General features: G+C 39.4%; 4 protein-coding genes across 4 annotated transcripts; 2 read left to right on the top strand and 2 right to left on the bottom strand.

Moving 5' to 3' along the window:
* Window positions 1-2,238: 2,238 nt before the first annotated feature.
* LOC118827178 (retinal dehydrogenase 1-like) lies at window positions 2,239-14,846 on the bottom strand. Its single transcript, XM_036598435.1, has 12 exons — window positions 14,772-14,846; window positions 13,216-13,356; window positions 12,675-12,804; window positions 11,854-11,915; window positions 10,774-10,902; window positions 7,652-7,765; window positions 7,251-7,353; window positions 6,500-6,684; window positions 4,364-4,528; window positions 3,884-4,041; window positions 2,581-2,655; window positions 2,239-2,311 (listed from the first exon to the last, which is right to left on the bottom strand). The coding sequence occupies exons 1-12, from the start codon at window positions 14,829-14,831 to the stop codon at window positions 2,239-2,241; spliced, it is 1,395 nt and encodes a 464-aa protein (XP_036454328.1). The 5' UTR covers window positions 14,832-14,846.
* Window positions 14,847-25,191: 10,345 nt separating this feature from the next.
* LOC118827424 (cytochrome P450 1A1) lies at window positions 25,192-39,320 on the top strand. The gene is made up of 7 exons (XM_036598780.1): window positions 25,192-25,349; window positions 26,095-26,937; window positions 29,891-30,014; window positions 34,307-34,396; window positions 36,750-36,873; window positions 37,101-37,187; window positions 37,800-39,320. Exons 2-7 carry the CDS (start codon window positions 26,095-26,097, stop codon window positions 38,080-38,082), a joined length of 1,551 nt encoding a protein of 516 aa, XP_036454673.1. The 5' UTR covers window positions 25,192-25,349; the 3' UTR covers window positions 38,083-39,320.
* A 13,131-nt stretch (window positions 39,321-52,451) lies between these two features.
* On the bottom strand, window positions 52,452-85,610 carry si:dkey-96l17.6 (kinesin-like protein KIN-14E). The gene is made up of 10 exons (XM_036598291.1): window positions 85,578-85,610; window positions 82,582-82,706; window positions 81,583-81,783; window positions 57,609-57,801; window positions 57,326-57,506; window positions 56,315-56,525; window positions 55,576-55,736; window positions 54,650-54,852; window positions 52,604-52,682; window positions 52,452-52,502 (listed from the first exon to the last, which is right to left on the bottom strand). Exons 2-10 carry the CDS (start codon window positions 82,676-82,678, stop codon window positions 52,452-52,454), a joined length of 1,377 nt encoding a protein of 458 aa, XP_036454184.1. The 5' UTR covers window positions 82,679-82,706; window positions 85,578-85,610.
* A 4,139-nt stretch (window positions 85,611-89,749) lies between these two features.
* Window positions 89,750-106,289, top strand: LOC118827126 (annexin A1-like). Its single transcript, XM_036598350.1, has 13 exons — window positions 89,750-89,802; window positions 91,398-91,468; window positions 93,728-93,812; window positions 94,362-94,456; window positions 96,743-96,856; window positions 97,690-97,780; window positions 98,555-98,634; window positions 100,238-100,294; window positions 100,483-100,576; window positions 102,907-103,002; window positions 104,696-104,754; window positions 105,747-105,869; window positions 106,090-106,289. The coding sequence occupies exons 2-13, from the start codon at window positions 91,409-91,411 to the stop codon at window positions 106,147-106,149; spliced, it is 1,014 nt and encodes a 337-aa protein (XP_036454243.1). The 5' UTR covers window positions 89,750-89,802; window positions 91,398-91,408; the 3' UTR covers window positions 106,150-106,289.
* Window positions 106,290-123,710: the final 17,421 nt, after the last annotated feature.

Raw genomic sequence — 123,710 nt, 5'->3', positions numbered from 1 at the left:
TAATTATATTAAAAAGAAGAGATGAAGACAATTTGTATTTACATTTGCTTTAGTTGAAAAAGCTTTATTAAATAAGCATGGATCATTTGACAGACATTACAAACACAGATAAGTATAAGTGGTTTAATTTTGCATAATATTTGAGATGCACAGCTTTTATAATTAATGCATCAGCCATGTGTAACTACTTCATGTTTTCTAGAAATCATTTTAGACAAGTGATTTATAATCTCAGAAGGAGATACAATACCCAAGAACTTCTACATTACAGGCTTGATACCACTAGAAAACATGCCTTGCAGAATTACAGCAAAAAAGAAGCAAAATTAAAAGTTTTTGAAATGATGACACAAAGTACAAAGTATAACCAAAAAATAATAGAATTCATTAGCATGGATGGCCAACCATTCTCTGTTGTGGAGGATGTTGTTTTTGTAGGCACATATTGTAGCCTACACAATTATTATATTTTTTATTATTTTATCTAACCTGGTTTTATTTATTGTCATTGTTTTATGCTTTTTGGTCCAATTTGTCCTGAATTTCAGTAAAGAATTTTGACCCCCAAAATAAAGCGCTGATATTCACTGGAAATGTGGAATGTGTGACCATGCCATAAAATAATATTAGCTAATATTGACAAAATATGTAGAACTATTAACTAACAAGTTGCAGCTGAAATAAAAAATGCAACCATTTTTTAAGAAATTAGTTCTGTTTACACTTATCGAGCACAGCTGAAGAAAAAATGCCACCAAAGAGAAAACAAGGCCCAATCCCATTTCACCCCTCGCCTCTACCACTTAGCCCTTACCCCTCCGTTTTGTGCATTCACGCCTAAGGGTAGGGTGTCTCGATTGTTGTTGAGAGGGGTAGGGTGAAGTGTTAGGGCTACATGATCCTCCAAATGGAGTTTTTTCAGAGACACACTTCAAATGGAGTGTTATCAGGAAAAACAGGAAAACCAACAAGATGGCTGCACAAGCGACCAAAGAATCCCACAAATGTGAGTATTTTCTCTGTTAAAAATGACAATAACCACTGTATTGTCTTAGTTTAATGTTGTTTCAATGTATTCTGGTCCTTTTCTTCATAACAAGCATAAAAAGTTGCTAGTAGTATGCTGATGTCTCAGTAGCTAGCTAGCTAAATTTCCAAAAACCATTTAAGGTGGAATAGGAAAATTCAAACAAGAAGCTGGTGAATAGAAAAGAATTAGGGTTGGGCGATAATAAATAATTGACCCCCCTCTTTGAAGGCATACGTTTCCCTAAATGTAACTAAAGATCAGCAGTGAGGTTGCTGAACTTTACCCTCCTCTGCTGTCACTGCAGACTGGCAGGGTCGCCTACAGAGCAGCGCTAGTAGCCTGTTAAGAAAGTAATGTTCTTTTTTATTTGAGGGTCTCATTTCATAGAGAAGATTTCAACCACTACCCTTTGTAACATGGTTCCAAGAGGCAAGGTGACACTCCAAAACAAGGGGTAGGGGTAAAAATAAGAAATGGCATTGGGCCCACGTTTCACTCTTCGTTTTCTATACATTATTTGTTTCTGAATTTAAGGGAGTTTGTACCCCTTTGCTGCAGTAACAGCCTCTACTCTTCTGGTAAGGCATTACGCTAGATGTTGGAACATTGCTGTGAGGATTTGATTGAAGCCATAATTATAAAGATCTGGTTCTGATGTTGGATGATTAGTTCAGGATCACTCCAGCTCATCGCAAAGGTACTGGCTGGAGCACCATCTCTCCAGAGAATGCAGTTCCACTGCCCCACAGCCCAATGCTGGCATGTTTTATACCACTCTAGCTGACACTTGGCATTGGGCACCATGAACTTAAGCCCATGTGCGGCTGCTCCACTGTGATATTTTAACATTTCCCCCTCAAAGTCTGAGTCTAAGCAGACTTTGAATGGATTTAAGTCAATGGAGGTGACAGAAGGCATTATGTAGTCAAAAGTATGTGGACAACCCTCCTAATTACTAGCTGGCACTGTCAAAGGATGCCACAAGTCAGTTTGTGAATGGCTGGCTTGCTAGATCTGCCCCGGTCAACTGTAAGTGCCTAGGAGCAACAACAGCTCAGCCACAGATACGTAGACCACATAAACTCACAGAAAAGGACCTGAAGTCCATGGAGTCATATAGGTGCGATGGTCAGATGTTGGCCATATAGTGTTACACTGTTTTTAAAAATGTGCTGAATTAGAGTGCGGAAAGTGGAACTGCTGATGTATTAGGAGTTTTTCTGTGGGATCTTTACTGTGACAGTCTTGACTTCAGTGTAGTCCTGCAGGCAGTACTCCCCCCTGCAAGACAACAGGTCTATTATATTTCTTACTATTGAACATTTGCTTAAATTCAACTAGCCAAATCAGGGCAGATTCATAATAACATGGTGGACCTATACTGGACATTACAGGAACTTTCTAAATTTGTAGCATATCTCATGACATTATAACTGTCAATCGATTCAGTTTTCTATCAACCCTAGTAAGGCGCTGCATGTTAAACAGGATGAACGCTAAACTGGTTAGGACTTTTAGAGTTGTGCAGAAACATCGCATTGTCTACTCACAGTTCTCTCCCATTGCCAGACATCTTAAACCCTCCAAATGGAGCCTGTACGCTCATTGCATTGTAACAGTTCACCCTAGAACACAGAGTTTTTTGGTTATTTTTATGTATGTTAATGAATATACAGTGGCTTCAGAAAGTACCCAGATAGCAAGTATATATTAGTCCACTGGCTTGATAAGGTTGGCACCCCAGTGATTGTTTGCCACTGCTGGTCCACTCTCAGACCACCCAGATTATTGTCCTACTTCCATCTCTAACTAGCTTTTAATCTCCTCAAACAGATCTTAAATGCACAGAGCAATTCTTCTCTAGGCTTCTCTACAATCAGTGCACCATCAGGCCTCACTTGCCTCAGTTAAGGTCAATGTACACAATTCCACAATAAGACAGAATAAGAAAGACATAGGGCAAAAATGGCATCCATAGGAGAGCTGCAAGGTGCAAACCACTGCCGACCAAAAAGAATGCAAAGGCTTGTCTCACATTTGTCAAAAAACACCTAAATGACCACCAAGATAATATACTGTGGACTGAAGAGTGAAAAGTGGAACTTTTTGGAAGACATGGGTCCCATTACACCTGGAGTAAAGTTAACGTCATTTTCCACCATGAGAACACCATACCAACCATCAAACATGGTGGTGGTAGTGCGATGGTCTGGGGCTGCTTTGTTTCTGCAGGACCTAGACAACTTGTTATAATTGATGAAACCATGAATTCTGCTCTCTATCAAAAAAGAAAAACCTGAATGAGACTGGCCAAGTTGACCCAAACCTCAAGTGCAAATGGGTTATGCAAGCGCAAATGGGTTATGCAAGCGCAAATGGGTTATGCAGCAGGACAATGATCCAAAACAACAACAACAAGAAACTCCACCTCTAAATGGCTCAAGAGAAACAAAATTAAGTTTTTGGAGTGGCCGAGTCAAAGTCCTGACACGAATCCCATTGAAATGCTGTGGCAAGACCTTACATGGGCAGTTCATTTTTGAAAACCTTCTGAGGTAGCCTGCAAAGAAGAGAGGGCCAAAAGTCCTCCACAGCAATGTAAAAGACTCAAGTTATCGCAAATGTTTGATTGCAGTTGTTACTGCCAAGGGTGGCACAACCAGTTATTAGGTTTAGGGGGCAATTATTTTTTCACACGGGTGATACAGATTTTGACAGACTTTTTCCTTAATTAATGGAATGATCATTTAAAAGCTGCATTTTGTGTTTACTCACATTGTCTTTATCTTATGTTAAAATTAGTTGGGTGAGCTGAAACATTTAAATGTGGCAAAAAAGATAGACAGAACTTACCACACAGTGCCTGTCTGCAGCGCAGAGGAGGCGGTCAGGGCTTTGTTGATGTCTGAGGTGAAAACGCCGGCCGCCAGGCCGTACTGACTGTGATTGGCTCTCTGGATGACCTCCTCCATACTCTTGAACTTCAGGATCAGTTGCACTGGTCCAAAGATCTAAAACCCATTACAAAAATGGGGCATTCTGAACTAAAATAATCTACAGGATTAGAAGATTTGGATTTTGCTAGCATACACATAACTAATTAAATAACTCATTAACCCCTTAAATGGCCAGGACTCACCGGCGGGTCCAAAAAGTTTGCTACAAACTTATATAACCTAAGAATAACTCAAGTGTGGACCCACATTCGAGCCTTGTAGTTTAGGATAGCAAAACAACAGTAATGATGATAGAACTCTATGGGTTAACCAGAATGTTATGATTCACTACACACCAAATATACATTGATTTATTAGGGTTTTATTATCTGTGTACCTCCTCTTTGGCAATCCTCATGTCATCTGTGACCTCAGAGAAGACAGTGGGCTGAATGTAGAGACCCTTCTGGCCCCAAGGACCCCCGCCGCACTCCAGTCGTGCCCCCTCACGTCGGCCACTCTCAATCAACTCCAGGATTCTATCGTACTGTTTCCTGTCAATCTGCACCACAATGAAGAGCTTTGTGAAATTGAAGATGGACTTAACCTTCAATGTCCCAGCTTACAGGGAGTGTTTCTACAAATTTGGCTAACATTATGCAAAGGTTCTCTAAATAATATGAGCATACGTTCTCATGGCCTTGACAGAAGTTCCCACAATGTTAATATAAAACATACTATGTGTGACACCATGCGAACATTCTTTTTGATGGGTTGATGGACAGCTAACAAATGTACATTATGAAATCATTCCTCTAGCATTCCATTTTGGTTGTGGGAACGCTGATTTAAAATATTCCTTGAGTATTCAAAATGTCCAGTTTTTTTAATGTTCCCAGAGCACTGGTCTTCATTTTTAAATATCTTCCTAGGTTTGTTCTTAAATTTGTTCTTGAGAAAGGTCCTATGAAAACGTCTACATCAGATTCATGACGTGTTCTTGAAGCGCAGAACTCTTTGCACCAGTGCTGCTGAGTGTGTGTAGATTCTGTTCTTACCGAGAACAAATCCCAAATAAGAAAACATTGGAAACAAGGATTTGCTGAAATACTGCAACGTACAAAGTACAGCACGATACAGGCTTCAAATATCAGATTTTAAACCAGTACTGCTATCAATGGTGTTTTACCCAATGATGGGAGGTCAATGTACACCACTGTTAGCTTGGCACTAACTTAACACTGCATATCCAACAGAATGCTAGCAGAAATTAGAAATTTAAACTATCATTCAAATGGGGTTGAGGAAATGAATTACGAATACAAATACTGGACATTTTAGGGCACTCTAGGAACATTCCAAATCAATGTTCCCACAACCAAAATAAAATGTTAGGGGAACACATTTGGGATGTGAATTCGTTAATTGGGACATAACTATCCACTCCTTAAACGGATATAAAACTGAGATGCTCAGGTGGGATGTATCTTAGAAGTCCGGCCTACGAGTGACCATACTGCAGAGAGTAAGAACATCAGGAAGTGTAATATCCTTAGTAATCAGTAACAGTCACTTCCAGCTGCCTTGAGGTCTGAAAAGATGTCTGAATATGTCATAGTGTTTACTTGTGCTAAGTGAACATGTAAAACGAAATATTTCACTGTCAAATGGTCAGGCAATTGACCTTTCCGTGCTCCCCACACAGGTGAATTCTTTTGTAGCTACTGTTGCAAGATTGAACAAACAGAAATTATATTTTTCATCATTATATCAGGATTTATGGATTTCCACTTCTATTTGTCTCTCTTCATTGCTGTTGGTAACTAACTTGACGTTAGTGATATAGCTTCCAGGCTTTTTATTTTTGTTGTCATGTTAGCATTGTACGATGGAAAAATACTGTCCTCAGAGTAACAACAGTTATTTGTGAAGGTTACAACATTAACCTGGGAACATAGCAGCTTTAAAACAGCTAAAACCAGAGAACTTTCTGTTTAGCCTATCAACTACATCGGAATCACTGGCTCCTATCTGGAGGGGATGGTCTTATAAGGTGAAACATACAGGATCCACATCTGTTTCCACTGGTGGTCCACAGGGCTCAGTGCTCTGGCCTCTTGTCTTTTCCCTCTATACATGCTTTCTTAGTGTTGTAATATCTTCTCATGGTTTCTCTTACCACAAGCTATGCTGATGATGCTCAACTTATCCTTTTCTTTCCTCCTTCTGACACCAAGTTTCTACTCACAGCCGGCATATCTAGCTATGAAAGCTACTCCATCATTTTCACTGCATTTTCAATTTCATTGAAGCTTCTGACATTCTACAGGTACTCTATGGTAGTTACGCTGAAATAATTTCAAAGGTGTTGCATCATTCAAATGTTATTCTAATATAGGACGGTAAAAATTATAGCATGAAAGATAAAATAACTGCTTTCTTACACCAAATATATATTAATACACTACAAACCTGCCTAGTATTTGCACAAACTGTGGATAAGATGGCTTTAAACTGGATGAAGTCTTTGTACCTGTGGTCCTTGGTCTACATTGGGCAGAAGAGGGTTTCCCAGGACCCTTTTGCGAGCTTTCTCCACACTGAGGCGTACAAACTCATCGTAGATGGGCTCTTCCACAAAGACCCTGGAGCCAGCCATACAGCACTGGCCTTGGTTAAAGAACAGTCCATGATGGGCCTGCTGCACAGCATGCTCCACTGAAACACCACATCATCGGGATCAATAGCAGATTCATTAGATGTTTTCACATTTTATTTGCATATTTGGGCTCCTAGGCTTGCTTGGCCCCCTGAAATTGCTAAAGGTTTGGGACTTTGTTTTAACTTATCCAGCAGGGTTTTGAATTGTGAGAATTCCAGTGAAATTGCATGAAATGTCTAGACTGTAATGCAACAGGTAAATCCAATCCAGTTTGATAAATTACAGATTATAACCTCCACCTTTAAAGCTCCAATCAAAAACCAAGGCCACCACATTGACAAGTCCATAGTTTACAGACCAAAAGAAAAAAAAATTAAGTATTTATTTATAGAGATTAGTCATGTAGGCTTGTCCATCTTAAATATGCCTGATTCAACTAATCTAACTATCAAGGCCTTCATGCTTTAAACAGATGTGTCAGTGCAGATAAAACACTAAAGTATGCTATGTTATGGTCATTCAAGATTAGTTGTTCTCAAGTTAGATGAGAGCAAACTTGTTGTACAAGGCTTTACTTCAGTAATGTAATCTCTTAAAAGCCTGTACCTTCATGGATACTCACAGTCAGCATCTGCAAAGACAATGTTAGGATTTTTTCCACCCAGCTCCAAAGTGACTCGTTTTAGATTACTTTCGCCAGCGGATTTCTGAATGAGCTTGCCAACCTGCCATTAGCACAAAGCACACCAATCCTGATCAGACTTCCTCAGGACCAGGATTGTACACAGGAAATGGCACAAGTCATTAAGGAGATCCCAGAAGAGAGTACAAATTGAGATTGTTCAGGGGTTTGTGTAGTGGTGCATGGCCAGCAACATGCCTGACCCAGCAAACACAAGACCTTAACAATAGACCAGTATTTAACATAAAATATTTTCATGGTCACTAGCACATTCTGGATATTATTTATGAATATAGCAGATATTATTGCTTAGTCAAAGCTTAGTCTTTGCTTGAACAGACCTCAGTGGATCCAGTGAAGGCCACTTTGTCAATGTCCATGTGGTGGGCGATGGCTTGTCCAGCTGTAGGCCCATATCCCGGCACCACGTTAACCACACCAGGAGGAAATCCTGACTGTTTTTAAAAGAGCAGACAAACAATGAGCCAAGACATGTTTGATTTCTGATGTGTGCTTCTTTAGTTAACACTAGGAGATGCTAGGCTGTTTCTAAGAAACACTGGACTGGTATACATATACATATACAACACCATCTCCAAAAAGGTTGGGACACTATGTAAAAAGCAAATAAAAATAGGATGCAATGATGTGCAAATCATGCAAAGGAAAATACTACTAAGACAACAAAGCAAATATTAAAACTGAAAAATGTGATTGTTTTTGAAAAATATATGCCCATTTTGAATTTGATGGCAACAACACATTCTAAGTTGGGATGGGTGCATGTTGTTTTTCATCACCTCTTCTTTTAACAACACTCTCTAAGCGTTTGGTAACTGAGGAGACAGACTGCTGTAGTTTTGAAAATTAAATGGTTTCTCGTTCTTGTTTGATATAGGATTTCAGCTGCTCAACAGTTCGGGGGCTCCACTGTCGTATTTTTCATTTCATAATGCGACAAATATTATCAGTGGGTGACAGGTCTGGACTGCAGGCAGGTCAGTTTGGAACCCATACTCTTTTACTACAGAACCATACTGTTGTAAGATAAGATAAGATAATCCTTTATTAGTCCCACAATGGGGAAATTCTCAGTAATATGTGCAGAATGTGGTTTGACACCGTCTTGCTGAAATAAGCAAGGCCTTCCCTGAAAAAGACGTCGTCTGCCAAAACATGTATATACCATTCAGCATTAATGGTGCCTTCACAGATGTTCTCGTCACCTAAGCCATGTGCACTGATGCACCGCTATACCATCATGAATACTGGCTTTTGAACTGTGCACTGATAACAAGCTGAGTGGTCTTTAGGATGGAGGACACAGCATCCATAATTTCCAAAAAGAATTTCAAATGCTGATTTTTCGGACCACAGGACACTTTTCCACTTCTCCTCAGGCCATTTTAAATGATCTCGGGCCCAGAGAAGGTGGCAGCATTTCTGGATCCTGTTTATATGTGGTTCTTCTTTGCATTTTAGAGTTTTAACTTGCATTTGTGGATGCAGCGATGAACTGTTTTCACAGACAGTGGTTTTCTGGTGTTTTTGAGCCCATGCAGTTTTCCACTAAATAATCTTGTCTGTTTTTAATGCAGTGCTGCCTGATGGCCCAAAGATCACGGCCAGCAAACACTGGTTTGGCCTTGTCCCTTGCATACAGAGATTTCTCCAGATTCTCAGAATCTTTTAATGATCTTATGTACCGTAGATGATGAAAAGCAAAAGTTCTTTGCTATTTTATGTTGAGAAACCTTATTCTTGAATTATTGCATCATGCAGTCTTTCACAGAATGTGGAACCCCTCCTCATCTTTACTTCTGAAAGACTCAGCCTCTCTGAGAGGCTTCTTTATACCCAATCATGTTACTGACCTGTTGCTAGTTAACCACCAGGTGTTTTTTAGCATTACACAACTTTACCAGCCTTTTGTCGTCCCTGTCTCAACTTTTTGGAATGTGTTGTTGGCATCAAATTCAAAATGGGCAAATATTTTTCAAAAAATAAAATTTCTCAGTTTCAACATTCGATATGTTGTCTTTGTGTTATTTACATTGACATATAGGGTTTAAATTATTTGCATTTTGTGTTTATTTACATTTGCACAGCGTCCCAACTTTTTTGGAAATGGGATCTATTTTAGATTAAATGTTTATATATATATATATATATATATATATATATATATATATATAATCTATATCTGCATAACGTCACGCTAATCTACTACTCTACTTTTAAACTGGACTGCAAGGGGCATGTCGTTTCTATGCAGGCATCCCATTGTGTTTGTTAGCATAGCTAAGGCTTCATAACTGTAAGACAGTTAGCTATAAGTTGCATCTCGAATAAAGATAAAGCTCCAAAAATAAGGTGTTGTCCACCTCAGTTGTCGTCACTTGGTACTTTCCACAAGTACACCCAATCCCAAAGTTAGAACAAGTTCTAAACCACATCAATTTATCAGTGCAATCCAGTTTTTGTTAGCAACATTAGCAACATCTCTCGTTGTAAACTAAGGAAGCAAACTTCAGATACCAAACATGTCTTGGGTGATCGACTGCATCTGGGGTAAGTGATAAATCATGTTAATTGGAATTTTTGCCAAACTTTTCCTTTAACTTGTGAGCAAGAGTGGACAAAATACAATACTTCTGTTCTTGAGTAAAACTAGTATAAAACTATATACTTTGAAACCTATCCCCCCCTGATATTTTTACTTCACTGAAAGTACAAAAGTATTAGAAGTAAGTACTCTTGTGCTTTGACTCAAGTAGAAAAATAGATTTACAAATACCCCTTGCACAATGCTTCACCATATTGTCCAATTTTTCAGCAGTAACCTGGGCATAGTTAGAGTTGCTGAGCTACAGGATGCAATTCACTACAGCGCCCCCCCTGAGGCAGACCAGTGCTGGAGGTCTAGTTATTTTAGAACACTGCTTAAAAGCTCACCTTTTCGTGGGTGAAGCAGGTCAACAATGACCTTCACCTAAATTTGTATTTGAGTATCTATTATCCACTAATGGATTTCAGACTTTCAAGGGATTAATTACAGAATCTCAACCCCCCCCAGGCCCCCATAAATTTCCCAGTTACTGGAAGAGGAATCATGCTACAATTGGTTAATATTGCTTATCCCTGCCCGCTGGTGCACAGTGATGCAATTAAGAACAAGAAGAAGTTTTACAGGAGGGGCAACAGTCATTCTATTTAGATGGAACATTACAGAAAAACAAGAAAGAAACAAGAAAATGATAAGATGGAGGTAAAAAGTTTAGGTTGCCTTAAAGAGGCAATAGTAACCATCCCGAGTCATTCAGTTAGTTGGTTATTTAAATAAAAGCATGTAAAGTCCATGTGAGCCTAATCAAACGAAACAGATCATTCAGTAGAGGTAAATGTCACTCTAGAACTGCTGGTTTAAAATGGAATAAGCATCCCTGGGCAGCTTTGCTGCTACCTCTAGAATGAGTTTGGCCATGTGCAGGGCGGTGAGAGGCGTCTGCTCAGCTGGTTTCAGCACCACTGTGTTGCCACAGCACAGTGCCGGAGCGATTTTCCACACCAGCATCATCAGAGGGAAGTTCCACTGGGACAGACACAATAAAAAACTGAGAACAAGCATACAGACAAGAAACATGATGAGGTTGAGTTAGCAGCTAGCTTGTTTATAAGACTGAACACTCCTCCTGAAACTTCGAAAGGTTCTCTAGGTTTATTTGGTTGAAGTGGGCTGTTTAAGTGGTCCTGCATAGCAACATCACTCCTCTGAAATACAAGTTCCACTATAATTGTAGTGATTGAAATGTAAACAGTCATTCAGAGTAGTTTTACATGAATGGTTCACTGTAGAGACTTTTCTACTGTGGTGGTGATAAGAACCAGGGGTCATGATGTCTACAATGCAGGTAGAGTATATTTTACTTACTACTCTCTAAAATGACCAGTGAACCTACACCTGTCTTCTGAGTGTTTTATAAGCAGAGCACCACCTAAAGTGCTACCTGACTTTAAATCACTCATTTAAAAAAAAAAATTTAATAAAATTTTCCACAAGGGGGCGATATTAGCACTCAGTGGTGCTTCATATCAATGACACTGTGTGTCCTTATTACATGTAATATTGATAAAGGTAAAATAGCGTTAAATCTGGAAAAATATCTCAAAACTATTGTAAAACAATGTTTCAGACACTAAGGCAATGTATTCATGAATATTTCATTTAATAATCTTCTGTGAATAGAGAAAAATTGTAACACATCCTCCAGAGAGAACACGCTTCACATTTTCATGCACAATTACTGTTTATTTGCTGAATTTATTTGACCTGTGCTAAACCACATTTTTATTTCATGTTTTATTTATTTTACAATATGTAAAACTGAAATAAATAGAACTTGCATAATAAAATGTGCTAAAATTGTATTTTTAGGAAAAAATGCTAACTTATTTTCACTTAGAAAATCAACAAATATGATATTCAGCATTTAAATTACATTACAAGTGTATATGTTAAGCAAAGCAACTGGTATCTACTTACAGGAATAATTTGACCGCACACTCCAACTGGCTCGTGCCGCGTGAATGTGAAATACTCCCCATCTACAGAGAAACGTGATTTACATATGATTTCATGTTGGGAAAATGCTTAAAATGAATTTATACAATTCATATAATTCTCCCCTTATCCCTTAGAACAGACTCTCATCAAGATTCAGGCTTTAAGAGGGCTCCTACTACTGTTTTTAGCTACATCAGATACTTTCGTCCATTTTTATAGATCAGTGGTTCCCAACCTTGGTCCTGGACGACCCCCTGCCCTGAACATTTTTCCTGCCAAACCACAAAACTTCAACTCAGGAAGGGATGGATAATTAGCAGATTAGTTGGATCAGGTGTGTTGGAAGCGGGCAGACACTAAAATGTGCAGGGCATGGTGTCCTTCAGGACCAAGGTTGGGAACCACTGTTATAGATACTGATATGTGACTGTGGTTGGTATAGTGTAGTGGGTTACACCTCTGTCTTCTACACTGTAGACTGGGGTTCAATCCACTGCCTGGGCAAGCACCATACACTATACCAATAAGAGTCCTTGGGCAAGACTCCTAAGACTACCTTTGCCTACCTTTGTAAAATGATAGTTGCAAGTCGCTCTGGATTGGTGTGTCTGCCAAAATGGCGTAAATGTAAATGGTATGCAAACTGGGCTTTTTGCATGGTGCTAAGTGGGTAGCTACATTTGCCTTGTAGTAAACTTCAGACATCAGACTTTCTTTCGGGGTTAAGGGAACTATTGGGTAAATGTGATTTGTTGATGACTGAACTATCACTTTAAAGTTGACAAACCCCACTGACTCACCTACAGGTATAGTTTTGCCCTGGATCTTGTCCGCCCAGCCTGCATAATACCTCAGCGTCTTTATGCTGGCCATGAGATCCACAAAGTAGGCCATCAAAAACAGCTTCCCAGAGTTTATAGATTCCATAGTCTAAAGAGAAAAAAAATGGGGGCGTTTTATCAGTCTTTGTTAGCCCCCTTTCATCCTGTTCTTCAATGGTCAGGACCACCACAGAGCAGGTACTATTTGGGTGGTGGATCATTCTCAGCACTGCAGTGACACTGACGTGGTGGTGGTGTGTTAGTGTGTGTTGTGCTGGTACAAGTGAAGACACAGTGCTGAGAATGATCCACCACCCAAATAATACCTGCTCTGTGGTGGTCCTGTGGTGGTCCTGACCACTGAAGAACAGGGTAACAAAGTATGCAGAGAAACAGATGGACTACAGTCAGTTATTGTAGAACTACAAAGGTAAGAGGAGCTGATAAAATTGACATTGAGGGTAGAAACAAAAAGGTGTACTTAATATAGTGGCCAGTTGGTGTACAGCTTTAGTCTTACAGCCAGTAGGAGCCGGTCTCTTTCCACCAGATCAGCCAGCCTGTTGAGGAGCAGCCCCCGGTCAGATGCGTCCATCCGTCTCCATAGCGATCCCAGCTGGAAGGCACGCTTGGCGCAGCTCACTGCCTTATCTACGTCCTCCTGTGGAGCAGAACGCTAGTGAACTGCAATACAATACTGCACATTCATCTGTAGCAACCGGTCAAATGACTGGACACACTGACGGCATATAGTCTTTTCTTTATGACCACTTGCCAACCTCTATTTATCCCTAAGCATTAAACAGGCTGTTATTGTTACTGTGCCTTCAAGACCAAAATATGTAAATGAGCTGTGTTCTGATTGGCTGCCATGTATTGGGTTATATTCAAAAGGCAGTCCATGCTGATATGCTGCTTATAACTTCAGCGTGAAAGGGCAGAGCTAAACTGTGGTAAGCCGATTAGGATTTATATACAGCTGCTGTCGGAAGAAAACCTCATATCTCCATTTTTGTCGTTTTTCAGTTTTTGACATAATTTGAAAAATGTCCATTGTCTTTTACATTGTGTGTACATTTCATGAAGAATGGACCAAAAGAAACAACCAAAATTGACTTGTAAAAAAGTCTGGTTCCATTGACTGGTTCCATTACATTAAAAGTAAAGTAGTTTTTTTCCTCTCCTGTAAAGTCATTTTGGAGATACAAGGTTTTCTTCTGACGACAGCGACCTGTAACTATATGCACCTTTTAAAAATATAACAATCTTTATTAAGAATTTGTTAAAGGATATAAGAAGGAATTTTAGTTTTTCTCCATATGAACATCTTAAAAGCTTAAATTTGTTTCTAATGTTAAAGCTCATATCAATATATGAAATTATTTCCAAAAAGTACCTTAGGAGGCTCTTTATGAAGCTGCTTGAGAGAAATCCAAGGGTGTGTAAAGCTGCATCACAGAAACGAGGGCTAATTTTACTAACAATAAACTTTTGATGTGTTTTACATTAATTTGATATACTTATTTCACTTATTTCAAATAATAAAAATAAAGAAGACAAAACATATAATTTATAAGAAATTAAACAGCCGCTTCAACAACTAAATGTAATATCCAATTTTTCACAATATTTAGTGTGTCAACACTTTACCTTTGTTACAGTTTCCATTCTTTTCAGGAGACTCGTTTTAAGTTTTCAAAGAAATTTGCAGGGATATTTTTTCCACACCTCCGAAGTTCAATCTTAGAAGATGGTTGCATTTTCTGCTTCTCACAATCCAAGTAATTCCAAACACAGTCAATGATGTTGAAGTCTGGACTGGCCAGTCCATTGTTCTCAATGATCTATGTCTATAATGTATACTAATATGACTTTAATTTATACTCTAATTGAAAATATTATGTTACATTGTGTATATTGTATATTATGTTTCCACCAATTTTTAGACACGGATTGTACATGATTTCTGCTTTGCCTGGAAATTAAATGAATGAAGGAGTGCTCTCAGACTTTCCTACAGCACTGTAGTTTGAGCCTGTGATCTCATTGAGGATGCATGTTGAAGCCCAGACTCACCGCGTCCCCCTCCTCCACCTCGCAGATACGTTCTCCTGTAGCCGGGTTCAGCACAGCCATCTTGCGGCCGCTGCTCGACTCGCACCACTCGTTATTGATGAACAGCTGCAACCAAACAGAGCGCTAGTATTAGCGCTGATCTAGGATCTGTTTTAATGATAATATATTAATAACAATGTTAATATATTAACAACAACAACATTTTATTTGTATGCCACCTTTCTAAGCGTGATCTAGCATTAATAGCCATTATCAGGTGGTGGAAATGGGCTAGAACGCACCAGAACCCCACTCCATGAATAAAAGCCAAGACCTTAAAACCCTTGGTGTCTATTTTTATAGGGAGCCCACATGTAGTTGAGCGCATGAAGTAAAGTGTCTGTTGAACTCGCCTCGAGTTCAACCTACAGTCCATTTAGCCAATGCAAAGTCATGGTGCTGCAGCATGGCTCTTCCACTCAGTCTCCATTTTAATGACCGTCAGCACAGTGTGTTTGAAAGGTGAAGGCAAGCAAGTAACTCCACACTTGTAAGAAAAGTGGTGTTTTATTTTCTAATGTTCTCAAACCTTGGCGGTATTCATTTGGTTCTGTAGTCTAATCAATTATTTGTGTTTATTGTTGAAAATTTTAGTCAGTGGGATAATTTTAAAACGTCCGCTAAAATTTAGCAAGTTAATGTTACCTGAGTATAAGGTAGTGTAATGACTGATACCCAGCTAGCTTGCCTGCTAATGCCTGCTAATGCCAACCATTCATTGCTAGATAGGTATTTAAATAAACTTATTTAATATAAAAGTAACTGGACGCTGAACATTTATGACAGTCTAGATCACTTAATGAAAGAGGTAGAGGCCCCTTACATGGCCACGGGCCTATATAACCTAAGAATAGCTCAGCCAGTTTGCACTGAAGTGCCTGTAGTTATTAAATAATAAGACTTGGTATGTAATAAGCCTGGGAATTTAAGGGGTTAAGTGCCATTAAGTTTTTAGTTTTAATTTTAGAAAATAGCTATAAATTTTAGCCAGTATGCAAAATACCCCTTGGTATTTGGGTGGTCCAATGTTGACTGGCTAATCCAGCATTGGCTGACTGCTAATTCACACGCCATAGTGGTGCTAATGCTAGCTTCAATAGCAACAAAATGTTTGTGTGACACGCGTCTGTCCCCTGGGCCCCGATGACGGCCATCAGGGTCAAATTTAAAGGCAAATTAAAGTGGTCTCGCGGCAGTACTGGAGGCGGTGCCCAGGAGGCGGACTCTGGCCTCACGTGCTGCCCCCACTCCCTTGCGGATTTCATCCTCTCCCCGCTGTCTTCACGGGGTTTCATCTGGGCTGAGAGTTTGGGCCCCGCCTTCCTGCCGGCTCTCGCGGCTGTCATCAGGGCCCAGGGAACGGGTGCATGCCACAGTTTGGTTCTATAATTCCTTTGGAAATGCTCTTTTCTAGTTTGTTAATGAGCTCTTCCACACATTATTTGAGATCTTCTTTTGTTTTTGGTTTGAGAAATACATGTTGGGTGAACTAATTTGCTACAGCGCCACCCTGAGGCAGACCATCGCTGCATCTATAATTAGCTAAGAATACCATAGACAGAAGCTCACTGATTGAGGGTGAAGCAACTAATGAGCTAATGAGCGTTACCTGAATTTGTATTTATGCATCTGTTTTTCCCGTAACAGACAGCATTACGACATAATAGGTTTATTTTCAGGGACCACCCCCCAAAATTTTGATTTTTCAGGAGGTTCAAAAGATTACTTTAAACACCCCCTGTATTTTGTGCCTTGATCTTAGCTTATGACCAAATTCTGTGATGTTTTTAAACATTCAAATGTGTTCCACGTCTCACACTATTCTTAATAAACATTCGTGCTTCCTGTAGAAATAGTGTCATCTATATTTAAGACAAATAGGTTTAAGGAGGTTTAAGTTGCAATTTTGTGTGGGGGATCATTAAAGTATTAAATAAGGTCAGTAACAAAAATGTCTAGTCTGGACAGAGACCTACATTTATTTGCAACACTCAGTTGAGCTTTCAGTTCTTCAAGTGTTCTAGTATTTAGCATGAAAATGCACTACATTTAAGCATTTATTGGTTGATTATAAAAGTCTATGAATAGAAAGGCTATTTCTAAGCTGCACTATTCTGCAGTTGCAACCATATAGTGTCAGGAAGATACACAGACAGACACTTACTTTAGTGTACTTGATGTCCAGTTCAGCGACAGGCTCTGGTGTCCCCTTGTTCACTGTTCGAGTTGTGATTGTGGTTAGTATGACCGTCGCCATTTTCTGAATTCAAGGCAGTGTTATTCATATCTATAAAGTGAATGAGACTGTGATTGACATATCAGCTGGAATGGTGCCAAATGGTGATAGCATTAAAACTTGAGAATTTGAGAATACCATGTTTACTACAACTTTTTAAAATAATTCTTATTAAAATAACCAAAACTATAATAATAAATAGCCTAAATAAGATTTTGCTATATGAATAAAATAAAAGGAAAATGACTACTCCTGCTATTTCTATTACTACTACTGCTAATAATAATAATAACAATTATTACTACAATAAAAATGATAATTGATCAAATCATTTCAATTAAATGTTTACATTTGAACACAATTAAGGAACGGAAATTTTACTACTGCTACTATCACCATGACAACTTCTACTACTATTACTACTACACACAGTATGTGAAAAGCAAATAAAACCTGTAGTTAAACAAATAAACAAACAAACTAAAACATATCAACTTTATTCATTTTTGTAAATATTTCTGAAACTGAGGCCTGCAACATGTTCCAAAAAAACTTGAGAGAGCAGCAATTTACATCTAGGAAAATTGGTCTCATTCACCAATATCTCCCAAAGTTTTTTATTAAATTTTTTTCTTGAGAAACGTCCTAAGAAAAAGTCTACGTCAGATTCATGATGTGTTCTTAAAGCGCAGAATTGTTCAAACCTTTGTGCTCTTGAGTGTGTATAGATTCTGTCCTTACCTAAAAATAAATCCCAAATAAAAAAAAAACATGTCAGAAGAAATGTCTTGGTGAATGAAGCCCAGTGTTCCTTAATGGGCCACCGCAAGGATTTTAGGTATTTCACGCACAGTGGAAGTCATCTGTCAACAATGTCCAGAAACACCTCCGACTTCTCTGGGCTCAAGCTCATCAATAATGGACTGATGCACAGTCAGAATGTGTGCTGTGACGAGTCAACCTTTTAGATTATTTATGGAAATAATGGACGTTCTTTGGGCCAAAGAGAAAAAGACTAATTTGCAAGTCCAAATTGTTACCAGTGTAAAGTTCAGAAGCTGGGGTCTGTCATGGTATGAGGGGGTATTAGTGAGTAACTTTCACATATGTGAAGGAACCATTAACGCTGAAAGATAAGTACACATATGTATGCTGTCAGAACAAAACTTTTAATTTAAAACAATGTAACTAGACTTTTTTCCAAGTAATGGGCCATTTTGTGGGCCATGTATTTTGAACCATTCAGCATGAAATTTGCAAGGGCAAATTACGCTAAAAACTGAAAAATACAAGGTTTTGTTCCGACAGCGGCAATATGCTCCCTTTTAGATGACATCTTTTACAGGGACGTCCATGCTGATTTGAACATGACAATCGTGTTCTGCACATGTTAATGAGAAAGTGGGTGCTAGACTCGCCTGCCTGTCTCCAGTTTGAAAATCTGTGGTGCATTATGAAGTCAATATACAACAACGAAGACACCGGTAGTTGCACAGCTGAAAACATGTATAATGGAAGAACTGCAAAAAAATCAGCTTTCAAAACTGAATTAATTGGTGTCTTCAGTCCCCAAATGATTATTAAGTGTTGTTAAAAGGAAAAGTGATGTATCACAGAGGTAAACATGCTCCCGTCCCACCTTTTTTTTTTAAGTTGCAGGTATCAAATTAGAATGAGGTTAAATTTACCAAAAAAAATCACGTTCGCAAGGTAAAACATAAAATATCATATTTTCCTACTGTTTTCAATTTAATATGTCAAAAAGTATTTACTAATAACTGCTTTCTGTTTTCTTAGCATTTCACACACCATGGTATCCTTTTTCAGAACTGAGGTTTGTACTAATAAGACTAGAAACAGTAACAGACATCCAATCTTGTTGAATGATTACCGATCGTTGCAAATTCAAGGGATATTAGTCCTAAAAATAAACAGAAATTGTTTGTTTCTTACCTTCATATGCAGCTGACATCATGAAATGTTGAGTTGCTGCGCTCAGCAACCACTGATGAAGCTCCTCGCTGTGGGTCCGTGCTCTCACCGCTGCACCAATCCGCCCTCTAATGGAACAAATGCAGTTGTTTTGTATCCAAATGAAGACATAATTTCCCCTATGAGCCACATCATGTCCCTCTTTCTTCTAGATCATCAAAGTCTCATTGTCAGATTTCTCTCTCTCCCTTTCTCAGGTTCTCTTACTCTCTTTTTAGCTCATTTCCATCAGATGACTTGACCCCACATCCACATCTTGTGCACCACTTTCAAGACAGTAAATGGGAAGATGCTCACCCTGATTAGAGCGCCCCCCCGCTGCTCAGCTGTCTCCCTCTAACGATGCCACCGCGTAGTTCCGTCTGCCACCTCCTGAATTTGGATTTAGCCTATACCACCTGTCTATGTAGGAATGACTCACAAGCTCGAACAACATAACCTTATAAATTAACCCTAATTAAAGTAATGATCCGCACTGCTGAGGCCGTCTTTGATTTTTGGCAGTGTTAGGAAGTGAAGGAGGCCTCCTGCCTTAAAGTATTTTTCACATCAGCATTTGATACATCTGAGAAATAAGAACCGTAACATGTATGGAAGAGCAAGCACAACGTTCTTCACCTATTGAGAGCAGTGAGAAGCAAACAAACAGCCAAAGTAAGCTACTTTGAGAACATTGTGTTTCATCTACAAACTAAAGCTGAGAGATTCGCGAATCAAGCACCTCCATTAGTGGAATGAATACAATTAGTCATTAACTTAATCAGCAATCAAATCACAACAGCATGCCACTGAACTGAAAACCTCTCATACAGTGGTCGCTAGTCCGCACAGCCTACATGCCTAATTAGATTTGGTCTGTGCGTGCATGAAAGTGTGACAAGGCGGATGAGAGTGACCTGGGCCCGGGGTAGCTGGTGCCATGGACGTCACCAAGCAGTCTGGCGGCCCCAGAGGTGTTGGTTTACTTTCCCACATGTATTCTTACAAACCCCACCTACTCTGCTGGGAATGCCTAGTAGTTTTCCCATGTCTCACACTGTGATTGGCTAGTAGTATCCTGTTTCCATCTGTTCGTGGTATATGCTACTCTTCACTAGGACTTCCTAGTAGTATCCTGCCTCCTGGGCCAGGATTAGCTAGTTGTTTCTGCTTCTTGCACAAGGATTAGCTAGTAGTATTGTACCTCCCAGGCCAGGATTGGCTAGTTGTTTCTGCTTCTTGCACAAGGATTGGCTAGTAGTATCCCATCCCTTTTGCTTTGATTACCTGTTTTTTCCCACCCTCTGCACTAGGATTTACTAGTAGCACTCTGCCACCTGTGCTAAGACTCGCTAATTGTTTCCTGCCTTGTGCACAAGGATTGGCTAATAGCATCCTACTCCCTGTGCTAGGACTGCCTATCTTTTCTTGCCTGTTGCACAAGAATTGCTTGTTCAAAGACTGACTATTTCTTGTGCTAAGACTGGATAGTAGTAGTCTACCTTCTGCACCAGGATCGGCTAGTAGTGTCCTGTATCTATCACCTAGATCTAGGGTCGGCAACATGATGCTCTTTTACTGCACTGTTGCAGCTCCACAGCAGAAAAAGATTTTTAGGCAAAAATAAAATAATCCTCCTTCACTGTGAAATAAAGCTCTGCTGATCGCTCTAACACAGTTATAACAATAAATGGTCTTAAACACTGGAGTTCATATAGCCTAAAACTGTTAATTTACCCACTTTTAACCCTAAAGATCAGCACAAAAACTGCTGGTTACATAGCAACGCAGACTACAATCTTGTCTAGCTCATCGCCAACGAAAGGGCAAAGAGAAAGACTTAAGACGAACATCAATAATATAGAGACAAATTGACTTATTTGCATTTATAATCACTCAGCTGGTTTCCTGATACGTTTAATCTTCAACGAGAAACTGTCAAACACTAAAAAAGTCACAAAGCTGAAGTCAGTTGCTCATTCGATTTTTCCCGTTCCACCTTAAATAGTGCAGCAGTTACATTCTGGCACCTCATGCACCATTTATGGTGGAACAAGAACATTCGAACAAGAAGCTGGCGAGTGAGAAGCTGACTTCAGCCTCATGGCAAGTCAAACGTTAAGAGTCATTTTACAAGAAACTATTCTACTTCTGTGGAAGAGTTTCCTGTCGGAGACGCGAGAAAAGCAGCTGAGCTACAGCTTAAATCAGAGCAAAGTCAGTCTGTTTTCATCTATATTATATTTTTTAGCCTACACTAGTACATTAGCACATACTAAGACATATTTACAGCCAAGATGGTGAAATGGACATAAAATGTTGTGGCTCCCAAGGTGGTTTGATTTTTGTTGAAAGGACAAAATGGCTCTTTGTAACATCTGGGTTGTTGATAGAACTGGCAAGCAGAACTAGTGTTCTTGCACTAAGACTGGCTAGTAGCATTCTGGTTCTTGCACTACAATTGGTCCATAGCATCCCACTTCCAGAGCTAAGAATGGTTAGTAGTTTCTCACCACCTGTGCAAGTATTGGCTAGTGATAGCCAAGCTCTGCTATGTATCAGGACTTGCTGGCAGCCCAGGCTCAGTATGATTGGCTAGTAGTTTTTCACCTCATGTAAAACGATAGGGTGGTGGTACTGTTTGCTCCCAGCCAATCCGAGACCTGTAGGTGGGACTGGGACAGAATACAGGTGGGAAAGAAAATAACTTGCCCCAGGGACTGGGAGTTAATGACCAGTGAGGACAGAGAAGCTGCTCCAGTCTTTCTGAATCCAACAGGTCAAAGGAGGCGTCATGTCCTGAAAGCGAGAGGTGAGTGGTGATTGAGTCTGAATGGACTGGACAGCGCAAACATTGTGTGTGTGTGTGTGTGTGTGTACACATTTTTTACTCCTCGCAGAGACTGTGAATGGGGAAAGGCCAGAACACTGACCTCTTTTCTCAAAACAGTTTTGGCTTACGTAGGTCCCTTCAAGGATATAAAAACACTATAGATGATTTGGCTTGCCTTACAAAAAAATGCTGCTTTTATTTGAAAAAAGCAAAAGTCAAAAGATTTCATTTTGTTTCCTGAGGTTAAGTTTAGCGTCAGGAATACAAAATGTGTGTTTTTGTATTCTACCTATTATTCTATCTACCCATTATGTTTTGAGTGACTTACGGAAAGAACTTCTGGCAAAGTGCAAAGAGACAATAGGTTAAGTACTTACAACATCCTAACATGATACAAATAGAAAATTTTTTATCACCTGGATGCTTGAATGCTTTTGAGATGATGTTTGTGATCAGTCTGTCAACAGAAACCTGAGCCTGTGTGAGAGAACAGCTTTGGTCAGAGGATTCCTAACGGAGTAGCTCAGTATGTTATTTGTATGTCAGGTCTAGTTCAAATACAGACATTTTAAGCTTGTAACAGGCATGCAAGTAACACTCTTTTCTTTGTTTTTCAGATCTGATGCAAGAGTGTAGCTTGATTTTCATCTCTCTCAAAGATTAAAGCTTAAAAGTACTATTTATCTGATGGGGACAGTTTTGGTGGTCTACCACAGGGGTGCCCAATCCTGGTCCTGGAGATCTACCACCTGGCAGAGTTTAGCTCCAACCCTAATCAATTCCAGGTAATGGAGGCTTTCAGAAGTATTTGGTCCCAATATTCAGATATGTTGGATCTGATCTCTCCAGGGTGGAAGACCTCCAGAATCAGGATTGGGCTCCCTGGTCTACCAGGTCTTGCATGGTTGTTGAAAGCTGTTTTTCCACACATTACATTTTGACTTGTAATGCCCTTTCCTAACTTCCTAGCCATTTTAGAAAATGGCTACATTTTAGAACTGTTTAGAAATGTATGATGCAGCTAAACTGGGTTTGAGTAGCTTCTTATGTGAATGTTAATGTCTCTTTGAAGGGGAACATAATGTCAGTGAAATCTTTGGGATAGCTTTCGTTGGGAGGCCGCACAGCTAGAACTGGTTGGGCTTAAGACTGGAAGGTATTAAGATCGGAGGCAGGAGGTGAACAAAAATAAAGGGTGGACAAATTAAATACTAAGAGATTTGATATTATACTTAAAGTTTGAGACTTTCGGTTAAATATGTTTTCTGCTTTTTGTTTTTCTAATGCTGAAGCATAAATAACTGTGGGGGCATTTGGTAAGTTTAAATGCACTTTTCATTTGAGAGCCAAACTAGGAGAGAGTGCACAGGTCAGAGACAGTAATGTCCATTTCTTTGAGAATAATAGCAACATTTTTCCTCTCTCACCCACTGATATTTTAAGCCCAGCAAAAAAAAAGCCAGAAAAATGACAAATCAGTATTTTCCCAACACTCGTGTTGAAACCAGCATGCGCATTGTGAACTGTTAAAAAACACAAAGTACAGCAAAACATCTGGCTCTAAAACAGTCCAAAATTCAGCTACTGTAAGGTGCAGCCATTGCTGACACAGGTGTTCAGATATGCATACACCTGTATAATCTGCATAGAAAAGCACTGACCAACAGAATAGGACACTGTGGGTCAGTTGCACAAGTCTGTTACCATACCTAATACCAAACGTCAACTAGAGGGTTGCTATGAGCTTCGGAGCAGTGGAACTGTGTTCTCTGGAGCTCAATCCGGTACCTTTGGGATACGTTAGAGTGATCCAGAACTGATCATCCAGCATTCCAATAAATGGTTAAGATGCCAACAAAGTCATTCAGCATGGTTTGATATGAAACGCTCCGTTCTAGAGAAATCGAGTCAGAATTCTTCACAGAGGTAGTGATTGGAACTAGATGTCGGAAGGGTTAATGCCTCTGAAAGCTAGAAACAGAAATATAAGACACTTTTAAAAATACTTTTGAGACAAAGTTTTGGCCTAGAATGTATTATTAAAAAACATGCATGTGGAGAGATACATGCAGGGCACTGTACATCAAAATATTCCACAAAGAAAACTTATTACTTATGATATAACACTATTTATATAACAGCATTAAGCTGTTTTTTTGCTGGTCTAGTGCTTGGTCTGATGCTGGTTTAGCTGGCCAGCATGGCTATACTAGTTGACCATCCAAAACACAACATACACTGGCTTTGCTGGTGATTAGCATATTGACTTCCATAGCTGCTGACTAGCATACCAACTGTGCTGGTTTTGCTAGTGACCAGCCATGCTGGTCTGTGCTGGTCTATCTGCGAAGAAATCTGTGTTGATAAAATCTCTACAATGAACCATTTCACATAAAAATAAACTGTGTTTACATGTAATCGATTTAATTGTGCAGAAATTTAGAAAAGGCGCCGGAATTCCCCTTTAAGTCCTGCAAGGCTAAGTTTAGTTTTTAGACAGACGGCGCCACCGTGTGGACTCTCCACTCTGAGCAGCAGAAGCCGTTTTTGGGTTCACTTAACGGTCAGAAAGACACTGTAGACACATTTCGTATGTTTTAGCTTTAAAACGTGAAGAAATGAAAGCACTGGTCATTTTTCTGAGAGAAATACAGGCCAGAGTTTCCCATTTTTGTCATCAAATGGGCGAAGAAACGTTGTGAGATTCTCGCCTCGTCAGATTTTAATGTAAATAATGAACGTAGTTGAGATTTCACTTCAAAAAACTGAGGTAAACAATATGTCTTACCGTTATTTGAACATGCTTTAATGCCGTGTTTTTGGTTTTAAGTGGATACGACAATGTATACGAGTGAAGATTGGTGCTTCAGACGAAGCAGAAAGGTTTTTTTTTCTTCAAATTGTCAGTTCCACCTTAAATACTGCGGCAGTTACATGCTGGAGCCTCTCTGTACAGAATAGAGCTGCTGCACCATTTAAGGTGGAACGGAGAATTCGACGACTCGGCAGGAGAATAGGAAGAGGGATTGGTCCTAGTCAGAGGTTAACGGTATTTTAAAGTAGTTACGTACAGTTTATTGGTTAAAATACTGAAGTAAATAATGTTTTATAGTGTGGATTTTGAATATCTGCTGTTTCCTAAGAAGGTGAAATTAGCTAAACATAGCTTTTGTGTGAAGTGAACCTATAATAACCTGTATATTTGAGCCTACTGTCGTCTTCAGCCACTGCAATGAGCTTTGGCGCCCCCTGTAGGCTCCTCTCATTTCGACATCATGTATTGGGAAGCTTCACACTCTGTCCTGCAGATATTGGCTCGATCTGTCCCTCCCCTCGCGCTGAGGCAGGAGGCTGCTGAAGCTGACCCTCAGGGGTCAGCCGTGGTGGTCATGGAGAGCCCCTCCTCGTTGGTGGTCGCTATTAGTGCTGGAGCTCCAGCAGTTCTGAGCGCTTCAGCAGCGGGAGGCTGACTGCAAGGGTTCAGTGGAGGACAGCTCAGGTACAGCATTCATCTCTTTCTTTTCTATTGTGGTGTTTTCTGTTCTAAACAACACACACACACCATTACATATGTTTCATGTACGTATGTGCATGTATTTCAATATACTGATATTTGTGTATATATATTAGCAATATATGTACATATATGACTATATATATGTACCTGTATTTTTTTTTATCATATTTTGTTTATTGATACTATTTATGTTTATTCTTTTTAATTTTTCCTTTTTTCTGTTCTATCTTACTGTGTTATATGCCAAAATGATTTGTTGTTTTAACTGTTAAAGGATAATGTAACCATCGCTAAATCTCTTGTAAAGATATCTACTCGCAAGATTTCCTGGTTTAAATACTGGGAAAACCACCTTCTGATGATGTATTTTAAAGGTGGATGTACAATTTAAAGGGCTTGGGGTGTTTTTTTTCACTACCTGGTTAATTTAATAAAAACTTTGGCCAACCATGTGAGATTAGTGCTAAATCCTTAATGCCAGCTAGCACCATTGGCCTTTAAATCAGTGGATAGCAGTCAATATTGGTTGACACTGCTGGGATTCCCAATGATTATGTGATGTATTTGCATAATGTGTGCTGGGTATAGTAATGAGAGAACACTGATGGATGGAAACACGAAAATTCAGTCATAGCATTCCTAATTCCTAATATGTCTCTCCAGCCTACATAAATAACATTTCCCAATTGTCAGTTTTAGAATCTCTGTTTCATTCTTTCTCCTACAGATGGTGCCTTCAAACCTGTTTCCAGAAATGGGCTTGGCGATGTCTGGTGTCACTGTTTTCCTCTGCTTCTTCACACTATTCCTGCTGGTTCTCCGAGTCCATAAGCAGAAAACCCTGCAACCGAATTTGCCTCCAGGTCCCAGGCCATGGCCAGTGGTGGGCAACCTCTTCCAGATGGGGGAGCAGCTGCACCTTTCCCTCACCAGCCTGAGGGCCCGCTATGGGGACGTTTTCCAGATGAAGATGGGCTCCCTGGCAGTTGTGGTGCTGAGTGGCCACTCCACCATCCGGCAGGCCCTGGTGCGGCAGGGTGAGGCCTTTGCAGGCCGGCCGGACCTCTTCACTTTTTCTGCGGTGGCCGATGGCACCAGTATGACCTTCAGCGAGAAGTACGGCGAAGCCTGGGTGCTTCACAAGAAAATCTGCAAGAATGCCCTGAGGACGTTCTCGCAAGCCAAGGCCCAGAACTCCGGCGCCTCCTGCCTGCTGGAGGAGCGCATCTCTGCTGAGGCACTGGAGATGGTGGAGGCCCTGCGGGAGCAGGGGGAGAAGGCGGGAGAGGCAGGACTAGACCCAGCCGCACTGCTGGTCACTTCTGTGGCTAATGTGGCCTGCGCGCTCTGCTTCGGAAAACGTTACGGCCATGATGACGAGAAGTTTCTCACCGTAGTGGACATTAATAAGGAGGTTCTGCGACTCTTTGCAGCAGGGAACCTGGCCGACTTCTTCCCCATCTTCCGCTACCTGCCCAGCCCGTCTCTGCGCAAGCTGGTGCGGTACATCCGCAGGATGAACGGCTTCATGGAGGACAACATCAAGGAGCACCTCCTCACTTTTGATAAGGTAGTGCTGCTTCCAAGCACGCTTACTAGTGAGTCACCTTCTTTAAACCAAGACGTCCAGGCAGCCTAAAACAAGGGTGAACAACAAAGGCACTGGTGACCATGTAGTTAATGTCCACCTATTTCAAAAGTACAATATTCTTCATCATTTTCCCTCAATCTAATGACTTTTCAGAGCATATTAAATAATAATATTTAAAACCAATAACAAATGATCAGTGTTACCTTAATTAATCTTTCTCATGTCGTTTGGCAGAAATGTAGAACTGTTGTTCTACATTTGTAGATATATGTAGATCATTTTGGCACTAAGAAATAATTCTACCATTTATCTACCATTTATATAGTGGAATGGAAAAGTGTAATAAGAAACTGACGAATACAAAGCTTCCGCCTTGAAGAGCAAGATAACATCCAACTGCACTGTAATGAAAACTTGATTTCTTTTCAACAATTAAAAAAGAACGTAAAAAGAATTATGACTACAGTAATGATTTTCTCAGTTTATCTCTCCGACTCGCCCCTAAGTAAAGTAAACTAGGCCAATGGTTAGATATGTTGAAGCATCAGTCAGCTGTAATCATTTGACAAGCAAATTATATCACTTGTTATACAACAGTTAGTTCCGGCCACGCAAGCTGATTGGTTGAGAAGCGCTCTAACCGTCCTGTAATTTCGCCATAACATCACTGGTTTTTCACAAACACCGTATCACTCCGCTAAGACGCCGTTGCTAAGCAACGAGTTTGACAGCTGTTGGAGCCATTTGAACGTTTTTATATCTTACTTTGCCACAAACAGAAAATGGATACTTTTAAGATCACATTTGACCGACAGCCAGTTTGGTCAGACTTTGAAGATGAGATTACACTGAATTCCCAAACTGTCATCACCACTGAGCAGCTTTTCAGTCGGCAGCTGTGACAGAAGAACAGCTGAACAACCTGGAATCAGCCAGAAATGAAGCGAAACCTGCAGTCTCGTCTTCAGAGTCTGATCAAATCGGACTGAGCCATAAAACTGCCGCAATAAAAAACAAAAAAGATGCTCAGTGGTGATGACAGTTTCGGAATTTAGTGTAAGGAGCTGGAGAACGAACTGCCGGCTGTGCAGCGAGTGAGCGGAGCTCGTTACTCTGACGTAGCAACAAGCTGCTTGTTAAGAAACTATAATTTGGCAGGAGGAACTGCTAACATTAAAATATATTAAACGCCGCGTTCACAGCCTAATTTATTAATTTCTTACTTTATTTATTTAACTGTTGTATAAAAGCAATAGAACACTCGAGGTCGTGTGTTATCGCTATAATATCACGGCTGTGACGATCTACGACCAAATCACAGCCGTGATGTTATTTCGCGATAACACACTCCCAAAATCATATCTTTGTCAAGAAGCTAAGACTGAGAGATGCAGTGCTACTGACACTAAACAGCAGGACAGATAACATATTGAATGCTACTTTTATGCTGTTTTATCTTCAAGGCCAGAAGGACCCTCTATTTCAACTTAAGCAAACTCAGATTAAAGAGAAGTTCCACTGATTTTTGAAAAACATCTGCATAATTCAGTGGTTGAGATGTAAACAAAGTTATTCAGAGTGCTTTGATGTGAAATGGGTGACTGTAGAGATTTCTTTACAGTGGTAGCGATAGGAACCAGAAGGCACGATGTCCATAAATCTTATTGACACTGGTAGACGTTCTCCAGACGCTAAACACATTTCTCACGCTACCTATGACACAGTTCAGCGTGTTCAGTTGGATCAGTGTGTCCACTGGGTTGAGGCCAGAGCAGTGTGTCCCTCTCCCAGCACTGATAAAGTGGCTCTTTGTTTCTGTGCAAAACGTTCACACGCATTCATTTAATATGCCGTAGTCAGTCTTGTGGAAGGCACACGCATAGTCTGAAAAGGATTTAAGGGTTTAAAGATCATAAACCACATTTCTAAGAAATCAAAACAGTTTGTTTTATTATCTTATTAAAATCAGCTGCATGAAAGGAACTGCTTTATTCGGTGCATCTAGAATGAACCGCCCTAACGATAATGATACACAATGTAGAGTACTGTGCAAAAGTCAAAGACCACCCTTTGTAAATTTGGTGGAAATGGTCATTAAGTACTTAAGTTATTCAGAAGCCTCAAGAACTCAATATAATATCAAATATTTCACTCTTCAGTTCATCCACCCTTTGTCTTCATTACAGCCTCCATACTTTTCAGAAGACTTGCTTTCAGTGCTTTCCACACCTCAAAGTTCAGTCTTAGAAGTTGGTTGCACTTTCTGCTTCCCACGATCCAAATAATCCCGAACACATTCAGCGATGTTGGGGTGGTCAGTACATTGTTCTGAGAACACCAGCAGCTTCTTTTCTTAGTAAGGGCTTCTTGACAGCTACACATCCTTTCAGACCCATAGGGTTGAATTGTTCTCACAGTGGAAGGATGGACAGAAACACCTGTGGATGTTTTCAGATCTGAAGCAGCTTGATTTTCTCCTCTCTCTCAAAGATAAAAGCTTTAAGTGCTGTTTATCTGATGTGGTCAGTTTTGATGTCTACCAGGTGATTGTTAGGAGTTCCATTTTCTCATTTTTTGGATCAACTTTATCGTTCCTTATGCAAGTGAATTATCATATGTGTAATCTTCTCAGAAATATCTCCTGAAATATGATGAACTTGCACTTAATTGCTGTATAGACTGAATATTAAATAAATGAAAAGTGGTCAGTACTGTACTTATGGAATGGAAATGTAACTGTAATTATTGTATTTAAATGTAAATGTAATTATTGTTAACTGTGTCTCTAATGGTGCAATTGTATAATTACACTAGATATTTATCTAATATAAATCAATAACTCATCCTCATTCATCCATTACTACAAGTCAGTTTATTGCTTTGGCTGATGACTTTCTAAAGAATGACCCTTTGCCCATTTATGTTTACCCAGAACTGTATCCGTGACATCACCGATGCCCTCATAGCGATGTGTGAGGATCGTCAGGAGGACGAAGAGAGAGCTGTTCTCACCGACTCACAGATCATTCACACCGTCATCGACATCTTTGGTGCAGGTGAGATGAAGATGTGGAAGATCGAGATTGAGCAGTGCTCTCATTTTTAGGCCAAGATGCAAATCTGAGTCCTAGAATAAGGGCTGTAAAAAGAACTCAAACTCAAAGTTAATTGAATTTTTTTATTTCTGGAGACCACCAGGTCACTATAGGACAGTCTAAAATCTGTAAAGGAAGAGTTCAAATTTAATCAGTTTTATTCAGTCAATGTTCCCCTTATTCCAAATGTAGTTGACATACTGTTGGAGGGCTGGAACGGGACTTATTTTCAGGCCACACACTCACACAGCACTGCCTTCATGCAGAACTTTTTTTTTTTTAAATCTGTGCATTATGTCTGCATTTTACTCTTATTTATTATTTATTTGCCACACTGAGAAAACCAAGATGGGTTGCTAGTGATTACAAACTGGTAAGGGCTTTTATCGTAAATGTGACATAATCATGACAGTCAATATGCTACTAACTAATGCTACTTAAGTAATCTTGAGTCAGCATTTCTCACTGCCTAAATGCTCAGCTATGTCCTCTTCCTCCTTAAGTATCTTGTTCATTTTCTTGGTGCTATGGTGGTTTTTAGTAGTTCTTGCCATTACTATCCATCTTCACATGACTCACATGAAAATTGCCTCATCAGCAATGAAAAAAAGGAAGGAACACTGTAGAGCACTGCGTGTCATGTCAGCCTACACTAACCTCTTGTTAGCGAATTCGAATTGCCATTTTACTTTAAATATTGAGCACTGTCATGCCAGCGCCCCTAAAGGTGTCTGAATGTAACTGCAAAATCATCTGCCATATTTAATTGATTAATTAGCCATCATGCACTGTAATCACCGGAATCATCCGAGTAAACGGGGTCTCCAAAGTGGAAGTTGAGCACTAGGGAAATGCTTTTGCCGTCTTATCTAGCGTCATTTCAAAATCGAAAAAAGTAGTTTGCTTTACATGCTCACCAAATATGTGAACAAAGCAAATTTTACGCCATCGTTCAATAAACGTCAAACAATCTATCGAACAGCTGGTAAATGTTTAACAGTGCAGCTAACAGGAGAGGGGAGCTGGTTAGCATTAGCTTCGTTAGCATGATCTGCTCTGCCCACGACAGAACATGTTCGATTTTGGCTCACCAAATCACTGACACAAGTTTAGATGATGAAAAATAATGATTGAAATTTGAGAGAGTGAAGCTGAGCAACTGCTGAAGGGACAGAAAGGTGAAATTAAACCTGTTATGTGTTGTTGGGATCTTTAGCCTGATATGCTACCTTAATGTTAGCTCAGCAAGCAAGCTACAGACCCAAACAGTGCCACCCATCACAGTACAGGATTGATTCTGAAAACTGATGCTTTGTTGACACAAATTTAGATGATAAAAATGTTCGAGAGAGCAAAAGTAGAGTGACAGTAAGCCGAGATCAAACTTTTGTGGTGAGTGCAGAGAATGTGTAGCCGTGGCTGAGCTGTTATCATGCTAAGTTTTTCTGGGATTTTTCCAGGTTCTAATTTCTCCCCTTTTTCTATCAGCGCTGCCTGTTGGTGAACTCCCACGCCACCAATCAGTGAGCCCTTTAAAATATAAATGGGTGGGTTATGTTTACTTTTCCGTTCAGACATGGAATAGAAATTTGACATAATTTTTAAATACCATAATAAATTTTAAACACCGTCATGATTTTCACATACCATGGTATACCATATTACCACCATGTTGTCCAGCACTGTCAGCAGGCAATCAGCGCAGGAAGCATGGACAAAGGTGCGACAAGGCCATAGCTACTGATAGATTAGCTGTCATTGGCAGGGCCGGACAGATGAGCCAGGCTGTATTTAGTCAATAATGTAAACACATGAACCAAATTGGAGCATATTTAGGAGAAGGAATTATTTCATGCATCTTATAGTTGGTGAAACATCAAATTAGCCTTTTAGCCCCAAATGCAGTTGACCAGCTAAAACATGTTTGCTTTTTGATTTTGCACTGCAGCTTTTGAGGCTAATGTAGCTAACAAGTAATGGAAGCTTATATTACACTAATTAGCACTTACAAAAATGACAAAAATACAGACAAAATTCAGGCGGCCTCTGCTGCTTTTAGCTATGCTCACATACCTTTGTCCGTTTTTACAGATAACAATGTGTCAGATGGTGTCAGAAACCAAGCAACTCAGTAAGATTACTGAACAACTTTGAGGCAGGTGTGCATGATGCTTACTGGCGGAGTATAAGCTTCCATTATTTCTTAGCTATATTAACCTCAAAGCTGTAAAACAAAGCAAACTTTAAACACCAAACATGTCTTGGCTGATCAGCTATGTTCACGTTAAATGGAAAATTGTGTAAATGTGATTTTTTGCCGTACTATTGCATTAAGTAAACAGTTGCCAAAACCCTGATGTATAACTGTGAGGGCAGTTGTTTTTATTATCACACATTTACAAGATGCCCAAGAGGCGTTCTTTATGGGGGCACGTCTCTGCTATTGCTTTTCCTGGAAGAAAAAAAGCATATTTGGGATGAGACCCAGATGCTTTATCTGGCTTTGCTCCACAGGCCAGGGCCTGCACTGCACTATTCTCTGAATCCTGTGTTTTGGATCCTTTGCTTGTTGGCTTGCGACATTCATTCCTGTGTTAGTTTATGTATCTGAGTAATGTGAGTTTGTTAAAGAGCGTTTAGCGTTTTCTCTGATGAGCCACAGGCCACTCTTTTCTGTACACTGGCTGGCTGAAGTGAGGTAGGAGGGGCTCCAGGCTTCAGTGCAGCATGATCCATCTTTGTCCTACTTGGCTGCATCTGCTGTTGCATCTCTCTGCCTGCTCCGTGCCCTCTGGTTAAATAGTGCTACAGACAAATACAATGAATTGTTGGATTGCTTGGAGTTATGCTTCTGTTTGTTTGTGTCTGCGCAGTAGGGATGCGCCGATATGGGAATTGGGAAAAGATAAGTATTTATTTGCACATACCGATACATAAACCTTTATAAAATGTAGAAATTGGGACTAGTGGACGACATGGCAAAAGCACACCATATATATAAACCACTATATAAACATAAACAAGACATTTTCTGATTCAGCAAAAATAAGGAGTTCCTGAAAATGTGCCCCATATTTTCAGTGTATTAGAGCATTCAACATTATAAAAGTACAATATTTGAAACAAATATAGTGTCCGAATCTAGCGTTTGAGTAACAAGCTAATCTTAGCCCTAAGCTAACACACTAACCATAAACCAATGTGCTAGTCACAAAGCATCAATATATACTGTAAGGGTCCAGCCTGTGCCGCTGGCCGCCAGCAGAGGGCGACGGCGGCAAGGCACCACAAGTTCAGGGGACTCCAATTCCCAGAAGGCCTCAGGCTGATTAGGCCCAACCTGGCAAGCCTGGGGGCTCCTCTACCTCAGGCCGTGGCAAACAGCAGCCCTTTGTCACACCTTTGTAGACCGGTACAGTACTAAACCCAGGTGGGTATTTAGACTAAAAGAAAAGGAAAGAAAAGAAAAGAAAAGAGGGCTGGTAAAAAAGAGAAATTGCCCCAAAACAACAGAAAGAAGAAAAAGTGGGCTAAAAAGGAATAAATTGCCCCAAAACTACTTAAAAGACAAAAAGAAGGCTTAAACAAGAAACGGCTACTAAATTGGGTAAAAAAAAAAAACACCAAAAAAAAGAAACAGCTCCAAGCCAAACGAAAAAGGTGAAACATAAAGCTGATCTTTGTCTCATAATTACAGAGGAAGTGTCTTTTGTTTTCTGATTATCTTTTATTTTACTTGTCTGTCTCAGCCTTTGTTTGAGCGCGCTGCTTTCAGCGTCCCCTTTGTTGGCCCTTTCCTGCCGTTTTTTCCATTCCCATTCATTGAGGTGTTTTTCCTGTGTTTTTCCCTGTGGCGCAGTGGTAACTCCTCGGACCTCTATTCAGTACATCGGCGGTTCGAGCCTGGCTCTCATTAATTCATTTAAGACCCTTTCTCATGGGTTTTCCTCTCCACACTTGGGTCTGCCTCCCTGCCGTTCCGTAACACATACAACACTGTAAAGTGCTGTACAATACTAATATGATACAGTACTATATATTGTGATACAATTCAATACAATTTGATAAAAAACAAACATGGTTTGGCTATAAATAAGAAACAATTCATATAAAATTACACCATGCTTTTGATTTGCTAGCAAGAACTGCCACTTTTAAGTGGTTTAAATGTGCATATGTGAGGGCAACTCTAAACAGCCTTTAAGCTGCATTAACTAAGAACAATGCCAGGCTGTGTTTTCTTTCACTTTTAGGGTTCGACACAATCATTGCCGGCCTGCAGTGGAGCCTGCTGTATCTCATCAAGTTCCCGCACATCCAGGCCAGAATCTACCAGGAGATCGGTAAAAAAAACACCACTCGTGCACCCCAGTGAGCGCTACATATTGTTCAGATGCTCCAGATGCATCTTGGAGGCATTAGCTCAACATAATCAGTGATGGTCACTGAAATTTCGGAAACTGTTCAGCCATCGCAAACTGCTGAAATTGTTAAAGGTGGCAGCTTAAATCATCGTTTACAGAATATAGGGCATGTGTTTTAGAGTGATTAACCTGATATTTAATAACTCGGATTTTTCCTGTATGTGGTCTAAATATTTGGTTGTTATTCAGGCTGATATGTAAGGAAGCCATGCTTTTCAGTTAGATGCCCATAGAGTAAGTAGGGGACCTTACTCTGTGTGTGTTTAACCCGTAATCACAAGCAATCTCACCTTGTACAATGAATACACGACTGTGCAAATCCCAATCATTAATTTAATTTCCAATCAAAACGGCCATCAAGTACAAGTTATTCATATTTCAGGACATATTTCTCAGGAGATTAGATACAAATAAGGAATAAGGAAGGAAGGAGAAAGCCAAAGGAAAATAAGTGAAAAGTTTCCGAAGGTAGAGTTCAAAAAATGATTAACAGCTACAGAAAAAATGAGACTCCTGACAAACAACCCTGCGAGACATGGAAGATGACCAAAGCTGTCCCCATCAGATAAACAGGATATAAAGCTGTCATCTTTGAAAAATATCAAGCTCAGTCTTGCTTCAGATCTGGAAAAAATCCACAGGTGTTTCTGTCCATCCTTCCACTGAGAGAATACAACTCAGCGCTATGGGTCTGACAGGATATGTAGCTGTCAAGAAGCCCTTACTGAGAAAAGGACATAGACTGGCAAATGAGACAAAGAAGCTGCTGGTGTTCTCAGAACAATTAACTGGATGTGTTTGGGATTACTTGAGAACATAAGAAGCCAAAAGGGCAACTGAACTTCAGAGGTGTGAAAAATATACACCAAATTCTTTTTAAGTATATTTACAACAGCATGTTCGGCAGTTGAAGCATACTGCCGGCTTAACTTTCTAACGTACTTAATGGGCGTTTTGATTGGAAAAATAGATATATGAAAGGTGGGCTCTGTATATACAGGATAGAGCAAAATACTTGTAGTGATGGCTGAACACTGAAAACACTGTCCTAAATGAGCTCAGTAATGTATTCTATTACAATACATAAAAAAGTAACGTGTACAGAATATATAAAATTCTATAATTATATAAATTTAGAATACATTTACAATGAACATTGAAAAGGCACCTTGGAAATCTTTGTTTTTTTAATTCACACTGTTCCCCACTGTTACTGGTTGTCAGCTGTCATGTAATTATTCTCTTTCCTTAAATATGGCTCATGAAAAAATCATTTAAATTAATTTCTGAACATTTTTTTCCTCTCTTAACACCTGCTTCTGTCCACTATTGCTCCCACAATCCCCGAGTGGGAAGCCAGTACAACAAAGGAGATTATTAATTTAGTCATCCCCCAAAAGAGCTCAGTAGTGCTCGATTTATAACTGATCGTCACATTGGTTTATCAGTCTACTCAGGCTTTAGTAGGAACTTCAGTTTGTAAAGAAGCTGTTAATTGAGTTCCGCTTTAGAGTTCGTCTAACAAACTGGTCTGCTACATGCCGTGCAATGATTCTGCTTAATAAACAAGTACTGATGGTGTTTCTTTTAAAGATTGTATATATTTATTTTTAAATTTAGTAGGTAAGTATTCTAAAAGTACAGGGTGTCCCAAAAAAATTGACATTGTTTCGTAGTCTAATAACATAACCAATTCTCCCTCAAATGATCTCAAATTTTAACAAAATGTGTAAAAACTAACCAAGTTTCATATTTAATGTTTTTTTTTCAGGTTGAAGAATGGCGTTCACTAGAAATGAAAAGGCATTTTGTGTGTTAGAATATGCTCAAACACAGTTAAACAAGAGTGTGCAGCATGCATTTTCGAGAAAGTAAAAATGCACCAACTGGAAAGCAAATTTGGACATGGCACAAAAAATTCAAAGAGGAAGGCTGTCTGTATTCTGAATACTGCCTTTACTAATTGTAACTTGGACTGAATTCAGATACTTAATTGTATTCTGAATATGTATCCCAAATTGTATTGTATTCCATTACATCCCAACCCTGTGTTTATACAATATACTGAAGCCGGATTTCTCACCTGTAAGTGCCATGCTGAGAGGGACCTGTTTGGATGTGAAGCTTTTAGAAGTTGCTCCAAAAAAAGATAAGTAGAGCAGTTTCAGAAAGCATCTGAAACGGTATATAGTTAGTATGTGTTATTACAAAGATGTGCAAGTATCTGTTATGGTCGCTTATTGCTTCAGTTTGTGTGTGTTTGTTTTCTCAGATGATCAGGTTGGGTTGAATAGCCTTCCACGATTCGAGGACAAGCCAAAAATGCCATACATAGAAGCCTTCTTATATGAAGTTTTTCGCCATGCATCCTATGTGCCTTTCACCATCCCTCATTGGTAAGGTCTTACGTTTTTGATTTATTGCTATTTTAATACAACATATCTGCATTGTTTAAAGGGGAATTTCACAGATTTTTCATTAAGATGTAAAGAGTCATTCAGAAGCATTCAGTGGTTTGGTGTGAAGGCGTTACAAATCCTTATGAAATTATTTTCATAGCTTTGAATGGGTAGAAAAATGCCTACAAGTCCTCATTTTCTGTCTCTTTCTTTTTGTCATGTAGCACAACTGAAAATATCACACTGAATGGATACTTCATCCCGAAAGATACGTGTGTGTTCATCAACCAGTATCAAGTGAATCATGACACGTATGTTACAGTGTGTTTTTAATGCATGTGTTTAGGCCTGTGTAAGGCACGCAAACCCAGCCACGCATTACAGTGATTTTACTCATGCCCAACAACAGTCCTTAACTGTGGTAACTTTTACTGTAATGGCATCAATTGGCTTTTTTAAATCTTTTTATGTTCTGTATCTCTAATTCTTTGTTATATATTGTGTCCTTTGAATACTAAATGTTAGGGCATATTATAGAAAATGTAAGGAAATAAGCCTGGATAAAGTTCTCCTGATCAACTGATGGGGCCAACACTTTTATTGAATGGCTATGGTCTAATTTGTTCTAAATTATGTATAAAATATATTACACATGACTATGGGGGTTTGTGGAAAGAGCTGTACATTTGGTTTTGAGAGCAAAACTTTTTTTTTTTTTGGAAGTTAAACTTCTAGGGTAAGAAGTCCCCTGGACAGGGGGCAAAAGGCCCTTTTAGCATACTGCTACAAATATAATTTTCACTTTGTATTTTGCCATATTTGATTAAAATGAGATGAATTCAATAAATATAAACTGATTTTTTATGCTTCATTCTGTATATTTTTACCAGTTATCTTCCAAATTCTCTTTCTGTATCCCAAAGGGAGATCTGGGGTGACCCGGAATCATTCCGTCCGGAGCGCTTTCTCAACCAGTTCACTTATCTTAATAAAGACCTGGCCGAAAAGGTGATGATCTTTGGGATGGGGAAGCGCCGTTGCCTTGGAGACAGCTTTGCTCGTCTGGAGATGTTTGTGTTCTTAACGACCATACTCCAGCGTCTGCGCATCGAAAACGTTCCAGGTCAGGAGCTCGACCTCAGCTCTTGTTTCGGTCTGACCATGAAGCCCAGACCTTACCAGATCAAGATTTCCTCTCGGATGTAGATCCTCAGCGTTTCTCCCTTATTATCTGGTTACAGCACTGACTCATACCAACACCACGTCCAACAACCAAACAACACCAGTTGACCAGACAGGCTCAACACACCTTTACCATAAAAAGCTAATGCTGTTTACAACTGGACTTTGTGTCAGGTTCATCATAACCAATCACACAGCTCAACACAGCTTTTAACGTCTTCTACCTCTGAGAAACAAGAATCAAGAGATTATTGGTTTTTATGACTTTAATACGTTCTTATAACCAACTAAGGCTTGCATGACTTTTTTGGAATAGATGTATTCATAATCCATGCTGAAACATATTCATGTATAAGCTTAAGTGATCGTAAGACTCTGTTAATATTCTTAATATTAAGAGATTTGTTTGAAAACAGAGCTTTCAGTGTGAATTATCTGTTGTGATGAGTTTGCGGTCTCTTCTGAAAATCTAAGAACACACACACACACACATTGTCTAAGCCACTTATCCTTAAGGGTTGCAGGGGAGAGCTGGAGCCTATCTCAGCGGTCAATGGGCAGAAGGCGAAAATCTAAGAACGGTGAACATTAAGTACAGGTTTGACCACTGCAAGTTTTCTTATGAATTAATTGCTATTAATTAAATTAACTCACCACTGCTAATTAGAACTATGGCAAGGGATGCTTGATGATGCTAAGATGTTAAGACAGTTGCTTAAGGAAATAATTATATATTTAGATTTGTGTGATTTGATGATGTACAGTGGATGCAAAAGTTAGTGACCACTCTTCATTTATGTGTTTAATTTCCAGCGTCCATTACGTACAAGTTTTTTGTTTTTAGGGAGATATCAGTGAAGAGATAAGGAAGCGAAGAGTCAAAGGAAATTAGACAAAAACAGCAACAAGAGTTTCCAAAACTGCAAGACCTGGTAGACCACCAAAAAGGACACTTAAAGCTTCCATCTTTGAGAGAGAGGAGAAAATCAAGCTGCTTCATATCTGAAAAAATCCTCAGGTGTGTCTGTCCATCCTTCCACTGAAGACAATGCTATGAGACTAAAAGGATGTGTAGCTCTAAAGAATAACATACTTGAATTATTAACCAACCTTCTGGTTATAGTTGGTTATCAACAACATTATAGACAGGGTTAGGTTTAGGGTTAAGTTTAGATTTAATTTGAGTCTTTCACACCCAAACTTCAGTTGCATTTAATAGATTTTTAGGTCAGTGTTACTTAAAGACTCCAGACCTCAACATCATTGAATGTGTTTGGGATTACTCAGATTGTGAGAAGCAGAAAATGCAACCAACTTCTAAGACTGAACTTTGGATATGTGGAAAAATATCTCTCAGCTTTCTTAGAGCCTCCTGAGAACTGCATTTTTTTATATTATATTTGGTTGTTGAGGCTTCTGTGTAATTTTCTGTTAAATATGTTTTCTGCCTTTTTCCCTGACACTGAAAGATGAATAACCTGTACTAAATGGCCTTTTTTTTTACTGGAAATTAAAGGGTATAAACAAAACCAGGGACATTCTGCTCCAGTGCCTGAACAAAGTCCTCCTTGTTGAAGAGAAGTTTTTGTATTTGAATGAAAGAGTTCCAGTTGAGTGATAGTGAGAAGGTCAGTGGCTTTATTCCAAACAAAGGCTACACGTGCTGAAGGAATAGAACATGACTGAGGCTGTGGGGTCGGAAGATGACGTCAAAGACTCTGAAAGACTCTAATAAAAGAACAGCTCATTAAAACTAAAATCTGGGGCTGTGACCAAAATGGATTACTTCCTCATTAGTATTGTGCCATATAGAGGAGGGGCTACTTAGGTTATGTAACGAGTCAGAACAAATCAGACGCTCATGGATAAAAAACAGTTTTGAGGTTTTAATGAAAAAAGGGAGATCTAAACTTGTAGTGATTAAACAGAGAAAAACAGGACAGGCAGACAAACAACGCTCAGTGAAACTGGAGCAATACTTTGCCAATAAGTGAGTACCTATAAAAAATAGATGTAGAGGTAGACACAGGTGAGGAGAATCATTAATTGGGTGAAGCTGATCTGAATTGAATGGTGCCTGTGAGTTCTGGGTCAGGTGATCCTTCTCAGAATTATGGGAGTTGGAGTTTGGGAACACAAGAGTCAGATTAGCAGCAGAGTTGGAGGGAGATGTCACAGTTTACCAAAAAGTGATAAAAACATGCATCAATGAAAGAACATGGACATTTTTTTCTTTGTTAATGAACATCCACCAGTGAATGCCGACATGTGCCGATATTCGGTAATTCTCCCGGAGCTTTCAGTTTCGTCTTCACCAGCATCACAGGAGAGACTATAAAGTTACAACAGTTGACAGCTGGACTTATCACCCAGAATGTGTTCAAGTTTGCTGTAAAAAGGGCGCGTTATTTAGCCACAGCCACTTCTTTGATTCATGCCCTCGGATTCTTTAAACTTTTCTTTGACGCTGCAGCCTCGGGCTCCTCCGGCCGCGTTCGGCTGTTTCATTCGAAACCTCTTCGAACACGGAGCGGTTGCAACAAGTCTCTTCTAATTTTTTTGGTACAGAAACATCAGCCTAACGAATGTTGAGTTGGACTGACATAAAAGTCTCATGAATTCCGATCTGGCTGTTCAGACTGAGTCGCATTGCCGCAGATCAGATACGTATCGGATTTCAGTACCACATATGAAAGCGTCTCAAATCGGAATTGAAAATGTCAGATTCAGTGCGTTTTTTGCTGTTCACACTGACACACAGATACAAATCTGTGTCACATTTGAAGAAAAAGATCAGATTTGGGCCACTTTTACCTGCTGTGTAAACGTAGCCTTAGAGTCACAAACTCCCATGGCGCTCTCATGCTCTTATCTAGCCCCGATATAGCCCCTAATCTAGATATGATACAACTCCCTCCTCCAAGAGGAGCTCATAAACAATCACAACAGCCGCAGCATGGCAGAAGGGGGAGTAGATTAAGGACTTTTGCATCCTTAAAAAGGTGAAAACTCATGTTGTGCCCGGAGTGGAGAAGGAAACAAATGCTCATGCCAATATATACAGAACTTTGTATTGAACATACTTAAGAATGTGTTTTTGTTCAACACACAGCTCAGCAGACTGCTAACTGGCTACCAGGTGAATCCAGTAATACAGAGGAAAAAAAGGTAGCTGAATGTCTGTTACAAGCTAAGTTTGTCCAAAGTCCATGTGCAGACTCCAGCTGTGTAATACTGAACCCAGGATGGAAGAAAATGTATCAAACCTGACATGGCAACACATTTCACTGTTGTTGGAACAAAACCTTGTATCTCCAAAATGAGAACTACAGTAGAAGAAAAAAAACTATTTTACTTTGTAAGTCAATGGAACCAGACTTTTTTCCAAGTCATTTTGGGTCATTTCTTTTGGTCCATTCATCATGAAATTGCACACAATGTAAAGAACAACAGGTATTTTCAAATTATGTCAAAAAATTGAAAATGACAAAAATGGAGATACGAGGTTTTCTTCTGACAGGAGCGATTTATTTCATGCGTTTAATGACAGGAGTCCCACGCAACAGTTATCGGTCAGTGATTTTGCTGTATAAAGTGAAGCAGGCATGTCAGAACACATTCGACTGATGTAGTGATCTGCAGTGTTTACTAGATATTACGAGCACACTGTAAAGGATTGTAGTGCCCTTAAAATCACACTAGAATTCCGTTTCACGATTCAGACATGATTTCGAGAAAAATGGCCAATGTATTTAATTGGCTAATTGCACAAGTTGCTTGGTTTAACTTCTAACTTAACACCATATACCCTTGTCTTATTTCATACACGATGCCTTCCTAGAAGATTTTTGCCAAAAAATGATAATGTTTCACCCACACATCAGCTCTAAGGTAACTTATCTGAAGTAATGATAAAAAACATTAGAAAGCAATGTTAAGATCAGTTAGCTGACTACCTAACATTTTATAGTTTAGATATTGCAGACAGCTTACAAAATGAGCCAGATTAAAGAGGACTGCTGTTAAAATGTAATATTCTGCTTGAAGATAAATACTAATGCGCTTGTATGCATGCAATCCTGTGCATTTTTTGAGATTTGCGAAAGGATCTTTTTTTTTTTCACAGCAGGGAGGGGGCGGAGAGCAAAGCCCAAGCTCCTCCGAGTGATGTGAGTGATGGCGGGAGGAGGAGGAAGACGCCGACTTTGCGCTCCGCCCCCTCCCCACTCGCGGCTCTCTCCCTGCCGTCCTGGCCAAGGTTTGTCGCCGCTGGGTGTTCGGGCCCCGAGAGCCGACAGGAAGGCAGGGCCCGAACACCCAGCGGCGACAAACCTTGGGGGGCGGGCGCATGCCACAGAATGTAATTAAGCACACCGAGGATCCCATCTGTGGAATATGATGTGCAAAAGCTAGGACAGCCTATAAGTCTCTCTTACCTTATACAGTGCTGTCTGGCTAGCTTTCTAATCATTACACTCATGTACAGCAAGGCCAGCCTAAACCACTAAAGCTACTAAAGCTATCCACCATTTCCTTATGAATTAATAAAATGCATTGTATCAGTTTGGTCTTTCAGATTAGCTTGGCAAAAATCGTGTTGATGTAATACTGCATTCATGTGGAAATCATGAGGAAAAACCTGTGCATCACTTTTTACACAACATATTAGCACTATTTTACTTAGCAGCCCAATAAAATCTCTAGGTCCAACCTGGTCATCCCATTCTAAAAGGCCTAGCTATGCTTCTGTCTGTGAGGATTTTGTTTTTTGAAGTTTTTAGACTTTGTTGGACACTCATGAGGACATCCCATTACATAAATACTAAAAGGAGGGGTCAAATACTTATTCACAGCACTGTACATCAGAGGTTAAACTGTGGAGTCTTGTGCTACCAGCCCATAGTGCCCTAAAGCATAAACAGGGATCCATTTCAGTAAAAGCCTAAGGATTCAGTAGAACCTACAGGCTCCATGTTTGCACCAAACTGACTTGGATGAAACATTGTGAGCACAGTGAAGAAGGTTGTGGTTTCTCTTACAACTTCATCCGTTGTTCGCTTGCTATTGGAAAGCATTTAGCCCGAGGTAATGATTGAAAACATTTGATAAAAGACAGATTTCTTCTCTCTGGTTACGTCTCTGGGTAACTATCGGCAGAGAGGATGAGTGTGGAGAGAGTTGATTGAATTAGATGAATATCTACGGCTCTAGTTATTTGTGGGCAAGGCGGAGAGAGGGTCTGCCCGGAGGCCGGGAACACTTTCCCGTGGCAATCAGGAGACACAGTAAGGGACTGACGTTTGAAACAAAAAGTTTAAAGCAATAAATGGTAGGAAATACATGTCAAATTCAGTAGAATGTGTAGTCATTTGTCGAATATTGTATGTCTACTATTATATACCAACACCTTGACCATGTATCCGTTAACTGTTTCTGTTCTGAACTGCAGTTATGTGTTTTCTTAACTCACTTTACTTTCATTTGTGATGGTTCAATTTGAATTGGACTAGTTTGAAATAAAGCTAGTAGAGCACCTTTGACTCAGTTTTTCTTTTTTTTCATGTTTATTTCACAAAAAATGTTCTAGATACTGCTGGTGACATCTCATATTAGTAATAAAATAATGCGTGACCAAGGCGTGGGAATGAGATAATTAAGTTGTGGCCACAACTTAATAAGGCATGGGGATGAGATCCTAATTCATGGTCACAACTTAGTAAGGCATGGGAATGAGATATTTACGCCTTCACCACATCTTAATAAGGCATGATCTCATTCCCGTGACTAAAAATAATAAAAGTTACGCATGGCCACGACTTAATTATCTCATTCCAATGCCTTGCTAAATCATGGCCACAAATTAATTATCTCATTCCCATGCCTTACTAAGTCATGGTCACACATTACTTTTATTTATTTGGAATGTTACCAGCAGGGCTTTGTACTTTCTTATACAAACTTGCTTAACTTTATTGGGGAAAATAAAGAATCAGAACCCAGCGTTACCTGTTAATCCCTAGAAGTCTAAAGTTATTGTCGTTTTTCTGGCTATTCGGAGAACACGCTTCCACTGCCAGTGGTGGCATGTTTACACCACTCCAGCCGACACTTGGCATTGCGCATAGTGATCTTAGTTCTGTATGTGGCTGCTCAGCCATTGAAACCCATTTCATGAAGCTCTCAACACACAGTTCTTTTTCTGATGTTTCTTCAGAGTGATGCAACACAGGATAGGCGATTTTTATGTGCTATATGCTTCAACAATCAATAGCACCGCTCTGAGTTTGTGTCTACCACTTTGTGACTGAGCTGTTGTTTCTCCTAAACAACATTTCATTTCACAACAATAGCACTTATAGTTTTAAATATTTCATTTGCAAAAAAAACACACACACACACATGGGGAGAACATGCAAACTCCACACAGAGTGGAACATGGTCGCCCTGCTGGGGAATCGAACCCAGACCCTCAACTAAAAATAACTCAACTAAAAATAACTGAACACAATACAGGAAAAATTATTAATACTTTTTCATTCAAATTTTGTTTTTTTGGCAAACACAGATACCTCCAATCGTCATTTCATGTTTCAGAGTTAGACAAAGCCATCGAATGGATACAAGTTTCTTTTAAGTGCAATATTTAACATTCTTTAACATAAAATAAGCAGGTAATGAGCTGAAAATTGCAACAAAAACAGCCCATTAATGGGTAATATTAAGCATCTGTAAGATCAGACCTCGGAAAATCCTAAGGCTGAATCTCAAATGGTTCACTGCTCCCTATAAAGTGCGTCAAGTGAGCTTTGAGCTCTTCTGTACGACCCATTCTACTGCCAGTGTTTGTCTAGGGAGACTGCAAGGCTATGTGCTTGATTTTATTCACCTGATAGCAATGTGTGTGGTAAACTCAATAATAAGGAGGGGTGTCCACATACTTTTGGCCATATAGTGTAATAAATACATTCAGTTGAGGCTTATTTTGTCCACTCATGTAGCTAAAACAAACTGCTGTTTTTGAAGGGGGGGGGCAGTCAGTTTACACATTTTTCATTACAATTTACATTTTATGATTTTTTACAAATTTATTAACATAATTAGCTATCTACTTACATAAATTTGATTTAACTTCCCAATGAAACATTGTCAGTTAACGACTGACAATGGATTTATTGAATTTACACTGATACACTACATGAAACAATGCAAAGCAGTAATAACACCTCAAAAACACGTCAGTCCGTTCCATTTTTTACAGAATTCAATTTACATTCTATAGCAGCTGCACATTTTTATGTTTGTTTCAATGCCAAGAAAAGACACAAAACATGACAAATTCTAAAATATGTTTTGTCTATTTTCTCAAAACAAGGTTACACATGTAACAACTTTTCAACAAGTTCAAATGACAACTTTCAAGCAAATTTTATATGTTAACACTAAGTTTAGCAAGTAAAATTTCAATTATTGAACATTATAAACACATTCTGATTAAGCTTATTTGTTGTCCAATCTAGCTATACTGCTTGTTAAATGGGGAAGTCTTTCACCAGGGTCAATGTAGAGTAAACAAAACATATGCGGTTAATTGTTTTAATTGGTTGACTCTCATTGGACGTCAGTGATGAAAATTAGAAACTTTTTTTCTCTCTGTGGAAGTCATGTTCAGGTTCATGTGAATTCTGCATTTAAACGATGATATATGGCCAAAAGTATGTGGACGCCTGTCACACCTTAACAAAGTTGTTGGACATCCTGTTCCAAAACCATGGGCATGGATAAGAAGTTGCATCCCTTTGCGGCTGTGCCTGTTCCATCAAAAAAGCATTTGTGAGGTCAGGCACTGATGTTGGACAAGAAGATCTGGCTCGTAATCAACATTCCAGTTCATCCCAAAGGTGTTCAGTGGGTTTGAGGTCAGGTCTCTGTGAAGACCCCGGGGTTCCTCCACAGCATACTCATCAATGCATGTCTTTATGGATTTGTGCCCAGGGGCACAGTCATGCTGGAACAGGAAAGGGTCTTCCCCAAACTGTAACTGTCAAAATGTCTAAAATGTATGCTGTAGCTTTGACATCACCCTTCACTGGAACTAAGGAGCTCAAACCCTGAAAAACAGCCCCAGATCATTATCCCTCCTCCACCAAACTTTACTGTTGGCACTATGTGTTCTGTTGGGTAGCGTTCTCTCTAGGCATCCGCCAAACTCAGATTTGTCCACTGCCAGATAGCGAAGCATGATTCATCTTTCCCAGAAAACATGTTTCCACTGTTCCAGAGCCCAGTGGCAGGGCCAGCACATGGTGATCTTAGGGCTATGTGCAGCTGCTCGGCCATGGAAACCCATTTCATGAAGCTCCTGAGGCACCATTCTTTTGGTAATGTTGCTTCCAGAGGCAATTTGGAACACTGTAGTGAGTGATGCAACAGGCAATTTTTACTGCTTTATGAGACATTTCACAATAATAGCACTTACAGTTGACTGAGGCAGACCTAGCAGGGCAGAAATTTAAGTCTCTGAGCTCCTCAGTACAGCCCATTCTACTGCTGATGTGTGTCTTTGGAGATTGCAGGACTGTCTGCTTGATTTTATACACTTGTTAGTAATGGATGTGGCTAAAACACCTGTACTCAATAATTAGATGGGTTGTCCACATACTTTTGGCCAGATGGTGTAATGAATGCATTATGGTGAAGCTTATTTTGTCCACTCATACACTAACCCAAATGAACTAAAACATGGTTTCGTTATGCCCATAGCTAACTATGACTCCAGTTTAAAGGCTGCTGTGCTTCAGCTTATGGAATTGCGTAAGTGGTAATGTTCAAAAGTCCTGTTTTTGTTTGTCTCCAAAGTCAAAGAGCAGCAGCTTTCGCCAGAAGATCCAGCGGGGGTTTATGGTGTACAGATGGCTCAGCATGGCCACAAAGTTCTTTCTGGTGGCCGATGCCATGATGAAAGGAAGACGGTGTATAACGAGAGCATTGTGCCACAGGGGGAACGGGCCTTAATTAGCAAAACCAGAGACCACAAGAACTGCCCTCAGTGGCTGCTGCGAGACATCTTTTGTCCCTGTTTTCCTTCTGGCCCAATAAGCCCCAGTATGGATTGGAATACGGAGTCATTAAGATCACAGACACAGAAGCTATAGAATGAATCTGTGTGGTCCATGGTTCTGTGTGCTGCCAAGCCATATTAAAGGAACAAGGGAGGCCTCAGTGACCAGCAGATGCTCGGTCTCATTGTAAAATGTGCTGACTTTTTAGCTTCAGATGTAAAGCCGTCTGCTCGGGCTTCATCTGAAGTTTTAAATGAGCCTGCTGAAGATTAATCATGAAAAACTACAGTTGGTAACTGTTTGTATTGTGTCCAACAGAACATTTTAGAAGATACAGCTCCTAGCTAATAAAAGCATTCCATACATTTACACAGGTGTGTTAGGTACATAGCCCCCTTGTAGTACTTAAACATACATTATACATATACATTATGCATATATATCACTGTTGTCGGAACAAAACCTTGTATCTCCAAAATGGTAACTTTACAGGAGAAGGAAAAAGTCATTTTGGGCCGTTTCTTTCGGTCCATTTATCATGAAATTTACACGCAATATGAAGGTTTTCAAGTATTTTCAGATTATGTCAAAAACTGAAAAACAACAAAAATGAAGATATGAGGTTTTCTTCCGACAACAGTGATATAAATATGCACACACATACATTAGACTCTAAATATATACACATATACACAATATACACATCAGTATGCACACAGTATTGCACCATTCCAATGTACAGTGTTTGTACAGTAATATAAGTTATGAAATACAAGCTATAATATGTACAATTGTACACATTTCCATATATGCAATATGTGAGTGTAGAGGCAGATAAATAAGATGCAGGGTACACAGTAAATACAATATCAATATATATTCCAGATTCCGGAACATATTCCAGATTAATTCCAGGTGTTTAAATGCTCCAGCAGCACTGCTGTGTCCGATCCACTCAGACCAGCACAACACACACTAACACAACACCACCACATCAGTGTTACTGCAGTGCTGAGAATGATCCACCACCCAAATATTACCTGCTCTGTGAGGGTCCATGGGGGTCCTGACCACTGAAGAACAGGGTAAAAGGGGCCTAACAAAGTATGCAGAGAAACAGATGGACTACAGTCTGTAACTGTAGAACTACAAAGTGCACCTATGTAGTAAGTGGAGCTGATAAATGGACAATGAGCGTAGAAACAAGGTCATAATGTTATGCCTGATCAGTGTAGAATGCAGTACAATTGGAAAATATACGTTTCTTACAATATAGAATTATATTGAAATAACTTTGTTTGCACTGATTCTCCAAACTAGCAAGTGTTAAGCCACCCATGGGCTAAACTGTAACACTGCACTCTCATTTTCGGTGGTATTGCACATGAATGGTAGGTGACAGAAACAAATTTCAAGCGTTTGTTTGTAGCAGAGATGTATATTTTGCTTGTATAAAAACATGATTATTCCTACTTATATATATTTTTTAATTATTTTGCCAGTAACACAACATATTAGGTTGTGCCCCTCTCTCCTCTACTTGACAGCTTCTTTCCTCAGAGTTGAACCTGAAAAAAAGTTTTGAAAAAAGACAATAAAGGAAAGAAAAGGAGAGGAAAGACAGACACCCACAGTTTTACCAAAGCTGCAGCTGGTGTTGCTTGTGTAAAGGTGCTGGAAGCAATGGAGAATTGGTATTAAGAATACTTATGAAATTAAATGTTGGCTCAGGTATTTCCTGTTCTCCTTCTCTCAGTTTCCCCCAAATACACACAGTCTGTATTCCTGTTTTTGTGGGTTCTTTGCATTGACGGCTCTAGGTATACAGCTAATTTCACACTTTTGAAGTTGCAACTACAAAGTTCACGAGTGCTCTGGAGTCAGAAACATGGAAGTTGGGCATGGGAAAATGGATCTTGACGGTGAACATTAGGGAGTTACACTCTTACAAATAAAGGTTCTTAAAAGGTTCCTGGCTAAAACTGGTATTTTGTGTCAGTTCCTCAAATTGGCTCCTCACACTTTCACATCTCATTTACAAAAGTGGTTCATTAAAGAGCCATCCACTGAAAGGTTCTTTGGGGAACCAAAAAAGGTTTTTTATGTAGGAACGCTTGTCTTCCCCCATTCCCCCCATTTTAACAGTAAACATAATATGAACAAAAATCTTAAATATAAAGGTGCCACTAAAGGTTCTTAATGCACGGAATAACCACTTTCCAAAAGAATCTTCTAATGGATGGTTTTAATGGTGGTTAATCCAACACTTTAGGTCTTCAGTTCAGCTCCTCAAGGCCTAACCAATGAGAGCTCACTTTGATTGTATCTAGCTAGATACCACAGAGAAAAAACCCAACTGGGTGTTTCAAGGATTTAACCTTTTTGTTCCCAATCGAAAAACCTGAAATAAGAGTAGTACAATACTTCCATCCATCCACCTTCTAAGCTACTTATCCTTCTGGGTGGTGGAGGGTGCTGGTTCCAGCATTCATCAGGCGGAAGGCAGGAAACACCCTGGACAGGTCGCCAGTCCATTGCAGGGTGGACACACAGGCATACACATTCACACCTAGGGCAATTTAGCATCAGTTTAGCAACTCCAACCCGGAGGAAACCCACACAGACACAGGGACAACATGCAAACCTCACCCAGAAAGGACCCTGGTCACCTGGTCGGGCAATCTAACCTTCCTGTGAAGATTCCTGTAAAAATTACTTCTCAGAAGGCCTAAAAGGCCAGTTTGGTAGTCCTTGTTCCAGTACCAGGACTACCAAACTGGGATGTGTGGGTGGAGCTAGAAATAGTATAGACTATTGATTGGTCAGATGCGATCATCACAAAATGGTCATGTGTTGTCACTCAATGTCTAAAAAATATACCAGCTGGCCAGAATTATTTTATATGACTGTTGTATATGAACAATAAATCAGATCAGAAAGCCCTTTTGTTGCAACCGTGTTTTGTGGTTTCTGTTAACACCAATCTGGGAAACCTCCAGAGACTCATGACTACTTGTATTGCTGTGCGGATTGTCTTGGGTTCAGATTAGTAACAGTAACATGCTGCAGCACACTGTCCAGTGGGAAACCTCCTGCACTCACCCTCCCTTCCCCTGCCCTTTTCCCACAACATAAAATGCATATTTTCAATATATTTATAAGTCCGTCGAAAAACATGCTTGGTTCATATTTTAATACCTTTTTAAGGCCTTTAATTTGTCCCTAAAGCCCATCTCGTCCCTCTTCTCCTTCTGTAGCAGGGTAAACAGCAGGTCAGGAGCCCTTTCCGTGTCTGCCGCTGATCCTGTCTGTTCCCTGCAATGGGATGCTACTGCGTGACAGCAAATGTCCCAGGACTCTTCCTGTACCTGCCAAGCATCAAACACGCTCCAGCCCCCTTTTCCCACAATAGCAGCACAAGCTGGCCAACTGACTTCCTAATTGTCGCTGGCTCTGCACTGGGCCCGTCCAGGGGGGCCTCAGCACCCTCATTCTGGACTCTCATTATTGGTCTGCACGCAATGACCCAGCCCACCCTGGGGCCAGCGGCACCAAGATGACACGCACAGTCAGAGACTGAAAAGATGGTTCATACACTGACGTTCAGCAGTCAGAAGTTTGGAAACAGTAATGTTTACCTAGTCTGACACAGTAGTTTTTAGCTTGGATTATATTGGGTCAAACCAAAATGTTTACAAGAGTTGTATGTAAGACCAGGAGGGAATTTTACAAAGGAGGATTTCTCAGTTAGGGCCCAAAAACAAGCCTGTCCAATAGGAGAAGAGCTAAGGAACATTCCTATTGGACAATCCTCAACTGTTGGCTAAAGTTATCCAGCTTACTGAGAAATCCTGCTGTGTGAAATACCCCCCCTAGTTCATTTATAACCCTGTTTACATTGCAGAGCAGCATAGTCTGACCTTATAGCATGAAACACCTCCCTCATGATGCAGTTAAGTGCATCCACGTGTGAGTTTCCTGCTGTTTAAACATGTTTGAGGCATCTAATGATGTGTATTTCTGACATGTTTAGCATGAAAGATTTAAAAAAAAAAAGTTTTTTTTTCTTTCTCCAAAAGTTTGTTTTGATGGTCACCAGACATCCAGACTCACAAAAGCTCAGTGTAAAGGTCAGTGGGGTCATCAAACTTGAAAAGTCAAGCCAATATCCATCTGGACCACATCTTTTAATCATGCTAAGCTTAGTATGACCTTAGTTAGGTCATGACCCATGTTGCTTGCATGGTCATAGCTTAGTAGCTTAGTGTGCATGTAAATGTTGTTAATGTCTTCAAAACAGTTTAGTCGCAGATGAATGCTGATGATTCTAAAATGCTAGTGACATGTAACTTCATATGTTTGTACACTAATCTGTAGAAAGGCTGGGAAGCTGCAAGGGTTTCCAGAGTGATGAAGAGAGATCTAGAAGATTCTAAAATGAAAGAAGAAGCTGTAGAACACTGAGAATGAGGTTATAATATAGTCAACATCCATGCTGATCAGATCTTTAGGAATTACTGCAAATTGGTAAGTGTTGTTTTTTCAGTTATTTAATAATGTTTGTTGGTTGTTTTCCAAAAAATAAGTTATTGAATAAAATATCTAAAAATACATTTTGGTGTCCAGTTTGTAATGTTTAGCTCTGTATGTTATTATTGCATTATAGCAAAGGGAGACTTGATTTAAATGCACTATAAAGATTCATGAGCGCTTGATTTTCAGAATTTGCAGATTTCAATAGATTTCAATGCTGCAACAAGTATAAACCCCAGCAGAACTCCATACCTGTTCATCAAGATTATTACTGTTGAGGGTCCTCGACATGATCAAAAGTACATTTCGACCGCAAGTCCACTGAAAATCCATAAAACAAGTCTAAATCCCCTCACTGGCCACTTTATTAGAAACCCCTCCCTTGTAGCTCCATCTTGCTGGTGTACAGTTTAAGACTGTAGCTCATCTGTTGATGTACAGCCATTCTGTAGTCCTTCATCAGTTTTCAGTTTCTGTCCACTCTTTGTACCACACACATTATCATGTCAGTGTCACTGTTGAGCAGAGAATGATCCACCACCCAAATAATACCTAGATAACAGTGGTCCTGAGACACTGACCAATTATGAACAGAAAGAAAATGCGTAAAATATGCAGCAACAGATGGACTACAGTTGGTAATTGCACACCTATATAGTGGACCTACAAGACAGGCTCATTAAGTGGCCAGAGAGTGGAAGCATAATGTGGGTGTTTCTAATAAAGTGACCAGAGAGTTGAAGTACAAGGTGTCTGTCAAATAAAGTGGTCAAAATGTCCAAAAATATGAGCGCATTTCATTCAAACATCTACTTCTTCAACAGGCTGTCCTGACTTCAGTTTCAAAATGACCTAGAAACAGAGAAATGAGAGAAATGGAGAGAATGTTTGATCTAAAAATTGAGTGATGCTTTTAAAATGCTACCACAATCCAGTTACACAGAAGTTCACACCTCTTTGAGCTGAGCGATTTCTTTGCTCTCCGTGTTTCTTTGTGCATGGTTGGTGATGGCCTTCACTCGGGAGGCATATCTGGATTAGAAAACATACCCATTTCACATAAGGTGATATTTCTTTTCTATTTAATATTATTATCTGAAACTCCAGTTCTGGTTTCACTTCATGTACACATATAGCAGTAAGAGTCATACTGATATTTAGTTGTTATGAGGTCATTTCTCACAGCAGATTTTATGGATTTAACGCACTGAAACCTTCACATCAAGTCCAATGCGATGCATTAAGTAAGTAGTAACAATGTTTATATCATTTTTTTAGCCTGTGCAACTCAAAGATGCAAACACTAGAAAACCGCCCATTCTGCTAAAATCACAAATCACAGAAAGTCACAAATAACATAAGGACATATTTCAGGAGCTGAAGCTCTGTCATCTGTATGCAGGGATGGGGGAGTGCACTACTTTGTGTAGCTAACTACAGATTTTTGTAGCTAATAGCTGTAGCTGCTGCAGTTTTATGAAATGTAGCTAATAGCTGTAGCACCTACAAATTTTTGTGTAGCTATAGTGATAATTTTCGCTACAATTTCACTACAGGTTTCAGGCAATAGGCGCAAAATTTGAACCATAGACCGTGGCTGTTAACTGGGCTGGTGGCGATTGTGCAATCCTGACTGAGTCACGGACAGTTCGAGCAAACAGTCACGCGCTGATCACCCCTTACTAGTAGGCTCAGCTCAGGTCGGCAACTGAAATGTTAAGAGCCATTTTGTCCTTTCAACAAACATGAAACCACCTTGGGAGCCACAATATTTTATATCCGTTTTACCATCATGGCTGCTGTAAGTATGTCTCAGTGTGTGCTAATGTGCTAGTATAGGCTAAAAATTTAATAGAAATGAAAACGCAGATTTACTTTGCTCTGCTTTAAGCTTTAGGCCAGCTGTAGCTGCTTTTCTCGCACCTCAGTCAGGAAAGAACAGTTTTTTGTAAAATGTCTCTCAACATTCAACCTTTTACAGAGCTGAAGTCACTTCTCATTCACCAGCTTCTTGTTCGAATTGTGCTGTTCCAGCTTAAATGGTGCCTGAGTCCCCAGGATGTACTAGATAAAAATCTAGTGCTGCTGTGGAGCCGCAACAGGGCAGTTAAAGAGCCGTGTGTTGCCGAGCCCTGGCTTAGCTAAAGTGGAAAAGAAACTTTTGTTATGGACTATCACTAATAGTACTGCACAGAGCCAGGGTCACTGATGACAATTTTGAGGGCTAAAGTGTTGCTGAAGTTTAACAAAGTACTGTCATGTCTGTACAAATCTTGCTGAAATGTCTAAATTGGAGAAAAATTGTTTGGTTTCTATTCGGTTATTTTTGTAGATTTTTTTGAAAACCTGGAATGATTGACCTTACCCTTACTTAGTCTAAATTTCTGTTGGATATCACGCTTTGGTTGTGTAAGTTTGATTGTTCGTTACATTTAAACTCACTTTTTGGTGATCTTTTTGTATATTTGACGCTTTTCAATTGTATGTTTCTTTCTGGCACATGATTAAATGCAGTGTCTTGTTCACACTATCAGTTGGGCTTGTTTGGTGTGTCAGGTGGAGATTCACAAACATTCTTACAATCGCAGTTTGAAATAGTCACTTCTTTTCAAAACGTAGCTAAAAAGTAGCCACTGCTTTTTCTGGAAAAGTAGCTAAATTGTAGCTGCTACAAATTTTGGGAAAGTAGCTACAAAGTAGATACCTATTAATTTTTCAGTAGCTGTTCCAACCCTGTCTGTATTTATGTGTGAGATCAAGGTTCTGCTTCAACTCTTTACATTTCCCAAACTGAAAGCTTTAAAATGAATCTGTAACATTTGTAGTTAGACTAATAGCATTCCACAGTGTACTTCTCAAATACTGTGTTTTCTTCTTTTGAATGATAGGGGGTTGTTTGCAGTTAAAAAGTGTCTATGTTGTTGAATATATATGTGATTTACTCTTAGTAAAAGTACATAAATATATACCATATGTGTGAGAGTGTATTCATGTCTCACATGAGTGAGGTAAGGGTCTCGTCCAGGTTGCAGTCAGAAGGGGAGATGTTGAGGAACATGAGAGTTTTGGCGTTGCCCCCCAGTGAGTCCTGCATGAGCTGGGTCAGCTTATTGTTGCGGTAGGGCACATGGGATTGCTCCATCGCCAGAGCTGAAATCACATCACCCAGTGCACTCAGAGATTTGTTGATAGAGTTTGCTTCCTGCAGATAACAAATTACACACATTGAACATTAGGCAAATCCCTATCTGAATTCATAACAGCTGCAATGCCATTATTTCCAATATTCACATATGAAATACTCTGTGTTTATTAGTTTGTTGCAGAAAACTAAGACTGAATATTTCTGCCTCAAAGCAGTGGGTTCCTAGACCTCCTCCTGCAATTAATAAGCCTTTTTGAATTAAAGTTGGTGTGTTGGATCAGGAAAAAAAACTAAAATGTTTTCCAGGACCAAATTTGGAGAATTGAATTAAGACCTTCATGCCCAGTTAGCAAATGTGGTTTGTTGCATCCTTGGTTTGTTCTGGCCCAATATATGGCTGGGTCTTCGGCCCAGATCTGGCCCACACACTGTATAGTGAGTAGATCTAAAGGATATGGCCCAAATTTGGCCCCAATCTGGACCAACTACATTGCTGGTCCACAACATTCATGCCAAAATTGTCCCACGAATGTAGACACAAGGCAAAACTGTATGCAGCTGTCCAGGATCTGACCCTATTCAAGCCTGCAAGACTAGTAATTACTAGGTAGTCAACCAACACTCACATAGGAAAGACAGAATTGGACCAAAACTGTATGCTATCTGGGTGACCTTTGAACCTCAGACATAGTTAATGTTGATTAACAGATGACTTTGACATAATATCTTTTCTAAACAACATCTGCTTGAATTATTTTAGCTTTTGTGGCATGAATGAACCTTGAGCTGGTCATCTTTTGCCCCTGTCTTCGCCGCTCTCTCGCTACCAGCCAGGTCGACAAGGTTGAGCTTCCCGAAGCTGACGCTGCCATTGGTCAGGTTGCGGCTCTCCAGCATGATGCTAAAGATCAGGTGAGATCGAGAGCTCTCCACATTCATCTCTATCAGAGAGAAGAAGTCAACAATCAACACAGTCACAACACAAAAGAGTTACAAATCAATTCAGTCACAACACAGCAGGGTTACCAATCAACAGCAGAGCCCCCCATTCAACACAGACACAACACAGCAGCTATCAATCAACACAGACACAACACAGCAGAGTTACCAACCAAAACACTGTGGAGTCTGGTGTTTTGAATTTATATGATTCAACTGTGTCAAGTGAATCATGAATCATTTTTCGGTATAAATTGGTTAATGTTCAGTATGTACACATCTTGACACACTTAAAACTCTTCATACATTTTTGTTTCATTTGATTCGATCCATTAAAGTATGCCTGGCTAGATTCTAACACCGGTCTATTGGACTGGATCAGAACGTCTCTAATTAAAACTTCAAAGTGACTCATCCTCTTCCTGCCCCTCCAAACGCCACTGAAACAAACAGATGCATAATTCAGAATCTCCCTTTGAAGCCATCCCACCTAAGCAATGATGTCCATATGGTGCTATATGTGTGAACTGACTATGGCTAACATGATTAATCCAAACCATTTAACATGGACAGCACATACTGGTGGCGGCTATACGGCGGTTAGCGCAGCCTTGCTCGAACAGGGCGAAGAGCTCTCCGGCACTGGTTGCCTCCTTTGTCTCTGCTCCCTGGGCAAACACAAGCCCCTTTTTGTCCTTCTTAATTTCGATCCGCTTGGACAACGCCTCAGCCGGGCTCACAAAGAGGTCCTGTAGCCGGTCATTATACAGCTCCAGCATGGAGGCTGAAACCTGGGGTTGGATATGGCAGAAGAAGGGAGGGGAGGATAATAATTACCTTATTGGAATAGTACCTTTTGATGTGTTACAAGTAGTAGTGCAACTCAAAATAAAGGTTACTATTCAAGGTATCAGGTACCTGCAGCCACATTTTAGTACTCTTTCAACAACTGATGTGCCTGAGTGAGACTGTCAGTGGCTGTAGTATGATTAAATGGAACCAAATGAAAAAGTGGACTGGAACTGACCAGACAGGACGAGACAGGAGGAGAAAAGAAGAGAGCAGAGCAAAAGAGAAGAAGATAATAGACTTGAAGAGAAGAGACCAGATGAGAAGAGGAGAAACCAGAAGAGAAGAGAAAAAACCATACCAGTAGAGACCTGATCAGTAGAGAAGAGAAGTGAAGAAAAAAGACCAGAAGATAGGAGACTAGATGAGACCAGAAGAGAAGAGACCAAACCAGAAAAGAAGAGAACAGCAAAAGAGAACAGAGCAAAAGAAAGGATAAGAGACTAGAAGAGAAGAGAAGAGAAGAGATAGGAGACCAGATGAGACTAGAAGAGAAGAGACCAGACCAGAAAAGAAGAGAACAGAGCAGAAGAGAAGAGAAGAGAAGAGAAGATATGAGACCAGATGAGACCAGAAGAGATCAGAACAGAAAAGAAGAGAATAGCAAAAGAGAACAGAGCAAAAGAGAGGATAAGAGACAAGAAGATAGTAGACAATAGAACATAAGACATAAGACAACAGATGAGTGAATGAAACCAAAGGTGTCTCTGAAACAACAGTACAGCATTTAACTCAAACTCACCTTGAACTCGAATTTCATCTCGTTCTCCTGGATGATTTCAAAGACTCTAGTGAAGGTTCTGGGTATGATTCCAGGGTTTTTATGCTCTCTGTCCCCCACCATAGTAAAGGTTTTCCCAGAGCCGGTCTGCCCATATGCAAAGATGCACACATTGAAGCCATCAATTGCTGACTGGATGAGCCTTGGGGGTAGAACACACAATCAACTACGGCATTCTCCTCACTATGGACTTTTTGAAACAGAGCTACAATTGCTCAAGTCCTTTCTACTCTTGTTCCCCCACCTGCTGGACTCCTGAAACACCTCATCCTGATTGCTCTCTGCGGTGAAGATCCTATCAAACTGAAACTCCCGTGGTCCTCGAGGAGTTTCCAGTATGACAGAGTAGTCATCCAAACATGACACAATGGAGCTTCTACCCTTTGCTAGCTCCGCCCGCGTCTGAGGCCTTATGCGGCAGAGCACTCGGATCTTACCTGTTCAAAGCATATGAACAGACTCAATGGCCACTTTATTAGAAAACACTAGTTTTAGTTGCTAGTGTCACTGTACCGCAGCCCTGTGGTCAGAAATTGGTCAATGAATAGGGTAAAGGGAGGCCATCAAGCAACAGATGATCTACAGTCTGTAATTGTGCATCTACTTAGTGAACCTGTAATGTAGGTGTTTCTAATAAAGTGGCCAGGGAGTGGAAGTACAGGGTAGGTGTTTCTAATAAAGTGGCCAGTGAGTGAAAGTGCAAGGTAGGTGTTTCTAATAAAATGGACAGTGAGTGGGTGTACAAAGTAGCTGTTTCTAATAAAGTGGCCAGTGAGTGAAAGTACAAGGTAAGTGTTTCTGATAAAGTGGCCAGTGAGTGGACATTCAACATGGGTGTTTCTGATAAAGTGGCCAGTAAGTGGAAGTACAGGGTAGGTGTTTCTAATAAAGTGGCCAGTGAGTGGAGGTACATTGTAGGTATTTCTAATAAAGTGGCTAGTGAGTAGAAGCATAAGGTTGGGTGTTTCTAATAAAGTGGCCAGTGAGTAGAAGTACAGGGTAAGTGTTTCTAATAAAGTGGACAGCTTTGCGAGCTTGGTTGTGTTTAAAGGCCTACAGGTCAGGGGCTAGGCTAGCGGTCAGGATTGGTTGACACCACAGGGATTCCCAATGGTTATTTTATGTATTTGCATAATTGCATGATTGTAGTGAGAAAACATTCAATGAAAACACAAAAAGGATGCAAAACTGTGAATTTTGTCAAACTGATAAAGTGGAGGGATGTAATGCTGCTACAGAATTTTACAAAACATGATAAACAACATAATAAATGGCAAATATTGGCCCTTTAACGCTTGGATCCTACCCATTCAGAACAAAACATCTGTACATGTACAGCACTGTGCTTCAGGCACTAGTGCCAACTATTCTGTTTATGCTGTGGTACATATATATTTTAATACATTGCAAGCAGATTGGGCCATATACATTCTGGCTTTTACTAGCAAGCTCTATCTTGTTTATTCTCCTGCTTGTTCTGGCACTGACCTGTATTTCTTTTGGACCTGATCGCATATAATTAAAAAGCAGAAAGAATGCCTGGGAAAGTTGGAACATTCTCTGGAACACATCCATTTGAAGACAAAAATAAGACCAGGCCATTTTAGATCATGTTATGTCTGGCTGTGGCTCCTACGAAAAACAAATTTGTTCATCCCCTGCATTTCACCTCATGACAGGTTGAGTTTATAGATGATAAGTGAATTAGTAAGAGAGTCGATGTACCTTTCATATCTTCCACCATGTTGTAGTATTTCTTCCTCAAGGTTCGCTCTGCAGTGTAATTGTCTATGATCTTCTTGTTCTCATCTTTGACCTGTTTCAGCTACGAGAGAAAGAGCAGTATCATGAAATTACCCCTTTAGCATTACCATTGTGGGGTTATAACACTGGGGCATGCATAAACACTGTGGACTTGTGGTAAAGAGATTAAGCAAAGTTCTAGGTCAGGATCATCAGTTCTGGTCCTGGAGGGCCATGGACAAGCATAGTGGTGTTTAAGTGCTCCCGAGTGGCGCAACTGTTGGGAGTTAAATCCCAGGCGATACCACAGCCATCCATGACTGGGAGTCCAAGAGTCCATAATTGGTGGATGGTCCCTCCCCAAATTGCTCAGCAAGATCCTAACCAACATGGGAGTCTGTTAGCTGATGTGACAAAATTAGCAATTAGTGTTCAACTCTAAGCGTGTCGAGCTGTCTAATAAAGCTTCACATGTTGTGGTTGTATCATGACGGGGAAGAACTCGATGATAGCAATTGAACAAGACTAAGTTACATACCAACAAAAATACCAGATTTGACAGAGAAATGATTAAACTATGCTAGGATCTGACCTTCCAGGACCAGAATGTATGATCCCTGCCCTACAAAGATGCAATTGCCCAATGTTTCCCAGTTGTGGTCCTGCTAGTCATCTAATCTGCACACAGCAAAAACACCATGACTTAAATTGACATTGTAAATGTTAAAGAACTAAAAACACAATGTTTTTATCCCATTTTTAATTTGTTTTTAAAACGTATGCTTCTGTAGTAAGATAAGATGCGAAAATGACTTGTAGTCTTTAAGGCACAGAACTGTATCCAGTTTTAGGAATTAGAAATGGATTTCTGAACCATTATTAACGCCTTAAAGGCAAGGCAAGTTTATTTATATAGCACCTTTCATACACTGCTGTCATTCAAAGTGTGTTATAAATAAGAAAATACATAAAATCCAAGGCATATTACATAATAAGACTTATTATTCAGTAACTACATGGACTTTCATGCAAACTGGTTGAGTTATTCTTAGGTTATAGAAGTGTGTAGAAAAACTTTAGACCAAGTGGGGAGCCCTGGCCATTTAAGGGGTTAAAAACGCCCAGATGCATGTTTTTTTTAAAAAATACACATAATCATTAGGATGTAGTGTGAACCCTGGTTGGCTGTTCTGACCTCTGCTTGCAGCTGTAGCAGCTGCTGACCCACACTCTTCCCAGCCTCAACATTCAGGTAGTTGCTCTTTCTGAAATTCTCCTCGAAGGTCTGCAGATCATAATTAAAGACCATAATGAAACATGTAGCTGAAATTGCTTCTAGATCAAGGATGCTTCATAATACACAATCTTCAAAATGCTTTGACGCCATATTGTTTGCCATGCTTTACAACATGGATGCCCTCTGCTCTTGGAGATCTACTGACCTGTTGAGGTGATTTCATTTAATACATGATCAAATAGATCGTGAGAAAAGTACATCTAATTTTCTTGTCCAGTATTGTTGATTTTCTAAGTGAAAATATGTCAGCCTGTCCTCTACAAAGAACATATTTCTGCACATTTTAATGCACAATTACTGGTTACTTGCTGAATTTAACATATCATGAACAAAAACAAAACCTAATGCAAAAGAAGTTATGGCACATATTGTATTTTATGTTTTACAGTTGTAAAGTCCACCAAGTCCCATAATACCTGACAAATCATGTGGCAATACCACATTAGACCATGTGCACTAATGCACCCCCATACCATCATGAATGCTGGCTTTTGAACTGTGCACTGATAACAAGCCATATGGTCCATCTCCTCTTTAGAACAGAGGACGTGGCATTCGTGGTTTCCAAAAACCAAAAACAATTTCAACATTTGATTTGCCAGACCACAGGACACTTTTTCACTTTGCCCACTCTATCCAGCTTAAATGAGCTTGGGCCCAGAGAAGACAGCAGCGTTTCTGGATCCTGTTCATATATGGTTTCTTCTTTGCATGGTAGAGTTTTAAGTTGCATTTGTGGATGCGGCAATGGACTTTGTTCAGACAGTGGTTTTTGGAAGTGTTCCTGAGCCCATGCAGTGATTTCCACTACAGAATCATGTCTGTTTTTAATGCAGTGCTGCCTGTGTGCCCGAAGATTACAGCCCACCAATATTAGTTTTCGGCATTGTCTCTTGCATACAGAGATTTCTCTGAAACTTTTAACAATATTATGAACCATAAATTATGAAATTCCCAAGTTCTTTGCTAATGTACATTGAGAAACATTATTTTTGAATTGTTCCGTCTTTCACAGAGTGGTGGACCCCTTCCCATCTTTACCTCTGAAAGATTCAGCCTCTCTGTGATGCACTTTTTACATCCAGTCTTGTTACTGAGTGCTGCCAATTAACCTAATTAGCTGTGAGATGTTCCACAAAGTGTTTCTCTTTGGATTACACAACTTTACCAGTCTTTTGTTGCCCCCATCCCAACTATTTTGAAATGTGTTGCTGGCATCAAATTCAAAATAGGCATATATTTGTCAAAAAGTTATGCAATTTCTCAGTTTCAATATTTGATATGTTGGTTGACTTTGTACTATTTACAATTAAATAGAAGGTTTAAATGACTTCACATCATTGTATTCTGTTTTTATTTACATTTTGCAAAGCGTCCCAACTTTTTTGGAAACAGGGTTGTAGATATATTGTATTTTGATACAATATCATGACACCACATGAGCATAACCAATAGTTAGTTCAGATTAGGTGACAAGACACTCTGTCCCTTTATCAGTCTGTTTTAAACATGTCTACCCACAGCCTAGACTAGATTTTAGTTTTTTCTAGCTAATGTTAGCAAGGTAGCTAACAGGCTGTGTAGATACCTTAACTCGATTTGGTTCGTCTTCCACTCTGCATCATTTTCCAGGTTATGTAGATATCCTAACTTAGTTCAGTTCATTTTCGACTCTGCACTCTGCAATGTTTGCCACTGCTTGGTTCTGTTTATTAGCCTGTAGATCAGTGGCTAGGCTAGCAGTCAGGATTGGTTGACACCACAAGGATTCAAAATGGATGTATGATGTCCAGCATTTGCATAATGAATGCTGAGTAAGAGAACAGTGAAAGAACGAAAGCATGAAAATGACAGAAAATTGTGAATTCTGTTAAACCAGACAAATAAACAAAGTTTTGACTAGGAATGCCCTTAAATGTATGGAGGGCCTTCTCTGCATGAGAATGTGTGGGTGTGTTTGTGAATACTTTGACATACTCTGATGGTCTCATCCAGCGCTGCCAGATTATCTTCACTGATGGGCCCTGAATAAAATTATACGATATCAACTTTTTAAAGTAGCACCACAGTTTTTAAGCAACACCAAGTCATTTGCAAAGACTTCAATGTATCTGGCTGGTTAACCAGATAACTGAAACCCAAAGTCAAGCCTGTCCAACTACAGGAGAGGTAAGAACTGTTCGTACTGGACAGTACTTACTTCAGTTATCCAGCGTCCTGCTTTGTGAAATAACCACATCTTGTTTTTTTTGTTTACCAGTGATGGTGGGTGTAGCCCCTGTCTTGATGCACTCCAGCGCCACCTGTATGACCTCATGCTTCTGCAGCCTGACCCGAGTCAGGTCACTGACATCTGATTTGTCCTTCCTATTACAGCATATGAGAATATAGCATGGATTAATTGTCATTCTCTATGCTTAATTGAGTTTCTGTATGTGTTCATGTATTTTTACCCTTGTGTTGTTGGTTCTATCCCGTCCTCCTCTGTGCGGGCCTTGTGGATGGACTCTTGCTCTGCAGGACCCAGGCTCTCTCGAGCCTCATCCAAAGCTTTACGGTTGTCATCTGCCAAGTGGTCAAACTCCTGCTTGGCCTCAGATAGCTCAGCATAGACAAAATGAGCCTGAAGGCAGAGAATATGCTTATTGTGAATGGAAACAATAAACCAAAGAGAAAACAGACATTTTAAATTAAACTTTGAACAAAGTACACCAATCTGAGACTGTCAATGTCCCTAACCCCTACACACACACATATACACACACTACCAGTCGAACGTTTTAAAGCACCCCATTTTTCCAGATGGATTTTTGCAGATTTTTGCAGTTTAGTGTCTCGGCGCACTCTGAAATTAAAGCATAGAACAAACTGGAGATAAAAAAGAGGAAATTTATGGAATTGTATCAGCAAAAGACCTCCAGACCATCACGTCTTCCACCCTCATGTTTTACAGTTGGTGAGGAACCATGCTTCATCTACTTAACGCTGAACAAAACTCGGCATGATGAACCGAACATTTCAAATTTTGATCCATTGGTACATAAGACCGCCTTTCTTTCTTCAGCAGCCCACTGTGGTAGTCTCGTTTTCTTATTTTGCCATTTTTAACAATGGCTTTCTTACAGTCACTTGACCTGTCAAACCAGCAGCCCCCAGTCCTCTCTTCACGGTTGAAACTGAGACTTGTTTACTTTAACCAGAGTTGCGGTGTTGTCCTGTGAGCAAAGCTCACTGGTCTTCTGAATCTGTTCGGGCTTTGGGTCTGCTGGACGTCTTCCTGTCTGAGCTCCCTCCAGTTTCCAAGATGGTGTAGAAAACCATACTCAGAGACCCTGTCTTTCTTTGTAATTTCTCTAAAGGAAAGACCTACACATTAAGGGTTATAATGGTCTATCTGTTTTCCTTTGTTAATTACTTTTGTCTCAGTATTTATATGTAGCATAGCAATAGCATCCTGTGGGGCAATATAGTCCAGATACTGCCCTCAGAGTGTAGTAACTAAGTCTTTTCCCACACTGCTTCAGACAAAGGGTTTGTAAGCAATCAAATAAAGTCAGGACACCTGTAGGTGTACTTTCAAAAGCTTAATTTACTTTTATTGCTGCAGAACTGTTGCACGTTGTCAACTAATGACTTGTTGCCTGTTGCCTTTTTAGAACTCTGAAATGTACATTATGTTTCAGTTTTCAGTTTATTGTTCACTTTTTAACCTCTAGCAGTTTACTGCTTACCCTTTTTTACCATTTCAGGTTATTCACTGGACTTGAACTGATTAAATGTCAATTAAAAAAAGAGAAAATTGGGGTGTTCTAAGACAAGGTTTCTCAACCACTGGGCCACAGACCACCAGTGGGCCATGAAGTACTCTCTGAAGTACTGAGGGGGGACCCTCTGTACTTCATGGCCTACTGGCCTACATCGGGCCAGTACTGAGGGGGGAGCCAGTGGTCCTTAGTAGGATGGTGATGGCACTTTATGTCCTAAAACTATAAAACTCATTGAAAAATAATTGACTTTATAAGAAGAAAGAAACATTAAATGTTTTCAAACAGTAAACAATGTTAATTCAAGCCATGCAACTGCAGCGTAAAAAGCAGTTTCACTTATGTTTTGCCCCTCGCCTCTAGAAACACAATACATTGCCCTGAAGTTTCAATCGTTCACTCACGAGTGAAACATTTAGCTTACATTCTGCTTGATTTCAGGTACAAAACAAGCTTCTGTTAGCATAATCTTGGTATTTTATGTTCAATAATAAACATCTCATATTCTGGCACCTGAAACACTGTTATGTTAAAAATTTTTCTAATTTCTTTTACGCAGAAAAGTTTTCCTGTTGGCCATCATGCTTTCCGGTGGTAAATAGGTGGACCTTTATATGGAAGAGGTTGAGAGCCCCTGTCTTAAAACTTGCCTGGTGGTGTATATAAACTTTTTCACGGTTGTATACAGGATATTGTGCTACATCAAAGTGGAACGAATTTCTTTTACTCTCCTTTTCTGCTTTACTTTTTTAGACCCAATCCTATTTAACACCTTGCCCCTACCACTTAGCCCTTACCCCCTTATTTTGCATGTTCATGTCTAGGGGTAGGGTGTCCTGATTGTTGTTTTGATAGAGCGGTAGGGCGAAGTGTTAGGGCCACATGGCCCTCCAAACGGAGGCTTTTCAGAGGCACACTCCAAACAGAGTGATGTGAGAAAACAAGAAAAACCGGCAAGATGGCTACACAAGCAAAGAAACCCACAAATGTGAGTATTTTCTCTGTTTAAAAGTTACGATAACCATTGTATTGTCTTAGTTTAATGTCGCTTCAATGTATTCTGGTCCTTTTCTTCATAACAAGCATAAAAAAACGCTAGTAGTGTGCTGATGTCTCAGTAACTAGCTAGCTAAATTTCCTGTTCCACCTTAAATGGCGTCAGAACTGCTGCACCATTTAAGGTGTAACAAAAAAATTGGAACCGAATTAGCAATGGGTGATAAGAAATAATTGTCTTATACCCCCTCTTTGAAAGCATATGATGCCCTAACTAATTTAACTTATTTAAATAACTTTACCCTCCTCTGCTGTCACTGCAGACTGGCAAGGTCGCCTACAGAGCAGCGCTAGTTGCCTGTTAATGAAGTAATGTTCTTTTTAATTTGAGGGTCCCATTTTATAGGGGAAAATTTCAACAACTACTCCTTGTTACTCAGTTTCAAGGGGCAAGGTGCTACTCAAAAACAAGGGGTAGGGGTAAAAATAAGAAATGGGAGTGGGCCTACGTCTCTCCTTACCTGCCGTATTACGGCAGCAAGCAGGCGAGCATATGCTGACTGTTGGACTGTGTTAGGTGCTCCTTCTCCCTCCATTAGCATTGAGATCTCTCGCTCTCTCTTATAAAGACTCTCTTTCAGGACCTCCAGACGGGCTTGGGCTCCATCTAGTGGTGCGTCTGGGTCACTGCCGTCCTGTGGGTTCAATGGATATCCACTGATTTTTAAAACATCTGCATAATTCAAGCACTGAATACACAAAGAAGTGGTTTCATGTAAATAGCTTATTGTAGAGAAACACTCAGATTTCTTTACAGTGGTTGCAATTCTTACAATGCAGATGTATCAATTTAAGTATAATCCAAAACCACCAGTGAACCTACATGTGTTTTTAGATGTAATGTTAATGGTAAATAGTGGAAACTCTGAAAAATGAAAGTTTCATTTAGGTCTGTTTTGCCTCACAACACAATTTCTTTACTTTTCCACCATTAATGCGTTTTAACAATATATATTTTACACCAGAATCTTCTATAAAACTATCGTTAAACAATATCTCAAACATCAGGCAGCATATTTAAACTCTTCAGATGCCAGGTTCCCATAACCACCACTATAAACAGTTCTGACTTTGTAAGTTTTCCTTAAATAGAGCATTTCACATCAAACCACTCTGAATGACGTTGTTGACTTTACCATTTGAACTATATTACCAGTCAGAAACTTTTAAAAATCATCTTTTAAGAATCTATGGACACTCAGATACCTGGGTTACATTAAGGAGACTGAGGTGCACATGGCTCTACCTTGTCTTCTGCTGCTTCTTCAGGCTCTTTAACCTCCTGTGAGGCCTGCAGCATCTCCTGCACCCGGCCCATCTCCGCCCTGGCCATCTGCAGCTCCTGCAGTGCTAACACATAGGTGTGGTCAGCACCATTTACTTTCATCCAAAATAACAGATCATATTAGGACTGGCTGACATGGCCAAAAATCTTATTGTGATGCATTTTTCCATGTCATTATCGCAAAGACATAGATCACACTTCATTAAGCTAATGCATGACACTTACTGGATGCCTGGTGACTGTGGAGCAGGTCTAAACGGGAAGAGAACAGCTCCATCATCTTGCTCTGTAAAAGGTAAAGGATGTTCATCAGGTTTAGAACAGATTTTAGAGCTAAACATGAAGAAGTGAGTTAATTTTAATGTAGTGAATATAATTTTCCTGTATTTTGATATCATTAAAACATAGAACCTATTCTGAACACACAATAATGTGACTGTTTATCTACAGTGATACTAGACGTTATACAGCTAAAAAGTAAAGAAAGTGTAAAACAGATGTGCTACCCACACCATGGGCACTAATATGCCCTGACAGACCTGTTTTTTTTTAACTTTACACTGGTAACATTCTGGACAATCTATTTTTTTGGCCTATTACTTCCGCAAGCAATTTAAACGGTTCAATCGTCAGACGACAATACCCGTTTTTATGGGCATCGGTCCATTTCAGATGTGCTTTAGCCCAGAGAAGTCAGCAGTGTTTTGCCATGTTTTTAATTTTCACTGTGCATAGTACAGTCTTCACTTGCTTTTTTGGATGGTGAGACGAACAGTGTCTATTGACAGCAGTTTGTCAAAGTATTTCTGAGCCTATGTGGTAATATCTATCACAGAAGCATGCTGGTTTTAATGCAGTGCCACCTGAGGGATGGCAGGTAATGGACATTTTGTTATGGTTTACGGCCTTACCCTTTACGCACAGGGATTTCTCTGGATTCTCTGAAACTTTTGACAGTATTTTGCAGGGTGAAAGACCTTGTTCATTGAGGGAAGTAGTTCTTAAACTGTAGACATAGGCAACTGGTTGTTGGTGATTGGTTGTAACTGAGCTAAACTATGCACCACATAGCAATCAGATTTCAACCTGGGTGGCTGGATATGCATTTGACTACTAAGTGTGAATGCATGTGGTTAAAAAATGTGTAAATGGGGTCAGAGTTCTGGTTTTAACACACTTTCAGGAGCTTTCATCGCATTCGTAGCCAGAAAAGGATAATGGCTCTCTAGAGGCATGTCAGGAAGTTGTTGCTATACAGTATGTTGTCTGGCATAGTCTTACCTTCTCCCTGTCCCAGGTCACAGATTCCTGTCTATTACGCTCCTGAAGAGCTTTCTGCTCCTCCTGAAGCCTCTCATTCACACCCTGCAGACTCTGAGATTAACCGACAGAGAGAAAAAAACATTATATGTCTAAAAGTATCCGGACAACCATTCTAATTAGTGCATTCAGCAGTTTAAGCTGGACCCATTGCTGACGCTGGTGTTAAAATGAGCACATAGAGTCATGTAATCCTATAGAAAAGCATTGCCACTAGTGCAACTGGAGCACATGAGCCTAAGGTCACCATGGCCAATGCCAAGTGTGGGCTAGAAAGGTATAAAGCACCTCAGCATTGGGCTGTGGAGCAGTGGACCTACATTCTCTGGATTGATGGAGCTCCATCCAATACCTTTGGGATGAGTTGGAGTGGCCCACAACTAATCATCGAACCTCAGTACCTGACCTCACTAATGTTCTTGTAGCTGAATGCAATCAAATCCTCACAGCAATGTTCCAACATCTAATGTTAGGCCTTCTCAGAAGAGTGGAGGCTGTTACTGCAGCAGAGAACAAACTCCCTATTATTACATTTGATTTCAGAAGAAACGATGGAAAAACAGATGTCTACCAAATTCTGGACTATAATGTAAATAGGTTGGTCCAGTGAAGGGAAGGTAGATGCTGTTCCATAGACTTTTATGATTGGCTTTGTGCTGAGATTGTTCTTTGGTTTGATGTTATGGCCTTGCAAATGCCTTGCATCAAAAGGATTTGATGTCTTTGAACTCACCTTGATCTTCTCCTCCCACAGTGCATTTCTTCGCTCCACCTTCTCCTGGTAGATCCCCAGGACCCTCTTCAGCATGTTCAGCTTGTTCTGGTAATGGCCTCTGATTTTGAGCACTGTTCTTTCCTACTCAAACACAAACAGGCACGCTACAGCCATCCGAATGACCTCTGTCTCCATGCAGCTGATTTGTCTAGAATCAGATTTTGAATGACATGCACCAGTGGGTAGGGCAAAATAATATTAACCAATGATATCATGATTTACCTCCCCACCTTTCATCGAGAGAACACTTAGAGACCCATGTTTCCCCCACAAATACGTCGCAAGAAAAATACAATATAATTTACTTTAAGTAGTGACCAGGAAGGTATTCAGTGTAGAATTTTTTACGAGTCCTGTGCTTTTAACCTTTTCAGATTGACCACATCACTGATATGTAGCCTACGGCAATTAGCTCAGCATTTTGGGGCTCCCAAGTGGTGCAACCGTCAAAGCATTGGCCATATCGTCAGGAGACCGCAAGTTCGATCCCTGGTGATGCTACAGCCGTCCGTGGCCGGGAGTCCAAGAGAGCACAATTGGCCTCGCTCTCTAGGTGGGTAGGATTGCCCCCCCTTCACTCAGTGCGATGCTAGTCAGCGCAGGCGTCAGTTAGTTGATATAACAGATCTGGCAGTTGGCGCTTTCCTCCAAGCATGGTTGGCTGTCCAATGACGTTGTGTGAGTGGCAGTTTGAAAAGATGCGGTGCCTCCTAGCACTGAGGGTGTCACTTGATTGGGGGAGTCCTAACTAGTGGGTGGAATTGGACATGACTAATTGGGGAAAAGTTTGGGAAAAAGCAGCATTTTGTAAAACTGGTAGGCCATTAGAATGAGGTTCTATAGGACATACAAATGTCATTGTATACATAATTAAATGATATCTTGTTTAAAAAAGTAAAGCAAACAACTAAAACTGGTCTTCCCATGGTTGCTGAAATGCTTTGTTCATTGCAGGATGTGAAACCTTTGATTTTTGGATTGTCCCCCAAAAATGCAGTATGGCTGGTCACCCTGTGTAGACGTAGACGCTCAGTTTGCGCCTTTTACATTCTGATCTGTAGAAGTGTGTGCCAAGAGTAGTAGCTTTATTAGCATTTTACTAGCACTGTTGCTAGCACTTACTAGCATTTGGTACTCATTATTATTTACATTCCATGTTCTTCCTGCTTGCAGCTCAGGGAATGGTGGGTTCACCGTTACCTGGTTTTCCTGCGATGCGATGAGAAAGTTCTCCTCCAGCTCCTGAACCATCTCCAGATGCCGGCTCTTCATTGCCATCATGTCGTCAGCGATCTGGTACAGTGGTAAGACACTTCATGGTAACTTTATCATAGTGGCTGATTAGCTTAATCAAGTGTTCAAGTATAGTAAATGCTAAACTTGACACTGCAGTGTTGTAGCCAGGAATTGATACGGATTTGGGGTGATCTGTAGCCCTAGTGATAAATGTGATAAATTTGATGAACGAATCCATTTGGGGTGGATGCCAGACAGTAGGTAAATGCTTAGTGGCTGAGTACAAGCAGTGGTGGTATTTGGAATTGATTGTTGATTTAGAAATCATAGGAAAGTACAGAAGAAATCATGAATATAGCATTATATTACTGCTATATTATCAGCTAGCAACTAGATTTCAAACCCAATTACCTTCACAGGAGCAACATTAACATTACTCATTTGCATATCTGGGTATGTGTAAGAGTTAATGACGATAGAACTAGTGTTGGAAGGCTAAAGTATTCAGTAGCACAAAAATCTACCAGCTTGCAGAGGTTTCAATTTGAAAACGTGCTTAATTTTCCAAATATAACCTAGGAATTGGTCAGTTTTCATGTTGGATGCCCTTGTGAAAGTGTTTAAGTGTTCTTAAAGTCTATTTAATATATAAAGTACAAACTTTGAACATCTATCTATTAAGCTCACTTTAATATATACTATAATATATATAGCTTTGGAACAGTTTATGGCAACTTATATACATGTGAATTGCACATTTCATTGTGCTTTTGAGTGCTTTTTTTAAACATTTTTAGTTGCACAAGTAGAATTAAGGATGTAATTTGTAAACATAACTTACTAAGTTACTTACATACTTATTTTATATATACAGGGGTAGTTTTGCCTATTGAGATCAAAGGCTAATTTACAGTGGGGCCCTTTAAGACAAGCATGAAATGCAATGCAGGAATATAGTAAACAGAAATAATAACACAAACATAAAATATCTAGATTACAAATACAACAACAAATCAATTAAACAAGGAAGAAATTGCATGAAAAAAAACACCTACATCTTTCATCTACCAAATAGTTTAAAAGTTATTTTAAATGGCTAGAACTTTTTAAATTAAATGCATTTTAAATTTTATTTCAAATTCACTAAATTTACTTATATATATTCAGGAAATAAAACGTATTTTAAGTGTATTTTTATAAAAATTTAATTATGTATTAATCATTTTCTATTCCTACAAGTGCTTTTCTGTTCTAAATTGGAAAAACTCATGTTACAAAGAACTTACTAAAGCAATAGTTAAAACAGAAACTCTACTACACATAAAACATATTTTCAATGTGTACTCGTGAGTGTACTGATGCTCAAATTTGATTGCCAACAAATTTGTTATATTGCAACTGAAATGCAATTTAAATTTTGTAAGACAGACTTAAGAATCACCACTTCACTTAAATATGTCTAAACAATACACTTAAATTTATATACTTTTAATATTTTAGGTGAATTTCTATAAAATACATGAAATTTATGAATGTACTTTTAGTATTCTCTATATACTTGAAGTATACAATTGATGCCTCTTTGTGGCAAGGGCAAGGCTGCCTCTTCAGATGAGCTAACTGAGCTAACACTAGAGATAACCAGTACAACATTGGATGCTGACAAGGACAGTATACACTATGTGGCCAAAGTATGTGGATACCTGACAATCACACCTATATAAGATACTTGGACATCCCTTGCCAAAACCATGGGCAGTATTATGTAGTTGTCCCATGAAGTTGGCTCATGAAGTTTAATTCATCACTCCAGAGAACATATTTCCACTCTTCCAGAGTCCAGTGGCGTTGTGCTTTACACCTCTTCAGCTGACGCTTGGCATTGCGTATAGTGATCTTGGGCCAAATCCCATTTCACCCCTTGCCCCTATCACTTCGCCCTTACCCCTCTGTTTTGCGAGTTCACTCCTAGTGGTAGGGTGTCCTGATTCTTGTTGTGATAGAGAGGTAGGGTGAAGTGTTAAGGCTACATGGCCCTCCACAGTGTGGTTTTTCACAGGCACACTCTAAACGGAGTGTTATGAGAAATCAACACACAAATCAATAAAGTAAACACATTACGTGTGTATCACAAACGTTCATCAAACATTAAGTCTCTAACGCTATACACACTGGCTAGCATGTTGTGTAGCTAGGCTAATTACAACAAAACTTGTTTACAGTCTATCCTACTGTAAACATGCCACAAACCAATCCACCAGCATTCCCAGGTGTTGATGACGTTGTTGTTTTCTAATATTTCTCCAATTTGCTCCAGACAGTCGCAAAAGGATGCCTATTGGCATATTGGAAATGTCTGGCAAAACTCATCAAGTCTGTTTATATAAAAGCCATCAATGACTACTGATGTTGTGTTGGGTTTTTGAAGGGTTGTCCCAGATTTCGACCACTAACACTTGTAAGTCACTTCCAAGGGGCAAGGTGACACTTGAAATCAAGGGGTAGGGGTAAAAATAAGAAATGGGATTGGGCCTTAGATTTGCATGCAGCTACTTGGCCATGGAGAGCCATTTCATGCAGCTCCAGGCACACTGTTCTTGTGATGAAGATGCTTCCAGAGACAATTTGGAACTCTGTAGGGAGTGATTCAATAGAAGATGCTTCAGCACTTAGTGGCCCCGCTCTGTGAGTAAATTGGGAGAGTGTCCATATACTTTTGGCCATATAGTGTACATAATCTCAAATATGTCACATTTAACAGTTGGCCGAAACATAGAATCTGTGAAACACTGAACTGTTGACCAGAATTTTCTGGTTTCTGAATATTGATTTCGGTATTTGTATATTAGCACCTCAAAAGTTTGACCAGTGCCAACCATGACCAGTATTAACTCAAAAAAGCTATTTTTTTCGCCACTGTATAACAATAATGATAACTGCTTGATTTGATGTTCTGTCAGGTTCCTATCAAAAAAGACCCAGAACAATTCAACATATGTTGCCCGAAATGATCATAAAGGTCAAGCTTTAGCTGATCACCCACCAGGCCAAACATCTACCCTGACCAGCAGCTTATTTACCAAAGCAAAACATGACATCACATTGGCAACAGAAGGAATGACTGTCATGTGACAACAGAATAGCTTGAGGGAATCCCAGACAATGAAATCTGTGTTCACTATCATAGCACTGACTTTCTGAGCTAAGCCTTGTAAATCCTTTAAAACCAGGTTGGAAAGCATTACAGTCTATTATCGGGAAATGCAAGCTGCAAGAATGTGAAACACTTTCCATGCGCTTTATATGCAAGTGTAAAAAGTCAATGAAACTATATTTTTCCTAGTAGACTGTTAGAATTGTGTGCAAAAGTTTGTGCTCCCTTGGGCAAATGACACGTTTGGTTGATTTTTTAGAGAAAATAAGGGCTGAATCTAACATAATGGGAAAAAAAATATTTTTACATTATATTGTAAGCTTCATTGTTTTCTAGTATGTTAACATCAGCAAATAAATAGAATATGTGCACTAAAATTTGCTGGAAAATGCCATGCAATTTACAACAGGCAATTAATTTTAACATGTAATTTGATGGGGGGTTGTCCAGATTTTTGCCTAAGAATGTATGCAGTCTAATAACCTAACATTATTCTTTTTTTATGTTTATTTTTTATCATATGCTTATATGTTTAAGCTTTGATTTGTTTATTGCATATTCAATTATCATATTGTTTCCTAATTAAAAAAAAATTATAATGATAAGCATTAATAGATAATATAGTACTGTTACTTTTACAAGTAACAAGTTACTTTTACAAGTAACAAGTTACTTTTACTGCTATTTTTACAATTTCTCACTATAGAACTAACTTTTTCCAAGAAATTCATTAACTCCTTTTTTGCAGGCCTTCTAGTGGCCACTCTGCAGCTAGACTGGAAATTTACTTATCTGATATTTTTATCAATATAATCAAAGAAAATATTTTAATTTAAAGTATCATTAAAAATGTTATTAAAATGTTTTATAAATCAATTTAAATGTTATAAACCAGGCTGAAATTGCATTTTATAGTTACTTTGAAAAACTGTAAATCTTGCCACACACTGTGAAGTAATTTTGCTTTGTAGCTGCAAACTTTTTTATGATATTTTAATACATGTTGAGTGAAGAAATAAAAAAAGATTTGGGCCACTTCATTGAACACTGTAAATGTGGGTGAGCTGACTCGATTAGAATCCCTTCAGGAAATCTGACTTGAATTGAATCAATATGCAATAATTTTTTACATTTTTGTGTTTGTTTTGCTTTGGTATATGTTATTATAAATATAAATAGATTAACTAACTGGCTTTCTTTTTCTTCTTTTTTTAGGGTAGTGTGTATTTTAAGTTGTTTTGTTTAATATTCAATTTCTTTCTCTAAATAAAAAACTAAATATAATATGTAAATTTTTAAATATGTATCAGTCTCATTTTATTTGGATAGTCCACTATAGCTCCCTGTGGATTATCTACAGACGTTCAAATTGTTAACAAACTATTATCTGGTGAAACTTATTTGACTCTAAATATCGGTAGGGTTAGGTTTAGGATTTGGAGCAGGGTTAGGCTTAGGTCCAGGGTGAGGGTCAGGTTTAGGTTAGGGGTTAAGAGTTAAGGCTAGGGTTAGGATTAGAACCAGGTTTAGAGTTCAAGAAATTTATGGTGAATTTATTAGATATTTAGTTGAATGTAAGTTAAAGGTAAATTAAGTATTTACAAAGCATCTAAAGTGTTCTAACCAAATAAGGTGTTACCAATGTAAATGTCTGTGCAACAGTGGACATTGTGTTAGGGAGTTTGGCCCTGTATGCTTATATCCACAGTAAGCAGGATCTCCATACTTGGGTTATGCACAGTTTGGCAGAATCGTAAGGAATGAAGATCTTCACATCCACTGGTGCTTCATTCTCTCGATCTCTCACTGTAGAGTTTACTGAAGCTACGTTGGAGCCTGGGGATTAAATGATAACAATGTTTTTGAAAAAACATTAGATCAGTCTTTAGGAAATGAATGAGTCATTTCCTTTGACTGGTATACCTTTGGCCGCGTTGATACTTGGGTGAGAACGGTGGTCTGAACTGATCCAGCACTTGAAGTTGTTCCACTTGAGTCTTCCTTTCCTCAGCCATGAAGTACTGGCACGTTTCCACGTCCCTTCACATGTTAAACAGGTATTTACAGAAGTAATTTTGTGGTTTATTTAATACATCTTCCATACCAAACTAAATATTTTAAAAATATATTAATATAAATATGTATAAAGGATGTATTAAAATGTAGTACAGTATTTTACCCTGGCAAAATCCCATGTTTTCTTGATTGTTGGAGTGAAAGGAAGTAAAAACAACCTTTACAGCGATTGCCCTTCTAGTTGTAAAGTCTCAAAACGTTTTTAACTCCTTATGCCTTGAGTCTCTAGGACTGGCAGGTCAAGAAATGTCATTAGCAATTGTAGACAGAGCATAACAAATTCTCTGACTCTTAAAACTCAACAGCGATGCTGACTGAAGATCTAAAAGGGAAGGCTGTTGATGCTTAAAAGGCAGGGAAGGCTATAAAAACATATCAAAGTGCTTGCAGCTTGAAAATGTCTTTCCATCACCTGAAATGTACTAACAAATGGCAGTTAAGGGCAGCTGTGGAAGTCAAGGCAATACCTGACAGGTCTGGATAGAACTGCTTGTATGTTGGCCAGGAATGCAAAGCAAAACCCCCATATCACAGCAACAAACCTGCAAAAAATGTGATCTACTTGGAAGGGTAATCAGATGGCAACATTACTTGCCACCTCATCACAAAACTCAACATCTAAAGTATGTAAAACAACTAGAGGCATTTTGGAAACAAGCGCTGTGGATTGATGAAGTGGAAATTATACTCTTTGGCCCCACCATCAAAAATACGTTTGGAGAATAAAATGAGCAGCACTTGATGAAAGGAACACCTTTCCAGCTGTTAAGCATGTGAGGTGGAACTGTTGGGGGTGGAACTGTAGGGGTTGTATGGCAGCTAGTGGCACAAAAAAAGTCCACAAGTAGATAGAAGAATGGATTCAATTAAATATCAACAAATTCTGGAAGCAAATGTGACACAGTCAGACAATAAACTTCAGCTGAAAAGAGGATGGCTTCTTTAACAGGACAGTGATCCAAAACACACCTCAAAATCCATCACAAACAACTTCATGAAACACTGAAAAGCTGAAGATTTTTGAATGGCCCTCACAATCCATTGACTTCAACATCACTGTAAATCTGTGGGTAGATCTTAAACAAGCTGTTCATGCAACGGACCAACATTTAGATTATGAAATAGGGATGTTGATTAATGTGTATCATCCCTATTTAATAAACAAATATAAGGTAAATAAACTAAATATATAAAGTATATGTAATCTAGTCAGAGGTTCCCCAAACATTTACGTACGACTCTAGATACAGCTAGCTAGCAAAACAGCAATTTATCAGCCATAATGAACCACATTTGCAAATAAAACGTGGGTATCTTGCAAATTTTAGCTTTTTCTTTTCTTTTTCAATCTTTCTGTGACAGTTTGAGATAGAAGGGTTGATTTTTTAGAGGTCACCACCTTTAAAAAAAATAGACGGGTCATGTGATCTACTTTCCGAGCAATGGAAGGTGTAGATAAAGGAATTACAGCAAGTTTCACCTCCATGGGATTTCTAATAGTACATGATAATTTTTTGGCCACTGTAGATGAAACATGGCCATTTGAAGCTTTTAAAAATCATTTCCTGTTTTATTTAAAGCTTGTAGCAGAAATACATATATTTTACCTTGCAGCAGTTTTACAGTGACTTGGTAAACAGCTCTGATGTAGATAGATCTGCCACTGTCGTTCATTTGAAACCTTGTATTCACAGCCACTGACGTATCTAGAACTTCCAGAAGGCCCAGAGTAACATTTGGAAATTGGTCAAAACATTATTTCTACTGTCAGTTCCTAATTACGTTGATAGTTAATCTAATGTCTTCAGTTCAGCTCTTAAACAATGGGAGAGATTGCTTGTCTGTATCTACTAGGATACCATGGCAAGGAAAAATGTACAAACTTTGAGTTGGCTTGATAAAGTCATTGCTTTGGAAGCCAAGGTTGCTAAAATCTTCCTAGACTGCTGCTTTGTTATCCAAGGGGGTTGCTTTGGTGTTGCTAGGCTGTTGCTATGGTATCCCAGGGCATTCCTAAGGTGTTGCTAGGTTGTTGCAATGTTATCCAATTTAGTTGCTAAGGTGTTGCTAGGCCATTGCTGTGGTATCCTGGGAGTTTAGAGGTCATTGATATGGTTTCCAAGGTTGTTGCTAACGTGTTGCTTGGCTGATGCTATGATATCCAAGGTGATTGCTAAGGTGTTGCTAGGCCATTGTTATGTTATCCCTGGTGGCTGCTAAGTTGTTGCTTGCCTAATGCTATGTTATCCAAGGTGGTTGCTAAGATGTTGTTTGGCTGTTGCTATGTTATCCAAGGTAGTTGGAGCTAGGTCATTGCTATGGTATCCCAGATGGTTGCTACATTATTGCTAGGCCATTGTTATGGTATCCCAAGGAGTTGGTGGTTGCTAAGGTGTAGCTAGGCCATTGCCCTTGTATCCAAGTTGGTTACTAATATCTTGCTAGGCCATTGTTATGGTATCCCCGGTGGCTGCTAAGGTGTTGCTTGCCTGATGCTATGTTATCCAATAGTAGTTGCTATAGTGTAGATGGTCCATTGCTGTGGTATCCCAGATGGTTGCTAAAATCTTGCTAGGTCACTGGCCTGGTGTTCCAGCCAGTTGTTAAGCTTGAAAACTGTGACCCATGAAAATGATACGAAACAAAAAAAGCATAGAATGTTAATAATAAGCAGAAGATAAAGAACAGCAAGCTGACTTTGTCAACAAGCATGATGGTTCTATTAAACCAAAAATTAGCTTAAAATTGCATACATGTATTTTGTAGACATCAAGTTCCTTAAGTACTCAAAGGTTCTGTGGATCTTGGTATTTAAGTTTTTTATAGGTTATCTTATCTTGTGGAAAAGTAGAAGTGATCTGATATTATGTCTGTAAATAACATATAATAGCAGAATACAGAAGAAAAACACATTTTATATGTGCATAAATAAATGTGTGCTTTTATTCTTATTTGTTTTATTTCACTCTACGATTATGACTAGTTTAGAAGGATTCAACACACAGACCAGTTATTGTTATTGCCAGTTATAACAGATTTGAAAGATACAATCTACAAACTCAAATTTACAGGAATTTATCAACATGCAATAATAGTTTTTACTTTGTAAACTATTTAAAGCAACATTATGCAACAATTTTACCTTAAAATAACAGCGTCAAAATCATTTTGATGGTACACTGTCTTACAATAGTGAGAATGGCGTCTCTGTCATTGCCCTCTGGGCCCAAAATGCCTGCTATAGCGCTATGTAACTTTGGAGGTCTGCGTAGAACTGCGTAGAACTGCATAGCGCTTTACGCCATCATGTCACACACCAACTACTATGGCTCTTTGGCTGGCTAGCTAAGAAGAAACTAGCTCAGTATTCCCAGCATGGACATCATGACAGAGGCTGAGAGAGAGAGAGTGACCGAGCAATATACCAGACAAGAGCAAACATCGGATTGGCTTGTATTCCTTGGCATGAGCTAAAAGAGATAAAACGACGCATAATAGTCTCACAGCTTATGGAAAAACAATGAAAATCCAACAGCAGTGTTCATCCCTGTCAATGTTATTTATGAAAGATTGCGAGGTAGGCTGTAACCTCTGTGTCATCGCTGTCTCACAGAATTTTGGATTTTTTTTGAATGCCAAAAGTCATTTAACCTCAATCGCGTTTCATACTATCATGCAACTAAATCAATTCTTACACCAAAAGGTTTAGCTAGTCTTTGTCAACGTCATGCCAAATAAGCCTTGAAAGCTTGCGACATCCTGTAATAAAATCCTGTAATATTATCTGTAATGTAAGTCGACATAGTTATTTCTCTTCTGATGTCTTTGCCGGTGTTGTGCTGAATTCTGACTCCTCTGCAGAATTTTGCGTGAACTACAGATCACACACATTACACATAGAAACAACCCAAATCATTGTAACCTGTAGCATCTATATGCCTGTGTGATGCAAGTACACGCGAAGGGGAGTCAGACTCTGAATCCTTCAGCTCCTCAACGAATACACGTGTACATGGGGGGGTCTCACATGGGATTTGTATTTACAACAATGGTGTAAAAGTGAAATACACTCCGCAACTGTCGGGGAAGCCTCAGAGCAAAAAATATCAATTCTGGCATAATGCTGCTTTAAATATTATCACACAAATGTTTATGAACTTTCACAATGTTTTTAACATTATCTCATACACTGCATCACACAATATCTTCTTTAGTATAACCGGTTAGTTTACAATATTTAGTGAGTTAAGTATAAATGAACATAGGAAAGTTACAGAAGATAAAGGTAGCTTAAGTCCAGCTTGCTTTCTCATTCTCCTTTCTTTCGCCTTGACATCATGCTGCTACTTTTGTTCCAGAATGTCCAACTTAAAAAAAAACACAGAAGACAAAAAATAATAATTCTAATAATTCCCTGTTAGAGTCTGTTATTATTGTGAGGATGATGAAATATTTTACATTTGTTAAAATTAATTAAAAATACTTATAAGCTATTTATGTGTTATGCAATTGTATGTAAAATTACATTAATGTAATTAAGAAAAGTTAATATAAGGTTATGGGTTGATATTTAGTATAGAATAGTACAGTGTGCACTACATTTTGACAGCAGCGAACTTAATTTACTGTGTCTCTACAGATTATGGTGTGATTCATCTGAAGGGTCTTTCATAAGTGGGATTTAAATTTTCTGCATTAGCATGTGGGCAGACCTTTTTTTAAAAGCTAAAGTAATGTGCAAAAGTCAGAGACCACCCTTCTTGTACATATTCTCCAGTAAAAACAGCCATTAACTACAAGGTTTTTTTTGCCTTTTTCAGGAAAGTAAAAAACAGGACTTTCCAAAACTGATATGGACCACTCTAACAAATTAGATCAAACTGGGATTCTACATTTAAAAAATGATTTAAAAAACAATGAAGTATTCAAACCTTTGATATTTACAAGGATTATTTTATGATTTGTGACCCCAAGGCATTAATTGAGATAATAATAAGCTAAATATATATAAAAACAGTCATTTTTTGTTCATTTAAAGGAAAGAATTTGTTTTAGCATAAGCTTATGCTAAATAAATAATACATTTATTAAGTTAATTAATAAAAAAAAAATTCAAAGAATGCTGTCCTAAGATTTCATGTCACTACCGAAACACTGAGTTTTAGTCCATAGATGGAGCCCTAATTTAGTCACACCCTGCATTTTAGAACAGGAAGTGAGACTGCATCTCTATCCCTCATGGCCACATGGTGAGCAGTTACATCCCATTGTTTTAAAGAAAACGTGTCCCAAAGTCTGAAAATCAGTGTGAAACATTAAGAATAAGAACTGTCACTACTGAAACACATACTTTTTTGTGTTTTGATGAAAATATTATGATTTTATGTGTTTACAACTGTTCAAAGCTGTGTTTGCTGGTCATGCACTGGCTAGCATTAAATTAGCTTAAAATTAGCTAAAATTGTCACTACTGAAATGGTCACTACTGGAACTTTAACAGAGTAGAGGATGCTCATTTTCAAAGGCAAACACAAATAAGAATGTCAGCTTGAACCGAAGAAAAAAGTTGAGGCATTGTTGTCTGCAGTGATCTGCAAACTGTCTACTTTAAAGGTGAGATGCCAGCTGTGGCAGTATGCTTTAGCTTAGGATGGTTGATGATTTGGATTTTGAAGTTTGCTGGTGTTGTTTTCTTTGTCTTTGTTATGTAGATCTCTCAGCTGTCCGATTTTAATTGTCATTTTCATTGGGGTGAATGCTGTGTCAAGAGTGGACACATGCTTTATTGCAAAGTATTCAAAGCTGTGTTTGCTAGTCATATAATGGTCAGCATTTTGAGTTCTGCTCAAAATGAGCTAAACTCCTGAAACAGTCACTACTGAAACATTTGGTAAAGTTTCAGTAATGATTGTCCTGGTAGGGACAAAATGGAACATTCAATCATTTATTTAAATTAAATAAACATAATTAAGATATAGGGTCACTCAAAGCAAAAGGATTTTAGTCTAAAGTTCAAGTCAGTTAAGAGTCTAAAATGTGATTTTAACTTTGAACCAGTTCAGTAGAATGATGATAACTTGCTGTGATATTATTCTTGACCACCAAATAAGGTTGCCAAGTAAAGGCCCACCAGACATTCGTGCCCAGGGGCCTATAGTTTGATGATCCTGCGTCTGAAATCAAATCAAGAAGCTCTTGATGTTCTCAGAATGTCAGACTGCCCACAGAATGGACTGAGATGCAGAAAATGCAACCAACTTCTAAGACTGAACTTTGGAGGTGTGGAAAAACATCCCTGCAGATTTCTTTGAAAAGCTGAAAGTGAGTCTCCTGAAAACAACGCAAGCTGTAATAAAGGCAAAGAGTGGACACAATAAATACTGAACAGTTTGATGGTTTATTTATTCGTTGTGTAATTTTATGTTGTTAAGACTGAATAAATAATGAAGTCTCTGACTTTTGCACAGCACTGCTTGTCTTATGCCAAAGGTGATCATAAGAGCATCGGTCACCTGTGTTGGACTCTGGATCCAGGCGGGTGTTGTGGACATTACAGGGTCGGCAGTGCTGCACCTCCTCCCTCAGGTCTGGGATGCTCCCCGGCAGCTCCTCCCGTACACACACCGCTGGCTGTGCTCGGACCGTTCTGGAGGAACCGGCAGGACCGCCATCATCATCATCACACCTGGACAGGTTGGTGCTCTCCCAGGCTCCTGCAGAGACCCAGCACAACACATTAAACACTCTGAATAATGTACAAATATCTATCAATGTGTTTTCTACCCCTGGTTCCTATCAGTTCCGTTACAAAGACATCTGAATCACTAAAGTGTTCTTAAGAAAAAACTTGCAAAGGATCTTAAGACAAACATTAAGAAGCTCATAAGATTGGGCCTCATTCACCAACCGTTCTTAGATAGAAATTTAACCTTAAAACCCACTTACGCAGTTTTCACGAAGATTCTGACACTCACCAATATTTTCTTATTTCAGTGGTGGTGTGTTAGTGTGTGTTGTGCTGGTACGAGTGGATCAGACACAGCAGTGCTCCAGCATGAAAAGGCCCTTAAATCGACCACCAAGGCTGAATGCACCATGAATAATGTCTGTTGTAAAAATTGCTTTAAAAGCTGAGAAAGGTGAGCAAACAGGTCCACTGGGTCAGTAGGTCTTGCTTCTAAAGATAAAATCTCTCATGCTACGATGCCTCTGATTGGCTTGCTGCTCTGGTGGTTGGAAGATGCAGCCAAGCAGATGAAATACTCACCACTCCCTCTTTACTAATGCATTCTGTTAAACAGGATCAGCAGAGAACAGGCGGGACAAGGACAGACTCACACACATAATCACAGACAGAGAGCCAGACGCACCCTGATAAGCTCAGTCATGCCCAGCAAGGTGATGAAACAGCCTTTAGAAACAATGGCTCTAATTCTTAGCCAATAACAGCAGTTCTGAATCAGTTCTGCCCTCCTGATACACGCAAGGGGTGTTTTTGTGTGGGTACATACGTTGCTTGGCAGCCGGGGCGACTGTGTGATTTCGCAACTTCCTCCCCATGAAGTTTAGAGACAGGGTGACGTTTTCTGCTCCCGAGTTTACATACATGGTATAGTTGTCTGTCTGCCTGTCTGCCCTGAGGACAGAAACACAGCAAACCACAAGCATTATGGTCTGGTCTGTAGTGAAACACCAACTTTCCTGCATGTGTGGGTCGCAGAGGTGCAGAGATGCCTCCGTCTTGGGCGGGCATAAGTTTTGGCACCCCTGGGAAATGAAATCTTTTGTTGCTTTTTAAAGTGGGGACAAAAGTAAACATGATCTCTGAAGCAAACTGTTTAAAAAGACATAAATAAATAAATGCAATTCGGTACAAATTTTAATGCATGGTTACTATATATTTGACTAACATTTGAAAAAAAGGGAAAACAGTTATGGTGGCACGTGCCAAAGTTCGGACACCCTACCTGAAGGAAAAGTCTCCGAATTTTTATGTGACTCTTTCGCAACCTCACTTCATTGCTTGGATTGATTGTTTTTGTCGCTGTGGCTTTAAGACTGATATATGCAAATGAGCTGTGTTCTGTTTTGCTGTATTGGGCAATCATTCAAAAAGCAGTCAGAACGGAAACCCTCACGCTTTTGTGACGTAACAAAAAAGAACCCATTTTTCATATATCATGATGCGAAGACTACTCAGTCTAATCTTAGCAATTTATCTCCGCCCATTCAGGCTGAAGTTATAAGAAGTGTTTCAGCCTGGTTGGCTATTTGAATGAGGCTCAACACAGCTCACTTTCATGGATGTGCGACACCATATACCAACATTGGTACAACGACTTAATAGTGTGCACTTATTTTTTGGCCATAAAAACTTTTTCGTACATAAAAAAGCCTGCAACTAGCTGCACCAGCCGAACATAAGTTCGATCGTAGCCTAGTTTGAACGTAAACTGCCACTATGTTCAAGTTTACAAACTACTAGAATTTAACCGGTTGCACCCTGTACCATAGCATGTAACATAGCTTTAAGCTATAACTTAAAAATGACGCATACCCTATAGTCGATGTAAGTTCTGCTCTTTTTCTCAATTAGAGACAGAAAAGATCACAGACCTCCTAGCCGCAGATTTGCAACACAACACAGACAGGAACTGAGCCCTGAGTCCTACTTTGTGTCTGGCCCTGAGACATTTTGCTACAGGGTCGTTCCAAAACCTGGGCGACTCTGTTCAAGTACATGAGTGAACTGTGTGCAGAGCAATTAGAGCAGCTACATCAGTGCTCAGGTTGTGTGTGACGCTGACCTTGTCATACAAAAATACATAGCACAGATTATTTTTAAAATATACCTAACACAACTAACATTACCATTCTGTCATTCGGCAGATTCAAATTGCGATTACATTAGCCACAGCTTCACTAATGTTGCCGAACTTTCTTTGATAAACTGCTGTTAAAATATTGTGAACATCGGACATCAGAAAAATTCCAGCAGTGGAACAGAATAAACACACTTACTAAGAGACAGACGCTTTGGGGACACTGTGTCTTTCTGAACTATAGCTAATTTGACCGACACACAGCAAAGAAAATGTAACACGAAAGCAGAGAAATTTCACTGCGTCATTCGGTGCGAACAGTGTTTTAAGATGTACCGTAAGTGTCTGTTGTACAACTGAAATTTTGTGTCGCTAGTTTTAAACTAACTACTTTCAACATGAGGTTTAAGACGGACTTTACACTCCGACTTATGGTCAAACTTACATTCAGTTGGTGCAACTGGCTGCAGATGACTATATTAGTTATTGTAGTTATTGTCTATGTTCCACTAATGTGTAACTAGTGCATTGAGTGAATTTTTAAAAAACACTCTAAATTGACCCAAGAAATCAAATGTGTACCAAATTAAAGATAAAATCTAAAAAAATTGAGGCTTATTTTTGTGAAGAAAATGAAAGAGAGAGACAGAGAGAAAGAGAAACATGATGCAGTCAGATGTTTTGCAAAACAATTCCATGCCATAAATTCCAACCACGAACAATGAGAGAACACACTGAAAGCGTAGGCGTCAATACACACCTGTTACATCTTGTTGTGGAACTGAACAACAATTTCGCCTAAGAAGTTAAATGTATTCTTTTATGATTGTGTTTATATGATTTACTAATGTGTCTTACATTAAATAAGATACATTTCTAAATATTTTTTAAATTTACATTACTGTGCGGAATGTTTTTAAAATTTAGTTTACAGTCAAAACAGCCAATAAGTACAAAATACTAATTTTTCAGGGAAAATTACATTTTCAAACAGGAAATTAGATTTTTTTTCAGTTTGTACCCACTTTGTCTTTATTACAGCTTCCATTCTTTTCAGGAGACTTGCTTTCAGTTTTTCAAAGAAACCTGCAGACACACCTGCCAAGTTCAGTCTTAGAAGTTGGTTGCATTCTCTGCTTCTCACAATCCAAGTAATCCCATTTTCTCTCTATCTTCCAGTTTTATTCTGAAAAATGAATAACTGACTTTTTGAGAGGAAAATAAATAAATGAAGGGTGGTTTCTTACTTTTGCAAAGAAATGTAAAAAGTTTACGTTTTGTTGATATTTACTGTTATTTCGATTTTTAAGTTCTAATTAAATTTTTAGGTGCTGTCAGAACAAAACATTATATCTCCAAAATGGTAACTTTACAGGAGAAGGAAAAAACCTGCTTTACTTTTAATGTTTTTTCCAAGTCATTTTGGCCATTTCTGTTGCTTTATTCATCATGAAATTTACACACAATTTACACACAAGTCATTTTCAAATTATGTGAAAAGAGCTTTGCACCTAAAAATTTCAGTCTTCTTGCTCTTACACTGTTAAGTGATACTATCTATCTATCCATCCATCCATCCATCCATCCATCTATCTATCCCAAATCAATACAGCCTGACCCCAATAATAGTGGTGAGAAACACCTGGGTTTCAAATATAAAACAATAAAATAAAAAGCTGATTTACCTGTCTGCGATGCTGGCACCTGTGTCTGGCAGAAGCTGGGAGAGGAACTGGAAAGCTGCTTGTTTTCGTGAGGAACTGAGTTCTCATCCCTTGTGAAATATTAAAGTCAATGGATGAGGTTTCAATGGGTGTTAGTTTGCCTGGCTGACCAGCACAGGCGACTGAATATCATCAGGTTTCCAATGTGTGTGATTGAGATTGTAACTCGATGCATATGTGTGGGTCTGTCTGTCCTGTCATGCATGCATTGAGGTCATCCATCACTTTTGTGAATGAGTGGCTTCATGTTAATGCAGCTCTTCATAACAAGCATCTAACGGTATACCAGCGACAAGGAGCAGCTATAAGAAGTGTTTCTAATAAAGTGGCCAGTTAGTGGAAGTAGAAAGTGGGTATTTCTAAAAAAGTGGCTAGTGAGAGGAAATCCAAGGTGGGTGTTTCTAATAAAGCGGCCAGTCAATGGAAATACAAGATGGGTGTTTCTAATAAAGTGGTCAGTGAGTAGAAGTACAAGGTAGGCGTTTCTAATAAAGTGGCCAGTGAGTGGATGTACAAGGTTGGTGTTTCTAATAAAGTGGCCAGTTGGTGTAAGTACAAGGTGGGTGTTTCTAATAAAGTGGCCAGTTGGTGTAAGTACAAGGTGGGTGTTTCTAATAAAGTGGTCAGTGAGTGGAAGTACAAGGTAGGTGTTTCTAATGAAGTGGCCAGTGAGTGGATGTACAAGGTGGGTGTTTCTAATAAAGTGGCCAGTTGGTGTAAGTACAAGGTGGGTGTTGTGTTAAATGTGTTAGCTAAATTTGCCTCGTAATGCCAGTCAAAAACTAAAAGACAGTTAAAGGTCAGTGTAGTTTGTACCATTTTAATCAAGATCTTTGCTTAGTAATTTGCCTGATTGTCTATGTAGAAAAGCTATAATGTCTGTTCTGTGGTAAAAGGCTACTTTGAGAAATTAACCTGATCAGTGTCAAGTCAAGAACATTGTATGTGCCAAATGCAGCCTCGCCTGTTTGTGCATTGTTGTATCTTAAAAAAATAGACAACCCGGAGTACACCACGGTTATGGATGTTCTTTTGATATGATCTCTCTCTTTATTTGTATCTACAGATGCACAGGACTTGCAGGTCTTGCCCTGACTGAGGAATCTGACGGAGATTTGTTTTCAGGCATTAGTTCTACAAACATAACGTCTTGTGCTGCCTTTGTACTGATTCACATGACAGTTTGACACATGGCATATTAACATTGGCACTTTACTTAGAAGGGGCTGATGGTTTGAATCAGTGTTATTCCCAGAGCTTGCATTAAGTGCCAACAAAACTTATATAAAACATAATGATGGTAAGTTCGTTCTCAGTTTCAGTTACATGTTGTTACATGATCTTCCAGAATCTTGACATTCAGGGGGTCCAAGAGGTTACTTAGGAGGTCCTGAACCCCCCAGGACCCCCTGTATTTTGCACCTGGGATGTCCTGAAGCGTGGGCAGACTACATCCTGTTATCCCTTTCCACTGTCCTGATTATATGATGACTACATCACTTTTATGGCTAACCTAATGCTTTTATATTAAATTGATACATGTAGTACCAATGTAGAAACAGATACAGTAAAGTATTCCAAAGGTTTAGTAATACAACTTTTATTCAGTAATATTTGTCAGTCTATAAGGACATACCTGAACAATATACATATAAAAATATACCTTTGTTTCACTTGTAAATCAACCATTGTGGTAATTGTTCACTTTGAACGAATACACTGTATATAAGCTCGAAAAAACGCTTATTAGCAAATTCCTACAAAGACCTGAACATTGTGGCACTCATGGAATAGCTCAGGGATGGTCAGTTCCAGTCCTAGAGGACCACAGCACTGCAGCACTGTTTGTTTTTGCTTCTACATTTAATTGAGCCCTTTAGCAGGTGTCAAAAAAGAGAGAAGCATTCACAAACAGGTCTTCAGCATTGCTGCAAAGTAAATGAGTAGGTAAGAGGTGGCATTTGTAAGGGTATTTGTAAAAGCTGAAATGTTTTACGGGAAGGGTATGTGCTCAGTCCTGTTAAAAGGAGTGGTCTGACAAGCCTGCAGAACGTTCGAGAAACAGGTACGTTAACCGTGTTGAACATGGCTACACGCCTACTTGCATACTTAACACTGCTACGTTCACCTTAAAAAGTAGACCTAGTGCTGTTTTTGTTTTATATATTTCTGCACAGACACACCTAAGATAACTGACGCCTGTGGAATGCTGACTACCTGGTTCAGACATGTTGCAAGCTAGAATGGAACAACATTTGAGTGGACTCAGCCCTCAAAGACTGGGCTGGGAACCTGAGGCCTAGACTTAATAAACAATGTTGGGAAAACAAGTTCCAGAACAAATTTGTTTTGCTTTAAAGCAAAGTTATGTGAGAATTCTTTTTGCTCTTGGGCTCCCCCTACAGTTGTAGAGTGTATTTCACATTTACACCACTGTCGTAAATACAAATTGCGTGCCACACAGTTATATGGATGCTGCGAATTTTGCTCACGATTTTTATTTTTCTACATGTAAACAACAGAAATTGCAAGTGCGGTGGGGTGCAGTCTTTCACAGATAACAAGGGTAGGGATGTAAAAGTCACACTCAGCTGTCGGATGTTCATTGTTTTCCCATTAGCTGTGAGGTGTTTCTAATAAAGTGTCCAGTGAGTGGAAGAACAAGGTAGGTGTTTCTAATAAAGTGGCCAGTAAGTGGAAGTACAAGGTAGGTGTTTCTAATAAAGTGGCCAGTGAGTGGAAGATTGTTTTCCCATTAGCTGTGAAACTTACATCCTTTTATATCTTTTAGCTCTAGCCAATAAGGAAAAGCCAAAGTCTCTTGCTAGGTCACTCTCTCTTTATCTCCTCCTCGCTTCCTCCAACAACATCTTCGGTCTTTTGGCCACCTCTACTATAATGTCAATGCTGGGAATATCAACCTAGCTTCTGGCTGAAGAGCCATAGCTGTTGATGTGTGATGTGGTGCCGGAAAGTGTTACGCAGTTCTCCTCCAAAGTTACATAGTGCTATAGCAAGCGGCCCAGATTGGCAATGACAGAGACGCCATTCTCGCTATTATAAAGGTCAGTGCACCATCAAAATAATTTTGAATAATTTTTTAATTTTGTTTTAGGGTAAAATAGCAAAATCGCAGTCCAAATCTACCTCACACATTGCCATTCTTTTTTTTTTTCCATTTTTTGCAAATTTGCAAATTTTGTTTTTTGTGATCGAACCGAAATGGATGATCTGATCTTTTTCTGGCCTCGATTCTCAGGTCTTCTGTGTCAGCACCTAAAAAAAGAAAACTGTATTTAAAAAGTTGATTTTAGTTTTCCGGTGTGCCGCAATGCTTTGGAGTTATAAACAGCTGGGCCTTGGGGTGGAAAAGGTTGAGGACACCCTGCAAGGGAAGCACGATACTGTTTTATAAGGTGTGGTGACCTTTCTTGGTCTACCTCCATGATGATGTTGCAAGCTTTGTACTTCCTAAATGACACCCTTCTAGTCCTTCTCAGGTCAGGTGAGTTGCAGGTTAAGCAATAGGTGGACTGGATTACATGTTTTTGTCTTCATACTTTTTTGCCATCCATACTTTCATATACTCTCTGTCTGTTATGTATGTAATCTTCATGGTATTTGAGCATGTGTCCATATCTGCCACCTACCAGTTGAACTGAATTGAACTGAATTGACTTATAAAACATGAAAAGAACAATAAAAACTGCGTTATCATCTTTACAGCACAATGGGATCTGTCAGAGATCTGTCATATGTCGATACTGCTGTCTTTATTGTCCTTTTTTTCTGTATTATAAATTAATAAAGTATATGGAGAGAAAAAAAAAGACATTCTGTGGTGTTGAAGTGCCGAAGTAGAGCTGCTAGGTGTGACAGTAACATTCCCATTGTTTTAGTTCCTGAATTTCATTGGTCTATCACTCGATGGCCACGCCCACAAGCCGAAAAATCTCAGCCAACCCAAAAAAAGGTAACGTTTAATTAAAACTATAATTTTTTTCCCCACCCGTATTCGTAAATAATAACCAATCGGAGCACAGAACGCGCGATTCCAGCAGCCAATCACGGTGCAGGGAGGGCGGGGATTGCCGGACTACGGGCGGGTAAACAGTACCGCTGTGTATATATGAGGAGCTTCCAGCTCTCCTCTCCGAGTCTCCGCCGTCACTCAGAGCAAACCTCGGTAAGTGAAGAGCTGAGCTTTTTCAACCCTGCAGCTTTTTAAAAGCTAATTCTGTTTATTTTCTCAGTTCATTGGGATTTTCTGGAGCATTTCGAACTTCAGCAGCTGCTGTAGTTTGGTAAAGAAGTTGCTGTTCAGGCAGTGCAAGAGAACTTCATCCTTACTTATCAACAAAACACCAAAACTGCGTTTAATTAACCGTTTGAGAACGCAAAAATGCTAAGTAGCCATACCGAAATCTGACATAAGGGCATATATATTGTGTGCACATATGTAAGTATCAAATACTGAATATATATGCATAATATATGGATATATGTCTGAAATTTGGTTGAATACATACTAGTACATGATTAATTCCCTGCTGCACAGCACAGCCCATCCGTCTGTTGTTGATTTAGCTCGTCACCCCAGCATGGTCATGCTGGTTGACTAGCATGCCAACATTCAAAACACAACATCTGCTTGTTTTGCTGGCCTGTGCTGCTTTATCTAGCAGGGTTATTACCATATGAGCTGTTTGCTTTCAAATATTTTTAAAATGTATCAGGAAACAATATTTTCATTAGTTTAATGTTTCAGTGCTTTAACTGCATAGCTTATAATGTGAGATTAATTATACAAGTAGTATACAAATATCCACTTCTTTAGGAGATATGTGGAAGAAACAAAGAAGATGCATAAAAAACCTTATGTTATATAACACAAAGCTGACATTTATGAGTAATAAATGCCATTAATATATGAATATTTTCTATCATATGTTGTTAAATATGTGTTGCATGAATGTTTATATATGTTGAGATATGGCCAGAGTATATGTCCTATATTTGAAAATGGCCAATTTCAATACGTATATGTCTGTATATGATTAATGTAAGTTCGGATATAAGGGAAACACGTACATGATAATAGACCATCGCTGTCCAAAGTTAATGTAAAGAGATGTAAAGCAGTTTTGGAGCATTTCTGTCAGTCCCTTCATCGTGGCATTTTCACCCAATGTTAAGGGGAGCTCCAATGCCCGAATGACGTAGAAATGTAAAAATCGAAAAACATTTTTTTTTTTTTTTGGACAGCGATGATGCATCAAGACCCATACATTTTCCATATATCAGATTGCTGTATGGGGCGTGTTGGTCTCTGAGCAGGTAGGGCAGATACAGGTGCAGCCCTTTGCGTTAGATAGTTTTGATAGTCATATGCAAGGAGGTATAATGACATTAAATGGTGGTGCTGAAGATATTTCTCATGTGGAAGAGCATATAGATTATTTAAGATGAATAGAGTATGAAGTGTTCTTAGGCACATGCAAGTCAGGCATATCATAGTTTATAGTATGTGGCTGTGCTGAGTGAGCCATGCATACTGTGTGCCATACATGAGCTTGGAAGTTACTCCATTTGGTCAAAGAGAAGTGGTCAGTAGTACATCAGTCCATCACCCCAGAGCAGCTTTATGCTTAAATCTAACTGCCAGATGTCCTCAAGCAAGCAATTGTGGCCCATGTTTCAGCCTGTCTGTGTCCAGAACTTACTGACTGATGTTTGAAGTTTAATAGGATGTCACATTGACCTCATATTTCATTTGTGCAGATCCACCCAACATGGCATTCTTTCAGCAGTTTGTAAGCCAGGGGGCCTGTGTGTGTGTGCTCGATGACCTGGTAAGTTTCCATGACAGTTTGCCGGCCAAGCCAAAAGAAAAAAATGAAATAAAAATGAAAAAGAGAAAGAACCATGTTCAATAATGTAAACATGCCAAACTCCTCCAATTCATCCTTGTTTTGGGAGGAGGAAGGCCTTAACTGTTTGTGTAGCGTCTCTACACACCTCTTTGTAATGTAATGATAAATGTCATGTAGTAGTGCAACCGCTGTTTGATTAAAGCCTATTAAAATGTTTGGAACTGCTAGAATCAGTCAATGATGTATGTATTGTCAATTTCTGTTTTAGAAGTAACTATATTGGTCTTAAAACCACAACAAACCCAGTTAGCAATTTTGATATGGCCACATACCACATGGAAAGATGGCCAGATGGGATTGCCAGAACCCAGTCATGTTTACTGCCATTCGAGGGCCACATCTCAGCCACCTTTAACCCCTTAACAAGCCATGCCGGTGGGCCCAGGTTTATTACACACTTCTATGACCTAGGAATAGCTCCATTAGTTTGCATTGAAGTCGCTTTAGTTACTGAATAATAAGCCTTAGTATGAAATAAATCTGGATTTCAAGAACTGACCCACTGCTCGAAACCACTAGTACAACTCAAAACCAATAGTACAAAAACCAGGCAGTTACAACAACTGCCCTGTTGCACAGACACCAGGCTCAGGGAGTGGAAGCTAGCATGTGGTTCCGCAGCTGCATTGATGGGATTTGAACTTATGATCTCCTGATGATGGCGCCAGTGTTTAGCCCATTGCACCACTCAGGTCCAAAATGTTGGCTGCACTGTGAAAAAGATTAGTGTAGCATGGCTGACTTAAAAGTTTAACTTCATTGAACATCAAGTAAGTTCTATTGTTCTATTAACCTTCTATTTGATGTTCTATGAAAATATAAGTGGTCATAAATCATTTGAACTAAATCTGATTTAACCTGCATGTATTGTTCCTAGTACTGAGGCAGATTGTGTTGAATTGAACAAACTGAAATTAATTTTTTAACCCAACGTTCTTTTTTTTCAAATAACAAACAAAATGTCACACAGGCCAAAACATTTTAGGTTGGATTCTTTATAGTGTACCGTGCCATATTTGGCCAATATGAATATAAACCACGTCCCCCCCAGTCCTGTTAATCCTGGTTTAAACCATAATTGATTACCTCAGGTCAGCACTGCCAATGTTTACCAGAAGTAGCCCAGCATTTTGATGTATGGGCCACTTTTGGCTCCATACAGTTTGCCAGTGTCAGTGTTAGCAGCACTGCTTGAAGTGGCCCAGATCTGTTTTGGCACATGTGAGCCAAATCATTTTTTTTAATAAGTGGGCTACTCTGGCTAACATGCAGTTTGCCACTGCCGACCATGGGCCGCCTGTGCCATATCCTGCCAGAAGTGGCCCACATCCGCATGGTATCTGGGAATCCATACGGATTTCCTATTGCTGCGGATAGCTAGCTAACTAGCTAAAATTACCTCAGTTGCATTTGTTTTTGAGAAAAGCGAGCAAGTTAACCTCCATTATGTAGGATCTAAAATATGTTCACTTCTCATTCACCAGTGGAAATTGAGAAAAACAAGTGTTCTTTGACCACAAAGTACTTTGATCTGCTCTCCTGCGCAGCCCATCGCTAATGCGCAAAAACAGCAGCTAGTTCACTGCTGCCATTTTAAACTGCTTGCTATGAAAATGGTTATTGCCTGATTTTTATTATTTTTTTTCTTACTTTTTCAATTTAGTTTCCTTCAAAACTATAAATTAAGGAATTATTAAAGCAGGGGTACAAAGTTGGGTGGGCGAAAAGGCAAAAATATCTTCATAACATGACACTCAAAGACATTTTCGCAGTACATTTTACAGTATTTCAACACATACACTCTACTGCCACGTTTTAAAAACTGCCATCTTGTACAAAACAAGTCCAGTTTATAAAACTGTACCGACCAGTTCTGAGTTGATTCTGGTGTGACTCTTGTGGACCTAAAGTGGAGCTTTTCTTATTCTAAAATATTCAGTGATGCAAGATTAGTATTAGTGCCATTAGTTTCCTACTGCCTGTTGGTGACAGCTGCAACTTGTTTGAGTGATTTGCAGTGAGTCTTTGCTCGGTTGCCAAGGTGTGTTGTTTTAAGAACTGGGTGTGTTTGACGTCTACACATTCTTTAAAACTACCCCCCCCAATACACTCATGTACTCCTGTTGGAGGGTGTGTGCGGCCTGTTGAGGTTTAACAAGGTGTGTTTGGTGTGTGTAGGCTGTCCAGGGAACAGTAAAGCCTGCTCCTCAGTTCAGTGCCAGTGGAGATGCCGCCGTGCTGGACAAAGCCATCAAGGCTAAAGGTCAGTACTACTTCGTAACTCCATAAACAAAGTAAAGACATATCGGTACTGTTGGAACAAAACATTGTCTCCTTTTTATCTGTTTATCTGTCTATCTACCTACTGAACTTTTTAGGTAAATATATACAGTTGTATGCAAAGGTTTGGGCACCCCTGGTCAAAATCCATGTTTTGTTGATTTTTTGAATACATCCGTTACAGTTAGCAAACTTAAATTTGGCATTTTGCTGCACATTTAGATAAGAAAGCATAAAATATACAAGGAGCCATAACTTTTACACAGGCTAAAAAAGGTGTTAAATTCAGCAATAAACAGTATTTGTGCATCAAAATATGCAGAGATGTGCTCTCTGTAGAGGATGCGTTCACATATTTCCACTTAGAAAATTAACAAAAGGTCACTTGACCAGGGGTGCCAAAATTTTTGCATGGATTTTTATGTAAAATTTGAGCTGGAACCACATCGAAATGTATTGATATAATAAAATAAATTAATGCATTGTCTTTGATTTTGTGTTGTGTTTGTCTCTGCTGCTGTGTTGATCTCAGGTGTGGATGAGGTCACCATCATTGAGGTGCTGGCGAAGAGAAGCAATGAGCAGCGTCAGCAGATCAAGGCCGCCTATCAGAAGGCTGCTGGAAAGGTGAAATCTCCAAAGCATTTGGGAGAAAAAACAAAGACATGATGCTCTACAAGTTAGGCTGGCTTTACGTGATAAAACCTCCACATGTTCTAAGGTTCCTTGAAATTTACATGCAACTAATTCCATAATTCCATTCATTGTCAATTAAATTAAATAGTGGAAAACCTCCTGGCGCTCACTTTACCCGTTAGAGACTTAACCGCCATGGTTGCAAATGTCTCAAACTTGCGAAACAAACATCATCAAACAACCAATCAAATTGCAGGTAATAAACCGTGAGGTAAAGTGATGGCATTCCAACTGATTTTGAGAATTATAGACAAGAAAATAAAATAGTCTAGGTCAAGGGATGGCAACCCAAATGTTAAGAAGAGCCATTTTGTCCTTTCAAAAAAAATCAAACCACCTTGGGAGTCACAACATTTTATGTCCATTTTACTATCTTGGCTGTAAATAGCTCTCAGTATGTGCTAACATACTAATGTAGGTTTAAAAATTTAAACAAAACACAGACTGACTTTGCTCTGCTTTAAGCTTTAGCTCAGCTATAGCTGCTTTTCTCGCATCTCCGAACAGGAAAATTTTCCACAAAAGTAGAATAGTTTCTTGTAAAATGTCTGTCAACGTTCAGTTTTTATGAGGCTGAAGTCAGATTCTCATTCACCAGCTTCCTGTTTTAATTTTCCTGTTCCACCTTAAAGGGTGCCTGAGGCACCAGAACGTAACGGATGGTGGAACCCAAAAATTTGAACAAGCAACTGAGTTCAGCCTTGCGCCTTTTTAGCATTGGACAGTTTCTCATTGCAGATTAAATGTATCAGGAAACCAGATGGAGTGATTATAAATGCAAATAAGTCAGTTCATCTCCAAATTATCGACTGCTAGCTAGGCGGGATTGTTGTCTACATTGCTATGGTGACCATCAGTCTGCACGCCAATCTTTACATATATAAAATTTGGTCCACTTGGTCCGGTAAATATTTTACTGTAAAGGAGGATCATTTTATTTTTACCTAAAAAATTGAATTCTGCTGTGGAGCCGCAACAGGGCAGTAAAAGAGCTGCTTGTTGTTGACCCCTGTCTAGGACCTCCGTTCCATCTCCGATAGAACTCCTGATTGACTTTTCCACCATTGCGATGTGTCAAAATCTCATTAAGTGCAATGTGAATTAGCTGTGGTGAGGCAAATAAATGCAAATGAAAAAATAAAAGAATTAATACTTGTTGTTAATCTTATAAAAAGCAACTAAAGCACAATAAAAATGTAGAGGGTAGCATCAGGTGATGTTTTTTGACAGCTATGTGGCTAATTCCCCCACCATTAGCATGTATGCTTGAAGAACAAGTGTTTTTTGCATATTTTTTATGGTCTCAAGAATAATGTAAGCTAATAGGTGAATTTGGCCACTTTTACTACTCATGAAAATGGTTGTATGCAAGAGTTTTTCATGATTTGCAACCTGGAGGTTCCACCATGTAAAGTCAGCTTTAAATCCGAGATGAAGTCATGCCAGTAAATCCATGGGATCGGCTCAGTAGCCTTTAGACCTGGCTCAGGGTATATGCACCTACTTGCACAAGTAAAGCCATGTTCATTATATTCAATGCAAGACTCACTCAGCCAGTAAAGTCAGGAAAGTCTTGCACACTTACTCACTTTCACTCAACATTAGCAAGCCCACTGAGGTATAACTAGCCGCTGTGACCTCCGGGGATGCAGGAAGGTGTTACTGCTGTCCAGTAAAAATCAAGTATCTCTACAGAAATGCCCCAAAGGTCATTCGGAATAAGACTTCTTGACATTAAGTTACATTAAAAGTTAAGACTATTTAAGGCCTTCTCCTGTGGAGTTGCTATTTTGGAGATACTACTTTTAAAAACATTTTTGGAAAACTGAAATCTGGGGAAGCAACAGCCCCCTCAGCACCTCCCTTCCCAAGGCTTTGGTGTCCTCTGTGCTTGATCACAGTACAGGATCATCACATACAGGATCGTGTGCAAAAAGTTTGTGCACGCCTGGTGAAATGACATGTTAGTTGATTTTCTAAGTGAACCTAAGTGAACACACCGCCTGCACATTTCGGTACACAATTACTGTTTATTTGCTGAATTTAATGCATGGGGGAAAAGTGGAACATAAAACTGGACATAGAAATCAACAACACATTTGACTAGGAATGTTCAAACATTTGCATATGACTGTATGCGTTCAATCCGGTATCTTCCATACACAAGCAAGTAGACTGTTAAATGCATGTCTCTAATGTGTCGTCTTCTACGTGCAGCCTCTAGATGTGGCTCTGAAATCTGCTCTAAGTGGTGAGCTGGAGGATGTGGTTCTGGCCTTGTTGAGGACTCCTGCCCAGTACGACGCCCAGCAGCTTAAAGAGGCTATGAAGGTAATTCACCACATTTGCTTCTTTAGACCAGTGGTGACCCAGAGTCTGGTCTGCAGTGGGCTGAAGATGTGCTTGCAATTCTAGTACTGGAACAGTCCAGCAACACGATTTCCATGCATGCACACCTGATTCAAATTCAGTCTTAAGTTCTAATGCATGCACTCTCACTTTGGCTGCATGATAAGGCCAAAATACTAGTATTATGACTAAATATGACTAAATTGTGATTGTTTGCATGTATGTACAGTCCCAGGCACACCCTGTAAATATGAGTAAAAGTGCTTATAAGAAATTCTCCTTTTGGTGAATTAGCTTCATCTCACTAGAAATTCTTAAACAAAAGGTAACCGAAGCATTTTTTCATTCATATTTTGCCTTTTGCTATGCTGCTGGTGGAAAAGACATATATATAATTTTGTTTTAAATAATGTTACTGTTTACTCATTACTCTGCTACAGCATGACACAGTGTATTATGGGTCCACTGGTACACATTGCAGTGCATTATGGGATTGTGTGAGTGTGCTAGATAGTTGCGTTTTCAGGCAAAACTATGAAATTTCACACTCCCAAAATAGGACGTAGTTTTAGTGAGGCTGTGCAATATGAGGATTTTTATCAACATTGTGAAACATTACGGGTCACAATATGGTTTTCAGAGCATATTGTGGATATTGGATATCAGCACTTGAACACAGCATAACTGCCAGTTTCATTACAAAAAGAGCGTAATAAGTGCCGTTTAATTTGAGCATGTGAAACATTTAACTCAAACATTGTTTCTCTCTCTCTCTTTCTCTTGGTCTCTCTCTCTCACACCCTCTTGCACTACAGGGATTGGGCACAGATGAGGACACCCTGGTTGAGATTTTGGCCTCCAGAACCAACAGTCAGATCAGAGAACTTAAAAAGGCCTACAAGGATGGTAAGCTTGGCTTATATTTTTGTAAGTTGAACTCTGAAAACTGTTCTTCCAACACAGAATCTGTGCCCCATTGTTCTCATATATATATATATATATATATAATGTGTGTGTGCCTTCTTATATCTACACTCATTGTCCATTGTATCAGCTCCTCTTACCGTATAGGAGCACTTTGTAGTTCTACAGTTACTGTTTCTTTGTGTACTTTTTTTAGCCCCCTTTTACCAGCGCAGCACACTCTAACACTCTGAGTGCTGAGAATGATCCACCACCCATATAACACCACAGTATCAAATACCCAATGCTAATATTTCAACTTCGCTAACTCCTTGTGAAGACATCACCTAAATGTGTCATTTAGCGGAGGTAACGCCATTTTTGCGCAACTTCTCTGTAGTAGAGAGTTTGCAAAAAGTGATTGAGCCACATTAGAAAGTCCCATCTCACTCATTTCAGCCAGAAAGTAAGAGCCACACCTTATATTGAAACATGGGATCAGATTGTAAATAAACCTGCAATGCTCAGTTCATTTAATATTGATATGTAGCCATACAGTATAAATATTTATAATTTACTTTTATTATTATTTGCCACACATGTGCAGCATGTAACATGTTTTGGAAACGCCAATCAATCAATCAATCAATAAATAAATACTTAAATAAATGAATATGTATCGTGATGATGTAGTGTGGATGGTATCATGAAATTTGTGCATTGATATACCTACACTGTACTCTCATTACTCACACTCTTTGTCCTTTTTTTCTGCAGAGTACAAAAAGGAGCTGGAGGACGACATTAAATCTGACACAGGTGGTGATTTTAGGAATGCCCTTCTGGCTCTCTGCAAGGTACGTAGGCAGAGTTACCTCTATACGGCAGTTACAGACCCAGTGCTGGTAAAACTCTTTTACTGGGGTTTAACCCATGCATTTAAAAAAAATTGCATTTTTTCTTACTTTTTTTTCCCTAATTTAGTCATATCCACTTCCACCCCCAACCTGCTAGCTAGATCACCCACCACCGCTCAGTACTACCAACACTGGGGGGGCATCAGGCTCTAAGCTGAGCCTCCAACAGTAAAGTTTGTGTAACGTTCACAATTTTTATTCTTAGTAGTTGAATTAGTTTCGTGGATAAATTAAAGAGGAAAATGTACAGGTGCAACATTTACTGAACTGCACCGTTCTTATGTTATGCTTCAGAGTTGGGGACGTCGGGGACGTCTCTAAATTAAATTACCAGACGAAAAGAGTTGCTATTATTACTATTATGTTTTTAATGCTCAGAGACAAACACTAAAGCAGCCAATTAACAGTCAGTAGTAAACATCTACAAGACCATACCCCAGAAAATCCTAAGGCTGAACCTCCAATGGTTCACTGCTCCCTATATAGTGCACTATGTGAGTTATGAAATTTTGGCTTTAACCCCTAAATATTGTGCTTTATGTCCAGTATGAACTGTGCACACATGGCTGAATCCACAGTGGTTCTTTGTTAGACACACTGTTCTGTTTAGATTCAGAGGCATTATTTTAAGACCTGCGCAGCGCACTTTGTAGGGAGAAGGAAGCCGTTTGAGATTCGACATAAAACAGTGTTGCGTCACATAACTCAAGTACTGATTTATGAACAGGTTTATCGGGTTCTGCAGGAGAACAGAAATGGCATTTGACCGTTTCTGCAGTAATACATGAACTTGCAATGCCTTGACCATGGACAATAACCGCTTATGTAACTAAATACATTTAGGGTGCAGAATGCAGTGTGTTAAGAATAACTTACCTCAGTCAGTTCATTTTTTAAAGGATGGCATTTATCATTTTTTGCAAATGAACTCTTAATACAGTGTCTCAAAAGAAAGGAAACACCCATATAAAATGAAAGTGGTTTGGCAGATGGTCATGCGGTTTTAGAAATCAGGAAATGTTCCATGTTGGTAAAATGGCCTAACAGGTTAACAGGTCACAGATTGTGTGTAAAACTGGATCACCGTCTGCCAAACTGCTTTCATTTTTATATGGGTGTTTCCTTACTTTTGAGACACTGTGTGTGTGTGTGTGTGTGTGTGTGTGTGTGTGTGTGTGTGTGTGTGTGTGTACAGACTGAGAACTCCAAAAGAAATCAGAGTAAGAGTTGACATGCACTGAGAAATCTGATTACTAAGCTAAAATCCAGTTATCTTTATTGGATTATTTCTTAATCATATTTCTAGACCTTACTCTGATCTCGGAGTATGCTGTTTACATGACCATATGAATAATCAGATAACTGCAGAAATCTGATTTATAATCAGATTATTGAGTGCACCCAACCTCCTCATGTACAACTGATCCTGTCTCAGTAGTTCTTAAGGGGACTCTGTTAGCGTCTCGGCTCTGTTTGCACTCAAGTGTTTGGTTGAATGAAAACGTGGTGCATAATTGACACCGCATCTCTGTTTCTCTTGCAGGCTGCCAGGAGTGAAGAAGGAGTGGCAAATGAAGAACAGGCAGACAAGGATGCCAAGGTAGGTCTGTGTAACACTGTATAGCTGTAAGAACAAAACGTCATATTATCTTTTACAAGAGAAGGACTTTCAAAGAAAGTTAATAAAACATTTTTATAGTGCTTTAAGCAGTTTTGGACCATTTCGGTTGGTCCAGAACCAACAGTATATCCTGTAAGACGCTTCTCACGTTTCCTCTCTATCTGTAGGCGCTGTATGAGGCAGGAGAGAAGAAGAAAGGCACAGACTGCACTGTGTTCATTGACATCTTGACCAGCAGGAGTGCTGCTCAGCTCAGGAAAGGTAGCTGAGGGGAAAAAATGGTCCACTTCACCAGTGGGGGTGGGGGGTGGGTATACATGGGAAATTCTTTCAGGCACAGATTAGACTGTCAGTAGTAACTGTCCAATGGAAAACTCATTTTTTGAGTATAAATTTAATTCACTGAAATTCCATTTACTGTACCCATTTCTCCTATAAGTAACTGTACAAAGGTACAATTACTTTTTACCTGTTAAGGCACTTAAAAGTAAAATCATTTGAAATATTCAAAACAATGACAATGTAAAACAATTACACCATAGAAATCAATTTTACCTTTACTTAAATATTCAACATGGCTCATATTTTTCAATAACTTAATAATTTCCAATGTCAGCTTTAACCTATGGAAGCTATTGGCTTAGCTTGATCACCACTTATAAAAAAAAGATGGTTTTTGAAGGGTTCTTTAATAAAGAAAATGGTTCTATATAGAACCATGAACACTCAAAGAACCCCTTGTATGACTAAAGCGTTCTTTGCACCATGAAAACGTTCTCATATTAATGGAGAATGTGCTGTTGATGGTTCTATATAGCTTGATATCGTAACAGTAGAAGAACCCTTTTCAAAAAGGTTCTGTATAGAACCATATAAAATGAATTCCCCATCAGTCTGAACTATTTCATCCATTTCAAATGGTTCTTCTAATGTTACGATGTCAAGCTTGTTACAATCGAAGAACGTTTTTTGGTGCTATGTAGAACCCTTTTCAGAAAGGTTCTATATAGAAGCATATACAACACATCCTCTATCGATCTGAAGAACCATTTCATGATGCAAAGAACCCATTAATCATACAAAGGGCTCTTTGAGTGTTTATGGTTCTATATAGAAACTTTCTTTACTAAAGAACCATCTTTTTAAAAACTATACTGTGTACTTTTTGTTAAGTTGCCATTTTAAAAATGAAAAATAAAACATGACAGTACTTTTAAACAGAAAGCTATTGCATATATGGTGTTCTACATGGTGTCTGTTAGCTAGCTAGATAATGCCAGCTAATGCTTGAGCTTAATGGTTGAACTTAGGTGGACACTATACCCAGTAAAACCTTCAGCGCTGGACATTCTTTCAGCTAATTACATGAACTTGAGTATTCAGATAATGGGAAACTCCGGGTCTACATGAGTCAGTAATCAGATTTCTGCTTTGCAACCAGCCAATAAACTCACAGAAGAAGACGTGACGTAAACATAACGTAAAACTCAAACTTCATGCCAAGGCTTTATTTTTAAAGCACTGTCACTTTACCTGAAAAGATGAACATACATCATCTAGAAAATTATGTATCTAGAATATGTAAATCCTTCATTTCGTCAAGCATGTAGTTGGTTTCAGGTCTCTCCAAAAGTGTTTGCTGCGTCTCATGGCAACACTGCTTGCTTATTTCCGGTACAGCAGTCTGTTTTTGAAAGAAATCAGAGTAAGAGTTCACATGCACTGAAAAGACTGATTACTGAGCTAAAATCCAGCTCTCTATCAGACTTCTTAATCGGATCTTCTCTCACTCTGATCTAGGAAATCGAAGTATGCTGTTTACATGACCACCTAAATAATCAGATAACTGCAGAAATCTGATTATGATCAGATTATTAAGTGCATGTAGACGCACTCATTGTCTGAGATGTCGTTTTACAATAGTTTTGTGATAAAGTTTCGGCCCAAAACGTATTTTAAAACATTTTTTAAAATCCATTCCTGGGGGAGGGGTACATGCACGGTGTTGTAAATTGTCCCCAAAGAAAATACTTTTTTTTTCAGATTTATGACCATTTTATCATCAAGATTGAATATAAAAACTCAGACATACAGGTTTATTTCACTTTTTAAAGGGAAACTCCGCCAATTTCTTTTATTATTCAGTCCTTAAGATGTAAACAGTCATTCAGAGTAGTCTGATGTGAAATGATTCATTGTAGAGAAACTTACAGACTCTTACTTACAGATTTCTTTACAGTGGTGGTGATAGGGAACAGGGGTACCTCTCCGTGAATTTTGGCCTAAAAAAAGCGAGCAAGTAAGTAAATAAATGGATTGGAAACCCAGACGTCAGGTAGCATGTTCGTAACCATTTCATGTAATAACTTTCTGTGAGGGAGCTTTTAGAGGTGGATGTCTGGTTCCTATCACCACCACTGTGAACAATTCTGGCTTGGTAATTTCCTCTAGAACTGAGTATTTCATATCAAACCCACTCTGAATGAGTCTGCCTACATCTTAACGGTTGAATTATATAGAAGTTTTGAAAAATCGTCGGAAATCTCCTTCCTCCTCACTGGGTTTACCATCTCATTTCATTTGCCTTGCAGTGCTTCAGCTGTATTCTAAGTACAGCAAAGTGGACGTGGCCAAAGCAGTCGACCTGGAGCTGAAGGGAGACATTGAGAACCTCTTGGTTGCTGTTGGTAAGTTAGACTGCTTGTCAATGTTCACGTTCACATTTATTAAAGAATCTTTTATGCCAGTTTAACTTTTACATAAATTTTATGCCAGTTTAACTTTTACATTTGAACTCTTTTCAGCACCTTTATTTTTAAAGAGTTTGCTAGTGCAATACAATTCGGCCATGATTTATGTGGTAAAAGGTTCCTAACCAGCTTTAGGCTAATGCCATTGCAGCTTGGAAGAAGACTGTTAGCCCCAAGTCACTGGTATCTGTTTAGCTAACTGCAAAATGAAGCTCTTTTAGCTACAACCACTTGCATCTTCCTTTAAGGAGCTCCGAAGTTCATTTGAGGGCTCTTTATTTTGTTGAACCTCCTCTCCCGGACACTCCCCAATGTGCCTGTTTGATTTCGACAGTCAAAGTATGACAAGAGTGACGTGTTGCAGTCTGCAGAGCTGTGATAGGGTTGTCACTTGCAGCTACACTTGGAGCTTTTTCCGAATGAGTCTTTGGGGCAGGTTTACTAACGTTTTGTTCCGTCACAAACCCTGTCATGCCGTTAAAAAGTGGCTGTCACGAGTTACTAAAAAGGGGCACATGTAATAAGATGAACAGGGCCGAGCTGCTCTCTTGCCTCATTGCACGTGCGATGCATCAAAGCACTAAATACAGGGAGGAGATCATTATAATGACGCGCTTATTCTGATTTACTAAGGCTGACAGTAAGCCTGGCTGTGTGCTGTTTAACGCCTGAGAAAAACTTGTCTGTATTATTAACGTGGCTACTTGTTTTGTCATTATTTTTAATTTGATCGCATAAATTGAACCAAATAGTTAACCCTCTGGGCATTTTCTTGATTTTTGCATATATTCTTAAATGACATGATACCCACATATTATATATTAAAATGTTCAGAACAATCTCAGCCCCTTTCGACCTGGAACACTGTGTAAAGAGAATTCAGCCCTATACCTGAAAAATTGTCTGGGATTTCGAAATTCTTAATATATCTTGTGAAAACATAGTTTTACTCATGTGGACAAATTGGTTTGGTGCTTGACATCACTCATCATCTAAGATGCTTACCCTCCATTGGGCGGAAGGCAGGAAACACCCTGGACAGGTCGCCTGTCCATCACAGGGCACACACACACAGCAGACACATCTCCAACTGGCCTGACTGCATGTCTTTGGACTGTGAGAGGAAATCCACGCACACACGAGGAGAACATGCAAACTCCCTGGTTGCCCAGCCGGGGAATCAAACCCAGGCCCTTCTCGCTGTGAGCCGACAGTGCTACCCACTGCAGCTTGCTGCTATTGGTGGATATTATATTTGTACTTAAGAATGACTGCTACTTCTGTTTGTAGCTATGCAGCATATTTATAGATAACTATGTGATATAGTGTCCTTTAAATAGGTTCACTTTACAGGTTGCACGGTTTGGAAGCACTGAGTTTGCACAAAACTAACTGGCAGTACTAGTTAGCTACATTATGGTCCAGACAGTTTTTTTTCTTGTAGGTTCAATGTTTGATGAAAGGCAAGGTTCTAAGCTCATTTTGATGATCCAGAAAAGGATTCTAGACCATAACATTTGCTTAAATGTGCTTCCTTAGAAGCAGCCTGGATTTCTGAAAGAGAGGAGTTTATAACATTTTGTCCCTACATCATCACTTACATACTCTTCTGTCTTTGTGTGTCTGCTAGTGAAATGTGTTGGAAGCAAACCTGCCTACTTTGCTGAAAAACTCAACCTGGCAATGAAGGTAATAGTGTGTGTGTGTGTGTGTGTGTGTGTGTGTGTGTGTGTGTGTGTGTGTGTGTGTGCGTGTGTTTTGTTTTTTGTTTTTTTAGGTTTTCAGTGAATGTCCTCCCAGCATTGGTTGTAAAGGTCTACACAGCCTTTCAACAATTTTAGAATTTAGAAATTGTTATTTATATCATTTAATTTAATCTAATCTAATGTTATAATATTGCATATTGGTAATAGGTGATATACGTGTTTTATTCAAATTCCTCCTTTAGATATGTGGTTTTTTGTAAACGTTATACTGATACTGGCACAACATATACATGTGATAATCTACATTTACATGCACACTACAAGTAATCCGATCCAAAATGACATGCATGCATAGAGTACCACTTACTGCACACGTTACCATGACAACCAGCATCAACGTGAGATGAGCAGCAGTGAGCAGTGCTTGTTTTTAATTGCTTTAAAATTTATGTCAGACTCAGGAAAACGTACTTCACATGTACTTAAAGAAGGCCGAGAGGAAGATGTCATGTTCTGAGACACAAGCTGGACGCCTGTCCCACCGCCATCTTTTCAAGATCAGAGCATAAACTTTGTCTCCTCTGCAGAGCAGTTTCTGCTCCTGCCATGTTGAACGTTAAAAACTTTCTGATTGGGAATGTAATCAGATACAGACGTTTACACGGCTAATATTCTTCTATTCAACAGGTTATTTGCAGGATTACCCATCTCGTTGAATCAGATTGTATTCCCAATGGCCTCAATTGGACTAGTCTAGTTCAAATGAGGTGTTTACATGGACGTATTCTATTCCAATTGAGCTATTAGTCGGATTATTCACAGATTATCAGACTACGTGTGAACGTGGCTAATGTGGTACTTTCAGATTATGTTAAAAAAAAAATGCAAAAATGGACACACAAGGTTTTTGTTTTCCCACAGCAATGAAATAGAGCTATAGCTAAGTGAATGTGTCTCTGTTTTATCTGTGTTTAGGGCTCTGGTTACAAAGGCAAGATCCTGACCCGTATCTTGGTGAGTCGCTCTGAGGTGGATTTGGTGCAGATCAAACAGGAGTACAAGAACAAATATGGCAAGACTCTCTACAAGGACATTCTGGTAGGTTTAACTAACTGCTAATTTAAGTCAATCTGTAACAGATAATAACTTGAGGGCTCTGTAGTTTTTAATGTAATATAGATCAAACAGAATTTACTAATCATTGCGTTTTTCATAATTAAAAAAGTAAATAATTTTTTCAATAAAAAATATGTAAATTATAGGTTGCACAGTGATGTCAAACTGGGACTTGACTTGAATGTGTGGTCTGTTGTTTCAGGATGACACCAAAGGAGACTACGAGAAGATCCTGCTGGCCTTGGTCGGAAGCGATGAGTAAAGACCTGTATTCTTTCTTTCTTTCCTAACTGAAGATGGAAGTGAGTCAATCTTTGCCAAGTTTCTGCCGACAAACAACTTGGGATGAAGAAGGAATCTAATCTAGACTTCTGTGATGAATAAATCTTTTGTTCAGTGCCATTTCTGTGTCCTGTGGTTTGTTGGCGTGAATAGATTCAGTAATACAAAGGCTGTAGTATCTTAAACTACAAGTCTTGAGTCCCTCTGAAAGAAGACAGTGGGAAAGGTGAAGAATGGTGTGATGGGGCCTGGTGCTTCAATGGAAGTCTTAGCATCTTGTGATTGTAAGCAAGGGTCTACGTTGCTCCCCTGAAATCTTTAGGAATGCAGGCAACACCCTATGAACGAATGCAAAAATCAGGGCGAGATTAAGCAGCAGAGCCTCTGTTTATCCACAGGCTGAGAAATTGAGGTGAAGAAAGTTCAGAATGTTTCTTGGGAGACAGGACAGTTGATGAAATCTTCGATTGATAACTACAGTACTCTGCAGGTAGAGTAGGAGGTATAGTGGTATAATGTAAATCAGAGTCTAAAACTGGTCATTTTACAGGAGAAGGTAAATATGTTCTTAACTTTGAATGGAAGTTAATGGAATAATTTTTTCCATCAAGGTAAAAGGTTCTTTGAGTGTTCTTGGTTCTATATAGAACAATTTTCTTTGCTAAAGAACCCTTGACGAACCATCTTTTTTAAGAGTGTAGCTTGATGAAGTTTACATTCCATGATTGAAAGTAGGATTGCACTGATAACCTAGCAATATCAGCTCAGGATACTGGTACTTAAACGCAGTATCGATATCAGCAATGGAGATACCAACACCACTAAGTATTTTCTGCAGCGCATGTGGGCTGACTTGTGCATGCACACCAGTAGATGGAACTTGGCTCACACCGTTGATGCATTGCTGAGGCAGCAGTAAAAATGCTCATTGCAAAATCTGTAACACCAGTATTTCATGGGAAGGTGGTAGTGGGTGATATACTGGTTGGAATTCCTTTTTCATCAGTATGCCACAAATAAGCCAGATAACACAACGTAAATCATGCAGACGGGAGCTCATTACATGAATGTCTGAGATTCTTTCAGTAATCTCTCATGTCCCACAGTCAGTTACAGTCTGAGTTAAAGTTAAACGAAAACCTTGTATCTCCAAGATGGTATTTTTACAGGACTATGAGAGGTAATTGGGTGTATTAACTTGATTTCATTTGATTTGTTGCTGTAGTGAGAACAAGTGAAAGCTAAAATCTAAACGGCTGAGATTCCCGCTGTTTTTTTTTCATGACCCAAACCGCATACTAACACACCAAATAGTATGCAAAAAATAGTGCACTCATTAATTAAATTGTAGGTGAAGTACAGAAGTGTTTGGTTTGGATGGCGGCGTAAGATCAGCCGAAGAGATGCGTTCGACAGCTGCCCTGCTGTGTTGCTAGTTAGCTGCTCATTAAACATCTCCAAGCGAAAGTTTGATGTATTTGGTGATTAAGGACGCATTTATTTAGTTAAGCTGATGTTTTCACCAATTTTCAAAATTCGTTCTATGATTAAAGAAGCAAAGTACAACTGCACAGGTGGAACGGAAAATTCTAATGAGAAGCTGGCGAATAAGAAGCTGACTTCAGCTTGACACATACGCTATAGTGCCAAAAGTATTCGCTCATCTGCTTTCACATGCATATGAACTTGAGTGACATCCCATTCTTAATCCATAGGGTTTAATATGATGTCGGCCCACCCTTTGCAGCTATAACAGCTTCAACTCTTCTGGGAAGGCTTTCCACGAGGTTTAGGAGTGTGTTTATGGAAATTTTTGACCATTCTTCCAGAAGCGCATTTGTGAGGTTGGACACTGATGTTGGACAAGAAAGCCTGGCTCCCAGTCTCCACTCTAATTCATCCCAAAAGTGTTCTATCGGGTTGAGGTCAGAACTCTGTGCAGGCCAGTCAAGTTCTTCCACACCAAACCCACTCATCCAATTCTTTATGGACCTTGCTTTGTGCACTGGTGCACAGTCATTTTGGAACAGGAAGGGGCCATCCCCAAACTGTTCCCACAAAGTTGGGAGCATGAAATTGTCCAAAATCTCTTGGTATGATGAAGCATTAAGAGTTCCTTTCACTGGAACTAAGGAGCCGAGCCCAACTCCTGAAAAACAACCCCACACCATAATCCCCCCTCCACCAAACTTTACACTTGACACAACGCTGTGTACCGTTCTCCTGGCAACCACCAAACTCGGACTCGTCCATCGGATTGCCAGACGTCTCCACTGCTGTAGAGTCCAGTGGCGGCACTTTACACCCCTGCATTTGACACTTTGCATTGTGCTTGGTGATGTAAGGCTTGGATGCAGCTGCTCGGCCATGGAAACCCATTCGATGAAGCTCTCTACGCTGTTCTTGAGCTAATCTGAAGGCCACATGAAGTTTGGAGGTCTGTAGCGATTGACTCTGCAGAAAGTTGGCGACTTCTGCGCACCATGCACCTCAGCATCCTCTGACCCCGCTCTGTCATTTTACATGGCCTACCACTTCATGGCTGAGTTGCTGTCGTTCCCAATCGCTTCCACTTTGTTATAATACCACTGACAGCTGACTGTGGAATATTTAGTAGTGGGGAAGTTTCACGACTGGACTTGTTGCACAGGTGGCATCCTATCACGGTACCACGCTGGAATTCACTGAGCTCCTGAGAGCGACCCATTCTTTCACTAATGTCTGTAGAAGCAGTCTGCAAGCCTAGGTGCTTGGTTTTATACACTTGTGGCCATGGAAGTGATTGGAACACCTGAATTCAATGATTTGAATGGGTGAGTGAAAACCTTTGGCAATATAGTGTGTATGGGTTTATGTATGGGTTTATTATTTAGCAGCTTTGGCAGCAGGGAGAAGATTATGTTCTGTTAAGCTATGTTCTCATAGCATTTTCTGCATCTAAAGCGTTTACATATCTTTTCATCTTTTTCACGGTCATTCTGATCTATTTTGCTTGGTTTCTATCCACATACTGGGTTGTAGCTGCAGTAGCGATGATGAGACAAGAGCTATCAGAGCACAGTCAGAGCTACAGCTTGCCTACCAACATGGCGATGTGGTCTTCTTCATGATATAGTTGAATGCTATTAATAGTGTAGATGAATTGATCCAGTAATTGAAGGCATATCGCTGCTGTCAGAAAAAAACCTCGATCTCCATTTTCGTTTTTCAGTTTTTGACATAATTTCAAAGTGCCTGCTGCCTTTTACAGTCTTAGTAAATTTCATGTGAATTTCATCTCAATGGACCAAAAAAAAAACGGCCCAAAATGACTTGGAAAAAAGTCTAGTTCCATTGACTTACATTAAGTATGTTTTTCCTTCTCCTGTAAAGTTACCATTCTGGGGATACAAGGTTTTATACTGACAACAGTGAAATGGTGTCCCATTGACTTTCTTCTGATTGACTTTGTACTGAAGACGTTTCTTTGAGTTTTTGTGTTGTGGCTGTGCTTAGGCCTTGCAAACACAAGGATTCGAGAAAGTCTTTGAACTTCTCCTCTTCTGATCTTCAGCCAGGGTGAGGCTGCGTCTTAAGATGAGCTAATGAGCTAAAACTAGAGACAGGCAGTACAACGTTGGATGCTGATGAGGACTTGTCTTTTATTTGATATCGTCTCTTCTCAAGTGAATGACATCCTATTCCAAATACGTAGGCATTAATATGGAGTCGGCCTCCATTCCTCTGGGAAGCGTTTCTGCAAGATTCTGGAGTGTGTCCGTGGGAATTTGTGTTCATTCAGTCAAAAGAGTATTTGTGAGGTCTGGCTCAAAATGAACATTCATTTGATTTCATCCCAAAGCTGACCAGATCACTAGAGTTCCTTCACTCCAGACTCATCAAACAATGTCTTTATGGAACTCAGTTTGTGCACAAGGGCACAGTCATGCCTTCACCAAACTGTTGCCACAAAGTTGGAATCTTATAATTGTCTAAAATGTCTTTGTATGCTGTAGCATTAACATTACCCTTTACTGAAACTAAAGGACCAAGCCCAAAGACTGAAAAATGGCCTCAAAGCATTATCCCCCCTCCACCAAACTTTACTGTTGGCACTATGAATTCTAGTAGGTAGCATTCTGCTAGATAGTGAAGCGTGATTCATCACGCTAGAGAACATGTTTCCACTGCTCCAGAGTCCAGTTTACACCCCTCCAGCCGACGCTTAGCATTACGTATAGTGATCTGAGGCTTGTGTGCAGCTGCTCGGCCATGGAGACCCATTTCGTGAGGCTCCTGATGCACAGTTCTTGTGTTGATGTTGCTTCCCTGGGTAGTTTTGAACTCTGTAGTGAGCGATGCATGCGGGTTTGCATGCTTTACTGCTTCATGGCTAAGTTGATGTTGCTCCTAGATATTTCCATTTTACAAAAATAGCATTTACAGCTGACTGGGGCAGATCTACATACATACATACATCATCTAAACCGCTTATCCTTCTGGGTCGCGGTGGGGTGCTGGAGCCTATCCCAGCTGTCATTGGGCCGAAGGCAGGATACACCCTGGACAGGTCGCCAGTCCATCGCAGGGCAGACAGACAGACATACACAATCACACACGCACTCACACCTAGGGGCAAGGCATAAATTTGACGAACTGATGTATGTTATCTTATGACAGTGCCATGTTTAGTACGTTCATATTGGTACTTTTTTACAATATAATGTTTTAAAACAGAGCAATTAAATAAAAGCCTAGAGACAACACAAGGTGTGTGGAGCCAATGCAACTTAAATAAATCTCATTATGTTCCACGGTTCCTCTCAAAACCATTTGGAAAGAAGTCTGAGTACGTTTTCTGGTTTCTATTAAACGCACAGGAAAGATATGTGAGTGAGTAAGTATTATTCACTTACACGGTTAAAACACTGAGTTACATTGAGAGGGTACACTGGAGTAAATTCCACTCTGCTGCATGGGTGGCAGGCTACTCTCCTGAAACAATTCCACATACGTAACTCAAAATGATCTTAAAGCTCAAGCTTTAGCTGATCATCCACCAGCCCAAACATCTACACTGTCCAACAGCTCACTTACCAAAGCAAAACACATCACATAGGCAATAACTGTCATGTGACTACAGAACACAGAGCTTGAGGGAATCACAGTATCTCTCTCAAACAATAAGACCTGTGTTCAAGTTCATAGCACTGACTTTTCTGAGCTAAAGCTAGTAAATCAAGTTGAAACACATTACATTCTATAATCTGAAAATGCAAAGATACTTTACGTGCACTTTATACATGTAAATACATGTAATGGTCAATTCATTTGTTTTTTTCCCCTAGCTGAGTATTTACAGTCATATGCAAGAAATAACAGATCCTCTATAGATAACAAATGTCTATATGTATATAATATAATATATTAAACTCAAGCAAATAAACAAAAATTGTGCACTAAAATTTGCATTAAAATGCCATATTTAAGTTATTTGCAAAGGTTAGTTGTTTTTTTGTCATACTAATTAATTTTGTAACTATATCTAAACATAAAATGTTTTTAATTAAAATATATAACTGCAATAGTATGTTTACATGTCCACTGGCACTTCATACTCTCAATATCTCACTGGGGACCTAACTGAGGCTACACATTAGATACATTAGATCAGGCTTTAGAAAATTAATCAGACATTTCCTTGGACTGTGATACCTTTGGCTGCATTGCATTTTGGGTGGGGACGGTGGTCTGAATTGATCAAGCACTTGAAGTTGTTCCACTTGAGTCTCCCTTTCCTCAGCCATTGAGTACCAGGATGTTTCCAAGTCCCTTTATATGTTAAACAGGCATTTACACAAAGAACTTTTTATGTTTATGTTTGTTTAATAAACCTTTCTTATGTCATGATATATTACAAAAATAGTACAGTTGAATGCAAATGTTAGGACACCTCTGGCCAAATCACAATAAGGGAAAAAAGGTGTGTTGTAGTTAAGACCACTAGAGGTGTGTCCAAGTCGAGACCAAGACCTAGACACGTTATGTCCAAGTCAAGGCTGAGACTTGGTAGTAGTTAAATCTGAGTCAACACCAAAACCAGGATACATCGAGTCTGAATCAAGACCAAGATTCTGTAGTAGTTAAGTCTCTGTCAAGACTGAGACCAGGATACATCGAGTCTGAGTCAAGACCAAAACCAGGACACACAGAGCCCAAGTCAAAACCGAGACTTTATAGTAATTGAGTCCAAGTCAAGACTGAGACCTAAACACATCGAGTCTGAGTGCTTCTGATGATGATTCTTATTTATATTATTGTAGTAGTTGTGTAAATACATTGGACATTTAATTAATATTTTAACATTTAATTGAATTAAATTACGTTTATAACTAGAATTGCATCTAACTCTTAAATCATCTTATAGCATTAGCATTTCTGCTGAAGTTTTGGTGAGTGATGTGCTGGGAATGGACACCAGACACTTGTGGTGTGGTACTGTGAGACCCATGATGTAGGGAACGGACTGTTTTACTCTGTTTGAATGCCTACAAAGCAGGGAGAGGCTCTAAAAACAAATCAGAGCACTTCCAGCAACTATCCACTGTCCTAAATGTCATTAAGAAATGTCAGTTAAGAGCATGTGTGGAACTCAAGACAAGATTTGGAAGACCAAGAAAGCTCTCAGGCAAAACTGCTCTTATGCTGGCCAGAAAGGCAAAGCAAAATCCCCATATGGCAGCAAAAGACCTACAGAAAGGTTTAGATGACATAGCAGTGGTGGAGCATGTTCTACTGTGCAGAGTTGCTTGCACAAACATGATGTAACATGATGGAAATGTCATCAGAATGAAATCTTACCTGCAACCTCATTACCCAAGTCAATGTCTGAAACATGCAAAACATCTAGATAAGCCAGAGGCATTTTGGAAACAAGTAAAAGATACTGCACAGGAACATTTTTGTTCATCAAGCTAGATGGTGTGCCCTCAAAGGTACAACAATGGTCTTGAGGTCCAACTATGTACCCAGAAGAAATATTCATATTGGTACCTTTTCATAACCTAATAGAACCAAAACAAGCTGTTTGGGGTCAAGGAAACAAATCTCATTATGTTCCATGGTTTCTGTCGAAGCCATTAGAGTCTGAGTAAGTATGTTTTCTTGTTCCTATCAAATCCATTTGGAAGAAGTCTAAGTAAGTATGTTTTCTGGTTCCTATCAAATTCATTGGAAAGAAGTCTGAGTAAGTATGTTTTCTGGTTCGTATCAATATCAAAGGAAAGAAATCTGAGTGAGTAGGTTTTCTGTTTTCTATCAGATCCACTGGAAAAAAAATCTGCATCAGAGACTCGTAGGTATTTTGCATTAAACCACTCTTTCAACTACTGAATTATGCAGAAATGTTTAAATACAGATTAAATTCCCCTTTAACTAGAGGTGACACATAGGAAATGTACAACCCCATTTCCAAAAAAGTTGGGATGCTGTGCAAAATGTAAAAAAACAAAATGCAATGATGTACAAATCATTTAAACACTGTATTTCATTGACAGTAGTACAAAGACAACACATCAAAGGTCAATATTATTTTTTGAAAAAAATATGCCCATTGTGAATTTGATACCAACAACACGTTCCAAAAAAGTTGGGACGGGGGCATGTTTACCACTGTGTTTTAATCACCTCTTCTTTTAACAATACTCTGTAAGCTTTTGGGAACAGAGAACTGCTGTAGTTTTGAAAGTGAATTATTTTCCGATTCCTGCCTAACATAGGATTTCAGCTGTTCAACAGTCCAGGGTCTCCTTTGTCATATTTTTCATTTTATAACCCTCCAAAAGTTTTCAGTGGTGACAGTTCTTTAGTGCAGGCAGGTCATTTTAGCACCCGAACTCTTTTAACATGGAGCAATGCTGTTGTAATACATGCAGAATGTGGTTTGTCATTGTCTTGCTGAAATAGGCAGGGCCTTCCCTGAAAAAGACATCGTTTGGATGGCTGCATATGTTGCCAAAACATGTTTATATCATTCAGCATTAGTGGTGCCTTCACAGATGTGCCAGTCACGCATGCCATGTGCACTAATGTTCCCCCTATACCATCATGAAAACTGGCTTTTGAACTGTGCACTGATAACAAGCTGAGTGGTCTTTAGCCTGGAGGACACAGTGTCCTCTGGGATGCTCTTTTTATACCCAGTCATGTTACTGACCTGTTGCCAGTTAACCACCAAGTGTTTTTTTAGCATTACACAACTTTACCAGCCTTTTGTTGCCGCTGTCCCAACTTTTTTGGAACGTGTTGTTGGCATCAAATTCAAACTGGGCATATATTTTTCAAAAAACAATAAAATTTCTCAGTTTCAACATTTGATATGTTGTCTTTGTACTATTTTCAATGAAATATAGGGCATAAATGATTTGCACATCACTGCATTTTGTTTTTATTTACATTTTCCAGAGTGTCCCAACTTTTTTGAAAAGGAGTTGTACAACTGCAGACCGAGCTGCGTGCTTTCTGTCTGGTCAATGTCTGAACTGAATTGAAGTGTCTAGAAATCAAGGTCAGAGGCCTGGTCAGTAAGGCTAAAAAGAGAAAAGTGGCCGAACAGGTCCACTACGCCAGTAGGTCTTGCTTCTAAAGATAAAATCTGTCATGCTGGATTGTCTGATAGACTTGCTGTTCTGCTGTGTGAGAAAAAATGCAGCCAAGCGGATAAAATATTTACTCCTTTCCTTTTACTAATGCATTCAGTTGAATAGGATCATGACAAAACAGAGATAGGATAAGGACAGAGAGGCAGATGAACCCTGATGAGCTCAGTCATGTACAGCACGAAGGTGATGAAACAGCCTTTAGAAACAATGCCTGCCCTCTAATTATTACCCAATAACAGAAGTTCTGACTTCCCACTGAAAACTTACAACTCCTCATGACACATAAGTGAAGGGAATGTGTGCTGTCTTGTGTGTTTGCGTGAGCACTTGCATTGCTTAGCAGCTAGGGCGACTGTGTTGCAACTTCCTCCCAATGAAGTTTAAAGATAGGGTGACGTTTTCTACTCTGAAGTTTTACATGAATGTCTGTTTTGGTCTGAGAACAGAAAGACAGGGTTACAGTGTGGCCTATAGTGAAACACCATTATGTCTGCATGTGTGGCTCTCAAAGAAAATTGTGGCATGTGCAAAAGTTCGGACACCCCTCTAGTTCTAAAGTCGCAGAGCCGATTGAACATTCAACAACCATGGGCTCCTCTAAGCAGCTGAAAATATAATTGATGCTTACAAACCAAGGAGAAGGATATAAAGAGATCCCAAAGTGCTTCCAGCTCCACTGTCTGCAAAAGACCTGCAGCAAGGTTTAGCTAACACTGGAGTGGTGGTGAACTATTTTAATGAGCCATGTTTTCTGCACAAACATGATCATGGTGTCATATGGAGACAAAAGTCAACATCTTAAGTATGAACAACAAGGTATGCTTGGACAAACAAGGAGAAGCATTTGATGAGAAGAACAGCTTTGGTGTTGTGTGGTGGCCAGTGGTACTGGAGATATTGCATGGGATGATGAATGATAGAAGAATGGATTCCACTAAATATCATCAAATTCTGGAAGCAAATGTGACACAGTCAGTCAAGAAACTGAAACTTTCATGCATATGTTTTCTAAAATCAGTTTTCATGTATTTTATTTGTTTGTGTTGTTTTATGTTCCAAAAACAGTCATGATATATGTAAATGCTATGATTGGCTGGCCTGTATTGTGCCTCATTTAAAAAGGAGGCCAGACTGAAACACTCCTTTTAAACTCCAAAGTTCAGTCTGGAAAGTTGGTCACACTTTCTGCTTCTAATGGTCCAAGTAACCCCAAAGGGGTCTTCATGGTGATCTTGCCATCTAATCTGAGAACTCCTTCTGTCTGAAGTTGCAAGAAGTCTAGATGTGCTTCTGGATGACCAGTTATTGTTCTCCCTTCAAACTGTGAACCCACCTTAGTCATGCAGGTTTCTCCTGTACAACAACTGCAGGATTTGACCGTTTCCCTCTAGTGGCCACCCAGGTGCTTGTTCAGTTTCTTGTCATCTCAAGGCTTGGATAACATAACTTGCTCTTGGCTGGTCTTCCTATGCGGACCATCAGGCCCATGCAACTGACCCAGAATGAGGCAGTATGGCTTGTCTTTAATCCTTCAAAGTTCTCTTATGTCCCCCCACTTGCTGTGCTTCCTTCACTGGCTTCCTGTAGCTGCCTGCATCAGATTTAAACCCTAATGCTTGCCTACAAAGCTGTAAATGGACCTGCCCCTCCCTACCTGATGGCAATGGTCACAACTTGATCCATACCTCAAGCCCTTCAAGCCTTCAAGACGCATGGAAAACAAGCATCAAGACTCTTTTCTGTCTTGGCACCCAAGTGGTGGAACAAACTTCTACCGGCTACAGCAGAGTCCCCCACTGTCTTCAAATACAGGCTGATGACCCATCCTAGTACTTATGCTATTTCTTAATTTTATATATCTTTCTTTCTTAGTATAAGCACTGCCTTTTGTTTTCTGGCAGTATCTTAGCTCAAGGGTGATTTGGACCTATTTGTATCAGCTAGGATACATTCTCTGATTGATCTGTCTATATCTCTCAGTACAGGCTGTCCATCTGTAGAAATGACCCCAATCACAGTGGCCAGTAACTCTTTGGATTAAAATTTAATAGAATAAAATAAAAAGCTGATTTACCCGTGGGTGATGCTGGCAGCTGCGTCTGGCAGAAGCTGAAGAGAGGAAATGGAAAGCTTGAAGAAACACCTTGTAGCACCACTTTGATGGTATTCAGTTAGAGAGCTACAAGGTAGGTGTTTCAGATAATGTGGCCAATGAGTGGACATACATGGTAGGTGTTTCTAATAAAGTGGCCATTTAGTGGAAGTACAAGGTAGGTGTTTCTAATAAACTGTGAATGAGTAGAAGTACAAGGTCAGTGTTTCTAATAAAGTGGCCAGTGAGTAGAAGTACAAGGTCGGTGTTTCTAATAAAGCACCCAGAGAGTGGAAGTACAAGGTAGGTGTTTCTAATAAAGCGGTCAGTGAGTGGATGTACATGGTAGGTGTTTCTAATAAAGTGGCCAGTGAGTGGAAGTACAAGGTTGGTGTTTATAATAAAGTGGGTAGTGAGTGGAAGTACATGGTAGGTGTTTCTAATAAAGCGGCCAGTGAGTAGAAGTACAAGGTAGGTGTTTCTAATAAAGCGGCCAGTGAGTTGAAGTACAAGGTGGGTGTTTCTAATAAAGCTGCCAGTGAGTAGAAGTACAAGGTAGGTGTTTCTAATAAAGTGGCCAAAGAGTGGAGGTACAAGGTGGGTGTTTCTAATAAAGCTGCCAGTGAGTGGAAGTACAAGGTAGGTGTTTCTAATAAAGCGGCCAGTGAGTTGAAGTACAAGGTGGGTGTTTCTAATAAAGCTGCCAGTGAGTAGAAGTACAAGGTAGGTGTTTCTAATAAAGTGGCCAGTGAGTTGAAGTACAAGGTGGGTGTTTCTAATAAAGCTGCCAGTGAGTAGAAGTACAAGGTAGGTGTTTCTAATAAAGTGGCCAAAGAGTGGAAGTACAAGGTGGGTGTTTCTAATAAAATGGCCAGTGAGTGGAAGCACAAGGTAGGTGTTTCTAATAAACTGGTCAGTATGTGGAAGTACAAGGTGAGTGTTTCTGTGGAAGGTTTAGTTTCATTAGTTTCTAATTATAGGTATGTATAGCACCTCTACCTCAAAATAGTATACAAAAACAGATGTTGAAAAACAGTTGTTCTCTTAGGTCAAGGCTTTCGGAATGTGGCCTGGGGCAAACATGTCTGAGCTTCACATTGTTCAGGTTAGTATTACAGAGCAGGACTGCATATTTACCGTGAGACTATGCAATCACAGGCCATTGACAGTCTGACGTGTTTCATTTTATTACTGTGGCTCATGCTGTACATTGCAAAATGTTCAGTTGCTCAACAGATTTACTTCACACCTAACTATTAGGGTAAAAAAGGACAAATTTCACTTCCCCCTTCAGAGCTACAGAATAGCTCTAGAGGTGGGCAGTAACTAGTTATACTTACATAAATACACATATTTAACTAAAACATTGATTAATTTGTACTTTTGAATTATAATACTTTTGCTTCTACTCTAGTATATTAGTAAGTAATCTAGATAGAGTTACCAAACTTCAGTTCCTGTGCCGATAGAAGTTGGATTCCATTGCACGTCTATAAGTTTCTCAGTACTTAAGTAGTTTTTGACCTGACACTTTTCTATTTCTATTACTACTCTTTTTTTTTGTTGTTGTTTTTGTTGATGTGCGTCACACCTGTGTTCACTTGCAGCCGAATGTTTGGAGGGGACAGTGAAGGAGCGAGTCATTCAAACAGAACACACTCACCCTCGGCAGGTTAGCCTCTGTGAGCTAATTGGTTAGCCATCCAAACATTGCAGCACAATAAGTTTGAGCATAATGTACAGAACATGTGTGAGTAAATGCTTTTTCTGGCTGTAAACTTGGTGTAGAGCTGTGGTGAAATGCCTATCTTTTTGTTCTTTTTAGCTGTGTAGCCGTTAGCATGCTAGTCAGCTAGCAGAGGAAAGTGATGAAGTTGGATCAGCCGTCATGTATAACAAATGGAGTAACTTGAAGCCCAGCAAATCGAATGTTAGGGTTTTGAAAAGTTAAGCTGTTTACTGCTACAGCTTATAAACAGCTTTGTTTGCCATTATTTTCAGGTTTAAAAAGCGAACCTCACCATATCGCAGTGATTTCTGGGCAAGTTCTGCTGCTGAAGTTGATGCTGGTGTTCACTTGATCCCTCACCCCTCAGAAGGCTTATCTAACACCCTTCCCTCGAATTAGTAAAGGAATGAAAGCCTTAAGATGACGCCAGGGATTCCCCTGAGAGGAAACGGCGAGGCCAAGTGGACAAAGGCATGTTAAAACCAGCACTGAAGCTGTCTCCGGCCCCTTCTCTTCAGCTGAAACACAGAATGTGGCCTAAGGCCGAGTCCACTCAAAGGTCATATTAAGAAGGTAGGGTGAGTATTACTCAGAGCAACAGTAGTTTGGCCAAAAATCTAATGAACACCATTTTATCCTTACCCAAAGTGTAGTAGACATGTTTGTTGTCTTTATTTTTTCTTTGCAAGCAAGTTAGCAAGCTAGCTAGATACCTCAGGTTGGCTTCTTTTCTTTTACTGAATGGGTAGAAAACTTGTCCCTGGTGTCCATTTTGTGATGAAGATATGACTGCTGTCTTCATAATTTGGTTGATGATGGAGGTAAGAGTTACACTAATGCTAGTTTAGACGAGTTGTGCTAACATTACCCCCTCGCAAAGAAAGTTACCTGGCTAACTAGATAACTTACCTCAGTTTGGCTTCTTTTCTTTTACTGAATGGGTAGAAAACTTGTCTCTGGTGTCCATTTTGTGCTGGAAATATGACTGTTGTCTTTACAATTTTGTTTTACAATGGAGGTAGGAGTTACACTACTGGTAGCTTGGTTGTGTTTATTAGCTTACCGCATAGTGACTAGGCTAGCAGTTAGCATTGGTTGACACCACAGGGATTGTATGATGTATTTGCGTAATACCTGCTGGGTATTAGAGAACATTAATAAATATGATACACGAAAGGTTTGTGAATTCTGTGAAGCTGATGAGGCTGAGGGATATAATGCTGCCTTACAAAATACTGCAAGCAACAAATGACATTAAAATGTAGTTGTTGCCAAGACGCTCCTTAACAGCTCATCTCGGTCTGAGGCAAATGTGTGATGCTAAACATGTTAGCTACATTAGCCTCGTAGCTAAAGAAGCAAACTTTGGACATAACTGATCAGTGTCATTTGGGACAACGGGAGAATTGAACACATTTTGACCAATTAAAGGACAATAAAAAATAGTGTAGTTTGTATCTTATCAGTCTAGATAATCATTTAAATATCTGCCCAATTGTCTATGCAGAAAAGGTACAATGGCTGTTCTGTGGTAAGAGGCTAATTTGAGAAATTCACCTGATCAGTGTCAAGAATAGGAGTCGATTATTAGCCCGACCAATAAGTATAGCCAATATTCAGCATTTTTACGATTATCAGAATTGAATTAGCTTCCTTGCAGATAAAACCACTTTTTTTTAGCTTATCTGACGCAGTCACTAACTATGATAAAAAAAAAAACCACTATATTCCAGCCCGGTGTCCAGCCCACGGTATTATCGTCCACTGTAGTCGAGCATCATTTTGTAGTCCATGTTATACCCATATTAGAAACTCCGGGTATAAGCTCCATTTCTTTATGACCAGAATGGCTGGGGTTTTCGAAAACTCACTTCTATTGCGCCCTGTGGTCAATAACCATGTTCTGGACCTGATACGTTTTGTCCTATGTACATTTTTCTCCCGAACATCACTGGATCCTCTGAATTATGAGGTTGTTAAAGAGTCTAAATATGAATATTGCTACATGCAAGCTAAAGCTACTGCACATCAATTTGACCCTACTAAACTACATGAAAATAAAGCAGACTATGGTGAAGTAGCTTCTTATTCATCAGTCACATTGTACCTTAAATGTTGAACGTATCTGACGTACCTTTTAAGGTGGAACGGGAAGATTCAAACAAGAAGCTGGTGAATGTTCTTATCAGCAAATGTTAGCAGCATTAAAAGAATAATTTGAAAAGGATATTTTGCTAACCCAAATCAACTTAGGGGGTCAGCAGTAATATTAATTGTACTGAATTAGCCTGAATGCAGGTAACGTTAAGCTTGTAGAGCTTGTCAAAGCAAGTTATGAACAGAAAAGAAAGATCTATCATGTTACAAGATGAAGAACAGATAACTGCATCGTAACCTATGTTACTTAATGTGGAAACCCGTTTCTTTTGTTCTGACTTCTTTTAACGTTCCTTCATTCGGTACATGGAAATACACTCCCACACTGGCAAAGCATGCTGCAATAAATAAGCCTGCAATAAAGCAGCGCCTGCCTTCACTTCCAAAGCAAGAGGAAAAGTAAGAACATGTCGAGGTTGAACAAAGCAACAAACTTAAGCCTTTTTTTATCTGTTTAAAGATAACTTAAAACTATTTAAGTATTTTTGCAACCTATACTATCTAAAGTTCAAAGCACTTTATTTTTTATAATGTTCTAATATTTATGTAAGTTGTGAGTAAGATTTGCATTCTTGTAAATTTTCTACAAACATCAAATTTATGGTAAATGAATATGGGCCCCAAATACCGGTTATCAGTGCCCCAGATTACTAATAATTGATATTGGCCCTGAAAATCAACATATCAGTCGACCCCTAATCGAGAACCTAGTATGTGTGAAATGCAGTCATGCCTGTTGGCTTTGCAGGTGTGGGCAGTACTGTCTCAATAAAACCCAATCAGGGGTGCAGCAGAGATAAGGACATCACGTTCTTTTGATATGATCTCTTTCTTTATCTGTATCTGCAGATGCACAAGACTTGCACGTTTTGCCCTGATTGACTGATGAACCAAAGTGATCTGACAGAGGTTCCTTTTCAGGCATTAGTTCTACAGACATAGCACCTGCTGCTGACTTTCTACATGTTGAAATGTGGCATGTTGACACTGAAGCTGACATTGGCTTATGAAGGACTTGACATTTACTTGATGGTTTGAATCACATGTGTCGACCTGGAATCTCCAGGATTGACATTGAATGCCTTTGTTTATTCAGGAAATGAGTCAGAGATGAACGGTTCCAAACCAGAGTTCACTTGTTTGAAGTATAATAACGGTAGGTATGTCTCAGGCTTTAAAGGCCAATAAGAATACATGCCTGGGGCAAAATCTGCTGCTAACAAGGGTACACCCCCAAATTCGGCTAGTCGATGCTCTTTTAACATCCAGAGTACAACTGATAACACGAGCAAGACAGCTAGTGATAGTTTGCTAAAGGAACAGTTTTCCTTTGCAATAGGTCTGGTTTATTTTTACTTCACGTAATGTGTTCATTGCACATGCAACACACCTGTGCATTCTAAATTTGAGTTTTTTGGCTTTTCAGCCATGCCAACTTATGCTACTTCCATACTAGCCTCTAACAACAGGCTAGTTGTCCATCAGTGTCCCTAGCAGGCCTCTATTTTGAGCGCCACCTTCACTAGACTTTGAATTGGTTTAAAAATTTATACTCAGTTAATAAGCATATGTTTTCACCAAACCTTAGCCCAAAATGTCTTGGTTGTCCCCAGATGTTCTCGTTATGAGATCACGTCTGGCTCTGTGAGACTAGTTGAATTTGCGGCATCATATCAAATGCAGTGGAAGGGGATATTACTGGAACCACAGGGGCGAGTGGGTGATGACCCACCACTTTTCAAAGTATAGCGGCGATGACCCAGCACTTTTTGAGCTCAAGATGCTTGTGCTTTCATATCGCTGACATGTAGAGATGACATAAAAAAAGATACTCAGTAGCAGAACCTAATCTCCATTTCAGCTGCAGGCAGGACATTTATCAAACAGTTAAGCCTTCGTGAGTTGGTGTTCAGTGAAAGGAGCTGCAGCTCACTACTTCAGTGAAAATACTTTACTGTAATACACAAACTAATCCATTTTACCACAATTTATGTTACTACGCTATGTGAATTTACTAAATTCAGGGCTCTTTCACACCTACCTTCTTTGGTTAGGGCCTATCAAACTTTTTCTTTGGTCTGTTTTGACGTGGAAACACTCGAGCCAAGTCCACACCAAACAACTAAACTGTGGTCCAGCAAAAATCAACATGCTCATGTTGTTCTTGCAGCAAGAACTGCTAAACTAACTGCAAAGCAAAAAATAACAAGGATTTGCATTTGATTTTGGCTCATGGATCTCGGAGTGTGTTTTTGGCCAAGCATCAGTGACCAGATTGGCTAAATTTAAATTGCTAAACCAATCATAAAAAAGCAGATATCAAGAAAGGTTTGTTATTTTTATTGCTTTGATTGTAGATCACGTAAACAATAAGCATATTTAATTTCTATTTTCACAGTGCAATTATTAGAATAACAAAGCGCTTCCATCCCTGCAAAATGTCTGACCAATAAATGAACCCGTTGCATGGGTAATTTGGTCCAAGCTTTTTTCAAATTTTCTAATTAAAATTTTGACCATTGCAGTGTTAAATCAACTGAACCAAATGAAAAAGATCCAATATCACAAAAACTCAGGTGCGGATGTTCTTCAGCGATGTAAGCTAGCAAAGTTTGCTATCTGAGGCTGAACCTAGTAAAGCACAGGATCAAAACACTGACAATGTTCATCAATAGGCTTATAGCATTAGCATAAAAGATAGTCAGCCAGCTACATTTTTAGGGGTCCAAGCACTAAAGGTTTTGTCTGATGGCGATCAAATTTGGAGAATAAGCACAGACTTATTACCTGAGGAAGCATGCAAAATATGGTTTGAATAGGCCTCAGTGGGCCATCACGGTGCTCAGGCAAGAGCAAATTTAGTAAACATTTAAATATCTCTTTTTGAGCATGCCTTTTTGACCACTAGATGGTCTTTACATCAT

Source organism: Colossoma macropomum, unplaced genomic scaffold (genome assembly GCF_904425465.1).
Source record: "Colossoma macropomum unplaced genomic scaffold, Colossoma_macropomum, whole genome shotgun sequence".
NCBI lineage: Eukaryota > Metazoa > Chordata > Actinopteri > Characiformes > Serrasalmidae > Colossoma > Colossoma macropomum.
This window is presented reverse-complemented; position numbering and strand designations above follow the sequence as displayed.

Excerpts from the sequence above, each read along its gene's own strand:
- LOC118827126 (XM_036598350.1), top strand. The coding sequence starts at position 91,409 with ATGGCATTCTTTCAGCAGTTTGTAAGCCAGGGGGCCTGTGTGTGTGTG. Across the intron at positions 96,857-97,689 it reads AGCTTAAAGAGGCTATGAAG|GGATTGGGCACAGATGAGGA; the intron begins GTAATTCACCAC and ends CTTGCACTACAG. Across the intron at positions 103,003-104,695 it reads GAACCTCTTGGTTGCTGTTG|TGAAATGTGTTGGAAGCAAA; the intron begins GTAAGTTAGACT and ends TGTGTCTGCTAG.
- LOC118827178 (XM_036598435.1), bottom strand. The coding sequence starts at position 14,831 with ATGGCTGTGCTGAACCCGGCTACAGGAGAACGTATCTGCGAGGTGGAG. Across the intron at positions 6,685-7,250 it reads TGTCTTTGCAGATGCTGACT|TGGAGCATGCTGTGCAGCAG; the intron begins GTGAGTATCCAT and ends GTGGTGTTTCAG. Across the intron at positions 4,529-6,499 it reads ATGTAGACCAAGGACCACAG|ATTGACAGGAAACAGTACGA; the intron begins GTACAAAGACTT and ends ATTGTGGTGCAG.
- LOC118827424 (XM_036598780.1), top strand. The coding sequence starts at position 26,095 with ATGGTGCCTTCAAACCTGTTTCCAGAAATGGGCTTGGCGATGTCTGGT. Across the intron at positions 26,938-29,890 it reads ACCTCCTCACTTTTGATAAG|AACTGTATCCGTGACATCAC; the intron begins GTAGTGCTGCTT and ends ATGTTTACCCAG. Across the intron at positions 36,874-37,100 it reads CCTTTCACCATCCCTCATTG|CACAACTGAAAATATCACAC; the intron begins GTAAGGTCTTAC and ends TTTGTCATGTAG.
- si:dkey-96l17.6 (XM_036598291.1), bottom strand. The coding sequence starts at position 82,678 with ATGTATGTAAACTCGGGAGCAGAAAACGTCACCCTGTCTCTAAACTTC. Across the intron at positions 81,784-82,581 it reads CGCCCCGGCTGCCAAGCAAC|GAGCCTGGGAGAGCACCAAC; the intron begins GTATGTACCCAC and ends GGGTCTCTGCAG. Across the intron at positions 56,526-57,325 it reads AGATGAAATTCGAGTTCAAG|GTTTCAGCCTCCATGCTGGA; the intron begins GTGAGTTTGAGT and ends ATCCAACCCCAG.